We start from the raw sequence: 144,179 nt of genomic DNA, 5'->3' as shown, positions 1-144,179 counted from the left end.
GTCAATACAGTGCCAACGACACGGCCCGCTACCAAAACCTGTGGGCTCTCCTTCACCGCAGCCAACGTGAGGAAAGCATTTAAACGTGTTAACCCTCACAAGGCTGCCGGCCCAGACGGCATCCCTAGCCGCATCCTCAGAGCATGCACAGACCAGCTGGCTGGTGTGTTTACGGACATATTCAATCAATCCTTATCCCAGTCTGCTGTTCCCACATGCTTCAAGAGGGCCACCATTGTTCCAGTTTCCAAGAAAGCTGAGGTAACTGAGCTAAATGAGTACCGCTCCGTGGCACTCACCTCAGTCATCATGAATGCTTTGAGAGACTAGTCAAGGATCATATCACCTCCACCCTGCCTGACACCCTAGACCCACTCCAATTTGCTTACCGCCCCAATAGGTCCACAGACAACGCAATCGCAATCACACTGCACACTGCCCTAACCCACCTGGACAAGAGGAATACCTATGTCAGAATGCTGTTCATCGACTACAGCTCAGCATTTAACAGCATAGTACCCTCCAAACTCATCATTAAGCTCGAGACCCTGGGTCTCGACCGCGCCCTGTGCAACTGGGTCTTGGACTTCCTGACGGGCCGCCCCCAGATGGTGAGGGTAGGAAACAACATCTCCACCCCGCTGATCCTCAACATTGGGGCCCCACAAGGGTGCATTCTCAGCCCTCTCCTGTACTCCCTGTTCACCCATGACTGCAAGCCATGCACGCCTCCAACTCAATCATCAAGTTTGCAGACGACACTACAGTGGTAGGCTTGATTACCAACAACGACGAGACGGTCTACAGGGAGGACGTGAGGGCCCTCAGAGTGTGGTGTCAGGAAAATAACCTCACACTCGTCAACAAAACAAAGGAGATGACCGCGAACTCCAGAGGGTGCACCCCCCTATCCACATCGACGGGACAGTAGTGGAGAAGGTGGAAAGTTTTAAGTTCCTCTGCGTACACATCACGGACAAACGGAAATGGTCCACCCACACAGACAGCGTGGTGAAGAAGGCGCAACAGCGCCTTTTCAACCTCAGGAGGCTGAAAAATTCAGCTTGTCACCAAAAACACTCAGAAACTTTTACAGATGCCCAATCGAGAGCATCCTGTCGGGTTGTATCACCGCCTGGTACGGCAACTGCTCCGCCCACAACCGTAAGGCTCTCCAGAGGGTAGTGAGGTCTGCACAACGCATCACCAGGGGCAAACTACCTGCTCTCCAGGACACCTACACCACCCGATGTCACAGGAAGGCCAAAAAGATCATCAAGGACAACAACCACTGTCACGTCCTGACCATAGTAAGATGTTATTTTCTGTGGTAGAGTAGGTCAGGGCGTGACAGGGGGTGTTTTGTGTTTTTCTATGTTTTCTATTTCTATGTTCTTAGGTTCTAGTTTTTGTATTTCTATGTTGACTTGTTTGGGATGATCACCAATTGGAGGCAGCTGGTCCTCGTTGTCTCTAATTGGAGATCATATTTAAGTAGGGGTTTTTCTTCCTGGGATTTGTGGGTGATATATTTTTGAGTAGTGTTTGTTTCTCCTCTGCATCACGGTTTGTTGTTTTTGTCTATTCAGTTATTTTGATGTATTGCATGAGTTTCACAGAGTAAATAAAATGAGGAACTACACATACGCTGCACTTTGGTCCGCTACTCCTTTCGACAGCCATGACAACCACCCGAGCCACTGCCTGTTCACCCCGCTATCATCCAGAAGGCGAGGTCAGTACAGGTGCATCAAAGCTGGGACCGAGAGACTGAAAAACTGCTTTTGTCTCAAGGCCTTAAGACTGATAAACAGCCATCACTAACATTGAGTGGCTGCTGCCAACATACTGACTCAATCTCTAGCCACTTTAATCATTAAAAAAATTAGATGTAATAAATGTATCACTAGTCACTTTAAACTATGCCACTTTATATGATATTTACATACCTTACACTACTCATCTCAAATGTATATACTGTACTCTATACCATCTACTGCATCTTGCCTATGCCGTTCGGCCATCGCTCATCCATATATATTTGTATGTACATATTCTTATTCATTCCTTTACACTTGTGTGTATAAGGTAGTTGTTGTGAAATTGTTCGATTATTTGTTAGATATTACTGCATGGTCGGAACTACAAGCACAAGCATTTCGCTACACTCGCATTAACATCTGCTAACCATGTGTATGTGACAAATAAAATTTGATTTAATTTGAGGAAAACACTCATCCAGAGGCGACGCTCCTAGTGGCCGGGGGCTTTAATGCAAGGAAACTTAAATCCGTTTTACCTCATTTCTACCAGCATGTTAAATGTGCATCCAGAGGGAAAAAATCTCTAGACCACCTTTACTCCATACACAGAGACGCATACAAAGCTCTCCCTCACCCTCCATTTGTCAAATCTGACCATAATTCTATCCTCCTGATTCCTGCTTACAAGCAAAAATTTAAGCAGAAAGCACCAGTGACTTGGTCAATAAAAAAGTGGTCAGATGAAGCTGATGCTAAGCTACAGGACTGGTTTGCTAGCACAGACTGGAATATGTTCCGGGATTCTTCCGATGACATTGAGGAATACACCACATCAGTCACTGTCTTCATCAAGAAGTGCATCGATGACGTTATCCCCACACTGACTGTACGTACATACCCCGACCAGAAGCCATGGATTACAGGCAACATCCCCACTGAGCTGTTGCTTTCAAGGAGTGGGACTCTAACCCTGAAGCTTATAAGATATCTCGCTATGCCCTCCGACGAACCATCAAACAGGAAGGGCGTCAATACAGGACTAAGATCGAATCGTACCATACCGACTATGACGCTCGTCGGATGTGGCAGGGCATGCAAATTATTATAGACTACAAAGGGAAGCACAGCCGAGAGCTGCCCAGTGACACGAGTCTACTAGACGAGCTACATTACTTCTATGCTCGCTTCGAGGCAAGTAACACTGAAACATGCATGAGAGCATCAGCTGTTCCAGACGACTGTGTGATCATGCTCTCCACAGCCGATGTGAGTAAGCCCTTTAAACAGCTCAGCATTCATAAGGCCGCAGGGCCAGACGGATTACCAGGACGTGCATGTGCTGACCAACTGGCAAGTGTCTTCACTGACATTTTCAACCTTTCCCTGTCTGAGTCTGTATTACCAACATGTTTCAAGCAGACCACCATAGTCCCTGTGTCCAAGAATACTAAGGTAACCTGCCTAAATGACTACCGACCCGTAGTACTCACGTCTGTAGCCATGAAGTGCTTTGAAAGGCTGGTCATGGGTCACATCAACACCATTATCCCAGAAACCCACTCCAATTTGTATACCAACCCAACAGATCCACAGATGATGCAATCTCTATCACACTGCCCTTTCACACCTGGACAAAAGGAACACCTACATGAGAATGCTATTCATTGACTACAGCTCAGCGTTCAACATCATAGTGCCCTCAAAGCTCATCACTAAGCTATGGACCCTGGGACTAAACACCTCCCTCTGCAACTGGATCCTGGACTTCCTGACAAGCTGCCCCCAGGTGGTAAAGATAGGTAACAACACATCCGCACAACTCCAACACCATCACTAAGTTTGCCAATGACACAACAGTGGTAGGCCTGATCACAGACAATGACGAGACAGCCTATAGGGAGGAGGTCAGAGACCTGACCGTGTGGTGCAAGGACAACAAACTCTCCCTCAATGTGATCAAGGCAACAGAGATGATTGTGGACTACAGGAAAAGGAGGACCGAGCACATCCCCATTCTCAATGACGGGAATGCAGTGGAGCAGGTTGAGAGCTTCAAATTCCTTTGCGTCCACATCACCAAAAAGCTATCATGGTCCAAGCACACCAACAGTTGGGAAGAGGGCACAACAAAACCTATCCCCCCTCAGGAGACTGAAAAGATTTGGCATGGGTCCTCAGATCCTCAAAAGGTTCTACAGCTGCACCATCGAGAACATTCTGATGGGTTGCATCACTGCCTGGTATGGCAACTGCTCGGCCTCCGACCACAAGGCACTACAGACGGTAGTGCGTACAGCACAGTACACCACTGGGGCCAAGCTTCCTGCCATCCAGAACCTCTATACGAGGCGGTGTCAGAGGAAGGCCCTAAAAATTGTCAAAGACTCCAGCCACCCTAGTCATAGACTGTTCTCTATGCTACCGCATGGCAAGTGGTACTGAAGTGCCAAATCTAGGTCCAAGAGGCTTCTAAACAGCTTCTACATCCAAGCCGTAAGACTCCTGAACATCTAATCAAATGGCTACCCAGACTACTTGCATCGAACCCACAAATGCTGACACTCCAGATACTCAACTAGTCTAAACAAGGCCAGTTTTATTTCTTCTTTAATCAGGACAACAGTTTTCAGCTGTGCCAACATAATTGCAAAAGGGTATTCTAATGATCAATTAGCCATTTAAAATGATAAACTTAGATTAGCTAACACAACGTGCCGTTGGAATACAAGAGTGATGGTTGCTGATAATGGGCCTCCGTACGCCTATGTAGATATTCCATTAATAATCTGCCGTTTCCAGCTACAATAGTCATTTACAACATTATAATGTCTACACTATATTTCTGATCAATTTGATGTTATTTTAATGGACAAAAAATTGGCTTTTCTTTCGAAAACAAGGACATTTCTAAGTGACCCCAAACTTTTGAATGGTAGTGTATGTAAATGAGATATTCATGTATTTGCAAAGATTTCTAAAAACATGTTTTCACTTTTCCATTATAGAGTATTGTGTGTAGATGGGTGAGAATATCTTTTACAATTCAGGCTGTAACACAACAAAATGTGGAATAAGTCCAGCTGTATGAAGAAATTCTGAAAGCACTGTACACATACAGGACTGTATTCGGGATAAATCTATCCAGTCAAATGTATAAATTAGATAAACTCAACATCACTATCTAACTGAGTTGTAAAAGTGAAACTGAGTGCACGTTCTTCTCTTTCACTCTGCTTATTTCTTTTCCTTCTTTCTTTAATGTGTTTCCAATCCTCCAATCGGGATGAGGCCTTGAGACTAGATCCTTGGGCCAGAGCTTTGGAAGGCTGTGTTTGTTCTGGAAAGGTTCTCCGTGCCCTCCTCCCTCTCAAGACATGACTAAGTGCCTCCGGGAGGGTAGTGTGGGGGGGGGTGCAGCCCGGCCCACCTGGAGTGTCTCGTCTTCATCCAACCCCCCCTGGTGGTGGCCCACGGCGCTGCGCAGAGATGGGTTTGGCTCTGCAGGGCTGCGGCTAAGGCAACACCTTGGAAAGAAATCAACTCTCAACAATCTGGAGTCTCTGTCTTACTGATACCAGGCTCGCTCTCGCCTCTCCTCTTCTAATAGGTCTGTAGCTACAGAGCTGAGAGGTGGAACTGGAACTGATCAGGCCCTGTTGTGATGTAGATCGACGACCACAAAGATACAGGGCAACCATAAAGATGGAGGGCGACCACAAAGATGGAGGGCGACCACAAAGATGGACGGCGACCACAAAGATGGAGGGACGACCACAAAGATGGAGACAGACAACAATGGTGGTGATATCAGTCACCAATCCCCAAATGAGGATGCTTATCATCCTGACTACACAACACTGTCTGTATGGAGGCCTGTAGGAGCACAGGAAGAGAATTGTGCCCAGAAGGTTGTTAGTTCAACACCAGAGCAGATATCATCATTGTGCCCTTGGGAAAGACCCCAATCCACAAACATGGGGATACACATGGAATAATAGCCAATGATCAGAGAGGAATAAAAAAGTGAATCAATAAACAGGGATATAAAGACACAGTGATCAAATAGAGCGTTGTTACTGATGTGGAACCATTGAGTGTATTTAAGCATGCAGCGAAACACATCTTTATTTCCGACCTGAATGAGACAATTCCGCTTTAAAATCGGTATTCACAGATAAACACAGCCTTGTTTTCCAGATCCTAGCTGGGGGGGAGAGTAGTCATTTCTTCTACGGACCCTCCAGCACAATGAAAGCAGCGCTCCATTTCCATCTCACTTTTGCATCTGCAGCCGACCAAACTGCAGCATCTGCCCTGTTTGTTTCATTTGTTATGCATCGGATTGGCTTTTTGTGTGTAAGAGGGGAAAAAAGGTGAAACAAATTTGTTAAAAATCCAGCTGTTGTTAAAAAGTATTTTCATCCAGGCATTGTTATTTCTTCTACTGCCTTATATGAAAAGTTACAGCGTAGATCATTGTTGATAATGTAGACTTGTACCTCTGAAGATAACTCTCTTTTTTTTTTTGCAGTCAATCTTCTGAAATGAATGTGTTCAGACCGGTTGAATAGGATTCAAGCCCAGGCACTCTCTATTTAAAACGTGGATTACAAACTGAGACAATAATCTCACAAGCCATGAGTAAACAGTACTGTTTCTTTGAGATTTTAAAGCTTGTTACAGTAAGAAGAGGACATACACACACACACACTCACACACACACACACACACACACACACACACACACACACACACACACACACACACACACACACACACACACACACACACACACACACACACACACACACACACACACTACATGAAGTCAAAGTTTTAGTGCTTAGTTTTGATTCTCTTTCTTCATTAGCCGTGGGGCCTAGCTCCGGTTAGCTCCAGTATTAGGCTCAATTAGGACACGATCCAATTAGAGGTCTCTGCTCCCCTTGAGCAAGGAGAGGCAGGAAGAGGGAGACTGGGAGAAATGTATAAGTCGACAACATGCGGACATAGCCAACATAAACAAACTTACTTTGTTGATCTCTGCTGTTGCTGTGCAGTGGGTCCTCTGGGAGTTGAAGCCCTGCTAGTCTAAGCTACGAGATAAAACAAAATAAATAAAAAAAGCCCTGCGGTGAAACATGAACTCTGTGAACACAAGGGCTCCGACACCATGAAGGGAACGTCTGGGCCCAGAAAATGAAAAGCCCCCAGGCCTTTTCCATTTACAGCAAATCCAGCACTAGCTCCTAGCCAGGGTTAGTATCAGACTCACAAAAGGAACACTTACACTACAGGGGAACAAATGAGTAGCTCCTTTATTGTAATGTGTTTGTTAATATAAATATATGTCTGGTAATAGAAATATACCTTACTAGTGACAGGAAATCACTGCTGGAAATTTATAATCTGATGGAGAAATGGAGAGAGAGAAAGAAAGAAGACAGAGTAGCTATTGACAATTCTAGCTGTTCACCTCTCTCTCATTATCCCATCAGCATTGCCGTCCTGTATGTATGGTTGGAGGTGGTTGGTGGCGGCCATGTTGTGTGAGCTATTTGGGTTTGCCCTTGCCTTGGGCCTCCAGTGTTCCTCCCTCAGGCGGTGTCTGGGGGAAATGGTCTGTGATGGTAGGGTAAACCTTGACCTGCCTGCCAGGAGGCTGCAGCACACAGAATGAAATGAGCACAAACAAAGCAGGAAGGGAGGGACGAATAGAGAGAGGGAGGGGTAGAGAGAGAGAGAGAGAGAGAGAGCTGGTAGGGTCATCCAGCTAACTACCTGGTGTGAAACAGGGAAGAGACTCAGGGGGTATGTTAATTTGGTATAGAACAGATCAAACCCACTCTATTAAATTAATGAAAACAGGAGCATTTTATATCTGGTTATAAATAAAAAATACATTTATCTCAACAGTGAAAAATGTCCTCATATGTGCTACCTACACCCCCCCCCCCCAATAGAATCCCCATACTTTAACGATGACAGCTTCTTCATCCTAGAGGGGGAGATCAACCACTTCTAGGCCCAGGGACATGTACAATTGTGTGGTGACCTAAATGCCAGAACTGGACAAGAAACTGACACTCTCAGCACACAGGGGGACAAACACCTACCTGGAGGTGACAGCATTCCCTCCCCAATATGCTCCCATAGACACAATTACGACAAAAAAAAAATATATATGGGTCACAACTCCTGCAGCTCTGTCGCACGTTGGGTCTGTACAAAGTCAATGGTAGGCTTCAAGGGGAATCATACAGTAGGTACACCTACAGCTCATTACTTAGCAGTAGTAATGTACATTACTTTTCACTGACGTCAACCCAGTCCCTCAGAGAGTAACACTGACACCCCACTGACACCCCATCAGATCACAGAAAAATCACACTTGAACAGAGCAATAGTGCATCATGAAATGTCAAAGTCAAACAAACTGCATACTATTAAGACATGCTATAGATGGAAGGAAAGTAGTGTAGAAACCTACCCCAAAATTATTGGGCAACAAATTCTATCCCTTTTAGACAACTTTCTGGACAAAACATTTCACTGCAATAGTGAAGGTGTAAACTTGGCCTAAACAGTATATTTGACCTTTCAGCTTCTTTATCAAATCAAAACATTTGAAGCAGGCAACCTAAGAAAATCAACAACAATGACAAATGTTTTGAAGAATGCAAAAACCTAAGAAATAAATTGAGACAACTATTCAACCAAAAACACAGAGACTAAGAAAACCTGAGCCTACAGCTTTACTATGGTAAAACACTGAAACAATACAGTTATACACTAAGGAAAAAGAAGGAACAACACATCAGAAACCAACTCAATGTAATTGAAGAATCCATAGAATCTAACCACTTCTGGGAAAATTGGAACACACTAAACAAACAACAATATAACGAGCTATCTATCCAAAATGGAGATGGATAAACCACTTCTCCAACCTTTTTGGCCCTATAACAAAGAACGAACAGCAAAAACATTTACATGATCAATTACACATCTTACAATCAGCTATTAAAGACTACCAGAACCCACTGGATTCTCCAATTACTACAGGACAAAATGCAAACCCTCCAACCCAAAAATGCCTGTGGTGTTGATGGTATTCTACATGAAATTATAAAATATACAGACCACAAATTCCAATTGGTTATACTTAAAGTCTTTAACATCATCCTCAGCTCTGGAATCTTTCCCAAACCAAGAACTGATCGCCCCAATTGACACAAGTTGAGAAATTCGGCCCCAATAACTACCGTGGGATATGCTTCAACAGCAACCTCTGGAAAATCCTCTGCATTATCACTAACAGCAGACTCCTACACTTCCTCAGTGAAAACAATGTCCTGAACAAATGTCAAATTGGCTTTTTACCAAATTACCACACTACAGACCATGTATTCACCCTGTACACACTAATTGACAAACAAACAAAACAAAAGCAAAGTCTTCTCATGCCTTGTTGATTTAAAAAAAGCTTTTGACTCTATTAGGCATGATGGTCTGCTATATAAATTGATGGAAAGCAGTGTTGGGGGGAAAAATACTATATTTTAATTAAAATACATGTGCACAAACAACAAGTATATGGTTAATATATATTTTTTTTAAACACACATTTCTTTCCTCAGGGTCGAGGGGTGAGACAGGGATGCAGCTTGAACCCCACCTTCTTCAACATACAGTACCAGTGAAACGTTTGGACAGACCTATTCATTCAAGGGTTTTTCTTTATTTTTACTATTTTCTAAATTGTCGAATAATAGTGAAGACATCAAAACTATGAAATAACACATATGGAATCATGTAATAACCAAAATAAATATCCTAAATAAAATGGTGATCCTAACTGACTTAAGACAGGGAATTTTTACTAGGATTAAATGTCAGGAATTGTGAAAAACTGAGTTTAAATGTATTTGGCTAAGGTGTAAGTAGACCCCACTTCAACTGTATGAGTGACATTTTGATAACGCTCTTTTGAAGATGGAATGTTGTAGCCATTTCCCACATGTTCTGCCGAGCCTTATTTGTAATAAAGATGGAAATCCCATTATGTCACATGTTGAAATTGGCTTCCACTGGCTCAGGGCCTGTATTCATTCATTTCTATATGCTCTACTCAAAATGAACTTAGAATATGAGTTTGAACTGTAATGAGCAGAAAAGTGGTTTGATCTTAATAAAGGGTTACAATAAATATTTGCAAGAACATCACATAATTTGCAAAAACAGTGAGAGTTGTCTTGCATCATTGACTTACTCAAACTTAGTCTCGTGCTGCCAGACCTCACACGATTCTCGTTTCTGCAGAAACCTTCTGCAAAGATCAACTAAAAACATGCTCCCACATTCAAACATCTAAAAAATGGTTTGTTTCTAGCTTCTTCATTGCTAGTTTATAGGAGCCAGATATAGTGACAGCAAACAGATGCATATAAAAAATAAAAAACTCATTAAGGCCTTTAGTGAAATAGTGATATGTACTTCCTGTTCCCTCAACACAATGTGGATAGGGAACTAGGCATATTCATTAGGCACCAAATGGAAGAAAACTGACAAACAGGGAGGAACTACCCAAACAACGCTTTGTTACGTTTTACTACAGTGTACCTTTGTGAATACAACCCTGAATGGAGTAAGATGCATCCAATAAGGCAGATTCCTATTGGTCAGTGTCAGGGCCAAGGCAGACATAGAATCTCCCTGAGATGTGTCTCTCTCTCTCTATGCTCTCCCACACTGCTTTACCTGTGAGAGGCCCAGTGAAATCCATTACGCACTTTAGAATCGACTCATGAATGGAATAATTAGCACAGTGTGGTCTCCGCTCAGTTGGAAGTCAGTCCTGATAATGAACAAAGGGAAGGAAATTAGCTTTTGTCTCATAAAGTCACAACTTCAAAGATCCCCGGCATTGCATTAATACAGCCATAGCCCCCAGCAGCACGAGAGAGAATAAAGTAACCACTCTCCTCTCGCTGAGACCCCATTCCACACAAGGTCTTTCTGCAGGACAAATACGAGTGCTAGCATTACACACAAACGCATGCACATACACAGGTTACACACTAACACAGCACAGGTCAATCCAACAATAACTAAATAACTGCATGCGTGGACAGGCCTACCATACTTTTCTCTTTCTATGATTTTTGCACCTCATCTTAAAGAGAGAATATGGGTTGCATTACTTGAGCCCTCTGTCAAGGTATTACTCTTCCCTACATTATCCATCCATTCAGCAGCATGTGTAGCTACTCAATCATGTCAGGTCGACAGACAGCATGGCCTGGGGTCCTGAGGAGCCCCAGCTGTGGCCTACTCTACCCTACCCTGGGCTGAGCTGGTTGACCCACCAGGGCTGAGGGTCATCCATCTCCCCCCTAACTGCTGTTCCACTCTGCTGCCCTGGGAGCATGGAGCAGGGGCCTGACATGGGTGGCTCAGCCTAGTATTCCTCCTCCTCACTGGTACAAAACATCATACTAAACAAACCTAAACAAACACAAGTTTGTGGTCCATTTGATTTGATTGATTGTACACACTAAAGCGGTGTTGTAGTACGACTACATATTGAGTGTCTCGGTACTGTCTGGTGTCAGAGACATTTGTAGTCGGTCTTCACTCGGTCGGACAGTGAGGACTCACCAGCTGAGACCAGCGGAGTAAAAAAAATGAATTATCAGCATCCATTCACTCAGTGCATAAAGCTGCTTCGTCAGGCCAAATATATACACTCCTTTCTGGAAAAATGCATATCTTAACAGCCTGTATATATATACTGCTCAAAAAAATAAAGGGAACACTTAAACAACACAATGTAACTCCAAGTCAATCACACTTCTGTGAAATCAAACTGTCCACTTAGGAAGCAACACTGATTGACAATAAATTTCATATGCTGTTGTGCAAATGGAATAGACAACAGGTGGAAATTATAGGCAATTAGCAAGACACCCCAATTAAGGAGTGGTTCTGCAGGTGGAGACCACAGACCACTTCTCAGTTCCTATGCTTCCTGGCTGATGTTTTGGTCACTTTTGAATGCTGGCGGTGCTTTCACTCTAGTGGTAGCATGAGACGGAGTCTACAACCCACACAAGTGGCTCAGGTAGTGCAGCTCATCCAGGATGGCACATCAATGCGAGCTGTGGCAAGAAGGTTTGCTGTGTCTGTCAGCGTAGTGTCCAGAGCATGGAGGCGCTACCAGGAGACAGGCCAGTACATCAGGAGACGTGGAGGAGGCCGTAGGAGGGCAACAACCCAGCAGCAGGACCGCTACCTCCGCCTTTGTGCACTGCCAGAGCCCTGCAAAATGACCTCCAGCAGGCCACAAATGTGCATGTGTCTGCTCAAACGGTCAGAAACAGACTCCATGAGGGTGGTATGAGGGCCCGACGTCCACAGGTGGGGCTTACAGCCCAACACCGTGCAGGACATTTGGCATTTGCCAGAGAACACCAAGATTGGCAAATTCGCCACTGGCGCCCTGTGCTCTTCACAGATGAAAGCAGGTTCACACTGAGCACGTGTGACAGACGTGACAGAGTCTGGAGACGCTGTGGAGAACGTTCTGCTGCCTGCAACATCCTCCAGCATGACCGGTTTGGCGGTGGGTCAGTCATGGTGTGGGGTGGCATTTCTTTGGGGGGTCGCACAGCCCTCCATGTGCTCGCCAGAGGTAGCCTGACTGCCATTAGGTACCGAGATGAGATCCTCAGACCCCTTGTGAGACCATATGCTGGTGCGGTTGGCCCTGGGTTCCTCCTAATGCAAGACAATGCTAGACCTCATGTGGCTGGAGTGTGTCAGCAGTTCTTGCAAGAGGAAGGCATTGATGCTATGGACTGGCCCGCCCGTTCCCCAGACCTGAATCCAATTGAGCACATCTGGGACATCATGTCTCGCTCCATCCACCAACGCCACGTTGCACCACAGACTGTCCAGGAGTTGGCGGATGCTTTAGTCCAGGTCTGGGAGGAGATCCCTCAGGAGACCATCTGCCACCTCATCAGGAGCATGCCCAGGCGTTGTAGGGAGGTCATACAGGCACGTGGAGGCCACACACACTACTGAGCCTCATTTTGACTTGTTTTAAGGACATTACATCAAAGTTGGATCAGCCTGTAGTGTGGTTTTCCACTTTAATTTTGAGCGTGACTCCAAATCCAGACCTCCATGGGTTGATAAATTGGATTTCCATTTATTATTTTTGTGTGATTTTGTTGTTAGCACATTCAACTATGTAAAGAAAAAAGTATTTAATAAGATTATTTCTTTCATTCAGATCTAGGATGTGTTGTTTAAGTGTTCCCTTTATTTTTTTGAGCAGTGTATTATAGACATGGTTGCTCAGTGACAAACCTATAGGCCTTCAGTGTGTGACGGGTTGGTGATTCTGAAAGGACAGCAACTGTAGTACCAGCGCACTCATGTAGGAGAGTGCACTTTTTGTAAAACACAAAGGTGTAATGGAGGGTATGCAGGTAAGCAATATACCCAATTTTTTATCAGTGGGCATTGCTTATATTCACTTTTTAATCCCTACTGATGCGTATCAAAGCAGTGTGATGCAGGTATACGACTTATCCATTATGTAGTACAATATAGAAATCATGCTGTCACGGCTGTCGAAAGGAGCGGACCAAAGTGCAGTGTGGTTGTAGTTCCACATTTTATTAAATCCGTGAAACTTTGCAATACATAAATAACTGAATTAACACAACAACAAACTGTGACGCAGAGAGAAACAAACACTACTCAAAATATAATAACCCACAAAACCCAGGAAGAAAAACCCCTACTTAAATATGATCTCCAATTAGAGACAACGAGGACCAGCTGCCTCCAATTGGAGATCAACCCAAAAAAACAACATAGAAATAGAAAAACTAGAACTTAAACATAGAAATACAAAACATCGAAAAACACAAAACACCCCGTCACGCCCTGACCTACTCTACCATAGAAAATAACCTCTTACTATGGTCAGGACGTGACACATGCACAAAGTAGCCTACACAATCACAAAGCACGTGAAATATATTCACATGTGCGCCGCACACAGCCTGGTTTCAGCCGTATATCATCTGCAGGCAGAAAGAGTTTGCAGCTCTCAGCTGGTTTTGGCATGGAGAACCTCACAGAAGAATGACATTAGTAGCAGGTAGGGTAGGAAAGACATTTCAACTTATGACTTCTACCAGCAAATGCTAACTAAGGCACCAATGGGTATGCAAACCAGGTACTGAAAAAGCTTAGTCCGAATTTTGGTTAGTAGGCTATTTGTTACGCCAACTGTCCTCATGTGCTGTTTCCATCAGGGGCATGGGCCTGGGTGGATGGAGGCCCACCCACTCAGACTGATGTGGTGTAAGTATTGTTGTGGACTTAGACCATCACATAAAAAAAGGTCATTAAGAAAGGGGTGATTTTGAGAGAGAACATCTGAAAAATCTATAGGAAAACAAATTTTAAAAAACATAGGAAAACATCTGATTTTTCACACAGGGTGCCTTTCCTTCATTGGGCGGGCAGTTTGGGAGCTATTCTGCAAAATTAGAGTATGGCCACTTATCCAGGTACCGCTACACTGCTGCATAGGGCTGATAGAAAGACAGCAGTCACACACAGCATTATGTTATAGGATAAGCAGTCCATAAACTCGGACATAATAAGCCAGTAGGTCCCAATCCTACTTGATTCCAACCTCTCTTTTAACAAGCAGGTAAAAAAGGTAACTCAAATAACCAAATTCAAGTTAGCTAATTTCCGATTCATACGAAATTGTTTGACTACAGAGGAAGCAAAAATGTACTTCAAATCTATGATACTCCCCCACTTAACATACTGCTTGACTAGTTGGGCCCAGGTGGTATCTGATTTTAAGCACCTTGGCATCATACTTGATTCCAACCTCTCTTTTAAAAAGCATGTGGAAAAGGTAATTCAAATAACCAAATTCAACCTAGCTAATTTCCGATTTATATGAAATTGTTTGACTACAGAGGTAGCAAAACTGTACTTCAAATCTATGATACTCCCCCACTTAACATACTGCTTGACTAGTTGGGCCCAAGCTTGCTGTACAACATTAAAACCTATTCAGTCTGTCTACAAACAGGCTCTCAAAGTGCTTGATAGGAAGCCCAATAGCCATCATCACTGTTACATCCTCAGAAAGTATGAGCTCTTGAATTGGAAAAATCTTGTGCAATACACCGACACACTTATAAAAAAAATGTATTTCACCTTTATTTAACCAGGTAGGCTAGTTGACAAAAAGTTCTCATTTGCAACTGCGACCTGGCCAAGATAAAATATAGCAATTCGACACATACAACAACACAGAGTTACACATGGAATAAACAAAACATACACTCAATAATACAGTAGAACAAAAGAAAACAAAAAGTCTATATACAGTGAGTGCAAATGAGGTAAGATAAAGGAGTTAAAGCAATAAATAGGCCATGGTGGCGAAGTAATTACAAAATAGCAATTAAACACTGGAATGGTAGATGTGCAGAAGATGAATGTGCAAGTAGAGATACTGGGCGTGTAAAGGAGCAAGATAAATAAATAAATACAGTATGGGGATGGGGTAGGTAGATAGTTGGGCTGTTTACAGATGGGCTATGTACAGGTGCAGTGATCTGTAAGCTGCTCTGACAGCTGGTGCTTAAAGCTAGTGACGGAGATGTGAGTCTCCAGCTTCAGAGATTTTTGCAGTTCGTTCCAGTCATTGGCAGCAGAGAACTGGAAGGAAAGACGACCAAAGGAGGAATTGTCTTTGGGGTGACCTGCTGGAGAGCGTGCTACAAGTGGGTGCAGCTATGGTGACCAGTGAGCTGAGATAAGGCGGGGTTTTACCTAGCAGAGACTTGTAGATAACCTGTAGCCAGTGGGTTTGGCGACAAGTATGAAGTGAGGGCCAACCAACGAGAGCGTACAGGTCGCAGTGGTGGGTAATGTATGGGGCTTTGGTGACGAAACGGATGACACTGTGATAGACTGCATCCAATTTGTTGAGTAGAGTGTTGGAGGCTATTTTATAGATGACATCACCGAAGTCGAGGATTTGTAGGATGGTCAGTTTTACGAGGGTATGTTTGGCAGCATGAGTGAAGGATGCTTTGTTGCGATATAGGAAGCCGATTGTAGATTTCATTTTGGATTGGAGATGCTTAATGTGAGTCTGGAAGGAGAGTTTTCAGTCTAACCAGACACCCAGGTAGTTGTCCAGGTATTCTAAGTCAGAGCCGTCCAGAGTAGTGATGCTGGACGGGCGAGCAGGTGCGGGCAGTGATCGATTGAATAGCATGCATTTAGTTTTACCTGCGTTTAAGAACAGTTGGAGGCCACAGAAGGAGAGTTGTATGGCATTGAAGCTCATCTGGAGGTTAGTTAACACAGTGTCCAAAGAGGGGCCAGAAGTATACAGAATGGTGTCGTCTGCGTAGAGGTGGATCAGAGAATCACCAGCAGCAAGAGCAACATCATTGATGTATACAGAGAAGAGAGTCGGCCCGAGAATTGAACCCTGTGGCACACCCATAGAGACTGCAAGAGGTCCGGACAACAGGCCCTCCGATTTGACACACTGAACTCTATCAGAGAAGTAGTTGGTAAACCAGGTGAGGCAATCATTTGAGGAACCAAGGCTGTCGAGTCTGCCGATAAGAATGTGGTGATTGACAGAGTCGAAAGCCTTGGCCAGGTCGATGAATACGGCTGCACAGTAATGTCTCTTATTGATGGCGGTTATAATGTCGTTTAGGACCTTGAGCGTGGCTGAGGTGCACCCATGACCAGCTCTGAAATCAGATTGCATAGCGGAGAAGGTATGGTGGGATTCGAAATGGTCGGTAATCTGTTTGTTAACTTGGCTTTCAAAGACCTTAGAAAGACAGGGTAGGATAGATATAGGTCTGTAGCAGTTTGGGTCTAGAGTGTCACCCCCTTTTAAGAGGGGGATGACCGCGGCAGCTTTCCAATCTTTGGGAATCTCAGACGACACGAAAGAGAAGTTCAACAGGCTAGTAATAGGGGTGGCAACAATTTCGGCGAATCATTTTAGAAAGAGAGGGTCCAGATTGTCTAGCCCGGCGGAATTGGAGGGGTCCAGATTTTGCAGCTCTTTCAGAACGTCAGCTATCAGCTATCTGGATTTGGGTGAAGGAGAAATGGTGGGGGCTTTGGCGGGTTGTTGTGGAGGGTGCCGGGCAGTTGACCGGGGTAGGGGTAGCCAGGTGGAAAGCATGGCCAGCCGTAGAGAAATGCTTATTGAAATTCTCAATTATAGTGGATTTATTGGTGGTAACAGTGTTTCCTAGCCTCAGAGCAGTGGGCAGCTGGGAGGATGTGCTCTTATTCTCCATGGACTTTACAGTGTCCCAGAACTTTTTTGAGTTCCTAACATCCCTGAAAAGTTGCATATCACAGGGGCTATTCGATGCTAATGCAGAACACCACAGGATGTTTTTGTGCTGGTCGAGGGCAGACAGGTCTGGAGTGAACATTTACATTTTAGTAATTTAGCAGACGCTCTTATCCAAAGCAAATGCATACATTTCATACAGTACTGTTCCCCCGTGGGAATCAAACCCACAACCCTGGCGTTGCAAACACCATGCTCTACCAACTGAGCCACATGGGACCCATGGACTATATCTATTCCTAGTTCTAGGAATAGAAGCACGAATTGTTTGGGTACAGACTTGGATAGTAATACTGAACTCTGCAGGCTATCTTTGCAGTAGATTGCAACACCGCACCCTTTGGCAGTTCTATCTTGGCGGAAAACGTTAAAGTTAGGGTTGGAGATTTCAGGGTTTTTGGTGGTTTTCCTAAGCCAGGATTCAGACACGGCTAAGACATCCAGGTTGGCAGAGTGTGCTAAAGCAGTGAGTAAAACAAACTTAGGGATTAGGCTTCTAATGTTAACATGCATGACACCAAGGCTTTTACGGTTACAGAAGTCATCAAATGAGAGCACCTGGGGAGTGGGAGTGGAGCTCGGCACTGCAGGACCTGTATTAACCTCTACATCACAAGAGGAACAGAGAAGTAGTAGGATAAGGGTACAGCTAAAGGCTATACGAACTGGCCGTCTAGCATGTTCTGAACAGAGAGTAAAAGGAGCAGGTTTCCGGGACCAATAGCATCGATTCAAGGCATAGTGTACAGACAAAGGTAAGGTAGGATGTGAGTACATTGGAGGTAAACCTAGGCATTGAGTAATAATGAGAGAGATAAAGTCTCTAGAGACGTTTAAACCAGGTGATGTCATCGCATATCTAGGAGGTGGAACAACATGGTTGGTTAAGGCATATTGAGCAGGGCTAGAGGCTCTACAGTGAAGTAAGACAGTAATCACTAACCAGGACAGTAATGGACGAGGCATATTGATATTAGAGAGAAGCATGCGTAGCCAAGTGAACATATGTTTCCAGTGAGTGGTTGGGCTGACTGGCGACACGGCGATTCAGAGAGTTAGCAGGCCGATGCTAACAAGCTAACAGCTAGTAGGCCGGGGCTAAACAAGCTAGCAGTTAGCAGACCGGGACAAGCAAGCTAGCAGTTAGCAGACCGGGGCAAGCAAGCTAACAGTTAGCAGACCGGGTCAAGCAAGCTAGCAGTTAGCAGACCGGGTGCTAGCAAGTTAGCAGAAGGGCCTTTGGGGGACGTCACGATGGGGGTAAGTCTGTTTTTGCCTCTTCGTGCAGTGACGTCGATAGACCAGTCGTGGATTAGTAGTTAGGGTTCCAAGTAGCTCTAGTAAGTTCCAAGTAGCTCTAATACATGTCTTGTATTCAAGATCCTTAATGGCATGCCCCCCCTCCCACTTAGTACTTTTGTTAAACAGAAAACGCAAACACATGGCAGCAGATCCACAAGGTCTGCCGTGAGAGGTGACTGTATAGTTCCCTTAGGGAAAAGCACCTTTAGTCAAATTGCTTTTTCTGTGAGAGCTTCCCATGCCTAGAACACACTGCTATCAGACACACACACAACTGCACCACCTATCACACCTTCACAAAAAACATGAACACATGGCTAAAGGCCAATCAGACTTGTGAACATGTTGTCTGTAGCTTGTGACGTGTGGAAACACTTCATTGCTTTTATGTATTTTGTTATGTTGCTTTTGTGCTATTGCTCTGTCTGCATGCTACGTGTTGCTTGTCCTATGTTGCTCTGTATGTGCTCCCTGCTCATTGTTTGTCTGTATTGTTGTTGGAATTTGTTTTTAATAAAACCAGCACTTTTACTGAAACGTTGATTAATGTGCACTGTCCCTGTAAAAATTTTAAAAAAGAACTCAAACTCAAACCATTAAGCATTTCCCAATCAAAATGTACAACTATTACTTCCCATTGAAAAAAAACGTTGATGTTTAGCGCACAAAGTAACCGGTGACCTAAAGTTTAAAGTGGAACTGACAGCGTTTTAACTACTTTGCAGATATGAAACAAACAGACAATCATAATATCAGTAAAAAATATAAAATTCCCAGTTTATGCTACAAAACCAATTTTAGAATCGGTTTTAAAAAGTTTATTTTTACTTAACATTCCATAACGTACACTAAGGCATTAATTCACCAATACATTTCTTGGTAGTCCAAAAAATATTGCTATCAGGTTGTAAATCACAGCTGGCCTGGTACATTGTTTGCTGCCTCCATTCGGGATGCACTGTTTCAGTTTCAATGGATCAATATTCAGGATAAAAACGCACAAATGTAACTAAGGCTTGGAATGTCAATACAATCAAACTAGCAAGGGCAATGATCACAAGTCAGTCATAACTTGGCTAATAGGCTAGTGTATCCATTTATGTAGCAAGCTAAAAACACGGAGCCTAACGTTAACTAGATAGCTAGCTAGCTAGCTGCAAGGAGGATGTCATTGGAGGAGTGAGTGAGTAATGACATTTTCCCCTCATATCATTTTTCGGTGGCTATACACAGCTACAGATGCAGGTGTCATTTGGTTAGCTAGCAAAAACTTGAAGGACAGTTATACAGTTAGCATATCTCTTGCATTAGCAAATTCACTCTGGCTAACTACTCTGATTTCAGAGCACTCTCGTCTGAGCGTGCCAGAGCGCAGAACAACTGATGAATTGACAAACGCGCAACACCTACTGGTGTTGACTGGTGTCCGTAAACGTAGGCAAAAAAAGTAATAGTAAGTAAAGAACTAGATAACAGCCTAACCAGATCTGCTACGGCGAGTAAAATGGTCAGAGTGAGATGTTCTTTCATTTGTGTCTGGAAGTAGCTAGCTAGCAATCTAGCCAACTTTAGCCAGTTAGCTTGGGTGCTTTGTTGGGACAAGCATGCATTGGCAGGCAAGCTGCACAATGACAAGGAAGATACAATTCCCCATTGTTTATCAGTTCTATTTGGACAGCCAACCAACTGAAACAGTTAGAGAGGGTTTATCTAATGTTCCTTCGTTAGATTTTAGCTCATCATGCTCTGGCTAGCATTAGTTGTTGATCTTGTTGATGTGCATAACCACGGGAGAGCCTACGTCCCGTGGTGTTTTTTTTCATATTTGAAGAACCCATTCAGGTGTATTTTGTGGCTTTTGGCGAATGCGTTCTAATGATCTAAAATTGAGCTGTTGCAACTGCCTATAAACACACAGTCCAGTTCAAAGTGAATGATGGTATGCCCGTGTGGCAAATGGCTTGTTTGTATAAAGGTCTACTGTAGCTCTGATTGGCTATAGCACACCGGTCTGTGTAGACGCCGGTCCTGAACAAGACAGATGGTTTTATTCGGTTTTATGGCAGTGTCTATTAATTGTCCAAATGCACTGCCACTTTCCCACTCTATATTGCTATAGAATTTTCACAAATGCCTTAGTATAAGTAATTCCAAAACATTCTAAGAATTGATGAAAATGTGAAAATGACCATATCTAAATGGTCTCTTGTCATATATTTTTTTTAAGTGTCATATTCTTCCTGGGTGTGTACATGAACAGATTTGAATAAGACTTAATGTTGCTAAAATGCTGTCAGTTCCACTTTAAACGCGACAATGTTTCACACACATAAATTATTTTCAAAGAGATGGCGAACAAAAGCAAGCGTGCTGTAAAAAAAACCCACAATTACACTCACCAGATTATGATCATGTGAAACTTAACTTCTTGTTGAAAGTTATTCTTGAAAAGGGAGAAGCTAACAAATTAGCAACAACATCCTCTTTGATAACACCTGCTGTGGCTGCTGCAAACTAGCCAACAACACATTTTTGCTAGCTAGCTAGACCGTGGGAAAAACTACTACTGCGCAGTGACCTGTTGGCATTCAAGAAGGCAGACGTTTCCATGCTGTAAATTTTGGGGAAAACGGTCCCACTCATTTAGTCAAAATGTGACTTAGTACAGTTGAATGGCACATGCCTTTATCTAGCTTCTGATGGCCTAGCCAATGGCTGACTAGCTAGATTTATCTCCCCAGAGACCAGCAAAGAAAAATCCAGATAGTATTTTTTTTCCTTCAGTGTTAATCCTTTCATTCCAACAAAAACTGAAGAGATTAAATGAGAACATCATTAAAAAGAATAATATAATTTTCATTATTATTTTATTATAATCATTAAACCCTTCTCTGAAGGCGTAGAAGGCCCATTGTTCCCCACTGTATTTGGGTTAGTAATAATTTGTAGAGTGGCTCTATTTTCCCTCAGCCTGCATTTATTCTATCTGAATGTCTAAAGAATCCATGTGTTGTTCTGAAATATGAACACAGAAATACTGGATATTTTGAACTCTTATTATAGTGGTGATTTGATAAAATTACAATCATGGTCTTGAATTGGACTTGCATTTTTTGGTCTCGGTCTTAACTCAGTGTCGGATCCCTTGTCCCCCTCCCGGTCTCAATATTGACTTCGGTCTTGGTCTTGACTCTGACTCACTTTAGGTGGTCTCAAACACAACCCTGCACTATAGTATAGAGACTTTGGGCTCTTTGGCTGTGGACGCAATTCAGGGTTTATATAATAGGGAGATTGGTGATGACCTATTTTGATTCTGTTAGAACAGTGGTACCCAAAAATGTTTAAGTCCCGTACCCCTTCAAACATTCAACCTCCAGCTGCGTACCCCCTCTAGCACCTAAGAATGAGTGTGAGTTTTTGTCACAACCCGGTTCGTAGGGGAAATGGCAATGAGCTCTTATAAGACCAGGGCACAAATAATAATATAATAATAATCAATAATGTTGCTCTTTATTTAGCCATCTTACATATAAAACCTTATTTGTTCATCAAAAATTGTGAATAACTCAGGTTCGAGAAGGGTGTGCTTGAAAGGATACACATAACGCTGCAATGTTGGGTTGTATTGGAGAGAGTCTGTCTTAAATCATTTTCAACACACATTCTGTGCCTATATTAAGTTTTCATGCTAGTGAGGGCCGAGAATCCACTCTCACATAGGTATGTGGTTGCAAAGGGCATCAGAGTGTCTTAACCGCGCGATTTCCCAAGGCAAGATACTCTGAGCGCAGCCCTATCCAGAAATCTGGCAGTGGCTTCTGATTCGATTCAATTTTCACAGAACCGCTTGTTCCAATTTCGATGAGGCTCTCTTGTTCAGATATCAGTAAGTGGACTGGAGGCAGTGCATGAAAGGGATAATGAATCCAGTTGTTTGTCTCATCCGTTTCGGGAAAGTACCTGCGTAATTGCGCACCCAGCTCACTCAGGTGCTTCGCTATATCACATTTGACATTGTCCGTAAGCTTGAGTTCATTTGCACACAAAAAATCATACAATGATGGAAAGACGTGTGTTTTCCTCGTTAATGCAGACAGAGAAGAGCTCCAACTTCTTAATCATAGCCTCAATTTTGTCCCGCATATTGAATATAGTTGCGTAGAGTCCCTGTAATCCTAGATTCAGATCATTCAGGTGAGAAAAAACATCACCCAGATAGGCCAGTCGTGTGATAAACTCATCATCATGCAAGAGGTCAGACAAGTGAAAATTATGGTCAGTAAAGAAAACTTTAAGCTCGTCTCTCAATTTAAAAAAAACATGTCAATACTTTGCCCCTTGTTAACCAGCGCACTTCTGTATGTTGTAAAAGTGCTACATGGTCGCTGCCCATATCATTGCATAGTGCAGAAAATACACGAGAGTTCAGGGGCCTTGCTTTAACAAAGTTAACCATTTTCACTGTAGTGTCCAAAACATCTTTCAAGCTGTCAGGCATTACCTTGGTAGCAAGAGGCTCTCGGTGGATGCTGCATTGTACCCAAGTGGCGTCGGGAGCAACTGCTTGCACGCACGTTACCACTCCACTATGTCTCCCTGTCATGGCTTTTGCGCCATCAGTACAGATACCAACACATCTTGACCTCCAAAGTCCATTTGATGTCACAAAGCTGTCCAGTACTTAAAAAATATCCTCTCCTGTTGTCCTGGTTTCTAGTGGTTTGCAGAAGAGGATGTCTTCCTTAATTGATCCCCCATAAACGTAACGGACTTAAACCAGGAGCTGTTGACTCATCCAGCTGTAACGCATAGAATTCATTGGCTTGTATAAGAAGCAGTAATTGTTTCAAAACATCTCCTGCCATGTCACAGTGTTGTTTAATGAAGACATTGTCTGTATAGTTCTTTTGGCCTTTTCCCCCCAGCATTGTCCCAGCCATATCTGCGGCAGCAGGAAGAATTAAGTCCTCCATAATAGTATGGAGCTTGCCTGTCCTAGCCACTCGGTAGCTCATCATATAAGACGCTTCTAGCCCCTTCTTATTAATGGTATCTGTTGCTTTTATACATGTCTTACTACTCAAAAGTAATCTTAATTCTCGCTCCAAAAACTCCTGTGGCTTATTTTTTTCCAAATTTGTATGTTTCATTTCTAAATGTCTGCGCAAGAGTGAAAGTTTCATCGAGTTGTGAGATAGTACTTCTGCACATATAACACTCTGTGGCTGAGGAAAGGCACTACTTCCAATATAAGTGAAACCCAAATCAATGTAGTTCTCATCATATTTGCGCCTCTTCAATGGTTCAACATCCCTATCTGTTGTTCGGTGCTTTCCCGGTTTAGGGGGCAGTAGAACTTGCTGGCAGTAGCACTACTACCAGTAGAGCTGGTATGTGTCTCTATGGATGCGGACCTTAATTGTTTTAACAATTTATCCATTTTCAAGCAAACGGAATGAGCAGCAGCTACATTTGGCTACATACGGACTGTTAGTGGGATTCCTGCGACAGAGTAACAGTTAATTTGATTGGATGTTAATTATTTGACTATGCTACCTGTATTTGACATTGTGTTGTTATTTTGCTGAACACTAGATGGTTTGATTTTATTTTTGGAAGTGAAACAAGGCTACTCAGGTAAGAAATAAACACCCACATTTATAGCCCCGTTGGAAAATCGAAATGGACTGTTTGAAAATGTGAATCACATTTTTGGGGGGCGTAACCGCCCACGGCATTGTGTGTACCCCTGGGGGTACACGTACCCCAGTTTGGGAATAGCTGTGTTACAAGATACTTCAGAGCATATTGGGCTGGACTCTACCTTTCTTAAAAACTACAAAGAGTCACTCATTTTCCCCATTACTAAGGTCACCAACACATCTATTGGTCTGGGGGTGTTTCCAAGGGTATGGAAGTCGGCCATAATAACGGCCATCTTTAAATTGGGCGACCCTGCTGACGTGAGTAACTACAGGCCCATTAGTATACTACCTGTGGTTTCGAAGGTTGTTGAAAAGTGTGTAGCAGAACAACTGATTGCCCACCTCAACAACAGCCCCTTCACATTACACTCCATGCAGTTTGGCTTCAGAGCGAAACACTCCACAGAAACGGCCAACTGCTTTCTTCTGGAAAATGTGAGATCCAAGATGGACAAAGGGGGCGTTGTTGGGGCTGTGTTTCTGGACCTAAGGAAGGCTTTTGATACTGTTAACCATGAGATTCTCATCACAAAATTGTCCAAGTTCAACTTTTCCCCCGATGCCTTGAGATGGATGAAATCATACCTTGAAGGCAGAACTCAGTGTGTCAGAGTGAGCAATGAGCTGTCGCCCACTCTTAGCTATGATGTGGGTGTGCCCCAAGGGTCAATACTGGGGCCCCTCCTGTTCAGCCTGTACATTAATGATCTGCCTTCTGTCTGTACTGGGTCTGAAGTTCAAATGTATGCAGATGATACAGTGATATATGTGCATGCAAAGAGTAAACAACAAGCTGCACAAGAACTCACTACTGTAATGGTCCAGATTACAAAGTGGCTCAGTGACTCGTGTTTGCATCTCAATGTGAAAAAAACTGTTTGCATGTTCTTCACAAAGAGGGCAACAGATGCTACTGAGCCAGATGTCTATGTGTCAGGGGAGAAGCTCCAGGTGGTATCTGATTTTAAGTACCTTGGCATCATACTTGATTCCAACCTCTCTTTTAAAAAACATGTGGAAAAGGTAATTCAAATAACCAAATTCAACCTAGCTAATTTCCGATTTATACGAAATTGTTTGACTACAGAGGTAGCAAAACTGTACTTCAAATCTATGATACTCCCCCACTTAACATACTGCTTGACTAGTTGGGCCCAAGCTTGCTGTACAACATTAAAACCTATTCAGTCTGTCTACAAACAGGCTCTCAAAGTGCTTGATAGGAAGCCCAATAGCCATCATCACTGTTACATCCTCAGAAAGCATGAGCTCCTGAGTTGGGAAAATCTTGTGCAATACACCGATGCATGTCTTGTATTCAAGGTCCTAAATGGCCTGGCTCCCCCTCCACTCAGTATTTTTGTTAAACAGAAAACCCAAACATATGGCAGCAGATCCAGAAGGTCTGCCATGAGAGGTGACTGTATAGTTCCCTTAAGGAAAAGCACCTTTAGTAAATCCGCTTTGTCTGTGAGAGCTTCCCATGTCCGGAATACACTGCCATCAGACACACATAACTGCACCACATATCACACTTTCACAAAATGCATGAAGACATGGCTAAAGGTCAATCAGATTTGAGAACATAATCCCTAGCTGTGTATTGCCGCTTTCCATGTTGTCTGTTGTCTGTAGCTTGTGAGGTGGGGAAACACTTTGTTGCTTTTATGGATTTTGTCTTGTTGCTTTTTGTTTTATGTTGCTCTGTCTGTATGCTACATCTTGCTTGTCCTATGTTGCTCTGTTTGCATGCTATGTCTTGCTTGTCCTATGTTGCTCTGTGTGTGCTCACTGCTCATTGATTGTCTGTATTGTAATTGTTTTTATTAACCTGCCCAGGGACTGCGGTTGAAAATTAGACGGCTGGCGAAAACCGTCACTTTTACTGAAACGTTGATACTTGCTATTTACATGTGTATCATTATTATTACTAGCATCAGTAGTATTATTACCAGGGGCAGTCATAGCACCGTTGAAGACAGAAGGCAGAGGAGGTTGCCTTTTGGCTGAGTTATCACTTCCTTTCCTCTCCTCCTATCTCCTTCTTTATCTGCCAGGATCAGTTCTTAGCCCTGCCAGTTTCTCCTCCTGCCTGCCCGTGTCCTCTGGAGAGAGGTGGCTCTCAGCTGGGGAAAGGCGCCAGGGGCTACGCACTTTTCTCCATTGTGTGGAGAGACACACGTAGGACATGGGAGACTAGATCTGTGCTGGTGGAGAGAGAGAGCATCTGGGGGTTATTCTTTCTTTTATTTACTTTTTTTGTCTGTCGGACCTTTGCTCAACATGATTACAGATCTGATCTCATTTGATAGGTGAAAGCATCACGATGAAAATCTCATTTGAACCCTATACAAATCTGTCAGATCACTGAAATCAAGTGGAACAATACTGAACTAAAATGTAAAGTGTTGGTCCCATGTTTCATGAGCTGAAATAAAAGATCCCAGAAATGTTCCATACGCACAAAAAGCTTATTTCTATTATTTTGTACACAAATCTGTATACATCCCTGTTAGTGAGCATTTCTCCTTTTCCAAGATAATCCATCCACCTGACAGGTGTACATATCATTACACCGGTGCACCTTGTGCTAGGGACAATAAAGTGCCAATCTAAAATGTGCAGTTTTGTCACACAATATAATGCCACAGATGTCTCAAGTTTTGAGGGAGCACGCAATTGGCATGCTGACTGCACGAATGTCCACCAGAGCTGTTGCAAGAGAATTTAATATTCATTTCTCTACCATAACCCGCCTCCAACGTTGTTGTAGAGAATTTGGCAGTACGTCCAACCGGCCTCACAACTGCAGAGCACGTGTAACCACGCCAGCCCAGGACCTCCACATCCGGCTTCTTCACCTGCGGGATGGTCTGAGACCAGCCACCCGGACAGCTGATGAAACTGAAACTGCCTGTAATAAAGCCTTTTTATAGGTAAAAACTACTTCTGATTGTCTGAGCCTGGCTCCCAGTAATCCATAGATTAGGGCCTAATGAATTTTAAAAAATTCAAACTGATTTCCTTATATGAACTGTAACTCAGTAAAATCATTGAAATTGTTGCATGTTCCGTTTATATTTTTGTTCAGTATATATGTAAGAATAAGTAGACAGGGGCTGTGTTTAGTAAAAAAGAATGCAGTAAGCAACAAATATCAACATACTAGGCTCATCCATACTGACAATGTATCATCAAATGCAGAATTGCTTTTATTCCAGCCATTCATAATTTTGGTACAGTAGATCATCTTATGTGATTATTAACTGAGGTCAAACACACGTGGGTCTCGAAAGACGATTCTCTTCCTCAACAGCACGCAACGAATTGCACTAGACGAAAAGCAGGAATGAGTACGACATCCTGGAATTTAAAGCATACTGTCACGTATACTCCCTCTCCGGCCTCTAGGTCATCAGGCTGCCAATTATCCCGCACACCTGTCACCATCGGCAAGTGCACCAGCGCCTCATGACACTCACCTGGACTCCATCACCTCCTTGATTATCTTCCCTATATCTGTCACTCCCCTTGGTTCTTTCCTCAGGTGTTATTGACTCTGTTTCATGTCACTGCATGTTTTGTGTTTCTTGGTTTGTTTCTTTATTGAAACACTCACACCCTGTACTTGCTTTCCCACTCGTTATACATACAACATTTTTAAATGTCACATACTATAAAATGTTCTATTTTCGCATACCCAAAATGTCTACTATGTAGAACACAAGTACGGGTATTCAGACACGGTCAGTGTAGTTAAAAATTATTATGGACACTGAATGAACAAGATCATACAATTAGCTATTTTGGTTTGGCATTAATACTGATACTGAAGGCAATCAGATTCCTGTGATAACATTGCTGAAGACAGGAGATATGCTCATTGTACTTGTGAGGCCATATTTGTATCTTTCTCCTTCATTGGCAGGATACATCTTCCCACATAGACAGGTGTGAGTTGAGGGGTTGTGACTGAGGCAAGCTAATGATCTTACCACAGACTCAGACTCTCAGGTCTCCTGTGAAAGTGATGCTTTCAGTGACTGTTTGTTTAAAAGCTGACAGGCTACAAGAGTCTCCGTGACAACTCCTATTCATCTCACAGAGTCAGAGAGAGGGTGAGAAAGAGATACCATAGGTGAGATTGTTCATTGAAATCCATTCTAGGGGCATTGCCACAATCTATTCAATAGTTCAAGCTTATACCTTTGGCTTTGAATCGTCTATAGAAGGTCCCAGTTGTAATTGGAGAATTCACTCAGTCAGATAATGAATGAATGCTGATGTTTTCATCACAGCACAGCAGTATAACCCTGATTTGAATTATACATCTCACTCAGCAGATTCTTTCCCTCCATTCGGCTAATTTAGATTGAGATCCTTCCAGGCTTCCCCCATCTTTCATTTCCCTCCCTCCTTTCCTCCCTACCCTCTCCTCTCTGCCTCCCATCAGCCCTCTCTCTTTGTGAGAAAAAAAGGAGGAAGCCGAAAAAAATAACTAATGTCTGTGACTTTCTTGCCCTCCAGCACATGAAGCCCTCTTTTATTTTGATCATCGCAGCACAATGGATTCATGCCATTCTGGCAACTTTATTCAGTATCAGCCTAAATTTACATACTGCTTAACAAGTTGCTGTGGATGCCTCTGATCAAAGTGCTTTTAGAAATCTTTCTCTCATCACATTTTCTTTTCTGATTGCATACTGAAGACAGGCATGTTTAACTTCGGGGTGCATAAAGGTAACCTCAGTGCTGCACAAGCCCAAATGTCATCCAGCAAGGAGGGTGCATGTCCAGAGGACAAATATAATGTAATCTAAGCAGTATACAGCATGTGTGTGGGGGTTGGGGGAGGGTCATGTGTCATTTTTGGTGCTGAAGGGCTGAGACCTGCCTTCAGGCTTGTCCTCCCTGTCAGAGGCACTCAGCTATCTGCACACGCACACACACACACAATAACACACACACACACACACTCTGACAAACAATATTATTTACATTTCCATATGATACCGTAATGATAGACCTCCCAAAAAGAACATGACAGTTAAAAACACAAAATGTACTTATTTCAACTGTCCAATTCAATTCATTTTTATTAAAGGCCTCAAGTGTCTCACATCATGACTGGGAGGGAAAGAATATGTCCGACAAGTAATAGAATGACAGGCATTTTGTGTGGTGAAGATAATATGAGAGTGAGACAAAGGGAGAGCATGAACAGAAAGCAGCAGGTCCTGAATCAAGCCATCCAACAGTCAGGTCAGTGGATCCTTTAAACCAATAGCCCTAAACATTTCCATGGGGAATGGTGACAGGCGGTAGAGGATACTGCAGTCAATTCTCATGGAAATACACTAGCCACACATTTACCATGTTACATTCATGAGTATGCTTGGCTACTAGAGTGCACAGTACAATTGAAAACATTAAATAATGGAGCAGAGAGAGAGAGATAAAATTGATTTAAAAATACAATGAAAAGAGGGTGTGTGGGTGGAAAGAGAGGATTCGTGGGAATGTGAGATTGCACCCCCCTCAGGCCATCGAATTATCCTATGGGTCGATGGTTCCTCCTTATGCGTTGGCTGACATTTTGCTGTAACCTCATTCCGTGTAATTCTATGTGATGTGTGTAACTGACTTCTGCCACGGCCCTGAGAGGCCAAGCACCCCCGGGCTACTGCTTCCTGCCCCACGGCATCATGGGAATTGTTTACTTAGCCCTGTCTGCTCCTTTTTGCCAATCTCTCCTTCCTTTATTTTTTACCCCCTCTCTCTAGTTGTCCGTGCCTTCTCTCTCCCTCCCTCCCTCTCTCGTTCTCCCTCCCTGTGTATCTGATTGTATCATCTTTCAATTAGAAGAGGATGTACTCGTATTCTTCTCCAGTGAGACAAAATCATTGTATGTTGACTCTTGAGGGGTAACAGTAAACCAGCCCTTTATTCTGTTAACACTGAACTGTTAGTGTTCCAAAACCCATTCAACACACACAAAGGCCAAGGCTATCAATGCAGCTTGTTGTATCATTTGCGCCACTGTGTATGTTCGCAACTGTGGTGACATTGATAGAGGGTGTGTTCACGAGGCGAAGATAGATACTTTGCAGACCTATGAATGAATGATGTGAGAGAAATATGTGGAAATGACTCTAGTCAATATCCCCGGATCTGTAATAGGGGATCACATATGTGATTACACATATGTCTTAGGACTACACACATACTTCCAATTTGTCCATCCTTTATTTTGTGGTATAACCATAACCCTGTAGGGAATGAGTGAAGGCTAGCGGTTCAGATCGCTAGCCTTCACGGATAATGGTGTATATATCTGTCAACAAGTGACAAGCAGAAAAGGGACAGTGTTGAGAGTGTAGCCTTTCATGACCCAACACACTATGACAGCTTGGCCATGGCTCCAGGACATTAGCCTTGTTGTTTTTTCTTCTGACAGTTTTAAGCACACACAACTCTCCCTCTATATATATATATATATCTCCCTCTCTCTCTCTCTCTATGGATTCAATTGTTCTTAGAGCCTTTGAGGCTCTATGTTAAAGCGCAGAGCGACAAAAACATGTCAGAAGCCAGTATATTCAGCTAGCTGATAGCTAGACTCATACTGTAAGCCTTAATGACAAAAGTGAGATGAAGGTGTAACTGATATGAACATACTGCTTTTATGCAACACTGCACCCGGCTGGTGAAGAGTGGTACTGGCTCCATTGATTTCAGCGGAACAGAAGCACTCTGTAAGAGAGGAGGACTGATATAACCTTAGCTCCCAGGGGTTGTGTGTCTGTGTGTGTGTCTCTCTGTCTGTGTGTGTGTTTTGCCCTGGAAGCAGTTATCTTATCTGGACCTGGGGACATTCCACACTGATAATTTCAAACATCCCAAGAAAGGCCTGCTTTGAAATACAGCCAAGGGGGTAACACATTAGAATGACAAAATGTAGATCCCCAACCTGCGCTGCCTGCAATGTGCACTGTATATGAATTGAAATCAACATGACAGGAAGCTACATTGATTTTGTTATTATTAGGCAAAAGTGCAGCAGACTCATACTACAGGCAGTTTCCATCTATTTTGTATGCATTCAAGTAACATAAAAGTCTATTAATTCAAACGCATAAATACACTGTGTTGAGAGTATGTGTGTTGAGTTCTGTGGCCTGTGTGTGTGTGTGTGTGTGTGTGTGTTGATGTACATTTTTATTTAGGTTGCAATGTCTTCTAAGTGTAGTCCACAATATAAGAATGCTATTGGTTTGTGAGGTGTGTGTGTGTACATCTCATACTGTTTAGGCTACTGTGTTGTCAGTAGTCTAAAAAACGCAATATGTTTGCACAATTGGTTTGTGAGGTACATTAAGAGTGTGTGTGTGTGTGTGTACACTGTAATGCACTCAGTCTACAGCCTTGGGCACTGTGCATTCTTGCTTGGAGAGCACATGTCCCCGGGCCTTGTTCCTCCGTCGATGACCTCTGGTGGAGCCATTATTTTCTGCATTAATGACGAACAGCAGCCAGCCAGTGATGGGCTTTGTCCCCAGGCAAAGTAGCTTGTTCTGATTATGGGCAACAACAACAGCAGGCAGCGAAAAACAAAGAGAAACTCTTCCCACAAGCAGTTCAAACAGAACTAGGAGCAGCAGCCAGCTTTGGCATTAGAAACATAAGCTGTTCTCGGTCTATTGACAAGATGGATCTAGATAACCTCTGTGACTGAAGGGATTACCCTTAGTGAACTTGGAAAAAGTTAAGGAAGTAGCTTATTTTGTTGCTCCTTTATAATTTGTCTTCACTTTCAACCACTACTGCAAGAATCAGAAAAGGAGTGTTTGTCTGTTGTCTGTTTCTGTCAGAATAAGAATTTTGCAAGCGCTTCTGACATACTGAGAGCTGAGCTTCAACATACAACGGATTGAAATACAAAATGTGTGTGGTGTTTCGATAAAAAAAATGGAAAGCTCATTCTTGATTAGCACACATCTGCACCACCATTGTCCTTAAAACATTGAAGAAGTGAGTTTGATAAATAATTGAACAACCTATACATTTATAGTAGGGTTATAAAGGATTCTCCTGAAATTAACGGATTCATACCCACACATCTATAACCCACACAAACAAGACAAATTGCAGACAAATAGCAGTTTCTCTTGCCACGGCAGTCATGGCACCCACTCAGGAAATCCTGTCTGGGGGAGATGACTCTAAATGAAGGACTTTACCATTCACCATTATGTCTTTGGTGAGAGTCACAGGGACCCCCCGGGGCTCCTCAGCAACGCTCGGCAGCACAACTTTTCAAAGGGCTCCAGATTAAAGTCACTGAAGTTTCCCACTGGGGTCTGAGGCCAGGATCCCATTAAGCAGGCCTACTACACCGGCGGCCATAATTGTGTCTTTGAGAATTCAGAGCAGCGGTTGCTTGATAAGCAAATTTAGGGTGAAATAAAAGAAGGGGGTGAGGCAAGAAAGGAGGGAAGAGGCATACGGACACTTCCCTTGGTCCATCACTAATTTGTTGTAAAGCCCTCATGCAGTCGTTGTAATTTTATTTTTAAATCAGTGTTGTCTAATAAACCAATGTGTGTGTTTATCTAATTTAAAATAACTCCAAAATAAAAACATGTATTTATTTCCCTGAGCCTCCTTTGACCCTTGAAATGCTGTCTTGATCTTGTGGGTGTTAGGAAACAAATGTGAATATATTTACATACACAGCCTGATTGGCTGATAGGATGGTCTAGAATCCACCCCCTTGCCCAGATGAAAAGTTATCTGTCTATTATAATTAGATTACATTGTGACACCATGATGTGGGCTAAAAGTTCCATCCCACCTGAACAGGCTGAAATTCCAGGCATGTCTTTCAAACAGCTCTTACACAAAAAGGGCATTATCATAACTTTTCACAATTTCAGTGTTATACTCCGAGTCGATATTTACGTCATAAAAAGGAATTCTCCTCAACCACACCCACAAATTGTGGAAAACAAACATTTATTCTTTCCCACTGACAATGGAAAGTTGTAGAATTTTTGTTATACAGAAATAAAAAAAGCTGAAAAGCTGCTGTGTTGTTCGATGTACATGCTCCCATGTAGGGAAATAGAGACTGCGAGAACAGCCCTGTGGCTTCAGGCTATTTGGAGTGGGAAATGTGTCAACCTGGGCTCCAAGTAGGCTACATCTAGCTAGCTATATTGGTGGAAAATATTTATCACAGGTAAGACATTTAACTTGTTACTTTAATCCATTTGTAACTCCACTCACTACTTGTAGCTGTATAGCCCGTTTGTTTGTGCTGTTGGTCTTGTTCTAGGCACAACGTTCCAATACAGACTGGGACTATTTTGACATCATAGCAGGAAAATAACATATACAGTTGAAGTGGGAAGTTTACATACACCTTAGCCAAATACATTTAAACTTAGTTTTTCACAATTCCTGACATTTAATCCTAGTAAAAATGCCCGTCTTAGGTCAGTTAGGATCACCACTTTATTTTAAGAATGTGAAATGTCAGAATAATAGTTGAGAGTGATTTCAGCTTTTATTTCTTTCATCATATTCGCAGTGGGTCAGAAGTTTACAAACACTCAATTAGTATTTGGTAGCATTGCCTTTAAATTGTTTAACATGGGACAAATATTTCAGGTAGCCTTCCACAAGCTTCCCACAATAAGTTGGGTGAATTTTGGCCCATTCCTCCTGACAGAGCTGGTGTAACTGAGTCAGGTCTGTAGGCCTCCTTGCTCACACATGCTTTTTCAGTTCTGCACACAAATTTTCTATAGGATTGAGGTCAGGTCTTTGTGATGGCCACTCCAATACCTTGACTTTGTTGTCCTTAAGCCATTTTGTCACAACTTTGGAAGTATGCTTGGGGTCATTGTCCATTTGGACCCATTTGCGACGACCAAGCTTTAACTTCCTGACTGATGTCTTGAGATATTGCTTCAATATATCCACATAATTTTCTATCCTCATGATGCCATCTACTTTGTGAAGTGCACTAGTCCCTCCTGCAGCAAAGCACCCCCACAACATGATGCTGCCACCCCCCGTGCTTCACGGTTGGGATGGTGTTCTTCGGCTTGCAAGCCTCCCCCTTTTTCCTCCAAACATAACGATGGTCATTATGGCCAAACAGTTCTATTTTTGTTTCATCAGACCAGAGGACATTTTTCCAAAAAGTACGATCTTTGTCCCCATGTGCAGTTCCAAACCGTAGTCTGGCTTTTTTATGGCGTTTTTGGAGCAGTGGCTTCTTCCTTGCTGAGCGGCCTTTCAGGTTATGTTGATATAAGACTCGTTTTACTGTGGATAGATACTTTTGTACCTGTTTCCTCCAGCATCTTCACAAGGTCCTTTGCTGCTGTTCTGGGATTGAATTGCACTTTCCACACCAAAGTACGTTCATCTCTAGGAGACAGAACGCGTCTCCTTCCTGAGCAGTATGATGGCTACGTTTGTACAGATGAACGTGCTACCTTCAGGCGTTTGGAAATTGCTCCCAAGGATGAACCAGACTTGTGGAGGTCTCCCATGATGTCAAGCAAAGAGGCATTGAGTTTGAAGGTAGTCCTTGAAATACATCCACAGGTACACTGCCAAATGACTCAAATGATGTCAATTAGCCTATCAGAAGCTTCTAAAGCCATGACATAATTTTCTGGAATTTTCCAAGCTGTTTAAAGGCACAGTCAACTTAGTGTATGTAAACTTCTGACCCACTGGAATTGTGATACAATTAATTAGAAGTGAAATAATCTGTCTGTAAACAATTGTTGGAAAAATGACTTGTGTCATGCACAAAGTAGATGTCCTAACCGACTTGCCAAAACTATAGTTTGTCTTCAAGAATTTTTTGGAGTGGTTGAAAAACGAGTTGTAATGACTCGTTTATGTAAACCTAAGTGTATGTAAACTTCCGACTTCAACTGTAACTGCACTGCCCTTTAAATGACTATGTGAGAGATGAGCGCTTCATAAAGCAGTCTGTCTGGGGCCTTGGCTACTCTTCAGTCGCTGTACAAGTGATATTTGTAAAGAACGCTGGTAAATGGAAACATTGCCGTTATGGATGTTGAGTCTACTACTGCCTCTGGCGGAGTGAGGAATAACAGTGATCTTTTTGTATACTGCTGGGTAGGATACTGAAGTGAAGATAAAATTACATTGTAATTTCTTCATATTGACCCACTGATATGTCAAACTAAGCCTTCATTATCCCCCACGATGAAATCAGGGAGGGGACTGTGGATCTGTCCCTGTCCATCCATTGGTCACATGACATCTCAGACAGCAGTAGCCCGATTGACCAAACTTGGGTGAATGATGCGTCCTGCCACAGAGATCCAGCATGTACAAAATTACACTGATCGGACCAAGGCTTAAGCTATAGTAATTAACTGAAATGTGTTAGTCACACGGAATATCTCAATAGGTCCAGGGGGGGGGCTGAACCATTCATGGGGGTGATATTTACTGTTGCGTTGATGATTCTTGACATAGTTGGTATAATGCTGTTCTGATTCCATTTTACTACAGTATTTTTTTTAATTATTACCTGGGATTGGGTGCTCGACTTCACTACAGACATTTTAGCATTTTAACGCATACAACAAAGATATAACTTGAATCTAAAGAAAATAAACACTCTTCCTATAACATGATGAATGAATAAAAACAAAGGTACATAAACAAGTTGACTTTATTAAGTATGTCGATCTATTAACATTCACTTCAAATAAGTTCAATGAAAAAAATAACTGTTCTTAAAATAACATACTGTTCTTAAAAGAGGGCAGAGGTGAGATCTCCAAGTTCTGAATCCTAACTTGAGATCCACACAACTCAACTTCCACATAAACCATGCATTGATGGCAATGCCGGTGGGCTATTTATGTGAAAATTCAACATACGAACCTTAGTGTGTGACATGAAAGCTATATTTGGGCCTATAAACCTTGACACTTTTCTATATTTACCGACCAAATACGCTGCCTTTACCCAAGTGCTAAATGAAAGCAAGTGGTTGAGTAACAACTTCAAGTAGATTTCTTCTGTTTTTTCTTCTCTGCCTCATCTTCTTTCTCTTTCTCGATCTCAGCCACCAGGGTCTCAATTTCTTTGGACTCCAATAACTACATGGAGCAAAAAAAAGAAGAAAAAAGAAGCAATTAACCCATAGACAAAGACATGTTTAAAGCAGCAAATACTGGGATCAGACCACCAAACTCTATGGTGAGGTTACCTTCAGTGGCTGGTTTCTTCTGATCACAGCGAGATCAATGTTCTTCCCACCAGACTGAACCACCTGTAAAACATAGTTCAAAAGGTCAAATGTACACAATGGATTTAATATGCTAACAGCTGAATTTTTAGCCATATTGAATACACAAATATAACTGTCTCAGACCTACAGAAGTGCCTAGGGGAGCAGGAAGTAGGCGGTAAGGGTCGGTTTGGAGTTTAGCATAAAAATGACAGTGGTTGATCTCACCTCAAGCAAGGCTTTGATTGCCAGCTTAATCGCCTCGTTGTCAGTGGCGATGGCTTCCTCTGTGTAGTTCTTCTCCAGGAATTCCCTCACTGTTTTAGCACTGCGGCCAATTGCATTTGCCTGAACAAAGAGATGGGTAACAAATCAGTAACTGAGTATTTTTAAAACAATAAAATACCAATAGTGTGGTTTAAATACAGCTCAATAGCTAACGTCTATTTAAAAAACAGACCGCACAATTAAGACAGAATCTCATTTTTGCAACGATACACTTCAGAGAATCATCATGGCTATGAAAAACGATAAACATATTTATCTGTGGAGAAAGGTGAGGTATTTTTGTGGATTGGCTGACCTTCCATGCATGGTATGTTCCTGAGGGGTCAGTCTGATAGAGCCTGGGGGTCCCATCGTAGTCAAAACCCACGATCAACGCCGAGATGCCAAACGGTCTTCGTCCATTACTCTGAGTGTAACGCTACAGAAAAAGATAAAAAGCTGGCTTTCTATGAAAATAAACAAACAGTCAAGTATCATATGGACTCTAGTTTACTCTACCAAACTGGGTACAAGGTAGCCTTGCATGCAGGTTTGGGGAGTAACAGATTACAAAACTAACTGTAATCCATGACCAGCAAAAAATATTGTAGTCAGATTAGATATACTTTTGAAAAACTAGGGTTACTTTTAAATTCCGTTTTTTTTGTACATTTATTTTCCTAATGATATTCGAATCAACATTGAAAAAAGGCGCACGTTTAAGTCTTATGTCTGAAAGAGTCTGACCACAAATCAGAGACTAATATGATGACACACCAAATGTGTTTGATGGATAGTTGGGCTCCCGAGTGGCGCAGCGGTCTAAGGCACTGCATCTCAGTGCTAGAGGCATCACAACAGACCCTGATTAAATTCCACGCTGTATCACAACCGGTCGTGATTGGGAGTCCCATAGGGCGGCGCACAATTGGCCCAGCATCGTCCGGGTTTGGCCAGGGTAGACTGTCATTGTAAATAAGAATTTGTTCTTAACTGACTTGCCTAGGTAAATAAAGGTAAAAGAAAATATATTATATCTATAACAATCGTGGGAAAAGAGCAGGAATAGGCTTTTTGTAGGCTACAGTCCAAGTTACTGTATGTCTTCCAATGGTGCGACTGCTGTCGGCATTCAAAGATTATCCAACTAGAATAAATGCTTGCATGTAAGGACGGCAGCAGTGGCACATAGCACTACACTTATTATTGATATCTAGGCTACATAGCCCACTGATGTGAATCACACTGCTGCTCATTTATTTGCGCCTTACGGATTGTAGTTGTTGCGGATGGCTGGTGGTCTGATCCCAGTTCACTAATGTATACAGTTGAAGTCGGAAGTTTACATACACTTGCACAACTTTCTTGTTAACAAACTATAGTTTTGGCAAGTCGGTTAGGACATCTACTTTGTGCATGAAGTAACCAAAGAAAAAAGTGTTAAATCAAAAAACATATTTTATATGAGATTCTTCAAATAGCCACCCTTTGCCTTGACAGCTTTGCACATTCTTGGCATTCTCTCAACCAGCTTCATGAGGTAGTCACCGGGAATGCATTTCAATTTACAGGTGTGCCTTCTTTAAAGTTAATTTGTGGAGTTTATTTCCTCTTTAATGCCTTTGAGCCAATCAGTTGTGTTGTGACATGGTAGGGGGGTATACAGAAGACAGCCCTATTTGGTCGAACAGCTCAAATAAGCAAAGAGAAACGTCAGTCCATCATTACTTTAAGACATGAAGGTTAGTCAATACGGAAAATTAAGAACTTTGAAAGTTTCTTCAAGTGCAGTCGCAAAAACCATTAAGCGCTATGATGAAACTGGCTCTCATGAGGGCCGCCACAGGAATGGAAGACCCAGAGTTAACACTGCTGCAGAGGATAAGTTCATTAGAGTTACCAGTCTCAGAAATTGCAGCCCAAATAAATGCTTCACAGAGTTCAAGTAAAAGACACATCAACTGTTCAGAGGAGACTGTGTGAATCAGGCCTTCATGGTCGAATTGCTGCAAAGAAACCACTACTAACAATACCAATAAGAATAAGAGACTTGCTCGGGCCAAGAAACACGATCAATGGACATTGGATTTTTGGTTCCAACCACTGTGTCTTTGTGAGACGCAGTGTGGGTGAACGGATGATCTCCGCATGTGTATTTCCCACCGTAAAGCATGGAGGAAGAGGTGTGATGGTGTGGGGGTGCATTGCTGGTGACACTGATTTATTTAGAATTCAAGGCACACTTAACCAGCATGGCTACCACAGCATTCTGCAGCGACACGCCATCCCATCTGGTTTGGGCTTAGTGGGGCTATCATTTGTTTTACAACAGGACAATGACCCAACACACCTCCAGCCTGTGTAAGGGCTATTTGATGAAGAAGGAGAGTGATGCATCAGATGACCTGGCCTCCACAATCACCCAACCTCAACCCAATTGAGATGGATTGGGGTGAGTTGGACCGCAGAGTGAAGAAAAAGCAGCCAACAAGTGCTAAGCATATGTGGGAACTCCTTCAAGACGGTTAGAAAAGTATTCCAGGTGAAACTGGTTGAGAGAATGCCAAGTGTGCAAAGCTGTCATCAAGGCAAAGGGTGGCTATTTGAAGAATCTTACATTTTAAATATATTTTATTTAAGAATTTTTGGTTACTACGTGATTCCATGTGTATTATTTCATAGTTTTGATATCGTCACTATTATTCTACAATGTAGAAAATAGTAACAATAAAGAAAAACCCTTGAATGAGTAAGTGTTCTAAAACTTATGACCAGTATTGTATTTTAACCCAATAATGGTTGAAATTAAGAAGTTTAAGCTGTTTATCAATCATTGTTTTTGCGACCTGGGTTATATTCCCGGCCAATGCCTCAACATACAGGAGGCAGTTAGCCTAGTGGTTAGAGCGTTGGGCCAGTAAGTGAAAGGTTGCTAGATCAAATCCCCAAGCTGACAAGGTAAAAATGTGTCGTTCTGCCCCTAAACAAGGCAGTTAACCCACTGTTCCTAGGCCGTCATTGTAAATAAGAATTTGTTCTTAACTGACTTGCCTAGTTAAATATAGGTTAAATAAAATTAAAATATATTCGTTATGTAAGCCGTTTAAGAACCAAAACGTATGCAAACAGAGCAAAACGCAAGCTTCTATTGGACCAATTCAGGAAGGTCCCTCCCACTGGAGGTATAATAAGAACGGCCTCTCTCCGTTTGCTTCTGTTTAAGAAAGATTTTGCAACACAATCGGAGTAATGAAGACACCCCAGTGGACAGCAAGTGAAAAATGTGCACTTGCAACAGCCAATGGAATAAAAGTTTGAGTTTTAAACTCTCCCATGGTATTGTGCTCCATACTGTCAAAAACAAGTTGAATTTAAGAAGAACACGAGTGAGGGGTTCGATTTTCTTCATGGAAAATTACCATCTAGATTTTCACATGCAAATAGCACTTTTGGGTAGTGCTCAAAGCCATTCCTAGAAGCAGAATTTATTTGTCAACTCGAAGCAATGAGCCCAATCAAACCTCCATGACAACACAATCATAAACATGTCAGGCAATAATTAGTCCTTAGTTTTTGGGTTATGCTCAGGTAAAACTATTTGACTAATCTATATTTCCAAGTCCTATTCTTGAAAATTAAGGGGTATTAAATGAATTGGAATGACTGGAAATCTGAAAGACTGTTGTTGGTTTGATGTAGATATAGCCTAATCGTATTATTATCTGTAATAGAAAGTAATGGGTTAGAAGATGCCTACATAACCAACCCATAAAGTAAAGTAAAATGCAACATCCAATTATGGCCAGCTATGTAAACTCGAACATTAATTGATCCTGCAATAGATGTCGCTCAATTGGTAATATACATTTTGTCTCCTAATGCCTCTTAAGCAGGTTGAATTTATTGGGATCAGTCTTGTCCTTAAGGCAGAACTGAGCCATTTCCCCAAGATAGGCCAAACTTGGCTATATTGTAAAAATGTATGAAAACATAAATTATCTTTTTGGTCTTCATTTAAGGTTATGATTAAGCATTAGGGTTAAGGTTAGTGGCTGTGCTAGCTACTAACCTGCGCCTGTTAAGAGGAAAGTAATTGGGCTCTCAAGTGTCACAACTGTCTAAGGCACTGCATCTCAGTGCTAGAGGCGTCACTACAGACCCTGGTTCGATTCCGGGCTGTATCACAACTGGCCGTGATCAGGAGTCCCATAGGGCGACACACAATTGGTCCAGCATCGTCCAGGTTTGGGGAGGGATTGGCCAGGGTAGGCCGTCATTGTAAATAAGAATTTGTTCTTAACTGAGTTAAATAACAAAAAATGGAATGTAATCAGATTACAATACTTAGTTTGGGTAACCCAAAAGTTACATTTGTGATTACAATTTTGGACAGGTAACTACACTGAACAGAAATATAATGTATGTAATATAATAATGTAAAGTTTTGGTGCCATGTTTCATGAGCTGAAATTAAATATCCCACACGCACAAAAAGCTTCTCTCTCAAATATTGTGCACAAATTTGTTTACATCCCTGTTAGTGAGCATTTCTCCTTTGCCAAGATAATCCATCCACCTGACAGGTGTGGCATATCAAGAAGCTGATGAATCAGTATGATCATTACACAGGTGCAACTCGTGCTGGGGACGAAAGGCCACTAAAATGTGCAGTTTTGTCACAACACCACAGATGTCTCAGGTTGAGGGAGGGGGCAATTAGCATGCTGACTGTAGGGATGTCCACCAGAGTTGTTGCTATGTAATTTAATGATAATTTCACTACCATAAGCCACCTCCAACGTTGTTTTAGAGAATTTGGCAGTACGTCCAACCGGCCTCACAACCGCAAACCACGTGTATGGTGTCGTGTGGGCGAGCGGTGTGCAGATGTCAACTTTGTGAACAGAGTGCCCCATGGTGGCGGTGGGGTTATGGTTTTGTCAGGCATTAGCTACGGACAACGAACACATTTTATCGATGGCAATTTGAATGCACAGAGTTACCATGACGAGATCCTGAGGCCCATTGTCATGCCATTAATCCGCTGCCCTCACCTTATGTTTCAGCATGGTAATGCACAGCCCCATGTCGCAAAGATCTGTATACAATTCCTGAAAGCTGAAAATGTCACAGTTCTTCCATGGCCTGCATACGAACCAGACATGTCACCCATTGAGCATATTTGGGATACTCTGGAATGACATGTACGGCATCGTGTTCCAGATCCCTCCGATATCAAGCAACTTCGCACAGCCGTTATAGAGGAGTAGGACAACATTTCAAAGGTCACAATCAACAGTCTGATCAACACTATGCGAAGGATAAGTGTCACGCTGCATGAGGCAAATGGTGGTCACACGAGATACTGACTGGTTTTCTGATCCACGCCCCTACATTTTTTTAAGGTACCTGTATTCCCAGTCATGTGATATCCATAGATTAGGGCCTATTTCAATTGACTGATTTCCTTACATGAACTGTGACTCAGTAAAATATTTTAAATTGTTGCATTTATATTTTTGTTCAGTATAGTGTTAGATTCTGGGTTAAAATCAGAACAGTATTATACTAGAGACATGATACATTAGAAGTAATACTATAGTATCTGAGGAGTGATAGACTGATTTTTACACCAGAAGTTAATGGTTATCTGTAGGAGTCAGATTTAATTATAAAATGAATGAGAAACACCAATGTCTATTCTACCACTGCTTTATGAGATACTATTATTTCCTTATGGAGTTATCAAGAGTTGTAATTCTAAGTTGATTGGTTGATCGAATTTGTTTATTTTTGATTTAACATTTTGTTTTTCATTCAATGTGAATCATGTGTTCGAAGGGAAAATGACCAGTTCCCTGAGGTCCTGGTCCTTGGGTATATATACAAATGTATTTTGTTCAGTCTGCATATAGAAGGAAAAATGTCAATAAGGGATGACAGTTACTCCAAATGGACTGTGATGTGTATTGCTGATTTCACCAGATTGGGCCTAATGGAGTGTGGGATTCTTCGATGGGTTAGGGTGCTAACTTCCTGATTTGGTAACTCTTCCGAGAGGTCGCCAGTCAAATGCGGGAGTATGAACTAATTTTGAAAATGGTGTCAACAGTAACAGTATGTTATTATGCTCTTTCCTCTCTTGAGGTTATCATGGAAGGTGACATCAGATCGTGTCTTAAGGCATGGTAGGAATAATATGACCACAAACAGTGTGTGTGAACCTCAAAACCCTCCCTAACCGGCTGAAGAAAGACTGACAAAGGCGTTCAATGCGACAGCGACTTTTAACACTTCTGAGTCCGAGCCAAACCTGGGTACGGGCGGCAGAGTGCTGAGACCGCGTGTGTGGAGAGAGATAACGGCTCAGGTGAGAGACTCGTGTACGTGGGAGAAACGGATGCATCTATTTGGATATTGAAAATCGGGACATGATCAAGGGCCATCAAATGTGACAGGCAAGAGTTACATGTGCCGTTGGGAAGATGAACTGTAACGCTATCTGAAGAAGACACGCTAGAACGATAAGTGCCGGGACACTGCGAACAATTTAGACTAAGTATGCATTCAGATATCGCTCTTTCATTACCAGGCCACTTGCGACAGGAAAACAGGGACAAATGGGGGCTGTAATGAGAAGAGCTATTACCGGCAATAAAAAGGTTCAGTTATTAAACGTACATTCTAACAGGGATGATGTGTGCTAGGTTGAGAGACTTGAGTTTGAGTCATAGACTCAAAGTAAGCACTAAGGACTGTAATTCTGAATTTGGGTTGGATAATTGATAAAATGTTTTAGTTATGATTCGGATAGAGAGAGAGAGGGGTGCTCTAAAACTGTGAGGGGTGGGGGCACTGCAAAAATGTATTAGGCCTAGGGAGGCTCTAGAAACCTTATCTCTATGTATCCTCCGACAGGGAGGTTGTTAGAGAACTCACTGGACGATAGCTTGGGTCAACCATGAAGGCTTTTTTTTTTTTAACCACGTCATCAGAATTGTAATGTTAAATCACAATACATATAGATTGCTGGAAGATACGGTACAATTAATTGCATACAAGGCTCATAGTCTGTGTTTTGCGATAACACCCAAGGGTGAACATGAAGGAGAGGGCATGGAGACCAGCATCATATGGGTATAGAAGGTAACGGATGGACAGTTCTTTCCACAGTTTTAGTCGCATCAAGGGTGGTGTGAAGTTACTAAACATGTACTTTTTTTCCTCTTTCCTTTTCAAGTCAATACATTTTTAGGTTTCATGGAACATAAGAGTGATCATTGTTCCAGAGGAGGGACTGATGTATATTGACTAATTGATTTGAGAATGTTTTAGTATGTTTATAACTGTAGAAGTGCATTAGGAGTAGTAACTAGTGTTTTATGGGTTAGATGGAATGATATTTGCAAATGTATCTGCAGCAGGAGGTGAAGTACACGAGGCCTGTGTTTGAGACAGTGGGATGGAATGTGACTGCGGGGGAGATCTGTGGGGGCTCATAAATTAAGGTTGTGGTGATAGAGGGGTATCATTCCCAGAGACTATGTATATTGTTACAGGAGACAGCTCGTAGGAGAGGGAGGACCGCTAACTGTGCACAATATAGGGACTATTATGAAGTTAAATTGAACATTACACAAACCCAGATCATGGTGTTAGGTTGGATATTCTTCCAATTTATTAATCTCGTTCCCAATTTCTAACAGCCGGAAAACACTTGACAGATTACATGCAGTAGTTATTCTCACGGCAGTCGCCTGTATCCCTGCACACTGACTCGGTACCAGTGCCCTGTATATAGCCTTGTTATTGCTTTTCTTATTGTGTTACTTTTTATTATTACTTTTTATTTTAGCCTACTTGGTAAATACTTTCTTCTTCTTAAACTGCACTGTTGGTTAAGGGCTTGTAAGTAAGCATTTCACGGTAAAGTCTACACTTGTTGTATTCGGTGCATGTCGCAAATAAAGTCTGATTTGATTTGTAGGGACAGTAATTGTTAGGACCATGTTAGGAGTAACAGGGGTTACTTTAGTAGCATTGTTGGGTTATCAGTTTATGAGGACTCATGCCAAATAGCTGGGTAACTGGGAGACTGATGGGAGTACCGGGGCCTGTTATTCAAATGCCACAAATTAGTGATCTTGCCATAAGGGGGAGTCTATGTTGTCATGCGTTGCAGTGTGTATATCCTCAGGTGAAAGCAGCACATGAGGAGCAGGAGATAACCGAGGCATGGGCTGAATTCTGGAGATTGAGTGTACATCAAGATACACCAGGCGGGGTGTTGGGACAGCGTTGGTCTGGTCTACACACAGTACTCCTTACAGCACCTGCAGCGGTAAAGATCGTCATGTCTCTCCTCGGTGGGTGCATAGTTCTCACGGGAAGTGAAGGTCCAGCTGCATAATGGGTGAGCTTGAAGACGCCACGACAGAGGAAGCGGAGCTAAAGAAAGAGAGAGAGACTAGATTCCACCGTAGACAAGCAGATTGGTTGGGTCTGGGAGCTACTTTAAACATAGTTGGGTTAGCTGCTTTATTGGTTAATGCATCATAAAAGGATAGATGTTGGGGTAATTGTACTCTAAACAACATTTTGGAGGCATTGATGTGAGAGTCTATACAGTGCCGAGTTACCTCAAGAAGATGTAGCGTTGATTAGGGATACACACTTGCCTATCAGGTGGCAATGGAGGAGATTGGGAACAAAGTGAAAATGACATGGCTTGGGAACACCTCTCAGAACCTGGGGCTGGTAAGGGGAAGACTGGGCGAAAGCATGAGGAGGCTTTTAGGGCTTTCATTTTTGTGGAATCCAGCAGAAAAGTATCCTGGAGGCATAGAGTCAGGTGAAGAGAGAGTGGGAATTGTCATGGTCTCAGACTTTGGTTTTCATGCATATAAAATGATGCATAGTTTACCACATTGCTAATACTGTTATGTTTAGTGTTTCTCGTTGCTTTGCAAGTTTTGTGCCATCACTCTCTTAGGAACCAGAAGGAGAATGTTGAACTGGGAGAAGTCAACAGACCCAGGGGACACGTTATAATCAGTGTTCTATGAGGAATGGAAATAAGATTGTTCTATGATCACACCATACACAGAGGCCATAAGTCTCTGAGTTTGTAAACCTCACTGTGAATGTTAATTATGTTTATTTTTTGTTCATGTTTTACTAATGATTGTTTGTCCATTTATAAGTAATTTCCAAGTGTATGTAATGTTGAACAGTACGGAGTTAAATGTTCAAAACAGGGGACTGTTAGATTCTGGGTTAAACTTGGAACAGTATTATACTAGAGACATGATACATCAGAAGTAATACTATAGTATCTGAGGAGTGATAGAGACTGGTTTTTACATCAGAGGTTAATGGTTATCTGTAGGAGCCAGATGGCTTTGGAATGTGCTGGGTAGAGGGGAGGCAGTCACATGATTGCTATAGGTGATACAGGTGGAGAGCTTTGGATTAGGCATCAAGGGGGTTGAGGTCAGGTCACCTTAAGGGAGAAGGAACGGTTTATTACCCCATCACTTCGCCTTCCTGTCGAACCATAACAGATGTAAGGGTTGGAGAGAAGGAGGAGTGCATCTAAACTGTATTGATCCTGTATTGTTCTGTATTGATCCTCTGGGAAGAATTAAACTTGGTTGAGCTTTCATAGTGTCCGTAGAGTTTTTTTTACTCTGAGAATTAGAAGGTAACAATAGTAACTGTAAAGGATTACATTCAGAATGTAACCTACCCATCCCTGGTTGCATGCGACGATGCTGTCACTCTTGGACAACATCGTCACGTTGACCCAACACAGAAAGTTCCCTCTGTGTCACTAATGTTGAATAAACTTGAACTTACTCTGCCAGTTGTCCAGGTGGTTGGTCTTTATGACGTTGACAAAATATCCACAGGTAAGTCTTATTAAACAGACTTTTTAAACGTGGGTCTGCTGCAGGTGCCTGACAAATTTCTTCCCTTCACATTATCACATTAAAATAAGTCTTACACAAGCCATCTCTTGCTTGTGCACATATGAGAGAGACTATTGAAGGGCTGTGACTTCCTGTGTTAGTGAAGTCTGTAATTGTTGAGTGGCGTCTGTCACGGATGGCAATAGCAAGTCGTTAGGGGCTGTTGTTAGTTAGAGGTGGTGTGTATTGTACCTGTTTCAGGGTGGCGATGTGTCGTGTGATGTACTCAACGGTGACTGGGTCCTCCACAGTGAGCCTGTGACTCTGGCACTCCACCCGAGCTCTGTTGATCACAATGCGGGCATCTGCTGTCAGACCTGACAGAGGCAGACAACTGGTTAAATAAGAGACACTAAGAGCGAAACGTTCAGCTGGTTGGGCTATGAGCCACAGCAAACCAAACAATATTGCAACCAGACAAATGGCAGAAAGAAACTCCCTAGACAAAGCTTTACCTCTGGAAACAGCCATTACGCGAATTGTTCTCGCTAGGCAATGTTAGCTACAGTTGAAGTCGGAAGTTCACATACACTTAGGTTGGAGTCATTAAAACGTGTTTGTTTTTCAACCACTCCACAAATTTCTTGTTAACAAACTATAGTTTTGGCAAGTCAGTTAGGACATCTACTTTGTGCATGACAAGTAATTTTTCCAACAATTGTTTACAGACATTATTTCACTTATTATTCACTGTATCATAATTCCAGTGGGTCAGAAGTTCACATACACTAAGTTGACTGTGCCTTTAAACAGCTTGAAAAATTCCAGAAAATGATCTCATGGCTTTAGAAGCTTCTGATAGGCTAATTGACATCCTTTGAGTCAATTGGCAGTGTGCCTGTGGATGTATTTCAAGGCCTACCTTCAAACTCAATGCCTCTTTGCTTGACATCATGAGAAAATTAAAAGAAATCAGCCAAGAACTCAGAAGAAAAATTGTAGACCTCCACAAGTCTGGTTCATCCTTGGGAGCAATTTCCAAATGCCTGAAGGTAGCACGTTCATCTGTACAAACAATAGTGCGCAAGTATAAACACCATGGGAGTACGCAGCCGTCATATCGCTCAGGAAGGAGACACGTTCTGTCTCCTAGAGATGAATGTACTTTGGTGTGGAAAGTGCAAATCAATCCCAGAACAAAAGCAAAGGACCTTGTGAAGATGCTGGAGGAAACAGGTACAAAAGTATCTATCCACAGTAAAACGAGTCCTATATCGAGATAACCTGAAAGGCCGCTCAGCAAGGAAGCCACTGCTCCAAAAACGCCATAAAAAAGCCAGACTACGGTTTGCAACTGCACATGGGGACAAAGATCGTACTTTTTGGAGAAATGTCCTCTGGTCTGATGAAACAAAAATAGAACTGTTTGGCCATAATGACCATCGTTATGTTTGGAGGAAAAGGGGGAGGCTTGCAAGCCAAAGACCACCCCAACCGTGAAGCACGGGGGTGGCAGCATCATGTTGTGGGGGTGCTTTGCTGCAGGAGGGACTAGTGCACAGCACAAAATAGATGGCATCATGAGGATAGAAAATTATGTGGATATATTGAAGCAACATCTCAAGACATCAGTCAGGAAGTTAAAGCTTGGTCGTCGCAAATGGGTCTTCCAAATGGACAATGACCCCAAGCATACTTCCAAAGTTGTGGCAAAATGGCTTAAGGACAACAAAGTCAAGGTATTGGAGTGGCCATCACAAAGCCCTGACCTCAATCCTATAGAAAATTTGTGGGCAGAACTGAAAAGCATGTGTGAGCAAGGAGGCCTACAGACCTGACTCAGTTACACCAGCTCTGTCAGGAGAAATGGGACCAAAATTCACCCAACTTATTGTGGGAAGCTTGTGGAAGGCTACCTGAAAAGTTTGACCCAAGTTAAACAATTCAAGGGCAATGCTACCAAATACTAATTGAGTGTATGTAAACTTCGGACCCACTGGGAATGTGATGAAAGAAATAAAAGCTGAAATCACTCTATTCTGACATTTCAGATTCTTAAAATAAAGTAGTGATCATAACTGACCTAAAACAGTGCATTTTTACTAGGATTAAATGTCAGGAATTGTGAAACTGAGTTTAAATGTATTTGACTAAGGTGTATGTAAACTTCCAACTTCAACTGTACATACTTTGGTATGTGGTCTGATGATCAAGATAACATGCAAATTAATGAATATGTAGTTAGCTAGTTAAATACCTGCGAATGCCATGCAAACATGGTCGTCTAGGGCGCAGATCTTGCGGACTGTTCTTTCCTCCTGTAGTTTGGCGACAGACTTCTTCTCAACTCCAAGGACAACAATGTCTTTGCCCCTGATGCCAACCTAAATTAGGAATGAATGGGGAAATGAAACAGTTAAGTAGTTCGACACTAGCTAAATAATAACACAGAAATTCAAGTACATATTGCATTCAACAACAGAACATGATAGCTAGCTAACGTTAGTAAATTGAGTTAACTAGCAATTTTCTCCAACAGCATCGCAATGTTACGCTAGCTATCTTATCATACATTAGCTACATAGTAGCTAAATGACACAGCTTACGTTAGCTTAGCTTCATAAACTTACAGCAGTGGAGCCTTTCTTCACAGCCTCTTGTGCATATTCCACCTGAAAAAGATGACCGTCGGGAGAAAACACAGTGATTGCCCTGTCATATCTTGCTGCCATTATGTTTCTCGAAACAGATGTACTGAAATGTTTAAAAAGTGTAGCTAGCTACTCCGCTAGCGAATGTTTGCTAGCTAGTGTTTAGTGAGAGTGTAATCACAGGGCGCATGCGCTTGAACTATTTCAATAACTCGTTCAATTTTGAGCATTTCACAGGGAAAATGTTCACAAATTCACAGATGCCTCTGCAACATTTTATTTTACTCTTTATTAACTCAACAGCATTTCATTGTTATCATAGTTGGTTCCAGGACTATAATAAGAGTTTAATACAGACGGTTTAGCGCTGTTTGGACAGTTTCCGGGGGATACTATTTTCCATTCCCCTGTGGTCTTTGGGTTGAGTTTGGATTATTCCACCTTTGGACAGGGGTTGAAAACATTGTTTTGTTTTTATAAAAGTCTTAATTGTACCCCACAAAACAACAATACAATGCATTGACATGTTTTTATAATTTCGATATATATATATCTCTCTCACAAAGATATATTACATCTCAAGGGCATTATCGTTCAGCCCTTTAGTTGGCCGTGTTCGAGAGCATCAAAACGACTGCATGCCACTGCCGACTTACTGATCTACAAATCACGGTGGATCATAAAGAATGACTCATTGTTATTTGTAGATCAGTCAGTCAGTCACAATTTACCCATGATACATTGCGGATTTGATCCTCTCGAACACGGCCATGGACTACATCACAGAATAACATCAGATGTTGCTATTCTAAACTGCCTGCTTTGAGTTCTACAGATTTGTTAGCTGTTTAGTTGTATGTTTAAGTTTATTTAGCTTTATATGAAAACACCATGTCGGTGGCGTTTGCACCTCACAGACAACGTGGAAAGGGTGATATAACACCCGCTGGAATTCAAAAGGTAGCTAATTCATTTTTATCACGCACCGCAACAGAATGGAGGCGGATACAGCACCAGCTGCTGTTGCTAGCTAACTAGCCTAGCCAGCGGCCAGGTCGAAATGTAAAGAGGGAAATAGATGGTAACAATGTTGCTAGGGTAAAGCGCGGTCAATATGAACTTCGCGGTAGTGGGCAAATAATCTAAAAATAACTAACATGTTTAGTCGATTCGATGGACTAACATTGAATTTGTTTCTGATATAAATGGAAGGATAGGCTAAGGTTTTCTTAGCTAGTTGGATTGTTAGCGTCTTTTGTTAGCCAGGCACGCACAGAACAGGACTACTAGTATTATGACATTGATTATAGCTAGCTAACGTTGGAGAAAAAGGCAAAAGGCCGGTTGACCGGCTAACTACTATGTTGCCATCAACGTCATGTACTACTGTACTCTCAAAGACCATATGATTTCATGAGTAGTCTGCATTGGCATGGGACAGCCGTTTGTCTAGCTGAAGTTCAACCAGTCAATACAAGCCACATTGTTTTCATGAATGTTTCCAATCCCCTTAAAGTTGTATTTAGGCTACTGTATTCTCTCATATGTAACAGGTCAGAATGCAAACATTACTGGATAGGAAGAAGCAGTTAGTTGTCTTCTATAGGCCTATCCACATTTTTTTCAGTTTTCTTACCGTTTTGCTCTGCCATGTTTCAGTTACTGGATGAGAACAATCAGCTGATTCAATGTATAATGGATTTCCAGAGCAAAGGAAAGACCGCAGAATGTTCACAGTAAGTTATCATTTATGTACTATACAAAAGCTCCATACCTGATGTGCTTTCAGGTTGCACACTGTCATGCATCTAAGTTTTTGCAGTGTATTGATGGCCCGTCTCCCTGTCTTTTTAAATGTTAAAATGTGTTTTATGTTCTGTCAAAAGGTACCAACAAATGCTCCACAGAAATTTGGTTTACCTGGCCACGATAGCAGACTCCAATCAGAACATGCAGTCTCTGCTCCCTGCTGTGAGTATTGGTCCAGGGCGAAGGGCAGTGACGTAGGTGCTGATTCACTCTGACACATTTCTGCCAGAGAGAAAACATGAAGCGTACTAGAATTCATGAAGTTTTACAGATATTGTACAATTTCAAATAACGTGTTGTTCTTGGCTAGTAGCCTAGTATTTATTTTATTGCCCCAAACATGGGAATAAAAAAAATACCCTCTCCATAATGTTCCCTTCACCAACTGATATAATATATAGGCCTAGATCACAACTTGACTTTTTATTTTATTTAACTAGGCAAGTCAGTTAAGAACAAATTCTTATTTACAATGAAGGCCTAGGAACAGTGGGTTAACTGCCTTGTTCAGGGGTAGAAGACAGATTTTTACCTTGTCGGCTCGGGGATTCGATCTAGCAACCTTTCGGTTACTGGCCAAATGCTCTAACCACTAGGCTACCTGCCGCCCCAAATATAAGGGCATAGACAAGCAACCACAGAGCTATTATGCAACTAAAGAATACCCTCTACATATACAGTACCAGTCAAAAGTATGGAATTTTCTTTATTTTTTACTATTTTCTACGTTGTAGAATAATAGTGAAGACATTAAAACTATGAAATAACACATATGGAATCATGTAGTAAGACAACAAGTGTTAAGCAAATCAAAATATATTTTATATTTGAGAATTCAAAGTAGCAGTGACAGCTTTGTACACTCTTGGCATTCTCTCAACCAGCTTCATGAGGTAGTCACCTATAATGTATTTAAATTAACTGGTGTGCCTTCTTAAAAGTTAATTTGTGGAATTTCTTCCCTTAATGGGTTTGAGTCAATCAGTTGTGTTGTGACAAGGTAGGGGTGGTATACAGAAGATGGCCCTATTTGGTAAAAGGCCAAGTTCATATTATGGCAAGAACAGCTCAAATAAGCAAAGAGAAACGACAGTCCATCATTACTTTAAGACATGAAGGTCAGTCAATCTGGGAAATTTCAAGGACTTCAAGTGCAGTCACAAAATCCATCAAGCTCTGTGATGAAACTGTCTCATGAGGACCACCACAGGAAAGGAAGACCCAGAGTTACCTCTGCTGCAGGGAATAAGTTCATTAGATATACCAGCCTCAGAAATTGCAGCCAAAAAATGCTTCACAGAGTTCAAGTAACACACATCTCAACATCAACTGTTCAGAGGAGACTGCGTGAATCAGGCCTTCATGGTCGGATTGCTGCAAAGAAACCACTACTCAAGGACACCAATAAGAAGAATGCTTGGGCCAAGAAACATGAGCAATGGACCTTAGACTGGTGGTAATCTGTCCTTTGGTCTGATGAGTCCCAATTTGTTTTTATTTTACTTTTTTTTTTTGGTTTAACCGCTGTGTCTTTGAGACACAGAGTAGGTGAACGCATGATCTCTGCATGTGTGTTTCCCACCGTGAAGCATGGAGGAGGAGGTGTGATGGTGACACTTGGTGATTTATTTAGAATTCAAGGCACACTTCAACACCATGGCTACCACAGCATTCTGCAGCGATACGCCATCCCATCTGGTTTGCGCTTAGTGGGACTATCATTTGTTTTTCAACAGGACAATGACCCAACATACCTACAGGCTGTGTAAGGGCTATTTGACCAAGAAGGAGAGTGATGTAGTGCTGCATCAGATGACCTGGCCTCCACAATCACCTGACCTCAACCCAATTGAGATGGCTTGGGATGATTTGGACTGCAGAGTGAAGGAAAAGCAACCAAGTTGGGGACTCCATCAAGACTGTTGGAAAAATATTTTGTCTTGTTAAACACCCTTTTTTGGTTACTACATGATTCCATATGTGTTATTATCACTATTATTCTACAATGTAGAAAATAGTAAAAAGGAAGAAAAACCCTTGAATGAGTAGGTGTGTCCAAACGTTTGACTGGTACTGTACATTACACTACTAGTCAGAAATTCCACTATATTCGTCAAGTACAGGAAATGAGGCCATAATACGTGTTACCCCTTCCCTTTTGCTTGTATATCTACCGCTGTCAAGCTCTGACAATAGATTTTGTGGTGCATGTGAGATTGAAAGCAATCATTTGATATGCCTCATATGCCACCCAAATGCAAGCTTGCCCGGTCTCCCCTGTTGTTGGACAAAGGGGAGGTGTATAATGTTCACCTAGATGCTCTGTACTTGATTTCAGAAGTGTGACTCCCCTACTCCTCCAGAGGTAAAGCTTGAAGTGAGTATGGATGGAGAAGTGGTGTTTGAATTATGATAGGGTGTCTAAGGTGTCTTGGTTCACACAATATTCATTCTGTGTATTGCAGGCTATTTCCCATAGATATTCAAACAGGGTATTTTATTGTGACACGTCACACCTCTGAGACACACTGCTGGTGATAGGCCAATTGATGGCCTTTACAATAGTATGAGATAGTGTAATCTAATGGTATACTCTGTTGATAGGCCATCCTTTATTATATAAACTTGCTTGTTGCTTCAATCTGGTACTGTGAAATAGAGGATAGAATAACATATATCCAGAGATTATACAGTGCATTCGGAAAGTATTCAGACCCCTTCAATATTCCAAATTTTGTTACGTTACAGCCTTATTCTGAATTTGATTAAATTGTAATTTTTCATCATGATTCTACACACAATACTCCACAATGACAAAGCAAAAACAGATTTTTAGAAATGTTTGCGCATTTATAAAAAATAAACTGAAATATAACATTTATATAAGTATTCGGACCCTTTACTTAATACTTTGTTGAAGCACCTTTCGCAGTGATTACATCCTTGAGTCTTCTTGGGTATTACGCTGCAAGCTTTGCACGCCTGTATTTGGGGAGTTTCGCCCATTCTCCTAGGAAGAGTCTTGGTGGTTCCAAACGTCTTCCATTTAAGGATGATGGAGGCCACTGTGTTCTTGGATTTTCAATGCTGCAAACATTTTTTGATACCCTTTCCCCGATTTGTGCCTCGACACAATCCTGTCTCGGAGCTCTATGGTCAATTCCTTTGACCTCATGGCTTGGTTTTTGCTCTGACATGCACTGTCAACTGTGGGACCTTATATAGACAAGTGTGTGCCTTTCCAAATCATGTCCAGTCAATTGAATTTACCACAGGTGGACTCCAAGTTGTAGAAACATCTCAAGGATGGTCAATGGAAATAGGATGCACCGGAGCTCAATTTCGAGTCTCATAGCAAGGTGTTTGAATACTTATGTAAATATGGTATTTCTGTTTTTTGTTTTTAATACATTTGCAAACATAAAAAAAAAAAAAAATTAAACTGGATCTTGCTTTGTCATTATGGGGTATTGTGTGTAGATTGATGAGTGGAAAAAAATAACGTAATTGATTTTAAAATAAGGCTGTAACGTAACAAAATGTTGAGAAGGTGAAGGGGTCTGAACACTTTACGAATGCTCTCTATAGCCAGAGATGATTATATGTCCACCGTTAGATGAAGCCTGAGTCTTTTAATTCTGTACCTTCATCATTTGCTTTCTTTCTCATACATGGCTCAGATATGTACCTTAACACAGATGGTGTTTCTCTCCCTGTGTCTCTGTTTTGTCTGTCTAGCCACCCACTCAGAACATGCCCATGGGCCCTGGTGGGATGAACCAGAGTGGAGCACCTGGCCCCCAGCCCCCCCACGGACACAACATGCCCTCGGAGGGCATGGTCAGCGGCGGCCCCACTGCCCCACACATGCAGAACCAGATGAACGGACAGATGCCTGGTAAGTGACCTCTCCGTCACCACCTCCCTCTGTCCCTTTCTCACTCACGAGGGTTGCCTAGCAACACCACAGATCTGGGATGGGAGGGGATGGTGCTCTGCTAAACGATGATGTCACTCGTCGGTCTGTGAGCTCTGGTGGTCTTCTAAGAGAAGGAGCAGTCAGATGTGTCATGATTCCTCCGGAACTAGCCACACTGGGAGCCAAATTTGAAACTCAATTATGAAAACAATGGAGCAGGGTGAAAAAGTATCTTATTAAAACACGATTTAAATGTATTTTTGGAAGGCCTGTGGTCATCATTCATGTAATACATCAAATATTAACATCAGACAGTATTGGGGAGCTATTTCATGTATTTTTTTTTCACTGTTACATTATTTTCCCGGTTCAATCATATAGCAACCCTATATGCTTTGCAGCCCTGGTGTAACTGAGAGGAAGGGCAGAGCAGACCGTCATATGCCCCTAAATATTTTGTTCAGTACTTCTAGAGTGAAATAAATCTCACATCTCTGCTGTTTGCCAGCGAGGTTGTTCGGCTACATTGTATCGTTATTTACTCTTCAGCTCTCACTGGTGTACAAGTGATACATTGGATAATTTTGCTTGACTGTGAGAACGACAAGTTTCGCACTGTGTGTTCTGAAGGTTTGTATAAAAATAAAGTGTTGGAATAGCCTATAGGCCTACTATAGTGATTGGATCCCCCTCTCTAAAACTCTCCCTTCTGAACTAGCGCGCTATCCAGAGCATAACCTGCCACCTGATCTACAGCCCAGACCACTCCACTGCTTTGGTCTCCCATCAGGTTGAAGAAATCAGGCAAATCACCCCCTACAGTCGATTGACGCACCGGTGCGTAACATAATAAAATCCCCATCAAAATCCGTCAGTTTAAGCTAGAGATGTTTTTTTTTTTGCATCGGATGCGTCTCAATCCATCGCATGCGCCGATGTCGCACTCCCTCATCTGTGGCGAAAGGTAGCAGAGCTAGAGCGGTGTTTGTCAGACCATGAGACATCCCAAAACTATTATGAACACTCTATGGAAAGGGGAGACTCATGAACAGGATGATGGTCTCTAATTTGCTTTACAACCCCCCCACAAGTGTCAGAGAACTCATCTGAAGTATGTACCGTCGATGTACAAACTTCTGTTTGTAGCTTCTGAACCATTTGGGCTGCAAACTAATGGGGCCCCACAAGTGTCACGGAACTCGTCTGAAGTTAACCTGTACCGTTTTCATTTTTTTATTATGAAAGTACGAATGTAGTTTTGTGCCTACCCTAAAAAGGGTTAAATATGTGTAAAAAAATATATATACAATACCAGTCAAAAGTTTGGACACCTACTCATTCCAGGGTTTTTCTTTATTTTTACTATTTTCTACATTGTAGAATAATAGTGAAGACATCAAAACTATGAAATAACACATGGAATCATGTAGTAATCAAAAAACGAATATAAATATATTTTATATTTGAGATTCTTCAAAGTAGCCACCCTTTGCCTTGATGACAGCTTTGCACACTCTCAACCAGCTTCATGAGGAATGCTTTTCCAACACTCTTGAAGTAGTTCCCACATATGCTGAGCACTTGTTGGCTGTTTTTCCTTCACTCTACGGTCCCACTCATCCCAAACCCTCTCAATTGGGTTGAGGTCTGGTGATTTTGGAGGCCAGGTCATCTGATGAGTTTGCAAAACAAATGGCCACTGGATTGATGCAAATAATCATGATATCATTCTGCCAGGTAGGCATAGGCTAACTTTGTAGTTAATGTTTAACCCCTTACAGTCGACATAAAAAAAATCAATCTGTCTTAAGCTAGAGATATGTTTGCATGTGCTGCGTCTGAATCCACCGCATCTACCACTGCATCTGCGGTGGAAGGTGTCCAAGTTACAAGTTGTTTGTCAGACCATGAGACATCCCGAAAATCGGTCTTCTCACAAACGTCTGTAGCGTCCGAATGAGTTGGCCTTCAAAGTGAAAACATGTTTTTAGATTTTTTTTGCCAATTTATTGACAACACCCCTGAGTCAATACATCTAATAGCTAAATGATCATGGTGTGATCATTTTAAAACGATTAAGGGTGAATTGAGAAGGTTTTTGGGAAATCGTTTCCATCTCTACCAGAAGACCGTTATCGTTTAGCATCATTGCTAATGGCTACACAAAGTGTAAACGCACGGCACACACATGGGCATTTGTTTAAATTATTTTCTAAGTTAATTCCCTACTAAGTACACATTTTTGGGGGAATGTTGTTGAATTCTGTTTTAATGTCTGGATTCAGTGATTCTGTCTGCGTTCTCCACAACGCATATTTTGTAGGGCCTTACTATTCTGAACAACTCCCCATATGGGCAGGTGTGGAATAGAAAGGTTGGTAAGGTATTTGTCTGACTTTTTCTTGTTTGTTTCTATATGTTTTGTGAGCTGTGCTAAGATTCCCTCTTAGGTCAATAAACGTGAATCGGAATTGTTTTCCGCCTTTCCATCATATAACTGTCATGATTCAAATGCACTGCTATAGTTTAATTCAATCAAAGTTTAAAGAGCAACTGGTAGAAAACATCCTATGTGGCATTGATGTTAGTCAAATATTTATTCTAGTGTTAAAATTGACTACAAAGTGTAAATATGATACTTTTGGTCATAAAGTCAGTCTCGTCCAAATCTGAGATTTGTGAGTTAATTAGGAAAAAATAGTATGTCACGGGATGAAAGATACTGTAACAGTTTTCCTTGGGTTTAATTCAATCATGCCCACAGCTGGCAGCAATTTCGGAGCGCAGCTGCACGCCACCCGATCGTAATGCCCATGGTCAATTTGGTTTGACATTCCATATCCCTACAGGAATAGTTACGGACCATCAGTAAATTACACAATGTACATAGGACAATCTTTTAAAATGTTAATAGCTCCAAATTTCAACTACTTAACCTCAAACCAAATATAAATTGTAGAAATTCATAAACAGATATTTTGAACATTTAATGAGACAACTAAAAGTGCAATTATTAGTTGGTTTACAACATGAAAACATTGTCCCATTTACATTGTGTAATTATCAGTCGCATGTTTTACACTTTTTATCAAGCTGTTGCTGATTGCTTCTGTTTATGCCAAATCATTTGACAGCTGTAGGTTTAGATTTCTCGTTTCCTAACATTATTTCTTTACAATTTTCTGTAGCGAATAGAGAAGACTATATACCCATCACATCCACCATTATGAAAATGAATTCCTCATGTGTGTTTAACTCATGTGTGCTTGGTTCTGGATTGGAAAGGTGTGAAACGTATCAACGAGAGAAAGAAGCCAATTCAATCTTATCGTAGAAGCTCTCTCTAGTTTATGATCTTTCGCACTCTGCATGCCATGAAGGAGAAAATAATAGCATCATTAAAGCGGGGCTGGACTTGATTTAGCCTCGGTTTTAATTCTCCTTATTAGGAAATTCAACAGAACGAAATTTGGGTCTTGGAGGCGTGCTTTGATGTGGGGGTGTGTGTTCGAACGTGGGAAGCACTTGTACTTTCACTCTGCCAAAACAATACACAGTTAGTCACTCACCCTTCTAGATTGAAGGGTAATGAATAATGATAGTAAAAAGCTTTGGAGCACCTTCAATTAAATGTTGGGGAAAAAGGCAAACTCAGCTCCATCATTCATTCCAAAACAACTGAAATTGGCAACAACTTTAATTACTTTTTCATTGGCAAGATTAGCAAACTTAGGCATGAGATGCCAGCAAGAAACACTGACACCACATCCAAGTATATCTGACCAAATTATGAAAGGCAAGAATTGTAAAGTAAGTCTGGAAGAGGTGAAAAATGATTGTCTATTAACTATGACAAGCCACTGGGGTCTGACAACTTGGATGGAAAATTACTGAGGATAATAGTGGACGATATTGCCACTCCTATTTGCCACATCTTCAATTTAAGCCTACTAGAAGGTGTGTGCCCTCAGGCCTGAAGGGAAACAAAAGTCATTCTGCTACCTAAGAATAGTAAAGCCCCCTTTACTGACTCAAATAGCCCACCTATATACAATGCTATTTTACATTTAAATAAATTGACAACAGACTTTTTGGCACGCTTATAGGGAAGGATATTCCCCTTACTTTTTTCAGTCTTTCCTAACGACATGCCACTGGCTTTGAGTAAAGCCAGTGTGTCTATGTATGTGGATGACTATACACGTCAGCTACCAAGCAACTGAAATGCAGTTAGTTTTAGAATAGGTGGCATGGAATAAATTGATCCTAAGTATTTCAGTAGGGGGAAAGCATTGTATTTGGGACAAATCATTCACTAAACCTTGTAATTAATAATGTGGAAATTGAGCAAGTTGAGGTGACTAAACCACTTGGAGTAACCCTGGATTGTAAACTGTCATGGTCAAAACATATTGATACAACAGTAGCTAAGATGGGGAGAAGTCTGTCCATAATAAAGCACTGCTCAACCTTAACAGTTGCCACACAGAGGGAAAATTGCAATTGGCTCAGAACAGGGCAGCACGGCTGGCCCTTGGATGTACACAGAGAGCAAACATTAATACTATGCATGTCAATCTCTCCTGGCTCAAAGTGGAGGAGAGATTGACTTCATCACTACTTGTATTTGTAAGAGGTATTGACATGTTGAAACTAAGCACTGAGCTGTCTGTTTAAACGACTAGCACACAGCTTAGACACCCATGCATACCCCACAAGACATGCCACCAGAGGTCTCTTCACAGTCCCCAAGTCCAGAACAGACTATGGGAGGCGCACAGTGCTACATAGAGCCATGACTACATGGACCTCTATTCCACATCAGGTAACTGATGCAAGCATTAGAATCAGATTTTTTAAAAATATATAGATAAAAATACACCTTATGGAACAGTGGGGACTGGGAAGCAACACAGGCACATCACACATAACATACGAACTATACACACACGTAGATATGGATTCTGTGTTGTAGATATATTTGCACTGATGCCCACTCACTGACATAATCTCCCTCGCTTCTAAACCGGCATTGGCCAGTTTCTGGACTGTCGCGGTCCTGATGCTGTGATTTGTGTATGTAGTTGTTCCCGCTGCCCTGCAGATCTTAGGTAGAAGTGCTGCCAGATAGTTCATGCCCATCGGCTCTGATGGGTACCAGATCGAGTCCCCGATACACACTCCTCTCCTTAGGTGGAGATAAAATTAAAGGGCTTTCTCTGGGCATTTTGATAGATATTTTTCCAGTGATGCCACCGGGCATAGTGGGTTCCCTGGCTGCTCGAATATGAATCCCCTCTTGGACTCCCTGCCCCTCTCCCTTGGGTCCAGAGGATTCTTTGTTGCCTCGTTATATGCGAGAGTGGCATATCTGAGAGCGAATGCGTTGTTATAATATTGTTTTCCAATAGCCTAATTACGAGTGCAACTTAAATAACACAAACAGGCTATGCACAACATACCTTAGACCGTTCTCGTCTGTTTTTACGAGGAATAAGTTGGGCTTTAGTTGTCTGTCCCTCTCTTTTCCTCTTCGACCCAGATGTAACTGGAGGTTGAACCACACTTTCTGGACCAGAACCCTTGGTGTACCGGGATTCAGAGCCTGGGAGTTTTGGAGCTGGGCCATGTCCTTATCGGTGATGGGAGGGTGTCTGTGATATATTTTCCTTGCTGCTTTAGATGTTTAATGTTTCCCAGAAATACATGATTCGAGGTGGTAAATTCGGTGTCCTTCATAAGGCACCAGATGCGACCGATGAGTGGGTCATTTAGGAACCGGTTGAGCCCACCCCGGAGTGCCAGGTATCTACTAATGCTGTACTGCTCCCCCTTCCCATTTTGTACATCTCCATAAAACTATCGGTGAAGGATGTTAAACTCTTAGTGACAATTTTGAAGTCAAAACTTTCTTCTTCTCTGCTAGCCAGCCCACAAAGCAACGCACAGCCCAGTTTGTATTCTTAACTGTTTTGTTTCGTCGCTGCTTTTCTCTAGGTCATTCAATGCCGTATCCTCCAAATCTGCATGCCTGGGTATTATTGCCATCTGTTTTTCCCATTCATCCATAGTCATGCCGCTGAAAAAAATCAAAAGAAATGTTCCACTCATCCATTTTAGTTTTGGCAACAAAGTATCGATTTAGCCAGTCAACTGGATGTTGCTATGACAACTAACTCAATTTGCTGTCTTGCTCATTCGGACACGTTCACTTTATATGGGACGATGGAGATCGCAATTCCATATTGAAACAAAATTGAAAAGGTCGGAGAGACAGCAAGGTTTATACAAATCAAATGCTAGTCTAAAAGAAATGGGAGATAATGTCGAGATGCTTTTTATAGTGGAGATCAAGTTTATAATTGCCTGGCTGGGCTGGTGAGACAGTGGATTGCGCAGTCAGATGGAACAAAGTAAGTAGGCATTTCACCGTCATAGATTTAGCCGGTGGTAACTTGTGGAATAGACACCGGCTGGAATGCGGTTTTAACCAATCAGCATTCAGGATTAGACTCACCCGTTGTATAATGTACATTTAATAGAATATTTTAATTTAACAGTTCCATCTTAATCTCTGTACTGTATGGTAATATACAGTGGCTTGCGAAAATGTTCACCCCCTTGGCATTTTTCTTATTTTCTTGCCTTACAACCTGGAATTAAAACGGATTTTGGGGGTTTGTATCATTTGATATACACAACATGCCTACCACTTTGAAGATACAAAATATTTTTTATTATGAAACAAGAAATAAGACAAAAAAAACAGAACTTGACTGTGCATAACTAAATCAAACCAAACTTTGTCACATGCGCCGAATACAACAACTGTAGACTTTACCGTGAAATGCTTACTCACAAGCCGTTAACCAACAGTGCAGTTCAAGACTATTCACCCCCCCCCAAAGTCAGTACTTTGTAGAGGTACCTTTTCCAGCAATTACAGCTGCAAGTCTCAAAGCTTGGCACATCTAGCCACTGGGATTTTTTCACATTCTTCAAGGCAAAACTGCTCCAGCTTTTTCAAGTTGGGTGGGTTCTGCTGGTGTACAGCAATCTTTAAGTCATACTACAGATTCTCAATTGGATTGAGGTCTGGCTTTGACTAGGCCATTCCAAGACATTTTAAATGTTTCCCCTTAAACCACTCGAGTGTTGCTTTAGCAGTATGCTTAGGGTCATTGTCCTGCTGGAAGGTGAACCTCCATCCCAGTCTCAAATCTTTGGAAGACTTTAACAGGTTTCCCTCAAGAATTTCCCTGTATCCATCATTCCTTCAATTCTGACCAGATTCCCAGTCTCTGCCGATGGAAAAACATCCCCACAGCATTATGCTGCCACCACCCTGCTTCACTGTGGGGATGTTTTTCTCAGGGTGATGAGGTGTTGGGTTTGTGCCAGACATAGCATTTTTCTTGATGGCCAAAAAGCAACATTTTTGTCTCATCTGAATGTGTGTGTAAGACCCCCTTCTTCCATATATTTGGGGAGTCTCCCACATGCTTTTGGTGAACACCAAACATGTTTGCTTATTTTTTTTCTTTAAGCAATGTCTTTTCTGGCCACTCTTCTGTAAAGCCCAGCTCTGTGTAGTGTACGGCTTAAGGTGGTCCTATGGACAGATACTCCAATCTCCACTGTGGAGCTTTGCAGCTCCTTCACGGTTATCTTTGGTCTCTTTGGTGCTCTGTGGGATGTTCAAAGTTTCAGATTTTTTTTATAACCCAACCCTGATTTTATTTAAACTTTTAACTAGGCAAGTCAGTTAAGAACAAATTCTTATTTTCAATGACGGCCTAGGAACAGTGGGTTCAGGGGCAGAACAACAGATTTTTACCTTGTCAGCTTGGGGATTCGATCTTGCAACCTTTCGGTTACTAGTCCAACGCTCTAACCACTAGGCTACCTGCCGCCCCGATCTGTACTTCTCCACAACTTTGTCCCTGACCTGTTTGGAGAGTTCCTTGGTCTTCATGGTGCCGCTTGCTTAGTGGTGTTACAGACTCTGGGGCCTTTCAGAGCGTGTGTGTGTGTATACATACATACATACACAACACAAGTCCACTTGTGTGCAATCCTAGTGTCACATGATCTCTATATATATATATACACACACAGTGGGGAGAACAAGTATTTGATACACTGCCGATTTTGCAGGTTTTCCTACTTACAAAGCATGTAGAGGTCTGTAATGTTTTATCATAGCTACACTTCAACTGTGAGAGACGACAAAAATCCAGAAAATCACATTGTATGATTTCGAAGTAATTAATTTGCATTTTATTGCATGACATAAGTATTTGATACATCAGAAAAGCAGAACTTAATATTTGGTACAGAAACCTTTGTTTGCAATTAGAGATCATACGTTTCCTGTAGTTCTTGACCAGGTTTGCACACACTGCAGCAGGGATTTTGGCCCACTCCTCCATACAGACCTTCAGGTTTCGGGGCTGTCGCTGGGCAATACGGACTTTCAGCTCCCTCCAAAGATTTTCTATTGGGTTCAGGTCTGGAGACTGGCTAGGCCACTCCAGGACCTTGAGATGCTTCTTAAGGAGCCACTTCTTAGTTGCCCTGGCTGTGTGTTTCGGGTCGTTGTCATGCTGGAAGACCCAGCCACGACCCATCTTCAATGCTCTTACTGAGGGAAGGAGGTTGTTGGCCAAGATCTCGCGATACATGGCCCCATCCATCCTCCCCTCAATACGGTGCAGTCGTCCTGTTCCCTTTGCAGAAAAGCATCCCCAAAGAATGATGTTTCCACCTCCATGCTTCACAGTTGGGATGGTGTTCTTGGGGTTGTACTAATTTTTTTCTGTCTCGCCTCATCCTTCTTCTTCCTCCAAACACGGCGAGTGGAGTTTAGACCAAAAAGCTCTATTTTTGTCTCATCAGACCACATGACCTTCTCCCATTCCTCCTCTGGATCATCCAGATGGTCATTGGCAAACTTCAGACGGGCCTGGACATTCGCTGGCTTGAGCAGGGGGACCTTGCGTGCGCTGCAGGATTTTAATCCATGACGGCGTAGTGTGTTACTAATGGTTTTCTTTGAGACTGGTCCCAGCTCTCCTCAGGTCATTGACCAGGTCCTGTCGTGTAGTTCTGGGCTGATCCCTCACCTTCCTCATGATCATTGATGCCCCACGAGGTGAGATCTTGCATGGAGCCCCAGACCGAGGGTGATTGACCGTCATCTTGAACTTCTTCCATTTTCTAATAATTGCGCCAACAGTTGTTGCCTTCTCACCAAGCTGCTTGCCTATTGTCCTGTAGCCCATCCCAGCCTTGTGCAGGGCTACAATTTTATCCCTGATGTCCTTACACAGCTCTCTGGTCTTGGCCATTGTGGAGAGGTTGGAGTCTGTTTGATTGAGTGTGTGGACAGGTGTCTTTTATACAGGTAACGAGTTCAAACAGGTGCAGTTAATACAGGTAATGAGTGGAGAACAGGAGGGCTTCTTAAAGAAAAACTAACAGGTCTGTGAGAGCCGGAATTCTTACTGGTTGGTAGGTGATCAAATACTTATGTCATGCAATAAAATGCAAATGAATTACTTAAAAATCATACAATGTGATTTTCTGGATTTTTGTTATAGATTCCGTCTCTCACAGTTGAAGTGTAGCTATGATAAACATTACAGACCTCTACATGCTTTGTAAGTAGGAAAACCTGCAAAATCGGCAGTGTATCAAATACTTGTTCTCCCCACATATGCACACATCACTTTTCTGTGTTTTTTATTTTTTAGAATGTTTTGAAACAAGTAAAAAAAAATTCATTTCACTTCACCAATTTGGACTATTTTGTGTATGTCCATTACATGAAATCCAAATAAAAATCCATTTAAATTACAGGTTGTAATGCAACAAAATAGTAAAAACGCCAAGGGGGTGAATACTTTTGCAAGGCACTGTATCATCCTGAAGGTTAAATGGTCTGTCCTTTTTTTTCCCCAGGGCCCAATCACATGCCCATGCAGGGCCCCGGGCCTGGCCCCAACCAGCCTCCCAACATGCCTGGCAGTGGTGCCATGAACATGCCCCCTAGCAGCCACGGCTCCATGGGCGGCTACAACCACGCTGTGCCCTCGTCTCAGGGCATACCTGCCCAGGGCCAGATGAACATGACGCAGGGACAGGGACCCATGGGCAACTACGGACCCCGGCCCAACATGAACATGCAGCCTAACCAAGGTACAGGAAAGAGGGGGGAAAAAAAGTATAATTAATAGACCTTATCACCTCTCACACTGGACCTTCAGTTGTCCATCTATTGAGGATGACATCCACCCATAGAGCATTATATTATTTTTCTAAGTGGGTTCTGTAATGAAATATTGTGTGTATTTGTGTTGTTCCCACCCCAGGCCCCATGATGCACCAGCAGCCTCCCTCCCAGCAGTACAACATGCCCCCTGGGGGTGGCGGGCAGCACTACCAGGGCCAGCAGAATCCAATGGGCATGATGGGTCAGGTCAACCCAGGCAACCATGTCATGGGGCAGAGGCCCATGCCCCCTTACAGACCCCCACAGCAAGGTATGCTCCGCTCCACAGAGTGGACCACTGGGCCAAGAGCAAGGCGCTTGGTTTGACTTTACACAGGGCTGCAACCTCCTCTCCTGTACCTAACCCCTTCTCCTCTTCGTCTTTAAGTGGAGCTATCTTTCACTTCCACTGTCGTTGCTCACAGACGCAGGTAGCCCCATAACCATAGAAGGAACACTCACCCAGGCGCCCTGAAGGTTGTCAGTCCCAGCACTACTAAACTGTAGTTTGGTGACCAACGAGACTCACACAGGAGCTCTCTAGCAAATATGCGGCCAAAATTACAACTTCACTTCCTCGCCGAAATTACCCCCCAACAACACCTTGAATCTACCTGTGTGTGTGTTGTTTGCCGTGTGTGTATGTGTGTGTAGGACCCCCTCAGCAGTACCCAGGGCAGGAAGACTACTATGGGGACCAGTACAGTCACGCAGGACAGGGAGCTTCAGAAGGTAGGAGATCCAACCAACCGCTTGCTCGCTCGTAGAACCAACCAAACCTCTGCCTGTCTAAGGTTCACTTAGAGGAGCTGTGTTGAGGCATGGAGAAGGACAGAGGATGGAGTGCGTAACAAAGCAAAACAACATTGTGTGACAGACGGTGACCCTGTCCATCAGCTAAGGGAGTGGATCGTTCAGCACCACTTCACTCCCAAGCCTTATACAGAGCATCGACGGTTTATTCCGGTTCCTACGCGGTTATCTAGAACATTTGTGGAAGTAGAGAATGGAAGTCATCTATCTATTCAGTTGGACATTAGTCACTGTGCTCTGTAAGTCTGGCCTGAAGGAAGCTCTGATGTTCGGTTTGCCCGCCCACCGTCCCATTAGGGCTGTGCGTCGTCGATAAACAAATAGCTAGTTGGCTAGTTATTTTGTCGAACCCTGATCTTGTCAAGGTGGGACTCCAAATGCGTACAGCGATTCAAGCCTGGAAGTTGATCCCCGGTCGTGCTTTTAGCGGAAGCAGAGGTCCTACTTTAGCAGAAGCCCCACACACGAGTTAGCAGACTTGACAGATGTTGTGTTAAAGACTCCTGGCGGAAAATGAGATTAGTTGGACTGGGATGATTTCCCCAGTGATTTCCCACCCCTTCATAGTGATTTTCGTGTCATAGCATCAACATAAACAAGTATTCTCAAATGAATAATTTTCTCTTGCATGTGTCAATCACTTTTTACCTTTGCTACTTTCTACTCCCTTTGAAACGTTGACACAGCACTCTCCAGTCTCCAATAGCTAGGTTGTACTCTTGATGGGAATTACAGGATTTTAAATATTGTTTTGGAAAAATATGTATATTCTCAAAAGAAAGTCGTTTATTTCCTCCCGTGATTAGTTTAACCTTTTGCAAAACTATATTTCTGAACATTTCTACACACACAGACACTGTGTGAAGCACAATAAATGTTTTTGGGTATATAACAATATTTTAATCCCCTGAATTTTCCCCCCATTGACTTCTATCTCCTCTAAAATGGACATGAAATAACATGTCTTCCTATCTCCCTGTGAAGTAATGCTATAGGTGATGGTGAGTACGGTTTGCTTTAGCCACCGTTTCCTGATCAAGGCTTTGATTTCTCAGAACAATAATACCACGGAGGTATCAATGTAGTTTCACAGAAATGTACGTAGGGAAAACTACACTAAAGCCATATAACTTATGCAACTTTTTTGTTGCTAAGGCTATGTTGTTCAATAACTGCAGTAGCCTGAATGCTTTCTTTTTACAATTAACATGCCTAAAATACACTTTCTACACCAGTATTATTTCTCCCAATTAGCCTTCCCTGGCCAGCTCAGTTCAGGTTAAGGGAGGTTGAGTTGAGTTGAGCGGCTGAAGCTTGCCGAGTCTGTGCTCTGTTTTCTGCCTCCCTAAACTTTTTTTTAATCATTCTTGATTTCTCACTCACAAATTTTTCATTTCTCATCAAGCTTTTTTCTTTTATTTTACTGCTCATAGCAGGTGTCAGGTAAGGATGCTGAAAAGGTGTCACTATAACAATTCTGTATATTAAAAACAAAACTCCTTCATGTTTCAATGGGCGTGCTCACAGTGTTGGTTCTTTTTCTCCTGTGGTTCTTGTCTTGTCTGCCAGAGCGAGACCCAGCAGCCAACCAACAGTCCCCCTATGAAAAAGATCATGGTTTGTTAACAGCCTAAATCAGTGTTTTCAAAACATTCGGATCAGGGTTGGGGTCAATTTCCTGTTCAGTTTAGTCAATTCAGGAAGTAAACTGAAATTCCAATCATAACGTTTTGATTTGGAATTTCTGTTTACCTCCGGAGTTGACTGAATCGAAATGGAATGGACCCCAACCCTGATTCTGGCCACACTAAGCACTGCTGTGCTGTCTGCTGTTATGTCGTCGAGCCTGGTTCAGATACTGTAATGTCACAGGTACTGTAATGTCTCTGTTGCCCCCCCCCCCGTAGGAAACGCCCAGTATGGCCAGCAGCAGGAGGCCTACCAGCAAGGTCCTCCTCAACAGCAGGGCTACCCCCCACAGCAGCAGTACCCCGGACAGCAGGGCTATCCTGGACAGCAACAGGGTTATGGTGGGTGGAAATACTCAGTCTCCCTTTGACTTTCTCTTTCTCTGTCAGTAGGAGGCACCATTTGCTTTCGATTTAGTTGTCTTGAAACATCAGTCCTTGATTCCAAATGGCACCAACCCAGAGCCTCCCGTATGTTTGCTGTACCACGCCACTGTTTTCCTAATTGACATTGTGCACTTTCAATGTCGCAGCAGCACAGTCAAGGCTACAGACACTGGCACGTTGATCAGAAGAGGGAGCTGGCAGACAATGTGCTGTGTTAGGTGACCCTCTAGTACTACGGTGGGTCACTACAGGCCTAGTCACTGTGTTATAGAAAGTGAGAGATGGAGTGCGAGAGAATGAGTGAAAGAGAAAGGAAAGGTCAGGCTTATGGGTAATCGCCCTTGGCAGTGTGTGCGAGTGGGCCTTCGCCCCTTCGTTTTTAAAATCCTGTCAGCTCTCGCTCTCTCAGCCAGAGGCATTTCTCTCATGTCAGTAATGAGCTGGTGGAGAGGCAGAGGCTGTGAGGTAGGCTTCATCTGCCTCACGCTCGTTCACTCTTGCAGGCGGGCCCCCTCTAAGTTAAGCTTTGCGGCGTTGGCATTACGAGCGCCCTAACGATGTTGCGTGGCTCTCTTTTGACTTGGCCCCAGTCAGTCAGGCATCCTATCACTGATCAGCCGTTGGAATGCCTGATAGCACGGCGCTATGCGGCGGTACGGTAACACCAGTGCAACGGTAGTATTCAGAGGCTGTCCGATGAAGTGGTTTTTAATGAGGCTCCGCTTCTCTAATGAAGGCCCACGGAATCTCCTTGATGTCTCCTTGCATTAGACGACTTAACACCCAGCCCCGTCCCTGGTGCTGGCTACAGCTCCGGCTGCAGTTAGTCAGACTCTCTGACTCTCTCATTACAGAGAAGAGTAGGCCAGTGTTAGTGTGGAGCCAAACTTCAACGAATGGCCCAGGGCCCAACTAATACTACCCACTAGTCTCTCTCTCTGCCATGCCTCTGTCGGTCTGCCTGTCAGTGGATCTGTGTTCATGGGTAGATAGAGGTGGATTGACTCTAAGTGAGTTCCCCTGAAGCGCTCAATTGTGCAAGAATACGACGTGTCATAATGATTGACATCGATCAGCAAAATCTGGGAATCTAGCATGCTGTTACGCTCCCAGACACTGTACGTTATTGAACAGACAATGTCTATAATAATGTTGTTGTGTACCTATTTGGTGTGAAGAACAGTATCTTCATGTAATATTTCAGTCAGACGTCCATAACCTTTGATCTCTGTGTGTCCACCAGGTCCGTCCCAGGGAGCTCCAGGCCAGTACCCCCAGGGTTACCCCCAGGGCCAGGGGCAGCAGTACGGGGCCTACCGGGGCCCCCAGCCCGGCCCCCCTCAGGCCCAGCAACAACGCCCATACCCAGGCTACGACCAGGTGAGCATGAGCCCATGAGTAGGCAGGTCTTACTGTGTCCTTGTATGTTGGCTAAAGATGGATAGAAGTTAAAGATGAGATATAACATTTAGTTTATCCAGGGTTCAGGGAGTGTCCATAAGCAAGAGACCAGGGAGGAGTGGGTGTCTTGTGCATGCTGACGTTGTATGGGGAGTTTAATATATAATTCCTTAAACGGTTTGATGTGTTTAGCCAGCTTACAGCTTAGTATGGTTCTCCTCTGTTAGGAGAAACCTGCCTTCACAGTTGAGTTGTGAGTGGAAAAGAGTTTATAATATATTGCCTTGAATAATACAGCAAGTCAGAGCAGAGCAGGGTAATGTAGAATCTCTCCTCCCTAAATATAACATAGACCTTTGGGAGTGTTGACAGGGAGGGGAGAGCTACGTGTTGCCCTGTATTTTCTGTGGTCCTTTGCGGAGGCCACAGCTACACTTTGATTCTTTATCTTTGAATATTCAGGGACACATGAGGAAATAAAGACCCGGGGATTTGAACCCCTGACTAGCTCTGTAAGAAGCAAAGGTAATGGTTGCTGTGAAGACGTCACCTCAACGTCAAATCTGGACGTTTGACCTGTTCGCCTAGCCTTGATCTGCATTTATGTTTCTCCTCCTGTCTTCTGTTTAAACATCTGATTTCTTTACGTCTTTTTGTAACCAGGGGTCGAACTTTATGCTTGAGGTCTTCAAATATATCAAGCACAATCTGTAGGGGAACTTGAGAAAATGTAGATGGTTTGGAATTGACAAAATCAATCAAAAATACAGCTCACTGTACTTTGGCTAATATCCATATTTTTTTCATGCAATTACCTGCATTTAAATGTTTTGTGTCATTTATGAATAATTATGCACTGTGTAGAAATAGTATTTGATCAAAGTAATAGTCAAATTGAAACTGAAAATCTGAAATATGTAACTAATGACAATTGTATTCCTAAAGAGCAGCCACTTTCGACCCCTGTTTAGAAATGAACCTTTAAAATACCAACAAAAACATATCCCTCCTATCATATTAAATGCACAAGTCACAGAGCAGCATTTTGCCTAATGCTACAGTATACTAATAAGAAGTTGCGTCCCTCCTTTCATTAGCTTTTCTGAGGCCATGCTGCCACCTGCTGGTTAAATCCAGCCAATGCAGCCAAACAGGAATAGTCTGCATCTGTAACATAAGGTTGAAAGCTACCACAGATGTGCTTGTTTGCATCCTATTTAGATATATAAATATGAGCTTTTCTCAAGTAAATGTCTGTTTGTTCAGAATGAGAAGTCATTCAGATGTGTCCATTTACAGTACTTTCTTCCTTCCTCCACAGGGTCAATATGGAAATTACCAGCAATGAGAGATGGTCATGGCAGTCAACAAGAGCCCTGCTCTGACCTCTAACCTCTAAACTCGGCTGCAGCTCACTGAGACACCCTCTCTTTCTCTCACACACACACACACACACACACACACACACACACACACACACCATTTGTGGTCCTTATGTGAAAAGTGTAATTTTTGTTAATGTCGATAATGAGATGATTTTGTCCACTTCCATCACTTCGCTTCTGGTCTGTGTTAGTCTCAAAGCAGTGATGCCTTAAAACGAAACAGAGCTGCCTTATACAGAGCCCTGCAGATTGTGAAATGGGCAAAAATAACAAGTTACATTCATTTTTGGGATATAACAGGACAGAATTGTACAGAACTGAACTTCACACTCATGTAGTGCAATGTTTCTCCATCCAATAGCCCCCCCGTTCATAAAAAGCAATAATGCCAATGGGAGGGGTGGGACAGAGGTGGCGTGAGGAGATCTTGCATCTGAAACAAAATTCTGTTAGGCCATGGTACATGTCAACGTGTGTGATGATGTAAAAATCTATTTTATGCTTTTTAGATTAAGCTAACTTTGTATAAGAATTTGGAGACTAGTATCGTTAAATATTTTTTTTTAAACTGTCTATTGATGTCTTTTTTTGTTGTCGTGATGACATTGTATTCATCCCCCATTTTGTTTGTTCTTTTGTTATTTGTTCCCCCTGAATTCTCTTTGCTTCTTCAGTGACTTGTACAAAGAATATGTGCTTGGGGTGAACAAATTGGATGCCTTGGTTTTATGAATGGATTGTACATAGAAAGCCCTCAAACAAACACCCATCTGAAGCATCAGTGCTGAAACATTATTTCTTTGGACAGCAGAACCAGAACATGACCTGTGAGTGGGGCTGAATTCTGACTTGAGAGATACAGTGCATTCAGGAAAGTTTTCAGACCCCTGACTTTTTCCACATCTTGTTACTTTACAGCCTTATTCTAAAACGTATAAAATTGTTTTTTCCCCCTCAATCTACACAATGGAAATATCACATTAACATAAGTATTCAGAACCTTTACTCAGTACTTTGTTGAAGCATCTTTGGCAGTGATTACGGCCTTGAGTCTTCTTGGGTATGTATTTGGGGAGTTTATCCGATTCTTCTCTGCATATCCTCAAGCTCTGTCAGGTTGGATGGGGAGCGTCGCTGCATAGCTATTTTCAGGTCTCCAGAGATGTTCGATCGGGTTCAACTCCAGGCTTTCAGAGACTTGTCCAGAATCCACTCCTGTGTTGTCTTGTCCTTGTGCTTAGGGTTGTTGTCCTGTTGGAAGGTGAACCTTTGCTCCAGTATTGAGGTCCTGATCGCTCTGGAGCAGGTTTTCATCAAGGATCTCTCTGTACTTTGCTCCATTCATCTTTCCCCCCTTCATCTTTCCCTCAATCCTGATTAGTCTACCAGTCCCTGCTGGTGAAAAACATCCCTACATGATGCTGCCAGGTTTCCTCCAGCTTGGCATTCAGGCCAATGAGTTCAATCTTGGTTTCATCAGACCAGAGAATCTTGAATCCTATAGGTGCCTTTTGGCATCTCCAAGTGGGCTGTCGCGCCTTTTACTGAGGAGTGGCTTCCTTCTGACCACTACCTTAAAGGCCTGCTCGGTGGAGAGCTGCAGAGATGGCTGTCCTCCTGGAACATTCTCCCATCTCCACAGAGGAACTCTGGAGCTCTGTCAGAATGACCATTGGGTTCTTGGTCACCTCCCTGACCAAGGCCCTTCTCTCCCGATTGCTCAGCTCTAGGAAGAGTCTTGGTGGTTCCAAACTTCCATTTAAGAATGGAGGCCACTGTGTTCTTGGGGACCTTCAATGCTACAGAAATGTTTTGGTACCCTTCCTCAGATCTGTGCTTTGACACAATCCTGTCTCAGAGCTCTATGGACAATTCCTTCTATCTTATGGCTTGGTTTGTGCTCTGACATGCATTGTCAACTGTGGGACCTTATATAGACAGGTGTGTGCCTTTCCAAATCATGTCCAATCAATTGAATTTACCACAGCTGGACTCCAATCAAGTTGCAGAAACATCTCAAGGATGATCAATGGAAACAGGATGCACCTGAGCTCAATTGCGAGTCTCATAGCAAAGGGTCTGAGTAGTTATGTAAATAAGGTATTTCTGTAAAAAAAATTTATCAATTTGAAAACATTTCTAAAAACCTGTTTTCACTTTTTAAATATGGGGTATTGTGTGTAGATTGAGGATTTTTTTATTTAATCAATTTTAGAATAAGGCTGTAACGTTACAAATTATGGAAAAAGTGAAGGTGTGTAAATACTTTCCGAGTGCACTGTATGTGTATAAAACCGCGCTGAGCCCATACTCCAAAAGTGTCTGATTTAGGAGAGCTGAATTGGGATCAGTTTTTCTTTGGCAATCACAATGTGAAGGACTACATGGACCCTAGATCAGCACTCCTACTCTGAGACGCTTTATGAATAGGGCACCTGAATGCTTCCAATGCCCCCTGCTTCTCCTAAAGGTTAAAGTTAGTAGCATCTACAGTATCTGTTGTCAGAATATGGCCTTGGCGCTTCAGTGTGCTCTGTTTTTGGACAGCTGGTTAAGAGCTTTATTTAGTTGGGGGATATTCCAAACATATGTCTTAATGTACATCCGACACAGATCTCTGTTCCATGTGATGGAGAATAGTGTCTGCTCGATACATAACATTTTTTATTTGCAACTTTATGAACATTATGTCCATACTGAATATTCCCATTATGGGTCTGAGGGAGTGCTTTGACCACAGACTGTCCAATCAGACTCAGTTGTACATTCAGTATAATCAGTCCCACATAAGCTTCTTTCAGTCTGGAGTCTTCTTTACAATGACGTAAGCCATTTTTCCCCCAGAATAAACTTGTAATTCAAAGTGTCATGTATGTTACCACCAACCGAATGTGAGTTAGGTACAATATTACATAAAACACTCAGAGGGAGTGTCTTGTGAGGTTTGAGATACATTTCCATTAATGTCATGCAACATCTTATGCTTGTACAGACTTTAGTTGTGTTATTCTATTAAACCTTGGGCTTGATAGACTATTACTACATGGACACACCATGCACATGTTACAGAGAAGAGAAGTATATCATTGATTTCCAGTCAGCCTCAAAAATACTAACCTTGGTATACTGTAGTACATATCTTGTAATGTTTTGTTTTTCATTCAGCACCCTGTAGCCAATATGATGGGGTCGTTACTGTAAGTGTCATTGTGATGTTAAATGGTACAGTATGTCACTCTGGAAAAACTGCAACAATAAATTGCTAGAATTTTTATACAGTGTCTTTCTTTCAAATGTCTCTAATCCAAATGTATGGATATAGCCAGATAATATTGTAAGATTGCTTTGTGAGTTCCTTGTTCTGAATATCGGTGTATTTACTGTATTGGCAGTATATATGCTCCCACCACACCCTGCATACTCAGTCTGTCTGGTCCAGATGTATCTGGAAAAGTCCAGGGCACATTTACACCCAAAATGACCTCCCCTCTCTCCCCCTTTTTCTCCCTCTCAGCTCACATAGGGGGGAGAGATACAGATGGTGCACCAGATGTGTGGCCAGAACACGTGACCAGAGTGTGGAGATGGTGGCCCTTCCTTGCCCTGCTGTTGCTGATGATAATGTGTTTGTGTGTTAGATAAGCTAGCGGTTAAGAGCGTTGGGCCAGTAACTGAAAGGTCTCTGGTTCGAATCACCAAGCTGACTAGGTGAAAAATCCACCTATGTGCCCTTGAGCAATGCACTTAACCCTATGTGCTCCTGTAAGTCGTTTTGGATGAGTGTCTACTAAAATGTAAATATGTTTATGGATGTTTCAAAAACTAAGAGAAATAGAGAAATCCTGTTTGTGTTAGTTTGCACTCCTTTATAATGATCTGCATGTAGCCTATGTGTCTTTATGTATGTGCAGTGCTCAGGGTCTGGTGGCATCTCCCAGTCACCCCAGCACCATCCTGCTGCTCCACAGCTGGCTGCCCCACCCTTCCCAGCTGCCACTGGGGCTCCCCCTGGCCCCTTGGCTTGGCAGACACAACGTTTTGGGCGCTCCCCCACCAGCCCTCCCTGGCAGCTGCCACCCTCGCAGACGGGAATGGGGTCGGACAAAGTCACTCCTCCTGTGACTGTGTCTGGTGCCACGGGGTGCACAGGGATGAGGGGGTGAAGGGATGGGAGGAGGAGGATTATGTGGTTGGAGGAAGACTCTTCCCTTATACTCCTGTACTGTGGGATCTCTTTTGGGCACTCATCAATTCAGCAAGATGGAGACGTCACTGTGCTAATTGTTGAGCGTAATAGGATAGTGGGAGATAGCAACCCCTTACTAGTCCACATTTGATTTACATAGTGTTTTTGATGAGTATGACCCCGTGAATCTTTATGTAACAGGGTGGGATTGTTGGTTGTTTTGAATGCGGCCTCTTTTTCAGCACCAGGTGTAGGGAATTGGAATTGAGGGCGATATCAATGGAGCTGTCTATAAAAGTCCCTGTGTTTGAAATCATTCTGCAGATTTCACAACCATGAGAAGGCTGCCACGTGCAGGGCAGACAGGAGCGAGTGGTGATAGTGGTTCTAGTCCAAATTTGAAAGAAACAACGACTCAAACTACCGATGGGTCATTTTGACCCCAGGGGCATATTTTTGATCATAGTCCAGAGGTGGTTCAAGCAATTCTTCCAATTTCTCATGACTTTGTCACTCAACTTGTTCTTAATACAACTAAATCATTATTGAGTGTTTTTGTATCAATATGGTCATTTTGACCCCAGCCAGAAACGCCTAATTCCGACTACAGTAATTTGATAGGGACTTTATTTGAATCTTGGTTTCTTTGGAGACATACACTAAGTGTACAAAACATTAAGAACACCTGCTCTTTCCATGATATAGACTGACCAGCTGAATCCAGGTGAAAGCTATGATCCCTTATTGATGTCACCTGTTAAATCCACTTCAATTAGTGTAGATGGAGGGGAGGAGGGGAGGATTTTTAAGCTTTGAGACAATTGAGACATGGATTGTGTATGTGTGCCATTCAGAGGGTGAATGGGCAAGACAAAATATTTAAGTGCCTTTGAATTGGGTATGGTAGTAGGTGCCAGGCGCACCGATTTGAGTGTGTCAAGAACTGCAATGCTGTTGGGTTTTTCACCACCAACAGTTTCCCGTGTGTATCAAAAATGGTCCACCACCCAAAGGGTATCCAGCCAACTTGACACAACTGTGAAGCATTGTAGTCAACATGGGCCAGCATCCCTGTGGAACGCTTTCAACACCTTGTAGAGTCCATTTCCAGACAAATTGAGGCAGTTTTGAGGGCAAAAGGGGGTGCAACTTAATATTAGGAATTTAGTCCTAATGTTCAGACACTTGGTGTATAACCTATTTATCCATACCACCAGAGGGTGTATGGAGATCTGTATCAGCAGTTTGGAACAGATAGACAGATCATGTGCAGAGATATAGCTCCCAGTGATTGTACTTTTCTATACCCCGTATCGTAGGACTGCACAAAACAAAAAATACATTGTTTGTGTATATAAAAAAATGGACAATGGTAGACATACTTGACAGAACTGCGATACAAAACTCAAATATGATCTAAATACACAGAGAGATGTATTTGTTATTCTAGAGCAAATCTAGAAAAGTATTTATTTGAGTCAAGGTTGCTCTGGAGACAAAATATTTAGTTAAACATATCCTGAGAGTGGATTTTTGGTCAATGTCTCTCAGGATTCATGGATTAATCACTTTTTGGCAATACAATTAAGTACAGTTGAAGTCGGAAGTTTACATACACCTCAGCCAAATACATTTAAACTCAGTTTTTCACAATTCCTGACATTTAATCCTATTAAACATTCCCTGTCTTAGGTCAGTTAGGATAATCACTTTATTTTAAGAATGTGAAATGACAGAATAATAGAGAGAATGATTTCTTTCAGCTTTTATTTCTTTCATCACATTCCCAGTGGGTCAGAAGTTTACATACACTCAATTAGTATTTGGTAGCATTGCCCTAAAATTGTTTAACTTGGGTCAAACGTTTCGGGTAGCCTTCCACAAGATTCCCACAATAAGTTGGGTGAATTTTGGCCCATTCCTCCAGACAGAGCTGGTCAGGATTGTAGGCCTCCTTGCTCACACATGCTTTTTCAGTTCTGCCCACAAATGTTCTATATTGATTGAGGTCAGGGCTTTGTGATGGCCACTCCAATACCTTGACTTTGTTGTCCTTAAGCCATTTTGCCACATCTTTGGAAGTATGCTTGAGGTCATTGTCCATTTGGAAGACCCATTAGCTTCCTGACTGTCTTGAGATGTTGCTTCAATATATCCACATAATTTTTCCTACCTCATGATGCCATCTATTTTGTGAAGTGCACCAGTCCCTCCTGCAGCAAAGCACCCCCACAACATGATGCTGCCACCCCCGTGCTTCACGGTTGGGATGGCGTTCTTCGGCTTGCAAGCCTCCCCCTTTTTCCTCCAAACATAACAATGGTCATTATGGCCAAACAGTATTATTATTTTTTCATCAGACCAGAGGACATTTCTCCAAAAAGTATGATCTTTTTCCCCATGTGCAGTTGCAAACTGTAGTCTGGCTTTTTATGGCGGTTTTGGAGCAGTGGCTTCTTCTTTGTTGAGCGGCCTTTCAGGTTATGCCGATATAGGACTAGTTTTACTGTGGATATAAATACTTTGGTACCTGTTTCCTCCAGCATCTTCACAAGTTCCTTTGCTGTTGTTCTGGGATTGATTTGCACTTTTCGCGCCAAAGTACGTTCATCTCTAGGAGACAAAATGCATCTCCTTCCTGAGCGGTATGACGGCTGCATGTTCCCATGGTGTTTATACTTGCATTCTATTGTTTGTACAGATGAACGTGGTACCTTAAGGCGTTTGGAAATTGCTCCCAAGGATGAACCAGACTTGTGGAGTCCCACAATTTTTTTTCTGAGGTCTTGGCGGATTTCTTCTGATTTTCCCATGATGTCAAGCAACGAGGCACTGAGTTTGAAGGTGGGCCTTGAAATACATCCACAGGTACACCTCCAATTGACTCAAATGATGTCAATTGGCCTATCAGAAGCTTCTAAAGCCATGACATAATTTTCTGGAATTTTCCAAGCTGTTTAAAGGCACAGTCAACTTAGTGTATGTAAACTTCTGACCCACTGGAATTGTGATACAGTGAATTATAAGTGAAATAATCTGTCTGTTAACAATTTTTGGAAAAATTACTTGTGTCATGCACAAAGTAGATGTCCTAACCGACTTGCCAAAATTATAGTTTGTTAACAATACATTTGTGGAGTGGTTGAAAAACGAGTTTTAATGACTCCAACCTAAGTGTATGTAAACTTCCGACTTCAACTGTGTATTTAAAATTTTGGTGAACTGGCTCTTTAAATGGTAGTCGCTTTTACTGCATAAATATGAAGAAAAAAATACTAAATGATACTACAATCAAATTGTAGTAAATCTGCTTTTTGTTACTAATGGGGATTGTCCTTTGGAAAAAAGCTGCACATTATATACTGCTCAAAACAATAAAGGGAACACTTAAACAACACATCCTAGATCTAAATGAAAGAAATCATCTTATTAAATACTTTTTTCTTTACATAGTTGAATGTGCTGACAACAAAATCACACAAAAATAATCAATGGAAATCCAATTTATCAACCCATGGAGGTCTGGATTTGGAGTCACACAAAAAATTTAAAGTGGAAAACCACACTACAGGCTGATCCAACTTTGATGTAATGTCCTTAAAACAAGTCAAAATGAGGCTCAGCAGTGTGTGTGGCCTCCACGTGCCTGTATGACCTCCCTACAACGCCTGGGCATGCTCCTGATGAGGTGGCGGATGGTCTCCTGAGGGATCTCCTCCCAGACCTGGACTAAAGCATCCGTCAACTCCTGGACAGTCTGTGGTGCAACGTGGCGTTGGTGGGTGGAGCGAGACATGATGTCCCAGATGTGCTCAATTGGATTCCGGTCTGGGGAACGGGCGGGCCAGTCCATAGCATCAATGCCTTCCTCTTGCAGGAACTGCTGACACACTCCAGCCACATGAGGTCTAGCATTGTCTTGCATTAGGAGGAACCCAGGGCCAACCGCACCAGCATATGGTCTCACAAGGGGTCTGAGGATCTCATCTCGGTACCTAATGGCAGTCAGGCTACCTCTGGCGAGCACATGGAGGGCTGTGCGGCCCCCCAAAGAAATGCCACCCCACACCATGACTGACCCACCGCCAAACCGGTCATGCTGAAGGATGTTGCAGGCAGCAGAACGTTCTCCACGGCGTCTCCAGACTCTGTCACGTCTGTCAAGTGCTCAGTGTCAACCTGCTTTCATCTGTGAAGAGCACAGGGCGCCAGTGGCGATTTTGCCAATCTTGGTGTTCTCTGGCAAATGCCAAACGTCCTGCACGGTGATGGGCTGTAAGCACAACCCCCACCTGTGGACGTCGGGCCCTCATACCACCCTCATGGAGTCTGTTTCTGACCGTTTGAGCAGACACATGCACATTTGTGGCCTGCTGGAGGTCATTTTGCAGGGCTCTGGCAGTGCTTCTCCTGCTCCTTCTTTCACAAAGGTGGAGGTAGCGGTCCTGCTGCTGGGTTGTTGCCCTCCTACGGTCTCCTTCACGTCTCCTGATGTACTGGCCTGTCTCCTGGTAGCGCCTCCATGCTCTGGACACTATGCTGACAGACACAGCAAACCTTCTTGCCACAGCTTGCATTGATGTGCCATCCTGGATGAGCTGCACTACCTGAGCCACTTGTGTGGGTTGTAGACTCCGTCTCATGCTACCACTAGAGTGAAAGCACCACCAGCATTCAAAAGTGACCTAAACATCAGCCAGGAACCATAGGAACTGAGAAGTGGTCTGTGGTCCCCACCTGCAGAACCACTCCTTTATTGGGGGTGTCTTGCTAATTGCTTATAATTTCCACCTGTTGTCTATTCCATTTGCACAACAGCATGTGAAATGTATTCTCAATCAGTGTTGCTTCCTAAGTGGACAGTTTGATTTCACTGAAGTGTGATTGACTTGGAGTTACATTGTGTTGTTTAAGTGTTCCCTTTATTTTTTTGAGCAGTGTATAAGGGAAAAATGTAGCATATATTTTCTTTTGACAGAATATGCAAATTATTTGAAATGTTGCTAAAAATAACAGTCTGTTTTGCTTCTTTAAAAAAAAATGTCAGATGACATTATTTCCATGCCTAATGATGTTTTCATTAGCATTACGTTTCTGTTATGCTATGATTGTTGATTTTTCTAACAGTTTCTTCTTGGGGTCAAAATGACCCCACACTTCAAAAATAAGATATTATCTAGCACCTAAAGGGGTTCTTCAGCTGTCACCATAGGCTAACAGTTTGAGAAACCCTTTTTTGTTCCAGATAGAACCCTTTTGGTTCCAGGTAGAACCCGATTGGGTTCCATGTAGATCCATTTCCCAAGAGGGTCCTACATGGAACCCAAAATAGTTCTAACTGGAACCTAAAAGGGTTCTCCGTTGGGGACAGCCAACGAAACATTTTGGAACCCTTTATTCTAAGAGTCCAGTTGGTAATCCATATATGTAAATGATGTATGGCAAGAGTGCCCCTTACATTTAGCACTAATTAGCAGTAGCACGCTTGTTGTTGGCATGAAGTAAAGATATCATTTGATTAATCATAAATGTTAATTCAGTACCTTTTCATCCATGGACTATAAGGCAAGAGGTATAAATGAGGACAAATACTACTGACCAAAAATATAAATGCAACATGCAACAATTTCAAAGAATTTTACTGAGTTACAGTTCAATTAAGGAAATAAATCAACTGAAATACTTTCATTAGGCCCTACTCTATGGATTGCACATGACAGGGAATGCAGATATGCATCTGTTTGTCACATATACCTTAAAACAAAAGTAGGGGCATGGATCAGAAAACCAGTCAGTATCTGGTGTGACCACCATTTGCCTGATGCAGCTAGACACATCTCCTTCGCATAGAGTTGATCAGACTGTTGATTGTGTTCTCTGGAATGTTGTCCCACTCCTCTTTAATGTCTGTGCAAAGTTTCTGGATATTGGCGGGATGCTGCTGATGGTCATTAGTAGTCTACCAAACTTGCTAAATGCCTGGTAGCCAGCACTCTATTGTCCCTCTAATCACTCTGACATCAATGCAAATATATCAAACACTTCATGGGTGCCCATGAGCTATTGTTGTGCAACATTTCTATAGGCTATGCACTTGCTTTAGAAAACAGAGTGATGACCTCTATTAAAAAGAGGAGGATCCCATCAGCTTTCTATAGGCTAGGCCTACTATATTTATTTCTCAACTTTCCTAATATTAAGCACATTGCTTCTCTTTACAACAGCTTACCTGGCTGGCCTGAAAATTAAACACTGAAAAGCGTCCTCCATTTAAGTGCATAGATGACATATTTTTTTCCGTTGCCCCTGTTTCGAGACAGGTGCATGATGATGGTCTATTCTAAATCAAAACACATTTCACACATACATTATTTAGTATTTGTAAAGACAAGATTAAATGAAGAATAGTGTGATGGGTGAATATTAGCCTAGCACTTGTGAATGATGCCCAGTTTAAGCCAAACAGTGCATGCCTTTTCTTTGTGTGACCTTTTCAAATCATAGTTGCACACCTCATGTAGCCCATAGGCCTTTATGTTTCACAACTAAAGTGGCCAAATAACTTCTTAAAATTAAGCACTTTAATCCGCTTTACATCGTGTGTAGAGCCTAACTGGCATACATATGAAGCGCGTGACTTTCAAGTTTTGGGGAAGATAATTTTCACAATAAAAATGCAGCTTTATAATGAAAGCATTATGTGCATAATCGCATTTATGGCAACTTTTGAGAATGGTGTTTTCCTGCTAATAGAACATACATGCCTATAGCCTACTGCCGTGTGTACATTGCTGAGCTTATAATGTGAAGAAATATCCTAATAGTTTATCAACATTTTAAGCTAAACGTTCTCATCTGTTGCGTCAGGCTCATTGCTTAAAACTGTTTTTTTTATGCTAGTGGTTGTATTAATTTGCGATTTATCGCATCCCACAACTGTCCTAGACTATGTTTGGAGTATTTCTTTATCACACAGAATACATTTGGTCAACTTTGTACTATGGGGGATAGTAGATTGACATAGGCTAGTGCTTTTGCTGTTCGTTAGGCCTACATGTTGGCTGACAAAAGTAAATGTGGACAGTTCTTCCAATATCTTGCGCCTCTGAATTGGATAAGGACACACACAGTTGCATCCCCAATGTGTCTGTATTTACTTGTAGCCCGTGAGAAAGACCCAATCACGTGACTGAGAGCCATGTGTGTGAGAGGAGCTTTAGCACGCAGCTGGGAGAATGGAATAATAATTATTGTATTCAGCCCATGGGCACAACGGCCACTGGCCGCAAAAGGCATGGATTTTTTTAGAAGGTGTACAAAGGGGATGCAGCCGGGAAATCTGAGGCATTGTCAAGTGCTTGTCAAATTGTGAATGAGAGACTGATGAAGTGTGTACAGCCTGCACAAAAAACAAAGCAGAGCTCATGCCTTCCATGCAACTTTTTTCAAATCATCATTAGAGTCTCATCATGCAGCCTTAGAATGTATTAAACATCCAAACATATAGCCCAACGTTTGAATCACAACTAAAGTTACATTAATAACTTTAAATTAAGCATATAGGAGTATCTGTTTCTTTGTTAACCGCTCAACACAGAATAGGTGCATGTGCACACTCCCTCAAATCATTTGGAGAAAATATCCATTCTATTTTATTCAGCTATGTTCAATTGTATTCTTCATACTATAAAATAATGGCATGGAATTCTAAGCAAATCTTGTCTGCTAAATGAACTAGTGTAGCCCAGAGCCAGATGGCATAGACAGGGCCTAACGTAAGGACAACTCAGAGTATGCTATTCTGTTCTTCTGAAATAGACTACATTTTCTTCATATCATGTTTCTTTAGACCTGTGTAAAATAAATAATGGATTTATTGTGATGATGTAGGTTATATTACATGGATTTATTCGACTTTTTCAAATGTAGATGTTCCAAAGGTCTGCATCAGTGGTGTGTAGGCTATGCGTGGTAGCCAGGAGATGCTAAATGTTCTTATGTTAATTAACGGTCAATTACCGTGAGACCGGCAGTTATTTGCTTGACATTCACCAGCTGACAAAATTTTATGACCACCACAGCCCTATTCCAGAGCATCCCAAACATGCTCAATGGGTGACATGTCTGTTGAGTATGCAGGCCATGGAAGAACTGGGACATTTTAAGCTTCCAGGAATTGTGTACAGATACTTGCGACATGTGGCCGTGCATTATCATGCTGAAACATGAGATACCGTGATGAAATCCTAAGGCCCATTGTCGTGCCATTCATCCACCGCCATCACGGCGGTGATGGCGGTGGATGAATGGCACGACAATGGGCCTCAGGATTTCAACACGGTATCTCTGTGCATTCAAGTTGCCATCAATAAAATACAATTGTGTTCGTTATCCGTAGCTTATGCCTACCCATATCATGACCCCACCGGCACCATGGGGCACTCTGTTCACAATGTTGACATTTGCAAACCGCTCGCCCACACAACGCCATACACGTGGTCTGCGGTTGTGAGACTGGTAGGATGTACTCCCAAATTCCCTAAAACAATGTTCGAGGCGGCTTATGGTAGAGAATTGAACATTCACTTCTCTGGCAATAGCTTTGATGGACATTCCTGCAGTCAGCATGCCAGCTTATTGATATACCACACCTGTTAGGTGGATGGATTATCTTGGCAAATGATAAATGCTCACTAACAGGGATGTAAACAAATTTGTGTACAGAATTTGAGAGAAATAGGCTTTTTCTACCTATGGACATTTTCTGGGATATTTTGTTTCAGCTCATGAGACATGAGACCAACACTTTACATGTTGCATTTATTTTTTTGTTCAGTGTATATGCAGTGTCTTCTCAGGTGTCAAGTTGACAGTATTATTTCAGAAGATTATCTTGTTCAATATTTTGATAATTATAATTCAAGGCACCTTTCAGGCGAGGCTTCTAACCACTGAGGGGAAAATGACTATTTGATCATATAGCTGGCAGGCAAGATGTGATCTCTCTCTCTCCCTCCATCCCTCTCTCTCTCCATCTCTCTCTCGCTCTCTCCCACCTTCCATCCCTCTCTCAGTGTGACAGAAAGTCTATGGGGAGGAATAAGAGGTAGTTATGGAGGAAATGCAGCAGCCTCCACAGTTTAATTGGAGATGTGTCACAGTAAATAAATGGTGCAAAAACAAGCGTTGACTGGAGGCTTGAGGGAGGGGCCCTGGGGAGGCAGCCTGCTTTATTGGGCCGAAGCTCTGCACCACTTCAGGGTGAGATGGCACTAGGTTGTGCGCAGCTAAGGTAGCCTACCCTTCATAGAGTCCACCCACCCAACCACGAGCAGCTATCACAAACCAAACAGCACGACGAGGAGAGACAAACATTGATTGATTTGTTGGCTAGGTATTGTTATGATAGTTTAGTGGATTTTGCTGTTGGACTCTGAATATCAGGTGGTGGTGAACTTGGTGACCTGGAAGCACATCTAGTGATTATTCTGACTCAATTACGAGGACATTGTATTCCTGCTCTGCCATAAATTTAAATACCTACATGCCATCACAAAAATCAATAAACATAGCACATTTTGCTCAAACAATTTCGATCTCTCTAACGGTATAGCTCCTCGAAATCGTCTATGTCAATTTATCTTTAAAAAAAAGCACAGCCAATCCAATCTGCCTGTCCAATCCATACATGACCTGGGAGCACCTCAGGAGAATGTGTTCTATCAATGTTAATATCTGTTGTCCTCTACAACCTGGCCTTGGTGAGAGTGCACGTGCGCGTATGTGCATGTGTGTAGCGTAGAGTGTAGCCTCTTGACATGAGTTGTGATTTATCTCTATAGTGTAGCCAGATAATTGGACATGACATTGTCCTCTGTGGTCTCTCAGGGGAACAGAAGAGGATTTAGACTATTATGGTCTGTGTCATGAATATGGCACACATACAACCCACAACAAAGGCCCATCATGTGGAAATGCATTCTGTATGAACAGATGAATATTACAATGATAGATCTGTCACATTTTCTGGGAAGCATGTTAGGGTGTTTCATTGGTGATCAGTTGGCACTGCCTGGGAAAAGATAGGAATTGCAGTAATAAATAAAGTATCTATATACATCATTATTCCTGGAAAATGATCAAAAAACATATCCAATATACCGAAATGCATGGCGGCTTAACAATGATGTTTACCAGTAAATCAACTGAAATGTGTGTTAGTGAGTTGAAGTTAGTGTGCACAACCGTGTGATCTCCAACAACAAATGATTCATTTCAATACATATGACATGTGGGGCTTCACTTAGTTAAAACCAACCACCATGTTTGTTGCAGTTTAGCCGTCAAATCAAATGAACAGTGTGCTGTTTTTGTTTGTGTTCTCCTCTCATAAAAGTTGTGTCTCTGGGAGAAATAGCAGGTATGTTGATATCAGTATTCCCACAGCCTGCATAATTGCAGTAATTTGCTTTCCCTTTGGGTAATCTGTAAACATGGCTGTTTTGATGTTTTTGGCATCCTCCATTGGCTGGGCTCTCTCCTCCTCCAGCAGAGCCCCCATCTCAGCCCAGGGTGACACAAATAGATCCTTCCCCAGAAGGCGCACGTATTTCCAGTGTGGCATGATCGATATGGCCCAGTCCTCACTGGGACACACTGGGACGCTGGCGATATTAAAAGCGCCCTGTGAGTCGCCTCTCGCCATGCCGGCGTTTTAGGGACATAAAGCTATCGATCCTCCAGGGCCTCTGGCTGAGCATTAACCTGGCTAAGAAATTAGAACGTACTCATCTGGACACATCTGCCCGCAATGTTCCCAAAAAGGCCGGCCTGGGGAGAAGGAAGGGGGGTTGAGGAGGGTAGAGGGGGCCCGCTGGTCAGGATGATGAGTAGAGCCCTACTTGATGCCCCCGTTTGGGCCAGAGGGACGGGGAGAGGCATCTGGATGCCCAGGACTTCCATTAGAGGGCCAGGTTGGTAGCATGGGTCGATGTGGCCAGGTCTGGTCGGGGTACTCTGTCTGGTTGGGGGTACTCCATCTCGGCACAGTGTGGTTCAGCTCCCTGTGATGAGGAGAGAGAGCGGCTGCTGACCCACTGACAACGTGCTCCTGAGAGGGGGGAGGAGGGAGGGGGAAAGGGGGTGAGGAGGAGGGAGAACACGGTGTCCATGGCTGGGCTGGGCCCTTTAGAATTAAAGCACCTCTGTACCATTGGATCTTGTTTCTCTTTTTCAGTGTAGTGTCTATTTGAAATGTCATCAAATAGGCCTCTCTCTTCATACAGGGATGAAGAGAATTTCTTATGAAGAGCACTTACGATGACCACCTGAATTGAAGTCAAGAAAACCGTCCAGAACAGAGTTTGCAGGAGATGCACCATTGAGGCCCTTTGGTCAACTAAAAAGTCAAAGTAATAGGTCAAGTAAGTCTTCATACAGGGAGAATATTCTAGAGGTATGCATGACTTCTTCACTGGTGTAATATGTGTCCTGGAAGGTTACCATGAATCCTGAACTCTAGAGAAAAATCTAACTTCTTAAAGCCATGGAAGTACACAAACGTGTTAGCGCATTACAAACACTCGTGTTTTTGGAAGTTGTCAAGTTGTGAAAACTATAGTCATGCATTGGCTAAGTAGTAAGTAAAACATTAAGCTGTAATTTACATTTTCAGATGATAGTCTTATTTGTCTGTAAAAGACAGGAATAAACAAGAAGAGAAATTGATCCCAAACTAAACCACTCATTGGGATATTATACAACAAATGAGTTATTAGATATGACTGAGTTCAGAGCCTAGTTAAATACACACAGGTAAGCAAGCACACACACACACACACACACACACACACACACGCTTTGTGTCTAGACTGCATAATAATAAGAAATGAGGGGACTATTATATGATCTATAAGGCAAAATTAGACTCAAGACATATTTCATCAAGTGTCATTAAACCCAGGGCTAGGGGGCAGTGTTCGGAAGTTCGGATGACTGACGTGCCCAAAGTAAACTGTCTGTTACTCAGGCCCAGAAGCTAGGATATGCATATGATTGGTAGCATTGGATAGAAAACACTCTGTAGTTTCTAAAACTGTTAAAGTAATATCTGTGAGTATAACAGAACTGATATGGCAGGCAAACACCAGAGGAAAATCCATCCGTATTATTTTTTTTGAGGTCACAGGCCATTTCAATGCTAGCCTATGGGATATAAAAATAAATAGGACCCAGATTGCAATTCCTATGGCTTCCACTAGATGTCAACAGTCTTTAGACAGGCTTTCAGGCTTGTTTCTTGAAAAACAAACAAGTAGTTGTAATTTATCCAAGGTGTCCCTCATTAGAAAAGTAGTCTTGTTGGGTGCGTGAATGAGGTGCGTGCTCTTTATTATTTATCTTCCCTATTGAACATAATATTCTCTGTCTTAAATTTGATTGTTTATTTACATATTAGAGTACCTGTGGATTAATTAGAAACATTGTTTGACTTATTTGGACGAACTTTACCGGTAACTTTTTGGATTTGTTTGTATGCATGTTGAACGAGTGGATTACTGAAATCAATGGCGCCTACTAAACAGACTTTTTTGGATATAAAGAAGGACTTTATCGAACAAAACAACCATTCATTGTGTAGCTGGGACCCTTGATATTGCAAACCGAGGAAGATCTTCAAAGGTAAGTGATTTATTTTATCGCTATTTGTGATTTTTGTGACGCCTGTGCTGGTTTGAAAAAGTATTTTGATGTGGGGCGCTGTCCTCAGATAATCGCATGGTATGCTTTCGCAGTAAAGCCTTTTTGAAATCTGACAACGTGGTTGGATTAACAAGAAGTTAAGCTTTTAAATGATGTAAGACACTTGTATGTTCATGAATGTTTAATATTACGATTTTGTCATTTGAATTTGGTGCGCTCCAACTACACCGGATGTTGTCGAATTTGATCCCGGTAACGGGATCGGATCCCTAAGAGACAACGTCTCAGATAGGAGTTACTGGTCAATAGATCCAGAAACCATGCATATCTCCTATGGTCTATCATCAATAAAGGAAAAACAGTTTGGAAACTCTCTCTCTCTCACTCTAGCTCTCTTTCTCTCTCTCTTTCTCTCTCTCTTCCTCTCTTTCTCTCTCTCTTTGTCTCTCTCTCTCTCCCTCGCTCTCTCTCTCGTTCTCTCTCTCGTTCTCTCTCTCGCGCTCTCTCTCTCTCTCCATCCCGCATCCTACACTACTGTAGCAGTGTGAAGCTAGGAAGTTCTCTGCCCCAGTTCTCGATGTCCTTGAGAGTTGTGCCTTCGAGCCGGGGCTGGTGGGGTCCCGCGGTGCACAATGTGTGCTTCGCGCTCAGACTCCCGCTGTACTCCGCCGCCCCTGCGTGGCTCTGGAGAGACGCCAAGCTCCGATGGGTTGTCCGCGGGAAACAGCTCCTCTCCTCCACACATCCTCCTATATCTCTATCTCCCATTCTACTTTTTCAAAACAACACCACAAACTATAAATCACAGCCCTGTGTGGCACACCAAGAATATGATTCTTAGGAGCTAATTATTTTAATAAGTAACTAGATAGTAATAAACAGTGTTTACTGGTCTGTAAATGAATAAGTAGCTCCCTTTTTTTAAATGTTATATTTTGCCACAGGATCGAATGAAGGCCTATGTTGTTGAATATAGCCTAGCTCACGTATATTTTCCTCTGTCATGGATCACCTTTAGTCAGTCATCAAATTAATAACATAAGAACAAGCACTTTATAATAACTACAGGTAATAAAGCATTTATAATGAATTAGTAAATTGTTTATTCATAATTTATTCATTATTACTCCATTCATAAGATGTTTAATATAGGTCCTTATCCTCTACGGGATCAGTGTCCCCCACGCGGGGCGGTTGAGCTAACTTAGGCTAACGTGATTAGCATGTTGTAAGTAACAGACGCCTCACAAGTTCTCAACAGGCAGCTTCATTAAAAGGTACCCGCAAAACACCAGTCTCAACGTCAACAGTGAAGAGGTGACTCCGGGATGCTGGCCTTCTATGCAGAGTTGCAAAGAAAAAGCCATATCTCAGACTGGCCAATAAAAAGAAAAGATTAAGATGAGCAAAAGAACACAGACACTGGACAGAGGAACTCTGCCTAGAAGGCCAGCATCCCGGAGTCGCCTCTTCACTGTTGACGTTGAGACTGGTGTTTTGCGGGTACTATTTAAAGCTGCCAGTTGAGGACTTGTGAGGCGTCTGTTACTTACAACATGCTAATCACGTTAGCCTACGTTAGCTGTTTCTCAAACTAGACACTCTAATATACTTTTCCTCTTGCTCAGTAAAAAATACTTAACTAGTCAATGGTTTATAAGGACCTATATTAAACATCTTATGAATGAGCTTATTAATCATTATTAAACACTTAAAAGTTGTTTTTAAAGGTGTGAACAACTAGCTTACTAACATTTACAAATTTGGGAGTAATGATTAATAAATGATTAATAAACTGTTTACTAATCCATTATAAATGCTTTATTACCTGGAGTTACTATAAAGTGCTACCCAAACGTCAATTTCCGGGGAGACATTTGATTTATGTATTTGTAGTAATTAATGTGGATATTGGCCAAGAGCAAAAGATAAAGATTCATTTTCTAATATATTGTCCTTGGATTGTGTAGGTACCACAGGAAATTAACTTCCCTCTTTTTTCCTGTTCCTTCTTTTTTTCCTGGCTTTGGCATGGGGAATTGGTGGGATGAGAGAGGCTATTCCCTAAATAGCCCATGGCAAGAGGTAGTCTGATTAGCATGCTGCCTGCTTTCTGGCAGCATTCCTCTAGGCCACAAGCGCTATCACTTACGTGCTGTTTGTATTTGTAGTTGATAGTGTGTGCTGTTATAATTGGAATGAGCTCGGGAACCTCGTTTGCTTTTGATCCGCTGCCAGCCACTCGGAGTGCTACAGGGCCACAGCTCTCACCTCAACACTCCCAGAGGATTATGGGAAACGGCAGCGCTTATGTTCTAAAAAGCTGCCTGACAGCATCTCATTCAAGGTCGAACAATACAATGGTGAGTGTAGGGAATGATAGACCGAAAAAAAAACAAAAGGATGTGGAGAAAAGTTTAACTGATATTTGATGTAACATTGGGGACAGTTTTAGCAACTGGGAGGAAGATACTTTAAGACTCTGTCCTAAAACCAGAAAGTAAAATGTCAAAGGGTCTCTAGAGAAACTGATAAATATCAGCACCACTGAAAATACTGACAAGTGGCACCTGTCCATCACTATTACACTGTAATTACAGATGGTGGACATGATAACAGTCCCAGTGATAATCATAACAATAGATATAGATATCCTGTAATATTAGCACTGAGACACTGCTGACACAAGTAGTAGACAAAACAGCATCATGGTCTGCCTGGCCTGCGTCTGGCAAGAAAAAAATTAGACCAACCCCAGGTGTTGTCTTCCTTGCATTTCAAACTCTCTGTCTGAAGACCCCATCCACTCCAATGAACTCAGCTTAGCAGTAGAGAAAGTAGAAAAAAAATACTCTAATGATGTCTGGCTTGTGGTCCATTTTCTCCTCCTCCATGAAATGTTCAGCTCAGGCAGCTGCTTGCTCAGCTCTTTCTTCCAGAGAGGACCGTCGCAGGGGAATTATGGGAGTTTGACGCACCCCTTTCTGCCAAATGCCAGCGGGGCCAATAGAAAAAAGTTATCTTAAACTCCTAAGCTCAATATTTAATCAAGCTCTGGGTTGGATTACTTTTTCTGTTTGATTAGGTGAAGGGATCGGGCTGGCTTCCTCTTAAAGAGAGAGAGTTTTAAATTGCTGTGAAAATATTTTACAAAAGCTTCTTCATTACTCTTCTTGATATTGAGGGAGAATCTAAGTAGAATTAATCAACATTTTCTCCCAAACAACTAGCAACATTTTAGGAATGGTGGCAAAGGTCAGATGGAACTGTCACAGTTACTAAACCTATTTCTTCCCCTTTAAAGATTCTAGGATCCCGGGCCACTCCAACAGAGACACCAGAGAGTCAGAGGTAAGTGCAAAATTATAGAATAATATAGAAATCACGGTTCACTGTTCGTAGTAGTCGTACTAGTAAAATTACTAATGACTGTTTCATTATCATACGCTCTCATACCATCATCAATTCTCAAATGTGAATACTGGTAGTCTCTTAATGCTTGTGACCTAGTATGATTGTAAATGACTGTTCCGTCGTATCCCATCTTATCCACGGAAGACCACAGAGCAGATTCACCTGAGTGTAACCCTGATGAGCTCTTTACACCAGGGCTTTAGCGCTGGTTAAGTACAAACACCTGCTAAAATATTGGCAATTAGGACATAATTAGCTGCTAATGTATTTGTAATTCCAAAGCGAGCCATAGATATGTATTTTTTTGCGGAGACTCCCTTTTTTAAATGTTTTCCGTTGTTATTGTGTTCCTCGGGTATTTGTATCCCGAGAACATTGACTAAGTGCCCCAGTTCATCATATGCAAATGGGTTATTAATTACACATGCATTATGCCGTTTTTCAAAAGACATCAAAGGGCCTGTGAGTCTTCAGATGGTCCCTCTTCTGTAACAGGGCTCAGGTTACAAATGCTTGCGTGTGCACTTTCCCAGAAAGACGCCTTTCCAGGCAGAATAAATGCCTGCTCAATTAAAAATCTGAACAGTAACTTCTCTCTTTGCATCAAAATATTTTAGCATCATCTCCGGTGGTCTGACAATGTTTGCGTTTTGGTTTGTCATTTGAGCCATCACACAATGTCATTAGAAAACTAAATTATATTGTGGTCTTTGAGTCAAATGCTGACTAGGAATTGCAGAAGAGTGGTAGCTCAACATTTGTTGATCTCAAGTTCTACATCATCAAATATGAATCAATCTCTAGAGTCAACTTCAAGCATTTCTTTTCCCATTCCATGTAACTATCATTTCTGTGGTGTATTTCTACCATGTATCTATATGGTGCGGACATTATACTGCTACAGTATATGACTGTGTCAGGCCACACATCTCTCGTTGGTGACTTTAATGTTAATGACCTATAGACCAAGTGCCAGAGGATGATTTATACAACCCATAATGCACTGCATTGATTAGCAATAGCCCTCTAATGCTGTACCAGGTTCAAAATCACAACACACAACCACCATATCCTGCAGCAACATATTCCAGCTATGCATCTAGGATTGCATTTCATCATGTATCCAATGAGATGTTGAAGAAGGAACCCTGCAGTCTTGTGTTATCAGTCTCTGGTGGCCTGGTCTGACTAAGCACGGCTAGTATAATTAGCACAAGCTAATCTTTGATGATAAACTGTGTAATGGAAACTAGACAATTGGTTTCCTTCCCTGCCTCCCTCCCTACCTACCTGATTCTACATAACGTTTATTGATCTAATTAAACATAATTTCGTTTTTAATGGAGGTTTAACGGGGGATTAAAATACCAAAACAAAGATGGAAGATTCATGTGGCCGTAATATGATCCAGTGTTAATTAAAGATAGAATGACATGTTAGTGCTACAGCTCTGGCCACATCAGTTACGGTGCTACTGTATGTTCTGCATTGATACAGATATCACGCAATATTCCACGGCTCAGCACCAAACCGCACAAAGGCTAAAGCCACCAGGTGGGGCTCATACTTTCAATAAAAAGATCTATACAGTATGGTTTTGCGGGGAAATATTACTGTGGTTGTGCTGTTGGGGCTCTGTATCCTAAATGTTTTAGTTTGTTGTTCTCCGATGGTGATTTTGTGTATCACACACAGACCAATCATTCCTCATTAGTAGACCAAAGTGTTTCTGGTTTGTCCTCATTACTAAAAAGGTAACTCTCTCCCCCTGAGGTAAACGTCATCAACACTAGAGACCAATCTATCTGATGTACCGCTCTATTTCTATTTCTGTTCTGACTGTCTGCCACAAAGATTTATTCTGTGTTGCTGTCAATCCATCTCCCTAATGGGCAATGACATCTTTTTTTAGTTTCAGTGTGAGTGGGTAGCGGTAGCCCGTGTGTGTTTGTTAGCGTTTGTGTGTGTGTATGACACACACATTTTAAATACTGTATTTGAATCCACCATCTGAAGGCTCTCTCATGAGTCTGGAATTGTTTCCAATCATGTTGCGACAGTCGATGTTCATACTCAGAAAAATCCGCCCGGTTATCCCCACCCACCAGATGAACTGGGGATGGGTCGTGAATGCTCCATTGCTGCTGGTAGACTCAGCCACTGAGTAGGGCTGGTTTGAAAGCCGATTTTAGCATTGCAACAAGGCACATCTGTGCCAAAAGAGTCCAAAACATCATCTGACCTTTACTGCATTAACGGTGGCAGTTACAACAGGTGTGCTTAAGTTATGTTAGTAAATAACCATGTTTTGGCACAGAGCTGCAGCACTCACGTCTGGTGCCAGTGATCAGGTGCACACACACACGCAAACAGGGAGAGACTCCTAGAGGTCGTCAGAGTCAGAGACCCAGTCATCTCAGAGGAGCATTGCGTTGCGATAGAGAGCTGAGATGTCATGTCATTAAGATGATAAAAAAGCCATTTCCTTCTGCATGAGTTATTAATGTGGACTAATGATGCTGAGATCAACGCTGAGATGTCTGCTAGTTATGGTGTTAATCTCCTCACTCCTCTAAAAACCATAAAGATAAGCATCTCAAACACCAATGGTCTCATAAAGTCTCCTGAGAACTTCTGCTAAACATCATTAATCAGTAGGAGTAATAGTCATTGAACTCAAGGGTAGGCTATATTTCATACTTATTTTTGGTAACTTGTTATATAACCTATGCAACAATGTAATTTGTTTGTAACGTAATGTCATTGTAACAAGCTCACTTTCGTTTTCCATTTTTTTTTCTGCAGAAAGACAAATACTCCATCCCTCAATGCATCTCTGACTACATCAGTCAGTACATCACTGGGTACATCTTCATCTTCATCGTACTCTCTTTGGGCTCTTAGGGGTGAGAATGGGTGTCTTTTATATGAATTGACATTATTCTAATGGTAGTTACTTCATCCCTTGTTCAAATGACTGAATCATTTGTTAATGAGGAGTGACAAATGATTGTCAAACATTTGGAGTTGCCCACAATTGATTTCTACACAGCTCCTGGAAATATAGTTACACGTGTCATGCCCGTCTGACAACATAAGCATAAAGAAAAGGCCTGTGAGTTCCTGATCATTAGGATGCCATTAGTTAGCGGACATGGTCTCACCTCGTTAATGCACACAAACAATCCTCCTAACAGCAGCCGCAGATAATGTTCTCTGGTGGTTCAGTTTAATGAGGGGACACATTTGCATACTGCCCCCGACCCACACCCCCTGCCCCAACACCCACACCCCACCCTCATTTATAAAAAAAATAAATTGCATTAGACCATCATGGGGTAATACCTTCTCTAGCCCATATCACAGGGATGTCAATGTCTCAGAGCAGGAAATACATGTTAGCCTCATTGGATTAATATGGACTCATTAGGGGAAATGTTATTGTGTACATCGTTATTCTTTAACATTCTAAAACCCTTTAATTGTGTCACTAGTGTATGTCTTTATTCATATGCGTAAGTATATGTCATATCTAGTCAAATATCCCCAAAGAAACTTTACAATGCAAAAAAGTTAAAAGTCAAATCAGGTAACATAACGTTGCATCCACCATGGCTGGCAAGTTAAATTGATTAGATTTCCCCTCAGTGAATTATTTTCTTGATTAAAAACAAGAAACGGTTTAAATTCAAGTAGTCTGTAATCTTGATTGCACTTAATTGTATAGGATACTGCCTGAGGTGGGTTATATTTCCATTATCGAAAAGCTGTGGGTTCTCCAAGAAGAGTTCCAGGCATTATTTAAGCTGTTGGTTCCTAAATATAAAGATATGTTTTATTTTACAAGGTCAGCCATAGTAGTACAGTTCCCCTGGACCAAATGAGGGTTATTTGCCTTGTTCAAGGGCACATCGAAAGATTTTTCAACTTGTTGACTCGGGTATTCAAACCAGTGGCTAGGCTACAGTGAGGGAAAAAAGTATTTGATCCCCTGCTGATTTTGTACGTTTGCCCACTGACAAAGAAATGATCAGTCTATAATTTCAATGGTAGGTTTATTTGAACAGTGAGAGACAGAATAACAACAAAAAAATCCAGAAAAAAGCATGTCAAAAATGTTATAATTTGATTTGCATTTTGAAGAGGGAAATAAGTATTTGACCCCCTCTCAATCAGAAAGATTTCTGGCTCCCAGATGTCTTTTATACAGGTAACGAGCTAAGAGTAGGAGCACACTCTTAAAGGGAGTGCTCCTAATCTCAGTTTGTTACCTGTATAAAAGACACCTGTCCACAGAAGCAGTCAATCAATCAGATTCCAAACTTTCCACCATGGCCAAGACCAAAGAGCTCTCTAAGGATGTCAGGGACAAGATTGTAGACCTACACAAGGCTGGAATGGGCTACAAGACCATCGCCAAGCAGCTTGGTGAGAAGGTGACAACAGTTGGTGCGATTATTCGCAAATGGAAGAAACACAAAAGAACTGTCAATCTCCCTCGGCCTGGGGCTCCATGCAAGATCTCACCTCGTGGAGTTGCAATGATCATGAGAACGGTGAGGAATCAGCCCAGAACTACACGGGATGATCTTGTCAATGATCTCAAGGCAGCTGGGACCATAGTCACCAAGAAAACAATTGGTAACACATTACGCCATGAAGGACTGAAATCCTGCAGCACCCGCAAGGTCCCCCTGCTCAAGAAAGCACATATACATGCCCGTCTGAAGTTTGCCAATGAACATCTGAATGATTCAGAGGACAACTGGGTGAAAGTGTTGTGGTCAGATGAGACCAAAATGGAGCTCTTTGGCATCAACTCAACTCGCCGTGTTTGGAGGAGGAGGAACGCTGCCTATGACCCCAAGAACACCAACCCCACCGTCAAACATGGAGGTGGAAACATTATGCTTTGGGGGTGTTTTTCTGCTAAGGGGACAGGACAACTTCACTGCATCAAAGGGACGATGGACGGGGCCATGTACCGTCAAATCTTGGGTGAGAATCTCCTTCAAGGGTTTTGCCACCAAGTACTAAGTCATGTTTTGCAGAGGGGTCAAATCAATTTATAACATTTTTGACATGCGTTTTTCTGGATTTTTTTGTTGTTATTCTGTCTCTCACTGTTCAAATAAACCTACCATTAAAATTATAGACTGATAATTTCTTTGTCAGTGGGCAAACGTACAAAATCAGCAGGGGATCAAATACTTTTTTCCCTCACTGTACCTGTCGATATCTAAAATATGTGGGTGTGTTACTTTAACAACAAGGTAATGTAAGTACATGCTGTCACTATGCAAGTTAGACTTTCTCCTCTACTCACTTATACCGACAACAAGACTTACATATAGAAGAGGGCAAAGCTCAACCCTTGTAAGTGGGCTTTGTCTCTGTCTGTCTATCCATGTGTGTCTGTGCGCACGCGTCTGCCGTCCGTGTGTGCGCGTTTGTGCTCCCAAGTCGGAAGCTCCTCCTAAATAAACAGTGTGTTTCTCGATGCCTAACGGTGTGCACGGCCCATGCACCACTGATGTCAATCCACAGAGGACTACCAGTGGCCCCTGTTCTCTCGCTCGCTCGCTCACTCCCTCCATCCCTCTCTTCACCTGCTCCCTGCACCTTCCTTCATGCTCAAATTGACACTTGGTGCAGCGGCAGTCAGACAGGGGGCCTTTCCACCCGGCGCCTCCAGAGATCTGGCCCAGCTGTCAGCCGTCTAATCCAGCCCAACCTTCCCCCGAGCCAGGCAGGGGAGCTCCTGGCAGGCAGGGGCTCCAGGCTGCTCTCCCTCCCTGCCTCATCCCTCCATGTGCCCAGAGGCACCAGCAAACAAAACAGACCTGCAGAATAACACAAGAACACAACACATCAAGTGAGGAGATTACTTGGTCAAATCCAGGGGCGCAACTTTGGTTTTAGAAGTGCATAACATTATTATTTTTATTTTGGGGGGGTTGGGGGGTAGATCAGCTTTAATATTGCAGATAGATTGTGGTTTCCATCAATGTAATTGTCTACATCATTTCTAATCCCCCATATCTTTTTTTGTAAATATTTAAAAAATATGTATTTTCCTTACATTTACATTTACATTTTAGTCATTTAGCAGACGCTCTTATCCAGAGCGACTTACAGTAGTGAATGCATACATTTCATTTTCATTTCATACAATTTTATTTTTTATTTTATTTTTTATTTATTTTTTTGTACTTGGCCCCCCGTGGGAATCGAACCCACAACCCTGGCGTTGCAAACACCATGCTCTACCAACTGAGTTTTCCCCTAACCCGACCATCCCTCTCCTAATTGGAGTAAACTAATGGACATCAACACTTAGGATTCTACTTCCAGCTAACACATACTATATACACTACCGTTCAAAAGTTTGGGGTCACATAGAAATGTCCTTGTTTTTGAAAGAAAATATAATTTTTTTGTCCATTAAAGTAACTTCAAATTGATCAGAAATACAGTGTAAACATTGTTAATGTTGTAAATGACTATTGTAGCTGGAAGCGGCAGATTTTTTATAGAATATATACATAAGCCTGCAGAGGCCATTAATCAGCAACCATCACTCCTGTGTTCCAAAGGCACGTTGTGGTATCTAATCCAAGTTTATCATTTTAAAAGGCTAATTGATCATTAGAAAACACTTTTGCAATTATGTTAGCACAACTGAAAACTGTTGTCCTGATTAACCTCTTGTCGTTCGCCTAGGATATTATTCAGCCCAAGTGCACAAATGGCCACTGGATGCAAAAGGAATTCTTTTTTTAGGGGGACTTACGGCCGCATAAAGGGGGATACTGCCGGGAAATTCAAGGCATTATCAAGTGCTTTTCAAATTGTGAATGAGAGACTGATGAAGTGTGTACAGCCTACACAAAAAAACAAAGCAGAGCGCATGCCTTTCATACAACTTTTTTGAAATCATCATTAGGTCGCATCATGGAGCCTTACAATGTATTAAAAAGCACAACATATAGCCCGACGATTGTATCACAACTAAAGTTACATACACAACTCCAAATGAAGCATATAGGAGTACCTATTTCTTTGTTAACCTCTTGTCATTCGCCTAGGATAGGGGGCGCTACAGCGATTTTTGAAAAGAATTCGTGCCCATTTTAAACGGCCTCCTACTCAAACTCAGAAGCTAGGATATGCATATAATTAATACCTGTGGATAGAAAACACCCTAAAGTTTCTAAAACTGTTTGAATGGTGTCTGTGAGTATAACAGAACTCATATGGCAGTCAAAACCCCGAGACCGATCGTAACAGGAAGTGGAATTCTGAATTGCGGACTCAACTTCATCAGTTTGCCTGTAATTCACAGAGTGAGCAATGGTTCATTGAGCACTTCCTATTGCTTCCACTAGATGTCCCCAGTCTTTACAAAGTGATTTGAGCCTTCTACTGTGAAAACTGAATGAATGAGACGCAGTGGAACGTGGTCACACGGAGAGGGCCATCACCATTATGACGCCGGCGCCCCTGGCTACCCTCCCCTTTCGAAACGTTTTGAAACACAATGCAATCGTCCCCCTTGAATCTTATTGGAGCTCTGGTTGAAAAAGGCCCTAAAGATTTATGTTATACAACGTTTGACATGTTTGAACGAACCTAAATAAAAAAAATAAGATTTTTTTTTCGAAAGTGGAGTCCCGCGCACGACGGAACTTTTGGTGCAGCCTTCAGAACGCGTTAACAAGAACAAGCTATTGGAACATAAAGGATTAACTTTTTCGAACGAAAATACATTTGTTGTGGACCTGGGATTCCTAGAAGTGCTTTCTGATGAAGATAATCAAAGGTAAGGGATTATTGACAATAGTATACAAGACTAGATTTGATATGCGATTGTTCCAAGATGGCGCTGACCTGTAACGGTAGCCTATTTTTCTGAGTATCGCATCCCCTTTTATCGCAAAGTGTGTTTACCCAGTAAAGTTATTTTTAAATCTGGCGTTACAGGTGCTTTCAAGAGATATTCATCTATAAATCTTAGAATGACAATATTACATTTTAAAAATGTTTTCAAATAGTAATTTAGTAAATTGTAGCCCTGTTTCACCGGATGCATTTGAGGGAAAATAGTTAGTCAACGTTACGCGCCGATGTAAAATGCTGTTTTTATATATAAATATGAACTTTATCGAACAAAAGAATGCATGTATTGTGTAACATGATGTCCTAGGGGTGTCATCTGATGAAGATTGTCAAAGGTTAGTGCTGCATTTAGCTGTTTTTTGGTTATTTGTGATGCATGTGGTTGGTCGGAAAATGGCTATGTGGCTACTTTTACGATATACTCCTCTAACATAATCTAATGTTTTGCTTTTGCTGTAAAGCCTTTTTGAAATCGGACAACGTGGTTCGATTCAGGAGAGGTGTATCTATAAAACGATATAACATAGTACTATATTTGAAAAAAAAAAGTAAATTTCGTTATGCTAATGGCGATAGGATTTTTCGCTGGATGTCCGTCCCGTATGCAGAGGTTAATAAACTCATTTAAACGATCAGGGGTTAAAGAAGCAATGAAACTGGCCTTCTTTAGACTAGTTGAATATCTGGAGCATCAGCATTCGTGGGTTCGATTACAGGCTCAAAATGGACAGAAACAAAGACCTTCTTCTCAAACTCATCAATCTATTCTTGTTCTGAGAAATGAAGGCTATTCCATGTGAGAAATGGCCAAGAAACTGAAGATCTCGTACAACGCTGTCTACTACTCCCTTCACAGAACAGCGTAAACTGGCTCTAACCAGAATAGAAAGAGGAGTGGGAGGCCCCGGTGTACAACTGAGCAAGATGACAAGTGCATTAGATTGTCTAGTTTAAGAAACAGACGCTTCACAAGTCCTCAACTGGCAGCTTCATTCAATAGTACCCGCAAAACATGATATAGCATGATATTCAGTTTCACTGGCATATAGTACATTCTGTGGATGGTCATAACCTCTTACATCTAGACGTTCCGCTAGCGGAACACCTGCTCCAATATCCAATGATAGGCGTGGCGCGAATTACAAATTCCTCAAAAATACAAAAACTTCAATTTTTCAAACATATGACTATTTCACAGCATTTTAAAGACAAGACTCTCCTTTATCTAACCACACTGTCCGATTTCAAAAAGGCTTTACAGCGAAAGCAAAACATTAGATTGTGTCAGCAGAGTACCCAGCCAGAAATAATCAGACACCCATTTTTCAAGCTAGCATATAATGTCACAAAAACCCAGAAGACAGCTAAATGCAGCACTAACCTTTGATGATCTTCATCAGATGACACACCTAGGACATTATGTTATACAATACATGCGTGTTTTGTTCAATCAAGTTCATATTTATATCAAAAAACAGCTTTTTACATTAGCATGTGACGTTCAGAACTAGCATACCCCCCGCAAACTTCCGGGGAATTTACTAACAATTTACTAAATTACTCACGATAAACGTTCACAAAAAGCATAACAATTATTTTAAGAATTATAGATACAGAACTCCTCTATGCACTCGATATGTCCGATTTTAAAATAGCTTTTTGGTGAAAGCACATTTTGCAATATTCTAAGTACATAGCCCAGCCATCACGGGCTAGCTATTTAGACACCCGGCAAGTTTAGCCTTCACCAAAATCAGATTTACTATTACAAAAATGTTATTACCTTTGTTGTCTTCGTCAGAATGCACTCCCAGGACTGCTACTTCAATAACAAATGTTGGTTTGGTCCCAAATAATCCATCGTTATATCCGAATAGCGTCGTTTTGTTCGTGCGTTCCAGAAACTATCCGAAATGGTATATCAGGGTCGCGCGCATGGCGCAATTCGTGACAAAAAAATTCTAAATATTCCATTACCGTACTTCGAAGCATGTCAACCGCTGTTTAAAATAAATTTTTATGCAATTTATCTCGTAAAAAAGCGATAATATTCCGACCGGGAATCTCCTTTTCGGCAAACAGAGGAAAAATCACAAAGACGGGGGCGGCCAGGGCACACGCCTAAGCCCACAGTCCCTTGATCGGCCACTTGACAAAGGCAGATAATGTGTTTCAGCCTGGGGCTGGGATGACGACATTCTGTTTTTTCCCGGGCTCTGAGAGCCTATGGAAGACGTAGGAAGTGTCACGTTAGAGCAGAGATCCTTTGTAATTGAATGAGATGGCAAAGAAGTTCAAGAAATGGTCAGACAGGCCACTTCCTGTAAAGGAATCTCTCAGGTTTTGACCTGCCATTTGAGTTCTGTTATACTCACAGACACCATTCAAACAGTTTTAGAAACGTTGGAGTGTTTTCTATCCAAAGCCAATGATTATATGCATATTCTAGTTACTGGGCAGGAGTAGTAACCAGATTAAATCGGGTACGTTTTTTATCCAGCCGTGAAAATACTGCCCCCTAGCCATAACAGGTTAAACTGCAGTAATTTATGTCTGAGAATATATGAACATGACTGGGCATTCTAACATATATGCATCCATTCATCATCATTAATAGCGTCTCCCAGGTCTTCCACACATTTTTGTTTTTACATGTTTTGTGTCATCGGGAACAGCCTCTATCAACCCTTGATACAGTTTGGAAATCAACTTTGGAGGTTTGTCAGACTGCCTTAAAATAGCATCTGGCTTGTCCAGTGTTTGCTGGATAGAGAGAATAAAGTGTTGTATCTGCATAAATTCCCCTCACCTCCGTCACAGACTGGTCTTCCCTTGCTGCCTGACCGTGCAGAGACCCCTGTCACCACCTGATCCTTCTAAAATGAGGCATGACAAAGAATTACCTTGGTGTACATTTACATTATATTATATTATCTAAGAATAGAATCAATGGTTCAATAATTGAAATTACCATTATTCCCAGATCCCAGACTGCAGCTTTAAATGTAATCTGCTATACTGTAGCTACTGTAGGTCTACTCATTAATTCAAGATCGAACTTTGTATCAATCACTGAATATACTGCAAAATTCAGCTCCATAGACTGGTCTTCTCTGGCTGTCTGACCCTGCTGGGACCCCTGTCACCATCTGATCCTGCTAAGACATGATGAGCACTAGAGGGCTGCATTCTCGCTGGATGCCTGCGAGATCATTGCTGCAAGGTCTGCATGATTATTGCTGCACGGTCTGCATTTTTTAAGCTGTAGGCGGGAGCGGGCGGTCAAACAGACAACTTTGGGATGAAAATATTTATGTTGTCCCACAGATTATTTTGAAATGGTCCTCTTTCTGCTTTGTATGTGTTAGCCTACCTACTGTATTAAAAGCACATATTTTGTACATTATTAACACACTCAGAATTCCAGCTTCAACTACAGTAGCCTAACTCTCCTAGTTGGGCATGAGAGTTCATGTGCGGCTAGTATGTGTGGTCTAATTGAAATAGAGTAGGCTGCCTACATGGGTGGAGAATCACGTGGCAGTTAACTTGAATATGAAGTTAACTGACTGTAGTTTACTACAGTGTCTGTAAATAAATGTTGATAATGAAAATAAGTGGAGAGCGCTCAACTAACGTGAGTTGAAGTGGAATCAAAAAATGTCATCGTGATTGAAAAGGAAAAGGCACAACGTGCACATAAGTTAGGCTACTTAGGTTAGGCTACTATGGTGAGCGAGCGTTGCACCTTTTCATTTTCAATAAGTATGGACTGCCCATTTATTTGTCTCTGCCTGCAAATCGTCCTCCTTTAAAGGTAGTCTATATCCTATAGGACTATGCAAAATGTAACAAGTGTCGCTGTCATCATTCTTGCTGCCTCCAGTAGCCATACCTGCGAGATCAGGTGCGCATGTGGTTTCAATTAAATAGAGCAAGCTATAGCCTATGTATACATGGGCGGAGAATCACGGCACAGTTATCTTTCCAAGGAAATGTACTTCCTAAATAGGCCAATGATTAGGTTATAGTTTACTACATTGCCTAGAAATAGGCCTAAATATCGATCACCCATATTTCTCCGTCTTCCCACTCCGATTATGGCAGCCCCCGCACCTCTCTGATTCAGAGGGGTTGGGTTAAATGCGGAAGACACATTTCAGTTGAATGCATTCAGTTGTACAACTGACTAGGTATCCCCCCTTCCCCTTTCCCCTAAAAGGTAGGCTATAAAAAAATAGCTCAAGAGAAAGTGCAAGTCTCTCCTGCTCTTCTCTCTTCAAACTATATCTATCATATTGGCTGATATAACCCAGTAATACATTGTAAGGGCCATGTGAGAATCTCTGGTAATTTAACCTATTTCTTAAGTTATTTTGCTCACTTGATATTGCCTATAGGGCACAAAATTGCTGGGACCATGGCTGGCAAGTGAGCTGCCTCACATAAGCCTAAAATAACATTGTGCACATGCGTTGGGTTTGGGACCAGTTCTTGCAGTAGCGGGTGGGAGTTGGACAGAAAGCCACCTCTACTGTGTACCATGACAGTGAAGCCTGTAACTTTAGAGCTGTTTATTACTGTGTCAGTCTGAAAAGTAGGTAATTAGCTAGGTAAACTGACAGATCAATAATGTTTAATTGACATACTGACTAATGCAACTCACGTTGCACTGAAAAAATGTCATAATATCAATCTGCAATTGTTTGGCTGATGGTTTCATCGTTTGATTCAGGTCTAGTTTGATTGAGGCAAAAATAATAGCTAACGTAAGCAAACTTTTGGCCAGCTCTCACTTTACTGTTAACGGTACATCAACTGGCAAAAACTTGACAAGTTCATTTACTTCTGAAACGTGACAAAACAAAGGCAACAAAACATTTCCATACAAACAACTGCTGTTAGATAGCAATAATAGCCCCCTCATATCACTATCTGACAGATAACTAGAGGCTAAAGCTGACCTGGTAGTGGTAGCTATTCAATAGCGCGGCTTATTCATTCACGTCAGTCGAGAGGAGATGAAACATTAGCTAACGTTACATGTCAGTTACAATACTAGCTCAGCACTGCGAATAAAAACTAATTTAGTTTTTTTCTGTTAAGTTGAACAGCAGTCACCTTGCCAGCTACCTCATGCAACTAACAAGTAACCAGTTTCTATTCATTTTACAACTAGGTGAAAGAACACAACGCGTGCACTGAACTATGCTCAACTCCCCGTCCTGTGCTGGTACAGCCAGCCTTCCAGAAGCTTTGCCTTCACACACCCCACAGCCGGCTGCGTGGTCCTAAATCCAGTCTTTAAACACTCCCAACAGCTTATCCGATCGCTCTGAGGCCTCCTTATGGTCCTAAAGCACACTGTTGCCATGTTTTGAATCACATTCCAATGATAAAACTGGGGGGGACAAAAATGCAATTTCAGAATGTCCCCCCCGTCCCCAGTGAAAGTTGCGCCCCTGGTCAAATCAATCCTGACCATTCACCATAAATCAACACGCTGACCGGTTCGATTTGAAAGCCAAGGGGTTTTACAAATAAAATAAAATGTTATTGGTCATGTACAGATTTTTTGCAGATGTTATCCTGGGACTAGCAAAATGTGTCATATTCGTGTATGTAGGTGGCAGGGAAGTCAGGCGCAGGAGAAACCAAATTGGTTAAATATAGAGTATTTAATTAAAACCAAACTCCAAAACCAAAATAAAATAAGTACAAAATAAAAATGGGTAAAGGATACCCGTCGCACACCGATACACAAACCCACGTAATATAACATACAAACAATGACCGACAAGGACATGAGGGGAAACAGAGGGTTAAATACAGAAGCAATTAATGGCATTGGAAACAGGTGTGATGGAAGACAAGACAAAACTGATCAATGATGGCTAGAAGACCGGTGACGTTGACCGCCGAGCACCACCTGTGCAAGGAGGGGCATCGACTTCGGTAGAAGTCGTGACAAAATGCTTATACTCCTAGCTCTAACAATACAAAACAATAAACACAAATCCCCAAAATTCTAAGAAAGGAATTAAGAAATATACTGTAGAAATATTAGAAGTGAGCAATGTCAGAGTCCGGAATATAAATACATTTCCAGGCAAAAGTTTGTACACACCTAGTCATTCCAAGGTTTTTCTTTATTTTGACTATTTTGACTATTTTCCCAGTGGCCTCCGTCATTCTTAAATGGAATACGTTTGGAACTACCGAGACTCTAACTAGAGCTGGCCGCCCAGCCAAACTAAGCAATCGGGGGAGAAGGGCTTTGGTCAGGGAGGTGACCAAGAACCTGATGGTCACTCTGACAGAGCTCCAGAGTTTCTCTGTGGAGATGGGAGAACCTTCCAGAAGGACAACCATCTCTGCAGCACTCCACCAATCAGGCCTTTATGGTAGAGTGGCCAGATGGAAGCCACTCCTAACGACTCTCAGACCATGACAAACAAGATTCTCTGGTCTAATGAAACCAAGATTGAAATCTTTGGCCTGAATGCCAAGCATCACGTTTGGAGGAAACCTGGCACCATCCATATGGTGAAGCATGGTGGTGGCAGCATCATGCTGTGGGGATGTTTTTCAGCGACAGGGACTGAGATACTAGTCAGGATCAAGGCAAAGATGAACGGAGCAAAGTACAGAGAGATCCTTGATGAAAACCTGCTCTAGAGTGCTAGAACCTCAGACTGGGGCGAAGGTTCACCTTCCAAGAGGACAACGACCCTAAGCACACAGCCAAGACAACGCAGGAGTGGCTTCGGGACAAGTCTCTGAAAGTCCTTGAGTGGCCCAGCCAGAGCCCAGACTTGAACCCGATCTCTGGAGAGACCTGAAAATAGCTGTGCCGCAACACTCCCCATCCAACTTGACAGAGCTTGAGAGGATCTGCAGAGAATAATGGGATAAACTCCCCAAATACAGGTGTGCCAAGCTTGTAGCGTCATACCCAAGAAGAATCGAGGCTGTAATCGCTGCCAAAGGTGCTTCAAAAAAGTACTGAGTAAAGGGTCTGAATACTTATGTAAATGTGATATTTCAATTTCTAAAAACCCGTTTTTGCTTTATGAGGTATTGTGTGTCGATTGATGAGGGGAATTTTTTTTTTTTTTACCTCTATGGGATCGGTGTCCCTATACCGGGACGGTTGAGCTAACGTGCGCTAATGTGATTAGCATGATGTTGTAAGTAACAGCAAACTTTCCAGGACATAGACATGTCTTATATGGGCAGAAAGCGTAAATTCTTGGTAATCTAACTGCACTGTACAATTTACCGTAGCTGTTACAGTGAAAAAATACCATGCTATTGTTTGAGGAGAGTGCACAACAACAGCAAAAACTTTTATCATGGCAACTGGTTTGATACATTCACCTCTGAAGGTAAATAATGTACTTACATTCAGTAATCTTGCTCTGATTTGTCATCTTGAGGGTCCCAGAGATAAAATGAAGCATAGTGTTGTTTGATAAAATCCATTTTTCTATTCCAACGTAGGAAGTGGCTTCTATAGTTTGAACCCCTGCTGTCTGGCTCCACTCCCACCCCGCCTTGCCATCTATATGTGTGAAAGTTAGTGTATAAGCTATTGATCCATCATGTATGAAATTCCTGGGAGTGTGTAAACTTACATTTTGTATTACCATATCATTTTTGTATGTTCTCTATAGTTATGTACTTGAAAATGTGTCAATTGACCAATTCAGCACATTTGGGCAGACTTGATACAAATATTGTCCAGTATTGCAATGCTTCACTGGATTCATCTGAAACTTTGCACTGACACTGCTGCCATCTAGTGGCCCAAATCTAAATTGCGCCTAAACTGCAATATTATATTACAGCCTTTCTCTTGCATTTCAAAGATGATGGAACAAAAAAATAGAAAACGCATGTTTTTTTGTTTGTATTATCTTTTACAAGATCTAATGTGTTATATTCTCCTACATTAATTTCCTATTTCCACAAACTTCAAAGTGTTTCCTTTCAAATTGTATCAAGCATATGCATATCCTTGCTTCAGGTCCTGAACTACGGGCAGTTTGATTTGGGTATGTCATTTTAGGCAAAAATTGAAAAAAATGGTTTGATACTTATTTATAAATTTTAGAATAAGGCTATAACCTGACAAAATGTGGTACAAGTCAGGGGGTCTGAATACTTTCCCAAGGCACTGGATGAGCCTTGACTGGAATACATTAGAATAGAATAGAGACTGCTGCCCTACAGTATGTAAATAGTCATTGAACACTGGTTACTTTAAAAGGTTTACATACTGTTTAACCCACTTAAAACAGTATGTAAACCTTATTAAAGTAACCGGTGTTCAATGACTATTTACATAGGGCAGCAGTCTCTAAGGTGCAGGGTTGAGTACCGTGTGGTAGACAGCTAGTAACAGTGACTAAAGTTCAGGGCCGGGTACTGGGCAGAGGCCGGCTAGTGGTGACTATTTAATAGTCTGACGTACTGGAGATATAAGCTGTTTTTCAGACTTTCGGTCACAGCTTTGATGCACTTGCACTGTCTCCACCTTCTAGATGGTAGCAGGGTGAACAGGTCATGGCTTGGGAGGCGGAGGTCCTTGATGATCTTCTTGGCCTTTCTATGACACCGAATGCTGTAGATCTCCCGGAGGGCAGGCAGTGTGCCCCCAGTGATGCGTTGGGCTGACCGCACCACCCTCTGAAGAGCCATGTGGTTGGGGACGGTGCATTTGCTGTACCAGTGGTGATACAGCAAGACAGGATTCTCTCAATGGTGCATCTGTAGAAATTTGTAGAGTTATTTGTTTTGCCCACTACAAACGTCTATATCGATCCGGTAATACAGGACTAGTGCACTACTTGTGAAAACTATTCTTCTTATTATTTTTATTTTATTTACGATTTTTCAGGGGGAGCTCTAGCACCCTCAACACCCCTACTTCCCACAGCTATTCTCACTACAAAACATTTTATTACAACGTTAGCGAAAAATAGATAAGCTCTTGCTACCATGGAAAGGTAAAATCAACCTGATTAATTATTTAGTCACATCCCAGTTTACCTATTTACTTATGGACAATCAACTTGTTTTTTTAATTATGTGAGCAAAACATGTTCTACCATATTTGGAATGGCAAACCATACTAAATTTAACAGGCCTATTTATATCAGTAATATGAATTCGTAGAGAAAAATTATAAAATATTAAAGCATTGAACCTCTCACTAAAGGCTTCAGTCATACTGGATCCTGGACTTCCGGACAGGCCACCCCCAGGTGGTAAGGGTAGGTAACAACACATCTGCCAAGCTGATCCTCAACACAGGGGACCCTCAGGGGTGCGTGCTCAGTCCCCTCCTGTACTCCCTGTTCACTCATGAATGCATGGCCAAGCACGACTCCAACACCATCACTAAGTTTGCCGATGACACAAGAGTGGTAGGCCTGATCACCAACAATGACGAGACAGCCTATAGGGAGGAGGTCAGAGACCTGGACATGTGGTGCCAGGACAACAACCTCTCCCTCAACGTGATCAAGGAGATGATTGTGGACTACAGGAAAAGGAGGACCGAGCACGCCCCCATTCTCATCGATGAGGCTGCAGTGGAGCAGGTTGAGAGGTTCAAGTTCCTTGGTGTCCACATCACCAACAAACTAACATGGTCCAAGCACACCAAGACAGTCGTGAAGAGGGCACAACAAAACCTATTCCCCCTCAGGAGACTGAAAAGATTTGGCATGTGTCCTCAGATCCTCAAAAGGTTCTACAGCTGCACCATCGAGAGCATCCTGACTGGTTGCATCACTGCCTGGTATGGCAACTGCTCTGCCTCCGACCACAAGGCACTTCAGAGGGTAGTGCGAACGGCCCAGTACATCACTGGTGCCAAGCTTCCTGCCATCCAGGACCTCTATACTAGGCGGTGTCAGAGGAAGGCACTAGAAATTGCCTAGAAAGACTCCAGACACCCTAGTCATAGACTGTTCTCTCTGCTACCGCACACAAGCGATACCGGAGCACCAAATCTAGGTCCAAGAAGCTTCTAAACAGCTTCTAGCCACAAGCCATAAGACTCCTGAACATCTAATCAAATGGCTACCCAGACTATTTGCATTGCCTCCCCCCTCTTTTACACCGCTGCTACTCTCTGTTGTTATCATCTGTGCATAGTCACTTTAATAACTTTACCTACATGTACATATTACCTCAACTAACCCATGCCCCCGCACATTGACTCTGTACCGGTACCCCACGTATATAGTGTCGCTATTGTTATTTTACTGCTGCTCTATCATTACTTGTTACTTTATTTCGTATTCTTTTAAGTATTTGTTTTAACTGCGTTGTTGTTTAGGGGGTCGTAAGTAAACATTTCACTGTTGTATTCGGCGCATGTGACTAATAAAATTTGATTTGATACAAAAAAATTACTTAAATCCGAACTGGTTCTCCAGCAGATAAGTAAGAATGGCTCACCATGTGTTCAAAAATTGCCTTTTTTCCCCTAATTCAGATTACAACCTCCCACTTTTGGTTATTTGAAATTGAAATCATCTCCAAAATGTCTCTATTTCTAAAACAAACCATATAAAGCTGGTTGCAATTTCAATTTAATCCACCAGGAAAGACAAAACAAATACTATAACAAACATGATGGTTAAACTCAAATATACTCATTGATAAAAATTAAAATGAATATTTTGGTAATAAAAAAAAGGTAGGATCTTTGTTAAAGACATCATAAATAGGACTGGTTGAGTTATGCCTCACATGCAGCTTACAAAAATATCTGGTCTATCCAAAATTACAACCAACTGATTGCAGCATTACCGCAAAAATGGAGGAGGCAAGTGGAAGAGGGATAAGGTAAGGAACTTGCTTGTTTGTCAACCCTGCATCAAAGACCAAAATAGTTTTTATTTTTATTTTTAAAAAGTTGAACAATTCGATTTGAGGACCAATAGATGGAAAGATGTTTTTGATGTGCGAATTCCATGGCAGATGCTTTATGAACTGATAAAAAAAACAATGCCGGATTGAAAACTTCAAATTTTCTTGCAACCAATAGAATGTTATGTATATGGGAGATATAACCATCCCAGCTCTGCAGATTTTACTGCGAATAGAGACAGAATCCTTAGATCACTTGTTTTGGTACTGCCCATATGTAGCTTGTTTTTGGTCGCAGGCAGTGACGGTTTTAGGTATTGGTGACATGGACAGCCGCCCAGGGCGGCATCTTGCCGGGGACTTCACAGAGTGGGCACCCTCATTCTAGTTTATGTGCTAGGCAGGTTACTGTCTGGGAAGGTCTCCCACTCAGAAGTACGAGATGGGGAGGGAGGCGGGGGTGTGTTGACCTCAGGTGTCCCCACTGGAAGCCCGAGGTAGGGGGAGCGGGGGAATCTATCAAATAGCACACCTCTAACTTTGTACATGTCACACCCTGATCTGTTTCACCTGTCTTTGTGATTGTCTCCACCCCCCTCCAGGTGTCGCCCATCTTCCCCATTATCCCCTCTGTATTTATACCTTTGTTCCCTGTTTGTCTGTTGCCAGTTTGTCTTGTTTGTCAAGCTTACCAGCATTTGACCTGTCAGCTCCTGTTTTTTCCCAGCCTCTCTTTTCTCGCCCTCCTGGTTTTGACCCTTGCCTGCCTCTGAGCCTGCCTGCCGATCTGTACCCTTGTCCCTTTTCTGGATTATTGACCCCTGCCTGCCTTGACCTGTCTCTTGCCTGCCCCTTGGACTATTAAAACAAAAATCTCAAAAAACTACTTTCTATTGCTGGATTCAAACTTACAACCTTTGGAATCAGCGGCAGATGCTTACACCCACTCACCATCCCATTCCACTAACAGGCCTCACTGTTGTCCCTAGTGGCCAGTTTCCACATCATCTCCCCGATGTCCTCAGACATGAATGGATGTCGAATACTGCCTTGTATCACGGGTGACCTGGCTGGGATTGACTGCGTTATTTGAATGGAATGTTGGCATATTGCCAGTTAATTTAAAAAATGTATGGAATCATTCCTCTAAAAGTGTCTGGCTAGTTAGCTTACACACATCCAGTGCAGATACATTCTTCACATTCATTGTTTTACCCAGTATCTTATCACAGCTCTGGCAAACCATGATTGACCAACTCCCTGACCAACATGGATGACCTTGGGACCATCATAAGAAGTTTCATGGTCATTCTAGCATTCTGATTCCTAATTCTATGACTGTAGCCAACTAGCTGTGATACTAGAGACCCATTTAATCTATCTTCTTTTTAGTCAGCATTCACATGCCTCACACAGACATCTCTTGGCCACATAACCCTCTCTCCGATTAATAAATGTCAGTGTCGGTCATGTTACTATGGAAACAATGATACAGAGTGCTTTTTTACAAATCCAGTCCAAAGAAAAATGTAAATCCGTATACAAACCGTTATCATATTTGTAAGTACACTGTTATTGCACTGTAACCTACAAAATACAACGATTTTATTGCCACTTGCTGTAAACAAGTCGACCCAACGGTGAACCATAAAGAAAAACTATTGGTAATAAAGCTCAGAGCGTGCAGGCGTGTGTGTGTGTGTGTGTGTGTGTGTGTGTGTGTGTGTGTCTGTGTGTCTGTGTGTGTGTGTGTCTGTGTGTGTCTGTGTCTGTCTGGTGTGTGCATGTTTGTATATGTATGTGTGTTTTGTGTGACTCCCCTGTGGCGTTCCCAATATCAGTATTCCTATATGTGTTTGAAGCCACGTAGCATACCCAGGAACATGACAGTAAACATGGCAGAGGCTCTCCCTCAGTGGAGCAGCCATGCACGTCACCCCTCAGAAGTGTGTGTGACGGCTGTACAAACCAAACCTACTGTGGCACTCTGTCTCCCCAGAGACCCACCTTGACTACACCGCCACGCTGGCTGCATGTTGTTCAATGCAAAACTGTTCCAAATCACTCCACTGCCCTCAGCCCCAGGAAACAAAAGAACACTCCAAAGTAACAAAAAAAGACAAACAAAAGAAAAACTAAATATGGATTCAACTGGAATTGAGTTAGAGAAGGAGCCAGTTAAGTGAATCCGTGGCCCACCAGCAGCAGTTCGGTAGATGACATGATCGCCCCTCTGTCTTAATTTTTTCCCTCAGTTTAATCCTTGGAAAATCACTGGTGTATGTTTGCTGCATGCCCCCCTAGGGAAATTAAGAGGCACACTATGAATCTCTGGGGGATTCATCCAAGAATGAGGAAGAAAAGGCAGGCAGCATGAAAGAGGAGTGTAGGTGTGAGGAGTTACTGGCCTGGCAAAGGGCTTGCCAACACATCAAAATAAAACAGGTGTCGAACAAGACAGCAAAAAACAGATCCATTTACACATGCCAGTGAGAACAGTATGATAATGTCTGTAGCCACATACACAATGTATGATGTGATGTGAGGTGGCACGGTGCATGGTGTCATGACTAATTTTATAAAAAATGACATGTATTACATATTTTTGTCACTGTTATCCTTTGAATGTTGTTTGAGCTTTAGCAAGGTGCATACAGTGATGCTCTCAAAACGTGGCCTACATCACGTTATATCATCAATGTTGTCTTCAAAAGAAAGAAATCAAGCAAGAAAGGAAGTGTAAGCCACAAGGTTGCTTGGGTGTAGGCTGTGGGCTTCGCCCTGGTCACTCACTAGCCACACCCATAGTCACTTCCTGGGTGAGTGAAATAGGAAGTGGGGTTGTCACATAGAGATGTATAGAGATTGCAATGTTGTATCAGTCCCATTATGGCGCCATTGAGGCCAACTCCATTTAGAAGTAGTACATTTTCTTCTTCTATTACTTCTATGAGTTTGTAAACAAACTGAAACGGTGCATACTGCCACCTGGAGTGTGTTGTTTGAACAGGTAAAACGCCAAGGTTGGCGATTTAATGCCACCAGCAGTTATAGAATATTGGCTCACAAGTAAAATTAATTGTCGGATCCCTCCTGATAACCTGCATGGAATTATGTGATCCTTTCTTAACCCATAGGAAGTCCCACCCAGTTGACATCTTCAAAATGGTTAAAGTCCTCAAAGTCCTCAAGAGGCCCATGCTAAAATGAAGGTTTTGGGCTCTAGAGTCCTCTATACATCTCTATGGTTTGTCAGTAATATCCTGTTCACACCAAGACTAAAACCCGCCAACTTTAGCATGCTACAAACTTTTGGCGGACTTTTCTTTATATCTGAAAGGTATTGCTGTTAACAAAGCCTGTACTTTTATTTCTTCCAACCAAGTTAGTCATGATTGCAGTAATGTTTAAAAGTCCAGACAACGCCTCAGTATTGGCATGCATTAAATCATGAACAATTCATTGTTGTACGACATCAAACTTATCCTTGTCAATCACAAAACTTTAGAGAAATGCTTTTAATGCATTTAGCCTGGGGGAATGCACACTGCCATTTGATCTTGTGTATTGACTTTGACAAGTAAATATTTAAAGGACCTTATATTAAGCTAATAAATAATAGGCTAATATTAATCAGTTTCTAACTTGAACTACAGTATTAGGCCTAATGTTTAGTCAACGAACGCTGGGTTAATATGAATGAGCTTCTTCACCTAGGTTAAACATACAGTGCCTTCGGAAAGTATTCAGACCTCATTACCTTTTTCACATTTTGTCACGTTACAGTCTTATTCTAAAATTGATTGAATAAATAAAAAGATCTCAGCAATCTACACACAATACCCCATAATGACAAAGAAAAAACAGGTTTTAGAAATGTTAAGTATTCAGACCCTTTGCTATGAGACTCGAAATTGAGCTCAGGTGGATCCTGTTTCCATTGATCATCCTTGAGATGTTTCTACAACTTGATTGGAGTCCACCTGTGGTAAGTTAAATTGATTGGACATGACATGAAGGTCCCACAGTTTACAGTGCATGTCAGAGAAAAAAACAAGCCATGAGGTCAAAGGAATTGTCCGTAGAGCTCCAAGACAGGATTGTGTCGAGGCACAGATCTGGGGAAGGGTACCAAAAATTGGGTACCAAATTCTTAAATGGAAGAAGTTTGGAACCAAATGGAAGAAGTTTGGCCGCTCGGCCAAACTGAGCAATCGGGGGAGAAGGGCCTTGGTCAGGGAGGTGACCAAGAACGCGATGGTCAGTCTGACAGAGCTTTAGAATTCCTCTGTGGAAATGGGAGAACCTTCCAGAAGGACAACCATTCTCTGCAGCACTCCACCGATGAGGCCTTTATGGTAGAGTGGCAAGAGTGGCAAGACAGAAGCCACTCCTCAGTAAAGGGAACATGACAGCCCGCTTGGAGTTTACCAAAAGGCACCTAAAGACTCTCAGATCAAGATTCTCTGGACTGATGAAACCAAGATTGAAATCTTATGCCTGATTGCCAAGTGTCACTTCTGATGGAAAGCTGGCACCATCCCTACAGTGAAGCAAGATGGTGGCAGCGTCATGCTGTGGGGATGTTTTTCAGCAACATGGACTGGGAGACCAGTCAGGATCGAGGCAAAGATTACCAGAGCAAAGTACAGAGAGATCCTTGATGAAAACCTGCTCCAGGATGCTCAGGACCTCAGACTGGGGCGAAGGTTCACCTTCTAAGAGGACAACGACCCTAAGCACACAAGCCAAGACAACGCAGGAGTGGCTTCGGGACAAGTTTCTGAATGTCAGCCAGAGCCCAGACTTGAACATCTCTGGAGAGACCTGAAAATAGCTGTGCAGCAATGCTCCCCATTCAACCTGACAGAGCTTGAGAGGATCTGCAGAGAAGAATGGAAGAAACTCCCCAAATACAGGTGTGCCAAGCTTGTAGCGTCATACCCAAAAAGACTTGAGGCTGTAATCGCTGCCAAAGGTGCTTCAACAAAGTACTGAGTAAAGGGTCTGAATACTTATGTAAATGTGATATTTCAGTCGTTTTTAAAAATATAAATTTGCCCAAATTTCTAAAATCCTGGTTTTGCTTTGTCATTATGGGGTATTGTGTGCAGATTGATGAGGGGGAAAAACTATTTAATCAATTTTAGAATAAGTCTGAATAATTTCCGAAGGCACTGTATAGCCTCTCTTTTCCAGATGAGCCCATGCACAATTACGCAAGTCGCTCCACTATTCCTCTTACCTGGAGTGGCAACAAGCTATAGGCTACAATATATTGGTGGACATTTATGGAGAGCATATTTTGCTATAATTTATCCTATTTAGATATCTGCTGCTACTTAAAATCAGTTGGCGAGGACATTTGCTAGCAAGTAATCAATGTGCATGATATCTAACACAGCGGAGTGAGGGTCGGAAAACAAGATGAAGTGTGGATCAAAAAAGTTACTTTTTTCAAATCGTCCTACAGAGGTTCATCCAGGTTTTACATTTCTTTACACAATCGGAAAGAGAAGATTCCAAGGTCTCTAAATCACATACAAGCACCTACAAACTCTCGAAAATGTGGACATAAGCTCTGTTTCAAAATATCCCTTTTTTTGTCATATGATAGCTGTTCCACATGTTCCTCTGACACTGAAGTTGTGTGGGAAAAATATATATATATATTTTCAGTTATATTCCATTGTATTCTTAATATAAAATATGTGTGTTGACTGTGATCTGGGCAGGGGAATGTAAGTGTGTCTTGTCTGTTTAATAAACAAAATAACCAAATTGTGGAAGGCTGAAAGCTATAAGTCCTGCTTATACATTTAGTTTTTCTTCAGTCTCTGGACTATTTAAAATATATATATATTTTTAACAGTATAACAAACAACTGAACTGGTAAAGTCAATCCTTTTTTCATTTATCATGTGTGGATTAAAAGCATTTTTTGTGGATTCCTTATTGGACATTGGGACTGAACATAATTGACTTTCATTGGATGACGTTGTTGCGAACTAGTACAGAGACTTTATTTTGCATTAAATTTGTACTTCAGAGACTGAGCCAAAACCGATTTGAGTTGATTTTGGGTAATTTTGATTTGGTTCTGTTTGCAAGCTGATTTATTTGTGAATACATATTATTCTTTACATAACATTTTGCCCTTCCTTTTTAGTTTTGGGTTTCGTGCTAATTGACAGTTGTGAAAGAAAGAAAAGAGAGAAAGGTTGGGGACTAGGAACTGGGGAGGGGGGTGAAGGGAGGAAGATGACACTAGAGAACAGATGAGATGGGGCTGCTCTGCAGCATGGTGGTTAGGAGTTATAGTAGGTGGGATGTGGAGGAAGGAGGGGGGAATCTAGGCCACTGTCCAGACTCCGAGCACCAAAGGCCCTGGGTCCCTGGGCACCCCGTGTCAGCCCTCTGACAGGAGAGATGGGACTGTGTAACACTGACTTTTTTATCCACACACAGCCTCTCCTCTTCAGTCTCTTCTGAAGAATACCCTCTTCCGCACACCAGTCAGATTTTGAGGAGAGAAATGTAGTAGTTATTATAAGGAGGGCATATGACATGGGACCCTGTGCTCCTCTTGCACTCTAGCTTTTGAAAGCAGCTCCCCTATGTACATCTCTCTGTAGTCTGGGAGACTTCCTTCCTTTCTACTTCATTGCTGGAGTTGTGTTCTCAATAGATTTGTTAAAGGCATTCTGTTGACAGTTGGCTTGATAGAAATCAACCACCTTGTATTAAAGATCACAATACCTATTGAGACCAATGACTTTGATTAAAACTTTTCAGATTAGAACACCAACCTGCATATTCAATCATTTCTTCCTTATTTTGTATGCAGCTTCCACCACATAAGATCTCAAATACGTTTCCCAGCTCCCAAGGCTTAAGATAGGGCCTTATCAGGTACTATCATATCAAAAGTTTATTGGTCATGGACACAGCTTTGCAGATGTTATCGCAGGTGCAGCAAAATGTTTGTCTTTCTGTCTCCAAAAGTGGCGTAATACCTAGCAACAAAAAGCTATACACACATTCAACTCAAAATCAGGAAGGTGTTCTTAATGTTTGTACACTCAGTGTAGATGTATGGCAAGTCTAAATAAATTCAGGAGTAAAAATGGGCTTAACAAGTGTCGTGTCTGGACTATCATTAAATGTGAACACTGTTATTTTATCAAATCAATTCTCTATGTGTAATTATTATTACGTGATTAAACTAATCATGTACACTTTAATTAACTAGGGAGTTGGGGCACCACGGAAAATGTTTATGGAGTCTCTATTTCCAGAATCGACTCTTCAGATATTTTCATATCTTATCAAAATAGTCGCTTATTATTTAATTAATTTATTATTATCACCTCATTAGTTCTCATTACTGAATGTCGCAAACCCTTGGATATCTGCACAAAACCTAGCCTAAATGACGTCCAAGTGTCTCTCTGTGTTCCACAGTTTACATTCTAATCTCAAACACTACAGAGCATAGGGGCAGCGTATTTTATAACCGACCTTAAAACAGCCAACTTCCCTCTCTTCCCCTCTACGAGAGAGAGCACGCTGTAGAGCGGACCCACTGTAAACTGATCCTTCAGATCGTCACAGGAGAGTTATGACAGTCCCCCTCTGGTGGATTCAACTTAGAAGGATTCTGCAAGTTGCAGACCAACATAAAAACAACTACCACGTGATGTCCTGGTTGTGGATCATTGTTGCAGTCTCCCTCTGGTGGTTGACCTTGGTAGGCTTTCTGAAAGCAGAGCAGTCCACCACAAGAATAGGCAGTGAATATCCGGTTTGTGATCACCGTTGTGGACCCGTCATCTGGTCGTCCAGATTGGAAGATCTGGGAAGTAACTTAGGCAGATGTTAACAACAAACACACACACTCACAAAATATATAATTACATTTCTTCCCAAATGAGCGGCGTTGTGGCACTACTGTAAGTGATGGTTGTATGGGGACTTTGTTTATGGCTCTATCACTTCCTAAGTGTGAAAGGAAATGAAATGAAAAGGAATAAAAGCATAAACAAAAGATGTACAAAATATAGTTATCACACCATAATTTTCTAATTGGACTGTATTCTACATACGTTCAAGGTCTTGGCAAAATGACTCTATCATGGCATTGTCTAATGTCATATCTAGGGCTTTCCTAATTTGTGGTGTGTTGCTTAGGGCACTATCCTAAGTTGATAATTACATGATAAGTCTACAGCCGTAAGGCACCAGCTTCGGGCAGTCTGCAGGGATGACCTATGGACCTCTGTGGAGAAACTGGTGAGTACTGTAGCTGTAGAGTCAAAGGCCTCAATTTTCAACTTTACTAAGGTTTGTATTTTGTTTGGACCCTTAAGTCCGAACAAAGTACCACCCGAAAATGTTAGCGTCTCTATTTCCCGAATCGACTCTTCAGATATTTTCATATCTTATCAAAACAGATACTTATTAATGAATTATTATTACCTCATCAGTTCTCATTACTGAACGTTGCAAACCCTTGGATATCTGCAGAAACCCTAGCCTAAATGATGAATCAGTGATATACAAATTGGCTTAATAATTTATTTACTAAGTAAATAATCACAGAAATACATAACAAACACACAGTAGATATTTGGGATACTACAAGATACAAAGAAAAAGTCCCTAGCGGACAAAGCCGATATAAAATCTAAAATATATTTTGATTTGCTTAAGACTTTTTTAATTACTATGATTATGATTATTATGATTATTCTACAATGTAGAAAATAGTACAAATAAGGAAAAACCCTTGAATGAGTAGGTGTGTCCAAACTTTTGACTGGTACTGTATATAGGATGGGCCATGACTAGAATACAGTATATACAAATGAAGTGGGTAAAACAGTATGTAAACACTATGTGTGGAGAAAAAAAGGCACAGCACACCAACATCAAAACCTCATCCCAACTGTAAACTATGGTTTGGGGCTGCTTTGCTGCCTCAGGGCCTGGACAGCTTGCTATCAACGACAGAAAAATGAATTCCCAAGTTTATCAAGACATTTTGCAGGAGAATGTAAGGCTATCTGTCCGCCAATTGAAGCTCAACAGAAGTTAGGTGTTGCAACAGGACAACAGCCCAAAAGACAGAAATAAATCAACAACAGAATGTCTTGAACAGAAGAAAATATGCCTTCTGGAGTGGCACAGTCAGTCCTGACCTAAACCCGATTGAGATGCTGTGGCATGACCTCAAGAGAGTGGTTCACACCAGACATCCCAAGAATATTGTGGAACTGAAGCAGTTTTGTAAAGGGGAATGGTCCAAAATTCCTCCAGACCGTTGTGCAGGTCTGATCTGCAACTACAGAAAACATTTGGTTGAAGTTATTGCTGCCAAAGGAGGGTCAACCTGTTATTAAATCCAGGGGTTCACATACTTTTCCCAACCTGCACTGTGAATGTATACACGGTGTATTCAAAAAATTATAATTGTTTGTGTGTTACTAGTTTAAGCAGACTGTGTTTGTCTATTGTTGTGACTTAGATGAAGATCAGATAAAATGTTATGACCAATTTATGCAAAAATCGGTTTGAGAGCATGCTGCAGAATGAGCGCACCCGTGTGCTTGTAAACATCAAAGGATTTGAAAGTAGATTGGAATACATCCCCATTATGTTTCTCTACACATTTAATGGTATTTGGAGAATGTATTTTATATACTTTAAACATACATATTAACAATCTGCACATGTGGGGTTTGAACCTGCAATGTTTGGACCCCAAGCCGGGTCTGTTATCCTCTGTGCCAGCAGTGACACTCTCTTACCACTCACTTTCCTTATGCCATGGCAGTATTGTCAATCAGGAATTCCATGCTTCCTTTTTAGCTTTCTCAGACATGATTAACCCAGGAAAGAGTGAGCTAACACAAGCGGTCATATTTAGCTAACTCTCGGCTGACAGAAACTATAATATGAATTAGCTAATAGCAATGACTATTTAAGATATATCACATCACGGGTTAAAATAATTGAGTAAATGACTTTCTAGAAGTAATCCGATGGTGGGTAGAATTTGTGCACGCTGCCATGTTTTGTTTTTCCGCATCAACCAAAGATACGATTAGGTGACAAGATGAGTTAGGTCTGCATGTTGAAGGGGGAGTGTCGTCTATCATTTTTCACTTCCCATCATTCACTTCCAGAAGTTTACTCGAAAGAAGAGTTAACCAACCCTTTACCTCATTTTGTTATAACATCTTTGGTCTGACAGAGGTTTACGTAACACCCAGAATGCATTGAATGATGTCAACAAGCATGGCTCCAAACAAAGCTATCAATTAGCTTAGCATTAGATCATCATAATCAGTACAACCTTCAAAAACGTATTTTACGCACATCATATGTGTCCATTACAATCTTTGCAAGAATCAGAATGCATGATTTGTGACCATTACTTGAAAACGTGAATTAAACCGTGAATAAAACAGCAATGTCTTTCAAAAGGAGACAACTCAGTGGAGATTTGTGCTCTCATTCCAGAGATTTTGGTCAATTCTGACAATGAGTCTGACTTTGACAGTGAGGAGCTTCCCCCCAATGGTGTGACCATTGAGAGCCCTGAATCTGAGGAACCCTTGCCCACTGACAAATTCTCAGGTCCCTCTGAAGATGCCGGTGGTGATGGAGGCAGACCAACAGTGGGTGAAGTATAGAAGGTCTGCGGTAGCTGGAAGTCTGCCAGCCATTTCACCCCTCCTGGCCCTGCTATTGGCTTTGAGTCCCGGTCTGGAGCGCAAAGCCCCTTGCCATCTCCCTCTGAGGCAGAGTGCTTCAAGCTGTTTCTGACAGAGGACCTGGTGGGTGACATAGTGAAGGAGACCAATTGCGATTGCCTTGGAGCTACAGGAGAAAAGTGAGCCACAGGGAAGGTTGACCACTTGACAGGAGAGAGAATCATCAAAACCAACTGTGTGCTTGACTATAATAACAAAATGGGGGCAGTGGATAAGGCGAACATTATAAACAACTTTGCTGCATGTGCTCGGAAAACCACTAAGTGTTACCAGAATATATTTTTCCATCTGATCGACACTGCTGTCGTCAATGGCCACATAGACCACAGCCAGCTAACAAGTGAGATGATTACTAAACAAGGTTTTTTGTAATTGGACCTTAGAGTTCACATATAAGTCATATACACACTCACCTCCCCATCATCCTATCCCTCAATTTAAATGTTAATTTTAGTCATTTGGCAGATGCTCTTATCCAGAGTGACTTAAAGTAATGAGGGGATACATTTTTGTACTTTTTCCTTGTGGGAATTGAACCCAGAACCCTATCATCGCAAGCATCATGTTCTACCAACTGAGCTACACTGGATCCCTAGCCTCCCCCTGATTACCTACCAAAGTTATAGAGAGAACTGCATGAGAGAGCTGCTGGAGGAGCACCACACCCCTTGGCTTCCATCCACTGGGGGCCGTCCTGCTGCAGACAATCCCCTGCTCAAACTGCTGCTCAAGGCAGTTGCACATGGAGGCACCGCAAAGTCTACTTGTCCAGCACCAGTAGAATGAAGCAGAGGAGGTTGCCAATGTACATGTGTGTACATTGTGACACACCCCTGTGTGTGTGTCATGCTTTAGTTAGTGCCATACGCTCAAGCACTATTAAGCACATCTGCAGCAATTACTGATTGATTGACTGATTGACTGACTGACTGGACAGGTGTCCTGCCATGATACTATGAGTTTAGGGGTGGGCGGTGTGAATGCAGTTTTTGTTGTTTAACCATTACATGAATATTGAAATATGGGTTATGCACATTTATAATTAAATGACAGTTTTTTCCTCTAGTAAAACTAGTTTTGTTTTTGGTTGCTTATGCCTACTTCAATAAAATAGACAACCATTACATTTAAGCCTATGTCTTTTCTTGCTGTTTTTTCCTCCCCCCAAAAAAGTGTAAAAGAGTATATGTTACAAACAGTATGTTGCTGGAATACAAAAGCTGGCCTCAATCTTCAGCTAGAAAGATTTCCAGTTCCAGTTATGATGTTGGCAATTTATGTTCAATACTGTTTGTGCGTTTTTGTTGCCGATCTTACTTTGCTACCTGACGGTTTTTACTTTTTCATTACCGTATATTTTTACTTTTTCCCTCACTCAACTTTTTTCATTCAACTTTTTTACCCCGGAGGTTTTATCTGGACATGGTTCGTCAGGACTTCAAACAGCCGAAGCTAAGTAACATTAACATGATGCCTTCTAATTGCAGTCGTTGTACTTAAAATATACAGGAGAACGATCGCCTTACGGCAAGGATAGCTGTGCTGCAAGCCCAGCTTCAGACGCAATCGTTAGGCAAGGGTAATTTCAGTGTAGGAAAGGATGAAACAGCGTCTGTGCCACCAGTAAGTACAGATAGTAACGTTAGTATAAACCCCCTCGCACGGTCCCCGCAGCCGGACAACTTTCTCATGGCTTCTGGAGGGAAACGCTGTAGGAATGCTCAACCGGTGTCGCTTATTCAGCCGACAGAAACTTTCAACCGGTTCTCCCCATTAAGCGAGTCGGAGTCAGAGGCCGAGACTTCTCTGGTCTCTACTCCTCCCGTTGTGGGGTCTGAGACGCCGAAGGCTCCCACCATTAGCTCTGACAAATTGAAAACCCTAGTCATTGGCGACTCCATTACCCGCAGTATTAGACTTAAAACTAATCATCCAGCGATCATACACTGTTTACCAGGGGGCAGGGCTACCGACGTTAAGGCTAATCTAAAGACGGTGCTGGCTAAAGCTAAAACTGGCGAGTGTAGAGAGTATAGAGATATTGTTATCCACGTTGGCACCAACGATGTTAGGATGAAACAGTCAGAGGTCACCAAGCGCAACATAGCTTCAGCGTGTAAATCAGCTAGAAAGATGTGTCGGCATCGATTAATTGTCTCTGGCCCCCTCCCAGTTAGGGGGAGTGATGAGCTCTACAGCAGAGTCTCACAACTCAATCGCTGGTTGAAAACTGTGTTCTGCCCCTCCCAAAAGATAGAATTTGTAGATAATTGGCCCTCTTTCTGGGACTCACCCACAAACAGGACCAAGCCTGGCCTGTTGAGGAGTGACGGACTCCATCCTAGCTGGAGGGGTGCTCTCATCTTATCTATGAACATAGACAGGGCTCTAACTCCTCTAGCTCCACAATGAAATAGGGTGCAGGCCAGGCAGCAGGCTGTTAGCCAGCCTGCCAGCTTAGTGGAGTCTGCCACTAGCACAGTCAGTGTAGTCAGCTCAGCTATCCCCATTGAGACCGTGTCTGTGCCTCGATCTAGGTTGGGCAAAATTAAAAATGGCGGTGTTCGCTTTAGCAATCTCACTAGTATAAAGACCTCCTCCATTCCTGCCATTATTGAAAGAGATTGTGATACCTCACATCTCAAAATTGGGTTACTTAATGTTAGATCCCTCACTTCCAAGGCAGTAATAGTCAATGAACTAATCACTGATCATAATCTTGATGTGATTGGCCTGACTGAAACATGGCTTAAGCCTGATGAATTTACTGTGCTAAATGAGGCCTCACCCCCTGGTTACACTAGTGACCATACCCCCCGTGCATCCGGCAAAGGCGGAGGTGTTGCTAACATTTACGATAGCAAATTTCAATTTACAAAAAAAAAAACAATGACGTTTTCGTCTTTTGAGCTTCTAGTCATGAAATCTATGCAGCCTACTCACTCACTTTTTATAGCTACTGTTTACAGGCCTTCTGGGCCATATGCAGTGTTTCTCACTGAGTTCCCTGAATTCCTATCGGATCTTGTAGTCATAGCAGATAATATTCTAATTTTTGGTGACTTTAACATTCACATGGAAAAGTCCACAGACCCACTACAAAAGGCTTTCGGAGCCATCATCGACTCAGTGGGTTTTGTCCAACATGTCTCTGGACCTACTCACTGCCACAGTCATACTCTGGACCTAGTTTTGTCCCATGGAATAAATGCTGTGGATCTTAATGTTTTCCCTCATAATCCTGGATTATCGGACCACCATTTTATTGTGTTTGCAATTGCAACAAATAATCTGCTCAGACCCCAACCAAGGAGCATTAAAAGTCGTGCTATAAATTCTCACACAACCCAAAGATTCCTTGATGCCCTTCCAGACTCCCTCTGCCTACCCAAGGGCGTCAGAGGACAAAAATCAGTTAACCACCTAACCGAGGAACTCAATTTAACCTTGCGCAATACCCTAGATGCAGTTGCACCCCTAAAAATTAAAAACATCTGTCATAAGAAACTAGCTCCCTGGTGTACAGAAAATACACGAGCTCTGAAGCAAGCTTCCAGAAAATTGGAACGGAAATGGCGCCACACCAAACTGGAAGTCTTCCGACTAGCTTGGAAAGACAGTACCGTGCAGTATCGAAGAGCCCTCACTGCTGCTCGATCATCCTATTTTTCCAACTTAATTGAGGAAAATAAGAACAATCCGAAATTTCTTTTTGATACTGTCGCAAAGCTAACTAAAAAGCAGCATTCGCAAATGGAGGATGGCTTTCACTTCAGCAATAATACATTTATGAACTTCTTTGAGGAAAAGATCATGGTCATTAGAAAGAAAATTACGGACTCCTCTTTAAATCTGAGTATTCCTCCAAAGCTCCATTGTCCTGAGTCTGCACAACTCTGCCAGGACCTAGGATCAAGGGAGATACTAAAGTGTTTTAGTACTATATCTCTTGACACAATGATGAAAATAATCATGGCCTCCAAACCCTCAAGCTGCATACTGGACCCTATTCCAACTAATCTACTGAAAGAGCTGCTTCCTGTGCTTGGCCCTCCTATGTTGAACATAATAAACGGCTCTCTATCCACCGGATGTGTACCAAGCTCACTAAAAGTGGCAGTAATAAAGCCTCTCTTGAAAAAGCCGAATCTTGACCCAGAAATTATAAAAAACTATCGGCCTATATCGAATCTTCCATTCCTCTCAAAAATTTTAGAAAAAGCTGTTGCACAGCAACTCACTGCCTTCCTGAAGACAAACAATGTATACGAAACGCTTCAGTCTGGTTTTAGACCCCATCATAGCACTGAGACTGCACTTGTGAAGGTGGTAAATGACCTTTTAATGACGTCAGACCGAGGCTCTGCATCTGTCCTCGTGCTCCTAGATCTTAGTGCCGCTTTTGATACCATCGATCACCACATTCTTTTGGAGAGATTGGAAACCCAAATTGGTCTACATGGACAAGTTCTGGCCTGGTTTAGATCTTATCTGTCGGAAAGATATCAGTTTGTCTCTGTGAATGGTTTGTCCTCTGACAAATCAATTGTAAATTTCGGTGTTCCTCAAGGTTCCGTTTTAGGACCACTATTGTTTTCACTATATATTTTACCTCTTGGGGATGTCATTCGAAAACATAATGTTAAATTTCACTGCTATGCGGACGACACACAGCTGTACATTTCAATGAAACATGGTGAAGCCCCAAAATTGCCCTCGCTAGAAGCCTGTGTTTCAGACATAAAGAAGTTAATGGCTGCAAACTTTCTACTTTTAAACTCGGACAAAACAGAGATGCTTGTTCTAGGTCCAAAGAAACAAAGAGATCTTCTGTTGAATCTGACAATTAATCTGGATGGTTGTACAGTCGTCTCAAATAAAACTGTGAAGGACTCGGCGTTACTCTGGACCCTGATCTCTCTTTTGAAGAACATATCAAGACTGTTTCAAGGACAGCTTTTTTCCATCTACGTAACATTGCAAAAATCAGAAACTTTCTGTCCAAAAATGACGCAGAAAAATTAATCCATGCTTTTGTTACTTCTAGGCTGGACTACTGCAATGCTCTACTTTCCGGCTACCCGGATAAAGCACTAAACAAACTTCAGTTAGTGCTAAATACGGCTGCTAGAATCCTGACTAGAACCCAAAAATTGTATCATATTACTCCAGTGCTAGCCTCCCTACACTGGCTTCCTGTTAAGGCAAGGGCTGATTTCAAGGTTTTACTGCTAACCTACAAAGCATTACATGGGCTTGCTCCTACCTATCTTTCCGATTTGGTCCTGCCGTACATACCTACACGTACGCTACGGTCACAAGACGCAGGCCTCCTAATTGTCCCTAGAATTTCTAAGCAAACGGCTGGAGGTAGGGCTTTCTCCTATAGAGCTCCATTTTTATGGAATGGTCTGCCTACCCATGTGAGAGACGCAGACTCAGTCTCAACCTTTAAGTCTTTACTGAAGACTTATCTCTTCAGTAGGTCCTATGATTAAGTATAGTCTGGCCCAGGAGTGTGAAGGTGAACGGAAAGGCTGGAGCAACGAACCGCCCTTGCTGTCTCTGCCTTGCCAGTTCCCCTCTTTCCACTGGGATTCTCTGCCTCTAACCCTATTACAGGGGCTGAGTCACTGGCTTACTGGTGTTCTTCCATGCCGTCCATGGGAGGGGTGCGTCACTTGAGTGGGTTGAGTCACTGACGTGGTCTTCCTGTCTGGGTTGGCGCCGCCCCCCTTGGGTTGTGGGCTATACTCGGCCTTGTCTTAGGACAGTAAGTTGGTGGTTGTAGACATCCCTCTAGTGGTGTGGGGGCTGTGCTTTGGCAAAGTGGGTGGGGTTATATCCTGCCTGTTTGGCCCTGTCCGGGGGTATCATCAGATGGGGCCACAGTGTCTTCTGATCCCTCCTGTCTCAGCCTCCAGTATTTATGCTGCAGTAGTTTATGTGTCGGGGGGCTAGGGTCAGTCTGTTACATCTGGAGTATTTCTCTTGTCTTATCCGGTGTCCTGTGTGAATTTAAATATGCTCTCTCTAATTCTCTCTTTCTCTCTTTCTGTCTTTCTCTCGGAGGACCTGAGCCCTAGGACCATGCCTCAGGACTACCTGGCATGATGACTCCTTGCTGTCCCCAGTCCACCTGGCCGTGCTGCTGCTCCAGTTTCAACTGTTCTGCCTGCGGCTATGGAACCCTGACCTGTTCACCGGACATGCTTGTTGCACCCTCGACAACTACTATGATTATTATTATTTGACCATGCTGGTCATTTATGAACATTTTAACATTTTAACATTTTGACCATGTTCTGTTATAATATCCACCCTGCACAGCCAGAAGAGGACTGGCCACCCCTCATAGCCTGGTTCCTCTCTAGGTTTCTTCCTAGGTTTTTGGCCTTTCTAGGGAGTTTTTCCTAGGGAGTTTTTCCTAGCCACCGTGCTTCTTTCACATGCATTGCTTGCTGTTTGGGGTTTTAGGCTGGGTTTCTGTACAGCACTTTGAGATATCAGCTGATGTACGAAGGGCTATATAAATACATTTGATTTGATTTGATTTGATTTGTGTTGGTGTGGTTTCTGAAAGTACAGAATAAATTCAGGTAATTTTTAAAGACTGGGATACGGAGAGATTGAATAGGTCCGTAAATACTCCAGCTGGTCTGCACATGGTCTGAGGACATGGCTTGGGATGTGGCTGGCTTTGTGGCTGGCTTTTCCTTTATAATCCGTGATTGTCTGGAGTCCCTGCCACATACGTCTCGTGTCTGAATCGTTGAATTGCGACTCCACTTTGTCCCTGTACTGTCGTTTTGCCTCTTTGACTGCCTTACGGAGGTTGTAGCAGGTCTGTTTGTACACGTCCATGTTCCCAGTCACCTTGCCATGGTTAAATGCGGTGGTTCGCACAGTTTTGTGCAATTGCTGCAATCTTTCCACACTTTTTGGTTTGGATACATTTTTATCGTCACAGTGGGAACAACATCCTCTATGCACTTCCTGATGATCCCCGTCACCTAGTCAGTGTACACATCAATTCTATTCTCTGTGGCGGCCTGGAACATTTCCCAGTCAAAGAGTGATCAAAACCATCTTGAAGCATAGATTCCAATTGGTCAGACCCAGTGATGTAACATGAAAATACTTTAAAGTACTACTGGGTATCTGTACTTTACTATTCATATTTTTAACAACTTTTAATTTTACTACACTACATTCCTAAATAAATGTATGTACTTTTTACTCCATACATTTTCCATGACACCCAAAAGTACTGCATTTTCAATGCTTAGCAGGACAGGAATATTGTCTTATCAAGAGAACATCCTTGGTCATCTCTACTGCCTCTGATCTGGCGGACTCACTAAACACACATGCTTCGTTTGTAAATTATGTCTGAGAGTTGGAGCGTGCCCCTGGCTATAAATAAATAAATAAAAAAATATAAAATGTGGCCGTCTGCTTTGCTTAATATAAAGAATTTGAAATTATTTATAATGGCACTTTTACTTTTGATACTTAAGTATAGTTTAGCAATTACATTTACTTTTGATATTTGAGTATATTTAAAACCAAATACTTTTAGACTTTTACTCAAGTAGAATTTTACTGGGTGACTTTCACTTTTACTTGAGTCATTTTCTATAAAGGTATCTATACTTTTTCTCAAGTATGACAATTGGGTACTTTTTCTACCACAGGTCAGACCAACAGTGAACTGCTGGTGCATTACCTAGGCAATTAAAGCCTTAGAAAGATAAAACCTTGAGACTCAAACTTTGAGTGAGTCCCTGGCGAGTCAAACCTCAGAGCAGATCTATAAACCAAACAGTGCTCCGGTGGGAATGATGCATCTCTCTCTGGATGGATGTGTAATTACCTTGGGTTTGTTTGGGTAAAAAGGAGGACAAACTGTTTCACTCCCTCCTGTGTTTCTTTAAACGCGTTGTATGATGCTTGATTTTAGATGCATGGCCGTCAATCTCGTTTATTCAACGCTTTGTTATTTTAATTAGAATATTGAATTGTAGTCTGTTACGATTAAAAAAGCAAACTATGAGGAGGAAATGTACAGCGTTCATACACTAAATTTGTAAAATGATTAAGCCTGTCGATCTCAATATAAATTCTTGAAATGTATGATGTGTAACATGATGGAACTGTTGCCGTTTTGAATGGCAGTTTCAGATGTTGACAATTGTAATCAATGGTAGGATCAGAGTTACTTATCTTCAGTATAAAAAATGACTGTTTCTTGTTGTTCCCCAGATTCCATAAGCATGAGAAGGCTGGCATGCACAGGGAGGAAGGGAGCGCTGACAGGATCAGGGCACCCCCTCAAAGACAGCTGCCACGTTGGAATCAAGAAGGCAATCGGTGCACTCCAGACACAGTAAGTCATTGGCCTAGACTCCTCTTCACTAATCAATACGATGACCAAGGTAGGCCAATATGTAACCAATGTTCACAACCAGGACACATTGCCTGTTATTGTAGAGCAACTAAGGTACCCAGATTGGCTCCTTTAAACTAGCCAACACCTGAGACTGACAGTGGTTGACTTCAAAACTGCAACATTTATAGGCTTATTGAAATTTAGTATAATTACATAAGTTCTGCTTAATTAACTTTTTGTAATGTTTTAAAAACTTGCTACAAGATCTTATCCATTCATTTTTTCCCCCTATTGATACAGACCAGCCGTTACTATGCACGCTGAACAAAACTAGGCCATCTATTTCCCAATTGAACATTCACCCATATATTTGAGCAATATGGAAAGATAATGAATTATTATTTAATGATGCTTATACAGACATTGCTGCTCCATACATGGAGCCATGGCACATCTGTAGAAGATCAATGTGGACTTATTCTCCCAGACCCAATTCCCTTCAGCGCTCGATCCCAACACCCTTCCCACCTGCTCCTCAACCCCTCACATTGCTGTCCAAGGAACTTTTTCTAAAAATGACCATTCCAATTCCTCTCTTCATCTCTCTCTCGCTCTCGCGCTCTCTCGCTCTCTCTCTCCTTCACTCAATGAAATCTCATCCTAAATAGCCCTTGCCTCCATCCCACTGTCAGCCTGCACCTGCATAGGTGTGTGTGTGGTGGGGATAAGGATGGGGTGATGCAGGGGTGTGTGTGAGGAGGGGAGATGAGGAGGACTTCTCTGGGACACACTAATCAGCTCCAAACCGAGACCCAGTTATGCCGTCTCTCACTGGACAGGTGAGAAGAACCACTCGCTAGCTAGCTATACTGTCCCCCCCCCCCCGCTTCTCCTTAGTACAGGGTCAACCCAATCCCCATCCTTCTCTCATGGTCTGGTCCCTCATTCCCATGGTCCCCCGCTCCCCCGTCCCCGGTCCCCGTATGGGGGTGCTAAGAGCGAGGGCGGTCAACAGCTGCTCCACCAAGGGACTGTCCCCAACGCAGACTCTATGACCCCCGTGTGTGTTAACCTTTTCCTTTAATTAACACCGGCCCAACTTACCCCAACCCTCCCCCTATCCCCCCGCACCACCCGAGTTCCAGAGAGAGGCTCTCTGGGCTTGTGCCGCTGTCAGGGAAGTGGGGGAGATACTCCGCGGGGAGTCAGGGGGGTGAGGAGGTGGAGGGGAGGATGACTAATGTGCTCATGGCCTGGGAGAAGCGAGGTAGCCTCCTAATCCTTCCGAACCCTTTTCATCCACATGCCTGAGAGCCACGGCAAACCACACAACACCAGTCATTCAGTTACAATGCTGCTGCCTCTGTTCAAAGGGAGATGTACGAATGTAATTGGACACAGTGGTCTCTTCATCATTTATTACAGAGCTCATTATACTTGTTTCGTCTGTTCATGACAAAAGTTACTTGAAAACTGTGTGTTAAATAGAGCTGTTATGCTGCTGTTATGCTGCTTGTGTACGTAATTTCCTGCTTCCACCAGGTGATACTATTTATATTCAGGGATTTCTAACTAGCCACAGTACATGATGTATAATATCTGCCCATTCTCTTGAAGATGAAACCTAGTAGGTTAAGCGGATTCCCAGCAAACCAGAACTGGTTCTGTGAAAGTTCCCAGAACATTCGTTAGGATGTGGCAAATGTTCTCATAACACAGAAACCACCCAGTCGTGCTGTTTGTATAAAACATTCGACTGATGTTGCAAGAACTTTCCTAGAACACATTTAATGTTAGAACGTTTCATTAGGTTGTGGGAACAGTCTGGTGAGAATAGCATCAAGTTGTGTGGCTGATTCTAAATTCACCTGATGTTGCAAGAATGTTCCTAGAACACATTTCATCTGTTCCTTAAATGTTCCCAGAATGTTTCTTTAGGTTGTGGGTATATGACAAGGGCCCTGGTGGCACAGAGGGTTACTGACATGGCTGAAGATTGCAGGTTCAGTCCCACATACTCTTTAACCATATTTATGTGAAATTGAGGCTCAGATATACTCTACTAAAAAAGAGGATGTATTTATAAATCCAGTCGGAAAGGCAGAATTTTAGGCTAAGTGAAATATGTTTTACACTGTGTACAAATTGAACTATACAATTCATACTTTGATGCTTGATATAGTCCCCTTGTAAAAGCATTAGGGATCCTAGAGCAGCACTCATTGTCTTGGATACCTTGTAAATATAGGCCCATAAGTGCACAGCATATAAAGAAGATGGGTGAAGTGATGGTGAATAACCCAGTTACCAGTATTTCCCTCAGTTAGCGCTAGGACTAACGTAGTCAACCTCTTTTCAATTAGGATGAGAATTGTGTTATGCTGTTGCTACTTATGTGAATGTCTGAACATCTGCATCCAAAAATAAACTGCTCACATTGAGGACATGAAGTTGTAAATACTGAGTTTGTGCAACATGTTTCTGTGAAAAATCAGTGTGGCCGCTCAAAACGCTGACTGTTGCGTCAATCGTAACTAGATGTTCTAATCACACCGGTTTGAGCGCACGCTGTAGAATGATCACACCCGTGTGCTCGTACACATCAAAGGATTTTAAAGCATTGTGGAATACATCCCCCATTATGTTTCTCTCCAGATGTAATGGTATTTGAGGACTGTATTATAGGCCCACTACAAGGTGATACAGACACACAGCATTTCCAATTCATTCATTGCACATTTAATCATTCAAACACAACTACATTTTTTTGGGGACTTTATATATTAACAATCTGCACATGTGGGGTTTGAACCTGCAATGTTTGGATCCCAAGCCAGGTCTGTTATCTTCTGTACCAGCAGGGACGGTCTTTTACCACTCACTTTCCTTATATAGCCATGGCAGTATGGTCAATCAGGACTTACATGCTTCCTTTTTAGCTTTCTCAGACGTGATTAACCCAAAAAAGAGTGAGCTAACACTAGCGGTCATATTTAGCTAACTCTCGGCTGACAGAAACTATAATCTGAATTAGCTAATAGCAATGACTATTTAAGATTTATCACATCACGGGGTTAAAATAATTGAGGAAAACACTTTCTTCATATTATCCAAGATGGCATAGCAGTGAGACGTCCTTTGTCCTCGTCTTGTCGTGTCCCGTGAATATATATATTTACATATTTTCTTTCGCATATCTTTTTATATATTTTTTCCTAAAAACTCAACTTCAAAAAACTCTCCTGCAACCCACCTCACCAATTTAAAAAAAGTATTATTTACCTCAAATCTGAAATCCACAACAGAAGCTAGCCAGAAGTTAGCCAGAAGTTAGCCAGTACACTAGCTAACGTTAGAATTCAGCTAACCACGGTTGGCGGTCATCAGCTATCCCTTAGCTCGAAAAGCTATCGCCAGTTTGTACAACGCGACTCAGACCAGAGCATACCGGACCTATTTTCTCTCTATATCCCCGGATTTCTACAGCAAGCTCTGGACATTTACACCTGGATCTTGCAGCTAGCTAGCTGCTATCCGAGTGACTATTGGCTAACGTCGGTCCCGGAGCTAACATCAATTATTCAGGAGCTAGCCAGCTGAAGAGTTCCATCAGCCACTCCTGGGCTACAATCACCTTTCCGGACCCGTTTTACTGCCGATGCGGAGCCCCAATGGGCCTTCATGACTGGACTACCAACGTTATCTGCCCGAGGGAGTTATCCAACTGGCCCCTCCGTCGCGACGTAACCTGAACGCCCATCTGCGGCCAGCTAATCGTTAGCTGTCTTATCGGCTGCTATCTGAATAGGTCTATCGGCCAATTTTCTTGGGCCACTATAACTATAACTATTTTGCCAATTGGATTGGTCCCCTCTACCACACGGAACCCCACTAATCTACCGACGGAAACGCACGAGGTGGCTAAAAACAGACCATCTTCTACCAACTTGCTACCCATGGCCCGGCTAGCTGTCTGAATCACCATGACCGCAACCGACCTCACTACTCACTGGACCCTTTTGATCACTTGGCTAAGCATGCCTCTCCTTAATGTCAATATGCCTTGTCCATTGCTGTTCTGGTTAGTGTCTATTGGCTTATTTCACTGTAGAGCCTCTAGTCCTGCTCATTATACCTTATCCAACCTCTCAGTTCCACCACCCACACATGCGATGACATCACCTGGTTTCAAGAATGTTTCTAGAGACAATATCTCTCTCATCTTCACTCAATGCCTATGTTTACCTCCACTGTATTCACATCCTACCATACCTTTGTCTGTACATTATACCTTGAAGCTATTTTATCGCCCCCAGAAACCTGGTCATTTTACTCTCTGTTCCGGACGCCCTAGACGACCAATTCTCATAGCTTTTAGCCGTACCCTTATCCTACTCCTCCTCTGTTCCTCTGGCAATGTAGAGGTGAATCCAGGCCCTGCAGTGCCTAGCTCCACTCCTATTCCCCAGGCGCTCTCTTTTGATGACTTCTGTAACAGTAATAGCCTTGGTTTCATGCATGTTAACATTAGAAGCCTCCTCCCTAAGTTTGTTTTATTCACTGCTTTAGCACACTCTGCCAACCCGGATGTCCAAGCCGTGTCTGAATCCTGGCTTAGGAAGACCACCAAAAACTCTGAAATCTCCATCCCTAACTACAACATTTTCAAAGAAGATAGAACGGCCAAAGGGTGCGGTGATGCAATCTACTGCAGAGATAGCCTGCAGAGTTCTGTCCTACTATCCAGGTCTGTACCCAAACAATTTGAACTTCTACTTTTAAAATTCCACCTCTCTAAACACAAGTCTCTCACAGTTGCCGCCTGCTATAGACCACCCTCTGCCCCCAGCTGTGCTCTGGACACCATATGTGAACTGATTGCCCCCCATCTATCTTCAGAGCTCGTGCTGCTAGGTGACCTAAACTGGGACATGCTTAACACCCCAGCCATCCTACAAACTAAGCTTGATGCCCTCAATCTCACACAAATTATCAATGAACCTACCAGGTACCACCCCAAAGCCGTATACACGGGCACCCTCATAGATATCATCCTAACCAACTTGCCCTCTAAATACACCTCTGCTGTTTTCAACCAAGATCTCAGCGATCACTGACTCATTGCATGCATCAGTAATGGGTCAGCAGTCAAACGACCTCCACTCATCACTGTCAAACGCTCCCTGAAACACTTCAGTGAGCAGGCCTTTCTAATCGACCTGGCCCGGGTATCCTGGAAGGATATTGACCTCATCCCTTCAGTACAGGATGCCTGTTTTTTTTTTAAATGCCTTCCTCACCATCTTAACCTCTCTGTGCCAGTGGGACGTTTGCGTCCCACCCTAGTCAACAGCCAGTGTAATCGCGTGGCGCGAAATACAAATACCTCAAAAATGCTATAACTTCAATTCCTCAAACATATGACTATTTTACAACATTTTAAAGATAAGACTCTCGTTAATCTAACCACGTTGTCCGATTTCAAAAAGGCTTTACAGCGAAAGCAAAACATTAGATTATATCAGGAGAGTACCCTGCCAAAAATAATCACACAGCCATTTTCTAAGCAAGCATATGTCACAAAAACCAAAACCACAGCTAAATGCAGCACTAACCTTTGATGATCTTCATCAGATGACACTCCTAGGACATTATGTTATACAATACATGCATGTTTTGTTCAATCAAGTTCATATTTATATAAAAAAATATATAATATATATATAATATATATATATAAAAAAACAGCTTTTTACATTAGCATGTGATGTTCAGAACTAGCATACCCACCGAAAACTTCCGGTGAATTTACTAAATTACTCATGATAAACGTTGACAAAATATATAACAATTATTTTAAGAATTATAGATACAGAACTATGGAAACGTTATGTCAGATTTTAAAATAGCTTTTCGGCGAAAGCACATTTTGCAATATTCTGAGTACGTAGCTCGGCCATCACAGGCTAGCTAATTTGACACCCACCAAGTTTGGGACAACCTAAACTCATAATTACTATTAGAAAAATTGGATTACCTTTGCTGTTCTTCGTCAGAATGCACTCCCAGGACTTCTACTTCAACAACAAATGTTGCTTTGGTTCCAAATAATCCATAGTTATATCCAAATACCTCCGTTTTGTTTGTGCGTTCAGGTCACTATCCGAAGGGTAACGCGCGAGCGCATTTCGTGACAAAAAAATTCTAAATATTCCATTACCGAACTTAGAAGCATGTCAAACGCTGTTTAAAATCAATTTTTTATGCTATTTTTCTCGTAAAATAGCGATAATATTCCAACCGGACAACGTTGTATTCATTCAAAGACTGAAAGAAAAAAATGTAGAAGTCTTGTGAACGCGCATCTCAGTCTCACTGTCCCCAGGCAGGCCACTTACAAACTCTGCTGCAGTACTTTGCCCAGAGACAGGAGACACGTCATTCCACTTTCTGAACGCTTTAGAGAGCCAATGGAAGCCTTAGAAAGTGTCACGTAACAGCACAGATGCTGTATTTTTGATAGAGATGAAACAGAAGGACAACAAATTGTCAGACAGGGCACTTCCTGCATGGAATCTTCTCAGGTTTTGGCCTGCCATATGAGTTCTGTTATACTCACAGACACCCTTCAAACAGTTTTAGAAACTTTAGAATGTTTTCTATCCAAATCTACTAATTATATACATATTCTCGTTTCTGGGCAACAGTAGTAACCAGTTTAAATCGGGTATGTTTTTTATCCGGCCGTGAAAATACTGCCTCCGAGCCCCAACAGGTTAAATACGAATGCCCCATTCAAGAAATTTTGAACCAGGAACAGATATAGCCCTTGGTTCTCTCCAGACCTGACTGCCCTTAACCAAAACAAAAACATCCTGTGGCGTTCCGCATTAGCATCGAACAGCCCCCGTGATATGCAACTTTTCAGGGAAGTTAGAAAGCAATATACACAGGCAGTTACAAAAGCCAAGGCTAGCTTTTTCAAGTAGAAATTTGCTTCCTGCAACACAAACTCAAAAAAGTTCTGGGACACTGTAAAGTCCTTAGAGAATAGGAGCACCTCCTCCCAGCTGTCCACTGCACTGAGGATAGGAAACTCTGTCACCACCGATACATCATCCATAATTGAGAATTTCAATAAGCATTTTTCTACGGCTGGCCATGCTTTCCACCTGGCTACCCACCTGGCTACCCCGGTCAACAACACTGCACCCCCCACAGCAACTCGCCCAAGCCTTCCCCATTTCTCCTTCTCCCAAATCCAGTCAGCTGATGTTCTGAATGAGCTGCAAAATCTGGACCCCTACAAATCAGCCGGGCTAGACAATCTGGACCCTTTCTTTCTAAAATGATCTGCCGAAATTGTTGCAACCCCTATTACTAGCCTGTTCAACCTCTCTTTCATGTCGTCTGAGATTCCTAAAGATTGGAAAGCTGCTGCGGTCATCCCCCTCTTCAAAGGGGGGGACACTCTTGACCCAAACTGCTACAGACCTATATCTATCCTACCCTGCCTTTCTAAAGTCTTCGAAAGCCAAGTCAACAAACAAATTACCGACCATTTTGAATCCCACCGCACCTTCTCCGCTATGCAATCGGGTTTCAGAGCTGGTCATGGGTGCACCTCAGCCAAGCTCAAGGTCCTAAACGATATCTTAACTGCCATGGATAAGAAACAATACTGTGCAGCCGTATTCATTGACCTGGCCAAGGCTGTCGACTCTGTCAATCACCACATCCTCATCAGCAGACTCAATAGCCTTGGTTTCTCAAATGACTGCCTCGCCTGGTTCACCAACTACTTCTCAGATAGAGTTCAGTGTGTCAAATCGGAGGGCCTGTTGTCCGGGCCTCTGACAGTCTCTATGGGGGTGCCACAGGGTTCAATTCTTGGGCCGACTCTTTTCCCTGTATACATCAATGATGTCGCTCTTGCTGCTGGTGAGTCTCTGATCCACCTCTACGCAGACGACACCATTCTGTATACTTCTGGCCCTTCTTTGGGCACTGTGTTAACAAACCTCCAGATGAGCTTCAATGCCATACAACTCTCCTTCCGTGGCCTCCAACTGCTCTTAAATGCAAGTAAAACTAAATGCGTGCTCTTCAACCAATCGCTGCCTGCACCTGTCCGCCCATCCAGCATCACTACTCTGGACGGTTCTGACTTAGAATATGTGGACAACTACAAATACCTAGGTGTCTGGTTAGACTGTAAACTCTCCTTCCAGACTCGCATCAAACATCTCCAATCCAAAGTTAAATCAAGAATTGGCTTCCTATTTCGCAACAAAGCATCCTTCACTCATGCTGCCAAACATACCCTCGTAAAACTGACCATCCTACCGATCCTCGACTTCGGCGATGTCATTTACAAAATAGCCTCCAATACCCTACTCAATAAATTGGATGCAGACTTTCACAGTGCCATCCATTTTGTCACCAAAGCCCCATATACTATCCACCACCGCGACCTGTTCGCTCTCGTTGGCTGGCCCTCGCTTCATACTCGTCGCCAAACCTACTGGCTCCAGGTCATCTACAAGACTCTGCTAGGTAAAGTTCCCCCTTATCTCAGCTCGCTGGTCACCATAGCAGCACCCACCTGTAGCACGCGCTCCAGCAGGTATATCTCTCTGGTCACCCCCAAAGCCAAATCCTCCTTCGGCCGCGTCTCCTTCCAGTTCTCTGCTGCCAATGACTGGAACAAACTACAAAAATCTGGAAACACTTATCTCCCTCACTAGCTTTAAGCACCAGCTGTCAGAGCAGCTCACAGACTACTGCACCTGTACATAGCCCATCTATAATTTAGCCTAAACAACTACCTCTTCCCCTACTGTATTTATTTATTTATTTAGCTCCTTTGCACCCCATTATTTCTATTTCTACTTTGCACTTTCTTCCACTGCAAATCTACCATTCCAGTGTTTTACTTGCTATATTGTATTTACTTCGCCACCATAGCCTTTTTTGCCTTTACATCCCTTATCTCACCTCATTTGCTCACTTTGTAAATAGACTTATCTTTCTGCTATTTGATTGACTGTATGTTTGTTTTACTCCATGTGTAACTCTGTGTTGTTGTATGTGTCAAACTGCTTGCTTTATCTTAGCCAGGTCGCAATTGTAAATGAGAATTTGTTCTCAACTTGCCTACCTGGTTAAATAAAGGTGAAATAATAATAATAAAAAAAATGTAAATGTAATGCGATGGTGGGTAGAGTTTGTGCATGCCGTCATGTTTTGTTTTTCCACATCAACCAAAGATAAGATGAGGTGACAAGATGAGTTAGGTTTGCATGTTGAAGGGGGAGTGTCGTCTATCATCATTCACTTCCCATCATTCACTTCCAGAGGTTTACTAGAAAGAAGAGAGAACCATCCCTTCACCTCATTTTGTTATAACATCTTTGGTCTGACAGCGGTTTACGTAACACCCAGAATGCATTGAATGATGTCAGCAAGCATGGCTCCGCACAAAGCTGTCAATTAGCTTAGCATTAGATCATCATAATCAGTACAACCTTCAAAAACGTATTTTACGCACATCATATGTGTCCATTACAATCTTTGCAAGAATCAGAATGCATGATTTGTAACCATTACTTGAAAACGTGAATTAAACCGTGAATAAAACAGCAATGTCTTTCAAAAGGAGACAACTCAGTGGAGATTTGTGCTCTCATTCCAGAGATTTTGGTCAATTCTGACAATGAGTCTGACTTTGACAGTGAGGAGCTTCCCCCCAATGTTGTGACCATTGAGAGCCCTGAATCTGAGGAACCCTTGCCCACCGAGAAAGTCCCAGGTCCCTCTGAAGATGCTGGTGGTGATGAAGGCAGACCAACTGTGGGTGAAGTATAGAAGGTCTGCGGTAGCTGGAAGGCTGCCAGCCATTTCACCCCTCCTGGCCCTGCTATTGGCTTTGAGTCCCGGTCTGGAGTGCAAAGCCCCTTGCCATCTCCCTCTGAGGCAGAGTGCTTCAAGCTGTTTCTGACAGAGGACCTGGTGGGTGACATAGTGAAGGAGACCAATTGCGATTGCCTTGGAGCTACAGGAGAAAAGTGAGCCACAGGGAAGGTTGACCACCTGACGGGAGAAAGAAACATCAAAACCAACTGTGTGCTTGACTATAATAACAAAATGGGGGCAGTGAATCTGGTGGACATTATAAACAACTTTGCTGCATGTGCTCGGAAAACCACTAAGTGTTACCAGAATATATTTTTCCATCTGATCGACACTGCTGTCGTCAATGGCCACATAGACCACAGCCAGCTAACAAGTGAGATGATTACTAAACAAGGTTTTTTGTAATTGGACCTTAGAGTTCACATATAAGTCATATACACACTCACCTCCCCATCATCCTCTCCCTCAATTTAAATGTTCATTTTAGTCATTTAGCAGATGCTGTAATCCAGAGCAACTTACCTTAGTGAGAGCATGTATTTGTGTACTTTTTCCTTGTGGGAATTGAACCCAGAACCCTATCATCGCAAGCACCATGTTCTACCAACTGAGCCACACTGGATCCCCAGCCTCCCCCTGATTACCTACCAAAGTTATAGAGAGAACTGCATGAGAGAGCTGCTGGAGGAGCACCACACCCCTTGGCTTCCATCCACTGGGGGCCGTCCTGCTGCAGACAATCCCCTGCTCAAACTGCTGCTCAAGGCAGTTGCACATGGAGGCACCGCAAAGTCTACTTGTCCAGCACCAGTAGAATGAAGCAGAGGAGGTTGACAAAGTACATGTGTGTACATTGTGACACACCCCTGTGTGTGCGTCATGCTTTAGTTAGTGCCATACGCTCAAGCACTATTAAGCACATCTGCAGCAATTACTGACTACTGACTGACTGGACAGGTGTCCTGCCATGATACTATGAGTTTAGGGGTGGGCGGCGTGAATTCAGTTTTTGTTGTTTAACCACTACATGAATATTGAAATATGGGTTATGCACATTTATAATTAAATGACAGTTTTTTCCTCTAGTAAAACTAGTTTTGTTTTTGGTTGCTTATGCCTACTTCAATAAAATAGACAACCATTACATTTAAGCCTATGTCTTTTCTTGCTGTTTTTTCCTCCCCCCAAAAAAGTGTAAAAGAGTATATGTTACAAACAGTATGTTGCTGGAATACAAAAGCTGGCCTCAATCTTCAGCTAGAAAGATTTCCAGTTCCAGTTATGATGTTGGCAATTTATGTTCAATACTGTTTGTGTGTGTGTGGTTTCTGAAAGTACAAAATAAAGAGGGATTATCAGTAATTATAACATTATCAGGATATAGCAATAAAACAATGTTACAATGAAGTAACATAACACTGCTAATCTATGGATTTCACATGGCTCGGAATACAGATTCATCTGTTGGTCACAGATACTGCGGGTAGACTTCAGACACGCTCCCAACATCAGTCAAATGGTGGTGAGGTCTGATCTTCCACCGGTGCCACGTAGCACCTTCCTAGACAATGTGCTGGATGGCAATTACAGATGTGGCTGATGTACCCAGTGTAACTTTACGAACAAATGCACAATGTTCAATCACCCTATCACGGGCAAGGGCATTAAGATTAAGGGCATCATTATGTGTTCCACAGAAATGGTGATATACCAGATCAAGTGTATTTGTAGGAAAAATGAAACGAGCTCTGAAAACAAGAATAACAGAACACAGGAGTAATATCAGGACCCTTGAGCAGAGAAACCCTGAGGCTAGGCATTTCACGGACGCTCGTCACAATATTAGCTCTCTGAGATACATTGGTATCAAACATGTTAAGACTCCTAGGAGGGGAGAGATACTGATAATCTATTATTGAGAAGAGAATTGTATTGGATTCACTGTTTGTACAGCATGTCTCCTCAAGGTATGAACCAAGCTGTGTTGGACATTCCTGCAGTCAGCATTCCAATTGCACACTCCCTCAAAACTTGAGACATCCGTAGCATTGTGCGTGACAAAACTGCACATTTAAGAGAGGATTTGTATTGTCCCCTGCACAAGGTGCATCTGCATAATGATCAAGCTGTTCAATCAGCTTGTTGATATGCCACACCTGTCAGGTGGATGGATTATCTTGGCAAAGGACAAATGCTCACTCACAAGGATGCGAACAAATTTCTGCGCACAATATGTGCGAAATAACCTTTTTGGGATATTTTATTTCAGCTCATGAAACATGGGACCAATACTTTACATGTTGCATTGATATTTTTTTGAAGTGTAATAGAATAATATAAATAAGAACGAGTATAACACCATAAAGTTATGAAATGAATAACTCGTTAATACCTTGCGTGTCCGCGGTTACAAATGAATACACACGGACACAGAATACATTATGCTCCAAACATACAGTGACTACAGTAGAAACTTTAACACGATATACAGAAATTGTATTATGATAAGGTAATAAGGCACTTACTTTGATAGGAACGCACACATGTACAAAGTAACTATTAGTAAGGAAAAAACTAAGAATTCAATGTGGGCGACAGCCAGAAAATGTGGGCAAAAAGGTTTGGGCAGGTTAAGTTCCCACTGGAGATGTGCAATTGTCTTCATACTTGACCTGGGGAAACACTGGGGGGAGTGCTTGGGCTCTCATTGAAGAGAGAAGTTTGTCCTGCTCATCTAGCTAATCCTCATCCTACATTAGCATAGCATGCTTCAAATGTAAATTGTCTGCCAAACTGAAATGGGCTACTTCTATGTGAATTAATGAGGAGGTAGAACACACCACATTTCAAACTGTTGGTTGAAAATATAACTGTAGTTAGAAAATAATGTTGTATTTATTGTAGCTGAATATTTTCATTTTTGTATTTTTATTTCACCTTTATTTAACCAGGTAGGCCAGTTGAGAACAAGTTCCCAATTTACAACTGCGACCTGGCCAAGATAAGGCAAAGCAGTGTGACACAAACAACACAGAGTTACACATGGGATAAACAAACGTACAGTCAATATCCCAATTGAAAAATCTATATACAGTGTGTGCAAATGTAGTAAGATTAGGGAGGTAAGGCAATAAATAGGCCATAGTGGCGAAATAATTACAATTTAGCAATTAAACACTGGAGTGATAGATGTGCAGAAGATGAATGTGCAGGTAGACATACTGGGGTGCAAAGGAGCAAAAAATAAATAACAATATGGGGATGAGGTAGTTGGGTGGGCTATTTACAGATGGGGTGTGTACAGGTGCAATGATCGGTAAGCAAAGACTTATAGATGACCTGGAGCCAGTGGGTTTGGCGACAAATATGAAGCGTGGGCCAGCCAATGAGAGCATACAGGTCGCAGTGGTGGGTAGTATATGGGGCTTTGGTGACAAAAACGGATGGAACTGTGATAGACTACATCCAATTTGCTGACTAGAGTGTTGAAGGCTATTTTGTAGATGACAACGCTGAAGTCAAGGATCGGTAGGACAGTCAGTTTTACGAGGGTATGTTTAGCAGCATGGGTGAAGGATGCTTTGTTGCAAAATAGAAAGCCGATTCTAGATTTAATTGTTGATTGGAGATGCTTAATGTGAGTCTGGAAGGAGAGTTTACAGTCTAACCAGACACCTAGGTATTTGTAGTTGTCCACATATTCTAAGTCAGAACCGTCCAGAGTTGTGATGCTAGACGGGCGGGCGGGTGCGGGCAGCGATCGGTTGAAGAGCATGCATTTAGTTTTACTTGCATTTAAGAGCAGTTGGAGGCCACGGAAGGAGTGTTGTATGGCATTGAAGCTCGTCTGGAGGTTTGTTTACACCGTGTCCAAAGAAGGGCCAGAAGTATACAGAATGGTGTCGTCTGCGTAGAGGTGGCTCAGAGAATCACCAGCAGCAAGAGCGATATCATTGATGTATACGGAGAAAAGAGTCGGCCTGAGAAATTAACCCTGTGGCACACCCATAGAGACTGCCAGAGGTCCGGACAACAGGCCCTCCGATTTGACACACTGAACTCTATCTGAGAAGTAGTTGGTGAACCAGGCGAGGCAGTCATTTGAGAAAGCAAGGCTGTTGAGCATATAGATAACATCTAGTTTTTTATAGATAAGCAGACAACGTGCCATGGTTTGAGGGCAGCGGGGGTTATCTGTTCTGTTGCATAACAATAACATTTTGGAACAGTGAGCGCATTCTGACATTACGCGCATAAAAAACTCACCCTGGGGGGGACCATTGGAGATATTTGGAACTCTTACGTGAAATTAAGGAGCTACAAATTTGCATGCGTAGAATGTCGTGGTAATATTAGGTCAAACTTAAATATTACATTTTCTAAATGTTCTTGAAATGTTCTGAGGACCTCAAAGAGAAGCTAAAATATGTATTGCATGAACATTATTGGAATATTATGTTAAACCTAAATCAAATAAGCTATGAACGTCATTAAAAAATTACATTTGGAAATTGTCGAACATTGTGCAACACTCTGGGAATGTTCAGTGCAACCTTTGTGAATATTACAAGAATATTCTTGCAACATCCCAGACAACTCCCATAACTTAATTCTTAAAAGTCTAAACCGTTTGAGTGGGGGGTTCTAAGCTGACATATGGAATTGTTTTTTAGATGGTCATACTATGGATCATTTAGCTGTTTGATTTTGAATTGTAGGACCCCTTTAGGTATCAAAAAAATATATAACAAAAATATTTTTATAAAATGTGGAATTTGGCCTTTACTACTATAGCCCAGAGAAAACCCATTGAATAACAAAATCATAAATGGCAAAAAAGACACTCAAATGTATCATAAGAAACAAGGTTTTTCAAGTGTTTGTCCTATATCTATATTTCTATATTTTTACTATTTTCTACATTGTAGAATAATAGTGAAGACATCAAAACTATGAAATAACACATATGGAATCATGTAGTTA

The 144,179-nt window shown here is 42.2% G+C and overlaps 2 protein-coding genes across 10 annotated transcripts; one reads left to right on the top strand and one right to left on the bottom strand.

Moving 5' to 3' along the window:
* Positions 1 to 35,937: 35,937 nt before the first annotated feature.
* LOC106599691 (proteasome subunit alpha type-7) lies at positions 35,938 to 49,586 on the bottom strand. Its single transcript, XM_014190989.2, has 7 exons — positions 49,328 to 49,586; positions 48,955 to 49,081; positions 46,950 to 47,074; positions 37,103 to 37,225; positions 36,748 to 36,867; positions 36,499 to 36,561; positions 35,938 to 36,388 (listed from the first exon to the last, which is right to left on the bottom strand). Exons 1-7 carry the CDS (start codon positions 49,427 to 49,429, stop codon positions 36,293 to 36,295), a joined length of 756 nt encoding a protein of 251 aa, XP_014046464.1. The 5' UTR covers positions 49,430 to 49,586; the 3' UTR covers positions 35,938 to 36,292.
* LOC106599684 (SS18 subunit of BAF chromatin remodeling complex) lies at positions 49,011 to 71,591 on the top strand. Of its 9 annotated transcripts, XM_014190978.2 has the most exons (13): positions 50,084 to 50,308; positions 51,008 to 51,084; positions 51,235 to 51,319; positions 53,496 to 53,534; positions 54,896 to 55,055; positions 65,040 to 65,276; positions 65,450 to 65,620; positions 66,004 to 66,081; positions 67,732 to 67,779; positions 68,070 to 68,192; positions 69,481 to 69,617; positions 70,101 to 70,163; positions 70,960 to 71,591. In XM_014190978.2, exons 1-12 carry the CDS (start codon positions 50,240 to 50,242, stop codon positions 70,116 to 70,118), a joined length of 1,242 nt encoding a protein of 413 aa, XP_014046453.1. In that variant the 5' UTR covers positions 50,084 to 50,239; the 3' UTR covers positions 70,119 to 70,163; positions 70,960 to 71,591. The 9 variants fall into 9 exon arrangements, with proteins under 9 accessions (XP_014046457.1, XP_045570670.1, XP_014046453.1 ...); XM_014190982.2 differs by lacking the exons at positions 50,084 to 50,308; positions 70,101 to 70,163 and adding an exon at positions 49,011 to 49,112; XM_014190977.2 differs by lacking the exon at positions 70,101 to 70,163 and having other exon boundaries at positions 53,499 to 53,534.
* The last annotated feature ends 72,588 nt before the right edge of the window (positions 71,592 to 144,179 follow it).

This window comes from Salmo salar, chromosome ssa03 (assembly GCF_905237065.1).
Source record: "Salmo salar chromosome ssa03, Ssal_v3.1, whole genome shotgun sequence".
Lineage (NCBI taxonomy): Eukaryota > Metazoa > Chordata > Actinopteri > Salmoniformes > Salmonidae > Salmo > Salmo salar.
Note: the sequence above shows the minus strand (reverse complement) of the source record. Positions and strands in the feature narration are given on the sequence as shown.

Coding starts and splice junctions, on each gene's coding strand:
- LOC106599691 (XM_014190989.2), bottom strand. CDS start 49,429: ATGGCAGCAAGATATGACAGGGCAATCACTGTGTTTTCTCCCGACGGT. Junction 49,082..49,327: donor TGAAGAAAGGCTCCACTGCT/GTAAGTTTATGA, acceptor TTCCTAATTTAG/GTTGGCATCAGGGGCAAAGA. Junction 47,075..48,954: donor TGTTTGCATGGCATTCGCAG/GTATTTAACTAG, acceptor TGCCTCTGTCAG/GTCTGACAGCAGATGCCCGC.
- LOC106599684 (XM_014190975.2), top strand. CDS start 50,240: ATGTCGGTGGCGTTTGCACCTCACAGACAACGTGGAAAGGGTGATATA. Junction 50,309..51,007: donor CACCCGCTGGAATTCAAAAG/GTAGCTAATTCA, acceptor GCCATGTTTCAG/TTACTGGATGAGAACAATCA. Junction 51,320..53,495: donor TGCAGTCTCTGCTCCCTGCT/GTGAGTATTGGT, acceptor ACTTGATTTCAG/AAGTGTGACTCCCCTACTCC.